Source organism: Phycomyces blakesleeanus, assembly GCF_001638985.1.
Source record: "Phycomyces blakesleeanus NRRL 1555(-) unplaced genomic scaffold PHYBLscaffold_28, whole genome shotgun sequence".
Lineage (NCBI taxonomy): Eukaryota > Fungi > Mucoromycota > Mucoromycetes > Mucorales > Phycomycetaceae > Phycomyces > Phycomyces blakesleeanus.
The window spans coordinates 263725-402301 of NW_017265161.1; the positions used below are offsets into that span (position 1 = coordinate 263725).

Sequence of the window (138577 nt, forward strand, 5' to 3'; positions counted from 1 at the left end):
GCAGGCCTCTCCTCTGTGTGATCATGTAAGCAATTTGAGATAACTTTGTAATCATTCTTTGATTTACCTTACTAGCGAAACACTGGTTCCTCGAAAAACAATATCAAAAATAGCTTTCCAATAGCACCCAAAGTCTTCCTCACGCAAATGCTTTTTGCGCCAGTTCTTGAAGGTTACATTGTTGAGTCTACATAATATAAATACATATTACATTAAGAAAAAGGGTTTAGCCCAAGTGATATGATATGGTATTAAAGATCTTACATTAATTCGTATATGTCCATGATCATCAAGTTAAAATCTTCTTTATCCTGAAGATCATCTTCATAAATTCTACAACGCTCTTTGACAACAAACTTTCGAAGACCTTTATTACTGCCAACCCTATATACCTTTCAGAGAAAATACATATCGTTAATGAAAGTTCAAATAATCAAATTGCTTTGAGTTGTATTGCTCACCTCTTGTATTTCTATGACTGGGTCCATTTAGGGCTCTCGTATTTTGAGAAGGATAGGGCTGGATTTGAAGTAAATATACGTTCTAATTCATTTGGACCAATGATTGCTTCGGTTATCTTCCGGCAGCTAACTGATATTGTGTTTATGCAACTTGACAAAAGAACGCTATGATTCATGACAACATTCATTCATGACAACATTTATTTAGTAAAAGTTCATCGGCGTATTTATATGTGTATTGTACTTATTGAAGCTTTGTGGTCAAGATGGTTGGTGAGCATTTATTGCTGCAAAGCCAAAGAGGATGTCAAGACTTTTGTTGTGTATTTTCTAAAGCGTGAGATGGCGAAAACCCCGGGAAGCACATCCCGAAGCCGTGTCTTTGCAAAGAGATAGCTTTGAGATTTACCGCGATGGAGGGAGGAGAGGTTCTGAGTTAGACCTGATGAAAGGATGTAAGCTCATTATTATGCATCGCACAAAGACAATGAGTGTAGATGAAAGAAAGGCGTCATCATATTCTCATTGACATGGCCCGCATCATGACAATGAGAGAGGGAGCTTATGTGTAGGAAATGACTGAGATGGGTGGGACCATATAGGGTAAACTGTTATATATTGACTAACTCTTCACACTATCTTCCCCAACCAAAGTGAGATATGTGCAAAAGAGCCATGCGTAAACAGATATACAATGCTTCCAACAAGCAATGTCACAGCCAATCCAAATCAATTTCGTATTTTTAGAAATGGAAGCCGTATTTTTAGAAACTATTATCGCATTTGCTCTGAACTCACTCTCAGTGATTATCTACTACTCTAAAAAATTGAGCATTATAATTATATTTCTCAGGACTTTTAGGGGTTTGTCTCTCAATAGTTTGATAATACAATAATTCAGAATACGAGTATAAATATCTCTTTTCTAAAGAAGGGAATCAAAATGGTGTTGTTTGATGTTTTTGATTTTATTTTAAGAAAAATGTTGGCCTGAATTGAATTGAACCGAACAGAACTGAGCTAAGCTGAGCTGAGCACATGGAATTAACATTTTGTTGATCAGAAAAAAAAATTCATTCTTTAACCCTTTTGCAACTCATACTGAGTATTTGAAAATTGCCGTATCCAGTAAACCCCATTATTGGAATAAATTCTGAGACAAAGAACCTATCTATATATCGGCCACAAATAGCCTTGTCAGGAGCCGGGATATATCTATAAGAATTGGGTATACAGTAAGCATGTATATATATTGGCTCATAAAATGAATGAAAGAGTTGCATAAAAGATACCCAAAATAACTTTTTTTTTTGAAAAGGCAAGAAAGTGCCTTTAGCCTAGAATTGTCAAATTTTTACTTTAATCCCTATAGTACCCTGCATCATTAACTGGTTCAAGAAGATCATCTTTGACAGATTTCTGCATTGCTGTACTAGAATATTTGCAAATGAATAAAATTAGATACCCCTCATTATATATATATATATAGTAGGTGTTTTCTGAAAAGCCCTCTTGCTTTATATAATTTCATAGTTGTCTTGCAGTAGGTGAACGAAAAAAAAATTATTGCTTAATTTGATTTAATTTAATTTGCTTTACAGTCATTTCAAGAAGTAAAGTTGCTGATTTTGAGTTTGACGTTGTGCAAAAGAGAAACTTGTTCCCAGCAATGATGTTGATATGTAGTTATTCAACAAGCGATGTTAAACAGTTTACTCTGATGATGAGAAAACGAGATTTTTTCACCTATTTTTTTTTAGTAAATGCCCAAGTGTTTCTTCTGCCGCGAGACAATCAGGTATTCATATTCGTACAGCTCAGATATGGATCAAACGTTGTTATGGAGATTTTGAGACCATTGATGAGAATCCCTTCTGCTGTTTTAACTAAAGTGGTAAGAAGAAATGCAAAAATTTGTAAATAGTGCTTCTCGTAGTACTGCTTCTAGCTTTATGACAACGCAGTGTAATCTATCCATTATGATGAAACAGACAGATATCCAGAAATTAAGGGACACTACCTTGCCATAGATAACGCTTTTATTCACAACTCAAGCGATATAAGTAAGTATATCGATTCTCGGGGATATCGGTATGTGTATCTTTCTACATATTCTCCTGAACTAAATCCAATTGAGCAGTTCTGGTCAGTCGTCAAGAGTAAAGTAAAACGAAATAAGTTTTTGGAAAAAGAATCACTCGTGACAAAAATTAGCGAAGCATACGATGGAGTGTATTTGAATGATTCCAAAGGGTCTGTTTCTCATTCTGTCGGATGATGGCGAGTGTTTTAGTTTTTTATATATTCCCTTTTGGTTAACCTACCTTTCCACATCCATGTTCCAACATAATTGACTCTTACCATTTGTATAAAGCTAGTGCTTAAGAAAAAGCACAACAAAGCGATTTACAAATTGTTTGTGACTCATTAGACTGTTGTAATTTGTTTCTCTTGTGAGATGTTTTCTTATGACTTTGGGTATTTGATATGACCCTTTTTTGTACTTTTGTACGTTTGTTACTTTTGTTTATTAATAATACTTCTTTTCTCAGCCGCAATACTAGCCATAATTTTTCTAAGCATTTAATTCACAATAATTTGCTTTTTGTCAAAAACAACAAACAGTCAAACGAACTGTTTTTGGCATTTTGATTAGATAAGCCTATATTTACACATTGTATTTGTTTTTGTCCCAAGCATTTATGCTTTTATTGTGTATTCAATATATATATATTTGCAAAGATATGAGAAACAGAACAGCTAAGCCAGGTCAAGCAATTTCAAGCTGACCTAAGCTAAGTAAGGCTTTGTCAAGTCAAAGTATACGTAACAAAAAGACAATACCTTTGGATTATACTATATGAGTGTGGGTGCTGTAAGATATACTGTCCAAAGATATGCGTGCGTTTGAATCAACTGTCAACACTTTTATAAGATAATATGTAACTTTTATACATAAAGACATCTACAGCGTCCCTTTCAACCTGTCAGCTGTAAACCTTACAAGATTATTCAAGATCAATTGCAACCCTCTCTTTGTCTCTCCTTTTTTTTTTTAGATATTTTCAATTGATTTGGCCTGGCCTGGTCTGGCCTGTTTTGTTTGTCTAAGGAGCACCGAGTTTCAGGATTAGCCCAAAGACTCTTGTTCTCTAGAAACAACCACAGATCTAGAATAAACTTGTCTTCTTATATTTAATTGAGTCTTACAGAATGTGAGACTCTACAACCTAAATAAATAAATAAATAAACCAAGAAGCATATGTCAAGAACCCCCTTTTTTTGCTCTTATTTTATTTAGATTTATCAATCCTTCAATCGTTCCAGAGCAGTCTTTTTTTTAAAATAATAATAATAAAAGTAATATATAAACGGTGATTCCAAATCACAGCAATCTGACATCATACATAATACATAATGCCTGCAAGTTCATCAGATCTGTTGTTTTACAGATGCACGTATAATTCCTATATGTCATCAAATCCTATCAACTATGCAACAAAGCGACCTTCCTTACCTTCTTATATATATATATATACTGAGTGTAATCCCTAGAAATTTGATTTGATTTGATTGGATTGGATAGGTAAAAGGAAATATGAATCAAAAGGATGATTACCATACCATACCATACCATACCATATCATTTTATTTTATTTTATTCAAGATACATAAAACTATAAAAAGACAGCGAAAAAAATCAAGGCACATCGACAAGATTGATTCTACTTATTATTGTGATTATATTACGATCATCGTTATCTTCCGATCGATAATTATCGATACCAGTAAATCAAAACCATATCAAAAAGCATTATATTTTATTCTTTTGTCCCTGATGATCTCGGAGTAAAGAAGTCTAATCAAAGACGCTCAGATGCTCACATCGTCCTTCTTTTTTTTTGGGGTATTTTAAAGAAATCATTAATGAATTAATAAATTAATGAATAGAAGCGCAGACTTTAACACAAGCAAACACTGTACAGATAAATACGCATATCTTGCATGACAGAAGGCAAAAGACAGTTTATAAAACCCCCTGTTTCTTCTTCTTTTAAGTTACATAAAGTTCAGTGCTCACAGAATACCAGTATATCAGTGTCTTTATTTACTAAATCCAAACCAAGACATTTACATTTATATAAGAAACAAATGTACCTGTTGAATACCCCCCAATTAACCCCCCCTCTTTTTTTATTTTCTATACAGACGCAGCACACCACACCCACACACATTAAGCACTAGCGCGTTTCAAAAGAAAAAAAATTACGCTAGGTATCTAGACGTCTAGACCTTTACCAATTATTTAATACATAATTCATTGAACTTTTCAGAAAGAAAGAAAGAAAGCTTTAATTACACATTTGTGTAAGAAATACATTTACACCTCGATAAGAGTGTCGATCAATACTGTTTTTATTAATTTATTTATTTGTTTTACTTTATAATGTATTATATAATATTTGATTGCTTGCTTGGTTTCTAGACAGTTTTTTTATTATAATTTTTTGCTATTTTTCAGCTCTACAGCCTTGATAATCATATATTTTTATATATCTCTCTCTATTTTTCCTCCTTGCCCTTATTTGACACCACTCGCTATTAATTTCGGTGAAAATTTTATGCTTATTATAATTTCTCGGTGTTTATGCCGCAGATGTACGGATCACCGACAAGGAAGTTAGGAAAAAGGGAAAGAAGGGGAAGAGTGAAAGGGCCTATTCTCTCCTCTGGTTTCCAAGCTTTGTTCTCGAGTATGTCCCATCGAAATATTACCCAAATCCAAATCCCTCTTTCTCATCCCCACTCTTCCACCCCCTCCTTGCGCCTCCTCTCTTTTAACCCCCTACATAACCCTTTACTCATAACCGCATACAAAACTTATACACACGTGCGGGTATACATGCATATATATATAGATCTTCCAGGGAATATCCGGCTATACAGGAGTTTTTTTTATAATTTTCCCACAGACAAAAGAAAAAGTCTATACTTATATATATAAAGACTGCAGCACGGGTTACCATGTTTACGTCTTTTTTTTTTTTTTTTTTTTTAAAAAAAAAAAAGAGGATAACATTAAATTTGTCATGGTGATAATAAACACAAGATAGAGCGATGTGGCAGGATATCGGTAGCATCAGAAAGATCACATACCTAGTAAAGATAAAGAATCAAACACAGAGAAAGCCCCACATTCGCTCCAAATTACAATGCATATGTGTTTATGCATGCATCTATGTCTGTCCGTATTCATATAAGCTTTATTTCATTTCAAGGTACTAAACAAAAAGAAAAGGCCCTGTTCTTGACACTTACTCCTAAGTTTATATTGCTATTATATTATTCACATTCTTATTGCTTTTTTGCTCTTTTGTTCTCATCATTATTACTTTGCGGTTCTTTCTTTCTTGCTTTGTAAACTTATTCAAATGACAAGACCATCATTGATATGCTGCTGTTTCAGTTGTGGTTTCTCCTTTGGCTCTAAGTCTAATAGGCAAACCAGATAAAATGAACTTGAGGACTACATTACATCACATTTAATAAAATATAACATTAAAAAGCCACTATTACAGTTTGTAAATCATAAGAACAGCGCATTGAAGCTACAGTATATACATCTATCATACTAATAACATAATAAAATAAACAGCAGAAACACAACTTGTTGTTCACAAGATAGTATTGAAAGTGTGGATAGGATGATATTATCATAGTACACACTACACTATTAGCAATCAATCAATTACTGGCTAAAATATATATATAAAAAGAAGCCAAAGATAACTATAGACAAAGATTTTCTGCAGTCAATCATCCAACATTGTTTCATCAATAATTATTATAATTATAATTTCAATTATAATTTTAATTTTGATTCTATATATGTATTTAATATTAAATGAAAGATCAATGGTATTGTTAGATCAACTGAGATGTACCTTTTTTTTTTGGCGTTCGATGTAGTGTTTACCAAACTAAAAAGTATAAAGAAGCAAGGTAAAATCTATAGCAGTTCAAGCAGATACAGCGCAGAAAAAAAAAGGGTTATTTTGAGAGTGCGTTCAGAGGTGATTCTAGTGAACACTTTTTGAAACCTCCCCTCCCCCCCCCCCACATTTATACACATACACACACATACACCAACCTGTTCTACCCTTTACTTTTATGGAAAGTAATGTAATACCGCTCTCTTGCGGATTTTATATTTTAAGCTTTTTATAATACAAAAACCTAATATGCGCCCCTTTCGGAGATATAACTTTACATTCAGTTGAAAGTCAGAGTTTTGAAGAAAAAAGAATAGAGGCCAAATTAATACAGTGATTCGTCTAAAAAAGATTCGTAGATTGTTTCAATCTCAAGTAGAAAAAAGTTATTTATCAGGTTTATAGGCCATCTTTTGTGAACGGAACGAAAATAAAATTTTGACAAAGAGAAAAAGGAATTGAGAAAATAGAGTTAATTTTCAGATGAAGCCAAGATATTTTTCAAACATTAACCTGCAAAAAACATTGATTCCTCAGTAAAAACTAAAGAAAACTTTGTATGAGACAGTGCTGGTATAAACAGCACTCTTAGCGGCTGAATGGTATGGGGCAGGTGCTATCTTGAATGGTTTGGTGAGGGATATTTGAAATATTTTCTTTTGCGTTGATATCATGGTTCCACACCATCCCTGCAGTTTTGGCAAGCAAAGACATTGCAAAGACCTTTTGGTATGATCCACCAAAAATCTATTATCCTTGAAAATAGTTTTATATCGTTATCAATATTAAGCTATTTATATTTAAAGAGGCCTGAACCACCATTTCACAAAATTTTAATGAAAATCTCTTTTATAACTTATAGTGATGAGATAACTAAAGTTTCTATTAAATGTTAATATGACTTATGTAAAAAGGTATTGGTATGAAATAAAATAAAACATTAAATAGAAATTGGACTCAAGAGGCCTGTTAGTAGCTTCTTACTTTATGTATCAAGTCTATTAATCAGGCAAGTTATTACAATTTTGCAGCTTACATTTAAGTCTTGGACTAACATACCTATATAATATTATTGGTACGGTATACTATATACATATCATACAGCACTATTTGCAGACAATAATTTGAAGCTTTACACACCTTTAGCTCTTACTCTTGCAATTACTCACATTGACTGATCTATGGTATATAAAATTCTATGGTCTATTGGTATACAATCCTTATTGATTTATACTTTCAAAAGCACCGACAAAGCAAAGCCCGTATTTCTAGTCTTTTGTGGATTAGAAAACTATGATCTAAACCACCCCATCCCAAGTCCTTACTTTCAAGGCATCACTACAAATGACCAAGTTGGCTTTGGAGAATATGGATTTGGTACTTCCAAAAACTGTTCTTCGTTCTTCTAGTCTTCCCTTTGAATGATCAAGCAAATGATCAACACTCGCCTATGTCGATGCACTCGGACGCTAAATGCAATATGCTATAGTCTTCTAATATAAATTACTATGACCAGTTCCCGTTTTTTATTATTATTCTTATCAAGCATTTTAGTTGTATTAATTCAAATGGTTTGGAGGGCAGGGTATCATTTGTGGAATATAGATCTTGCTGCTGTTTTGAACGTTAGACGTGTACTGAACCAATTGAGATACAATGGTACTATTTCTGGTTGATCTATCTGTGTTGTTCAAATAAAAAGTGTTATAAAACCAACAGAAGAGGCTTCAAAGGGCTGTTGCGTGAGGCCAATATTGACAAGAAGACAAATAAGATTAAAGCCTTCCACCCTGATTATCACCTGTCGATCTTCAAGATGACCTTATGGTAAGCTATTGCATTCTTTGAAAAACTTTTATTGAATCGTTATATTATTGTTTTTGTAATGCGCTAGAGGTAGTAGGATAACTGATAGCAAAAAATAAATAAAAATAAACAAGGAAAATTGCAATTGAAGCAAATTTAAATATAAAGAGAAAGAATAGTGCTTAATAAAAAAAAAGAGCTCTTTGTAAAAGAGCATCAGTAGTAAGTCTTCGTGTAAGATCAGACTGATGGTTTTTCGAAATAAATAAATAAATACATAGAAAATATTTCAGTCAATATGTCCTTGATATTGCACAAACTGCAGACAACACGCCCAACGCATTAATTCTCTATATCTCCTCTATTTCACACAATGACTAATACATTGGATAGTGAATGCTATAGTTAACAACTTACAGTTAAAAGGAAAGCCAACTATATATATATATATACATATATTTGCTTATTAATTCTCCTTTTCTACCTCCTACTTACCTACCATACTCATCCCCTTCCCTTACATATAAACACACGCAAACACACACTACACACGACTCCCTTTTCTAATATATACATATATTACTATAATTATACTTTCCAAATAATGATACCCTTGCTCATATTGCTCACAACAAATCTCTAAAAAAAAACATGGAAAACAGTTATCAAGAAACTACTGGAACTATTCAGGCTAAATAATAGTGAGTTAGCTTATAGTCATATGTGTATAAAAGGAAGAACTGTAAAGTATATTCTACATGCAAAAGAAAATAAAGCGTCAATCCTTCATTATCATCATTATAGATCAAATTAATTTATTTCCTTTTTTGAACTTCGCAAAAATACACACATATATATCCATGCCTGGAGAAGGAAGGAAGGAAGACCAAAAGAGAGACCATAAATGCGTATATAATATACAAGCTTGCGTGTATTTATGTTCGTATTCATATATGTACGTACGCTATCTTACTAAGAGTAATACCATAGGAAGATAATGCATTTTTGTATGTTTTATATTATATAAATCTCCCAATTTCGCGACATTATTTTCAGGGAATAGTGTGTACATGTATATATTTATTAAAGGCACACACACACACACACAAAATAATTGTATAACATATCATTAAATATATTATTTTATTTTGTATTTTAATTTATATTTTTATATTTTTATTTTTATTGAATTTATTTTTACTGGTCTCTTTCAATGTCCATGTTCCTATCCAAGTTCCTGACCGGAAGGAACATCTCAAAGTCCAATCTCGAACTACTTACTGATGCATGGCTAAGCATTCAGAAGTATTACGAGACTGCAGCTGGTAGAGTGTTGCACTTACAAGGTTACAAAACCCTTGTTATATTCATCCTTTATATCTATATATCTTTAACAAATAGATAAAAAAAATATAAAGATAAAAGATAAAATTATATACAAAATATACATATATAGTTTTATTATTTACTATTATTAACAATTTACGCATTTTACATTTTTATACTCGTATAAATATATACACGCATACACATATGGAATCAATACATTCAACACATTAGATCCTCTCAAAGATGCAGTTGATCTCACACCAATCCCCTGTTGCCTACAAAACATCGTCAAGCTCATCCAGGCAGAAGAACTCGAATACGAACGTGCCCCTGATAGTCTCGAAACAGGCCCATGTCTTGAATTCCTACTCCACAAACGAGTACTTGAAGAGCTAGTAGAATTTGCCAAAGTAGATGTAAGTACCTTATATATATATATATATTTCAAATAGAATGCATATATTTACCTTGTTACACATCTATATTCTTTCTCATAATAATTATAATACACTATACTACAATGTTTCAAGACCCCTTATGGAATGCGCATTCACTGTCTACGATTCTTCTGTTCGCTTGTCACCAATGTCCAAGCCCAGTTACTACCAGAAAGAGCTGTCCATGTACCACTCCACAAACTCATCAATTCCTGTCATCGCCTGATTGCTCACCACTATGAACAACTTGCCACAGATGCCGATGGATGTTCAGAAGAACGTTATGCGGCCATATCCGAACTCTCGCTTGAGCTAGTAAAGCTGATGCACGGAGTGTTTTCTCACTTCAAAGGTGCCAACGCAGCCCTTATGGATTTGTTTTTTGAACGTGGCTGGTGTCGTGGACTGGGCGAAAATGTCTGGAGAAGTAGTAAGGACGGAAAGACATTTCACAAAAGAAGAGAGAGTATGGATGAAAAGATTGCCTGGACAATGTTTCTGATGGTAAAGTATATTCACTTGCTTGCTTGTTTTGGACTGAATAACTTAAACTAATGTATTGTTCTTTTATTTATGTCCTATAGCCGAGATTTGATATGTTTAGCTTTCTTATTGATTACATGAACATCCCAGGAGAGACTGGTGAAATTGCACGAGAAGCTATTCTCTTTGCCTTGCGATTGTTGGATGGTGATCCGGAATATGTGTGTTATGTTGTAGAGTACTCTGGTCTGTGCGAAGTCATGGTAAAGAAGATATCCAAAATCCAAATAATAATAATATTAATAATAATAGTATGTGTTTGTGTTTTTGTGTGTATCTGTGGATACAAAAAAAAACAACAACCAACATCCCATCTTCCTTCCTTATCAAAATCTTAGGCAGAACGTCTGTCTCTTTCATTCGCAAGTCTTCCAAAGAACGTTGGATCCTTCACAATATCTGCAAACAACCGCGTAGTTCCTACTCGCCCTCCTAAGCGACCAATTCACTTTTCTGTGCCGGCCATGATCACAAACCACAGTTTGATGATCACAGTCAATGTGCACAACAGCTTCAAGAAGAAACGCAGAAAGAGAAGCCCCTTTGACGTCAATTTTGTACGCACCCTGGATCCTATTCGAGAAGGAGAACGCGGAGTAGACGAATTTTACAGCTTTTGGGAATATCTGAACGATGTCGCCAGAGTAGCCGATCGGCGCTTAATGATTGCCCTTATGGCCCAGCTCACAACAATATTTTGGCACCCTGTGGTATGCACAGCCCTCAGCTCATCTTCGGCAGAGGCTGCCACGGCTGCCACGGCCTACACAACCGAAATGATCCGCTCCCTAACCGACCAGAAGCTTCTGCACGCGTTCTTGGTGGTTCTGGTAGGTGAAGAAGGTGGAATTGGAAAAGATCTCGAGCCAGAAATCAGAACCTCCAAGACGTACCATGATCTTATTGAGGATGAATCTGCAAACGCTGCAGATGATGATCAATCCGAACGTACAGAGTCAGACAAGGAAGACAAGGCAGATGATAATGATGACGATGACGATATTAGTAATGAAGCCATGACTCTTCGTGTCTTGCTAGTCACTCGTATTGACTCGGACTATCAGGAGCTTTCCCTGGCAACCCTGAGATTATTCGACACTGTCATGGAGACTTACAACCAATTTGCAATCTACAACCTCGTGCTGCGTAACTTTTTGGATATTGCGCCTGATGGTGAATACATTGAAGAGAAACACGATGGCAAGGACATGACCGACACTTCCTCGCTTGGATCCAAGGTCATTGATGACCACACAAGCACTACAGACGAAGACAATGGAAAGATTGACGATCTAGCTATCGGAGAGACCGAGAACGAAGACACTGTATCCACACCAACTATCGTCACGCATGCCAAAGATAACAAGACCGAAAAGGTACGCTGGCTAGTAGAAAGGGTCTTGTCTCTCCTGCCTTTGGAAGACGAGCTGGAACGTATGAAGACACCTCCTCTTTGCTCAGTCATTCCGTCGGACTCATTTGCATCGACTGTGCACGGCCGCGACAATATCGGCAGTCCGAGCATTATCACAACCAACCCTGCAGGTGCGATCAACGGAAACAACAACAGTCGCCATGGCAGTCTAGACGAAACTGCGACAAGTCCAGCTTCACTACACAACGTGGTCGTGCCTGGAAATAGCTATGATGACTACTTTCATGAAGCCCAAGAGAGATTCCAGTATGGTCTCTTGGCCAGAAACTTTTGGCAGACTCCCTATCCACCTCCTAAAACCCGCAAAGATTATGAACGTGAAAGCGAGGACCAAAAGGGTCGACCTCCTCGTCCAACAACTAATAATGCATCTACAGCAAATGGGTCTTCAAACAAGAACACAAATACAGCAACTCAAAGTACAGCTACAAAGTCCGATGACATCAATGACAGTTCTGCGGATGAGCATGCAGCCGAAGTCAGTAGTAGTCAGGGTAGTGTAATCAGTAGTCAGCCCGAAGGGTTTGAAGGCCTGTTCCTTAGTCAGATCTTTGATCAGTTCTTCAAGATGCTCGAGTGCACAATGGAGCAGAACCTACTTGTCACCAGTATCCTGCAAAAGATTGCGGGTATTGTGGATCGCAGAGTGGATGGTGTGATTTGTGATTGGCGTGCAGTTCGGGTAGGCATTGATGGTGCACTGTATGGAGGTGTGTGGACACTACCGAGTGCAAAGAACAATCGGCGTAGTCTGTACTCTCTCTTGGAGCAAGTCACCTTTGAAGCCCTGAAACGTGCTCAACTGGTGCCTAACTTTGAGACCCGGATTTCGTTGGCAAAGAAGCGAGGTGTAATGACCAACGGGGTGATTGCAGGTACAAGCAACAGTACCAGTAGTGCAAATGGACAATTACAACCTCCTTCTCATCATCATCACAACCATCACAACCATCATAATCATCACAGCAACAATAGCAACAATAACAATAGCAACAGCAACAGCAACCACAGTCACCATCAACCTCCTCTCAAGAACAGCCGTTCGGCTACTTCTTACACCCTCACACCTTCTATATCAAGTCCTCAACGGGAAGTAAATAAGCAAATGGCGCGACATCCAAGTCTTTCGCAACTGGTGTTTTCCAAGAGCGCGGCTGGTCCTCGCAGCAATAGTAGCCCAACGACTTCAATGTCGACTCAGCCCCCTGGCTTACTTTCCGGAGGAAGATCTGGAAACAACATCCATAATGGAAGTGGAGCAGGAGGAAATGGAAGTGGAGTAGGAAACGGCAGTGGTAGTGGTAGTGGCAGTGGTAGTAATGTCGGCAGAGCAATTCCACCCATGCTTCGAGAGTCACTGTCGGTCAATACCAATCTACCTCCTATGTCTGTATCGTCGTCATCATCCACAACAAACACAACAAACACAAACGCAACCAACCAGGCCCTGTCGCCTTCGTCTTCGTTCTTCCAGCAGGCCCAGCGCACCAATGCTACACCTGTGACGATGACGAATCCGTTTGCCAAACTGTCCAATTTTGTGAATTCGTATATTGTTCTGCAAGAGTTCTGCAAGGAATTAGCTGCGGTTATTCTGGTCCGTCACGCCACGAACTACGATGACATTGGGTTTGTGCGTTACCAGAATCAACAGAGACCGTCTGAGCGTGTGGATGCCTGGGTGCATGAAGAGCGGGAAGATAATAATGAAGAGGATTACAAGTTGGGTCTGGACAAGTGGAAAAACCGCATCTCGATGGTTTCGACCCTAGCTGATTGGAAGAGCGTCCGTAGTATGGATACTATTGATGAAGCCATTACTTCTAGAGTATCAAATTCATCACTTCATTAGGTAATGGTAGATTTATAAGAGTGACCTCTTCCTTACTCTATCTGTCTTGTTTTCTTCTTGCTATTATTATTCCCTCTTTTTTTTCATAATATTATTTAACCCTACTTCCCCCTCTCTCTCTCTATTTTTCCCTCCTCAATACACACAAACATATATCTACTATATATATATATATATCAATCAATCTATATTTCAATCCTTGAATAAACTTGAAAATCCAAGCCAGACTATCATTATCGTTCTTATTATTATGATTATTATTTGTATTGTATTTAAAAATTTAGTAAAAGACTAGAGATGAGTACACCAACTGCCACACCAACATTCAAACTGTCGACTTCTCCTTTGAAGGATGGTAGATGAGAGGCTTGGCGAGGAATAGTGACAAACGAGTGACAGGAGGCTTTGATCATTGTTCGTAGTCCGTTTCCTTCATTACCGAATACCAAGACCATTGGTTTTTGTCCGGTCTCAGATGATGGGTCGTTCAAAGTCTTTTTAAGCGTACATATATCATAATATGTTTGATTGTATTGCTGTTGTGGTCGTGGTTCTTGAACAGTTGTGGTTGTAGTTGTGTCTGTAGTTGCGGTGGCGGTTGTATTTGTGCTTTTGGTCGCTGCGATAGATGGATCTCCTACAGCACCAACAATATGCCATCCGTTATCCGAAGAAGCCTATTGTAGTTTATTTGTATATTTCAGTATTGTTACTTGGAAAGGCAGAATGTACTCAAAAAAAAGTATATATGTATGTTATTATCATAATTACCTTTAGAAATTTACCAAGATTGTTTGTGGAATAAATGTTCATAACTTCCATGGCACCTGCACTCACTTTTGAAACAGTAGGGCTCAGTGGAGCACTTTACGAAAAACAAAAGACATAGATTGTTTTAAAAAAAATGATTGAGCAAGAGCAGCAGCAATAACAGTAGTAACATGAATTGTTTCTTGGATGTACTTCTTTTACCTGTTCTTACTACACATCAGTACACCGTCTACGCCAAAGAAATGAGCAGTTCTGTAAGATTTAGCACAACAACAAGAAAATATATGAATTAAGTATACATATATATTTTATGTATCCATAATCTAACAAAGCTCTTGATTTTCTTATACTTGTTATAAAATATTATTCTCACCTAAGAATAGACCCAAGGTTCTGTGAATATATAGTTTTTTTTATCACAAAGAAGAAAATGAGTATATTATATATATATATATATATATATTCATAGCATTTAAGCAAAGCTGTTAGTGTAGTGTACATTACAATATAATAATCAATTGAATTACCTGTGGATCTTGTACTTCATCCAATGCTATCCAAAATGGTTGGCGATCCTTTGGTGCAGTAAAGGCAATCGGTGTCTTGTTTCTTCTGGTTGCAACCGGGGTGGCTTCATAGCTACCGTCTTTCTCCAACGAATTGAGGCCAGTAATTCCCTCTGTATAGCGCTGAGTAGCCTTGAGAACAATTCCCTATAGAGAATCATATATATACATAAGTTGGTTAAATAATCTATAATTATGTTCGCCTAAAAATTGTGTGTACTTTTGTTTTATTACCTGGTGGGGTCGGTTGCCTGTCAAATTATTCAGGGTACCTTTGTCAACAGTCTCGGTTGGAATGGATCGAGCAATGCATTCATCTCTGATCTTTTGGAGAAATGATCTAAATCAACTAATGAGAATCGCAATGGAAAAGATATAATGAACAAACCATGATATTTTATTACTAGTATTGCGATTATTATATATTGGTTTGGTGTTGTTTGGTGTATGTATCTCTTACTCGTCTTTTTTCTTGGTGTAGGGATTCAATGCGTCATGTTGCAAAAATACTTTCTTCAGTCTTTGACGTTTTTTGGCTTCCAGAGCTGCGAGTACACTTGTGTATCCATACACAAAGTCATTGACAGGTTCGTCAGGTCCAGCAGCAGCTTGGTATTTGCGCAGACAGACAAGAGAGGGTTGGCTGTAGAGTACGCTAGACTTTACTATCAAACGACGTGCTAAAAACATATTTATATATTTCTTTTTGTAATAGGAATATTATTATATATACACACAAAAGTAGAGAAAAAAAATATGGGATTTTAGATTGAGCAGTCCAAAGTATCTCCTGCACAAAGAATTGCCCTGTCATTTTTTTTTGGATTTTATAAAAAAAAAACCTAATAAGGGGAGTTCAACCGTCTTATAAACTTTTGTGCTTTTATATCAGTTTCGACCAATCATATTTGTAATTTAAACTCGGATCTATAAATCTGAAAAGTCCAAGTATTGAACTCCCCTAATAATTTGTTTAGAATAAAGATTCATAGGAAGGAAACAAAAATCAATGTTTATATGTTTGTATATGATTATAAAGATATAATATAAGTGTATATATATTATAAGTTGATGGATAGATAAATAAGAAGAGTAAATAAGCCAAAGAGAAAAATGGGATAGTCGTTATTGGTGGTTAGCGGTAACGGTAGGGTAGTGGTAGTTATGGTTGGAGTGGTAGTAGAAGTGGTGATAGTAATTGTAATTGTAATTGTGATGGTAATGGCAGTGATAATTGTAGGTAAGTTGGTAAGTGAATAGTGGCTGGTATCATTTTCGTTTTGCTTTTCAAAAATATATAAAATAAAAGTAAAAAAGAAAAGAAAAGAAAACCACATCTATAAGAGTAGAGTAATCTAACGACGGATAGTACCACGCATCTGGTACACATTCTCCAATTCAGACTCCATGGTCTTGATCTGGGCATGCTGTGCCTCGAGATCCTTGTTGAGACGATCACGCTCAGCGACCAACTAAAAAATAAAATAAAAGAGAATGCAATTTTCAATAGTTAGTAACCTTCTTTGTAACAAATGTATGTATGCATATTTTATTTATTATTTCTTTACCTGCGCTTCCCACTGACGGAATCTGTTCTCCTCCTTCTTGACCTGTTCGGTAAATGCCTGACGAAGCTGTTCCTCTTGTTCCTTGAACTTGGGGTTCTCATACTTCTTGGACCTAAAAATAAGAATAAAAGTTATTCATATGTAGGAAAAAAAACTTCGCTTATCTATCTGTAAATAAATGAAAGCATAAATGAGAATCCCAGCTTACTTTGCTTCACCAAACTTGCGAGTTTCCATCTGGGTCTGTCTATAGTTTTCATAATGGATCTCTTCAGAGGTGGATATAAGGTCATGCATGTGCGATCTGACAAGAAGGTTTCTGAGTTTCTTAAAGTCGCAGTGCTCTTCATTCTCTACTTCTGCAACACCCCAAGAGTACTGACGACCCTTGACAGTGCGACCATCTGCAGTAACAACGTCGTCAGTAGAGCCAATGATAGAGAATGGCATTGACTGCATGATGCTCTTGTTCATAGTTGTTACAGTCTCATCGTCACTTTCAATTGGGCAAGAGTAAACACGGATGTCCTGAGCCGAGATAACATCGAGAATCTATATATATATATAAGCGTATTTAGTACCCGAACTTATATATATATATATATTTATATATTTATATATAAATCATTGTGTGTGTGGTTCGAGACTAGTGATAAGAGATTAATGAAATTAAGATCTTTACGTTTCTCTTGAATTTGGCAAGATCCTTGGGTGTAAGGGTATCAGCCTTGGCAATTACAGGGATCAAGTTTACACGGGAACCAAGGTGCTTCATGATCTCAATATCCAATGGTTTCAATCTGTTAAAATAATAATCATTAAGAATTAAGAATCTAAATAAAATTTATAGATAATATATACTTACGTGTGACCAGTGGGGCGGATAAAGTAAAGACAGGCATGAACACGAAGATCGATAATACCAGCACGGGTAGGTTGTTGTTCCTGAGCCATGTATGCCTCGTGCTGATCGTCGATGAACTCAATAATAGGCAACCAACTCTCACGGTTGTTGACATAGTCACCAAAGCCTGGGGTATCGATGACAGTCAGCTTGACCTTGAAGTTCTTCTCTTCCAATTCTACAAAAATAAATTAAAAAATTAAAAAATAAAAAAGGGACATTCATAAATTTAAGATAGCCATCATAAGCTACTATCATGCTGTTTTGTGCGTGTGTATGTGTGGGAAATTGCCTTTAGAAATATAATATGTAAAAAAAAAAAAGCAAGTGGATAGAAAGGAAAAGGAAAAGAGAAAAGGGCGTGGGGGCTGAGTGTCAACTCATCCTCGTGGCAGGTCTTACCAGCTTTGGTAATCTCTATTTCGACAGTTTTTTCAATCTGCTTGGAGTGACGAGCCTTGAGCTTCTTGGGTTCTTTGATAGCAGTAGTGAAAAGAGTGTTGACAAAGGTGGATTTTCCTACACCAGATTCACCTATAGATTTATATACATAAAGTGTCAGCCGAAAGAATAAGACAGCCTCATTTTCATTTTCATTTCTAGATAATCAATGGCTGTGTATACTTGCCGCAAACCATGACAGTAAAGTTGGCACCGCGCTTGGATACAATCTTGTGGCGCTGGTTGGGAAGGTGGGCGATACCGACGCCATCAGAAGTGAGTGCAGAGGGAGACATGGTTACGAATGGTTTTGATTTTTGATTGGATGGTAGAAGGTTAAAGAAGTGGCGCAAAAGGAAGGGTTAGGAAATGGAGAGAAAGTGAAAGAAAGAGAGAAAGAGAGGGAAATGAAGAGATCGATAGGTTAACAAAGAGGTACTTTATTTTTATTTTTTTTTAATTTTTAATTTTTTATTTATTTCTTGCTTATTATGATTTTTAGCTCGTACTTCCATCAAATGAGAAAAAAGATCCAGCACCCCATTAAGGTCCCGGCCACATCGTGTAACAGTTACGGCCATCAATTATTTTGGGTTTTTGCCTCATGCAGTAACGATGTCGAAGAAGAAACCGCCTCAACCACCAAAAGAAGAATCCAGACATCTTCCCTTATTCATCGTCCTTCTTCTTCTTCTCATTACTACTATAATAATAATGTATTATTTAGCATTAACATTATCATCTCAAGTAATATTTTTGAAACATTAAAACAAGACACTCTTTCAAATATATATAAATTATCTGCTTTAATTAACTATGTCTATAGTCAAAATTAGTTTCTTTGCTTCATTATATAGCAATTCAGCTTATATTCATCTCTATCTAATACCCATACAAATGTACAGAATTTCGTGCCGTCGAAAAAGCAATCGATAAATATATACATATCTAATATACAGACAACATTACTTATCAAATAAAACTAAAAGGACTAATAGAGAGATTAAGTGAACTATTGCTGTAACTAACTAACACACTGCACACTGCACACTGCACACTGCACACTGCACACTGCAAAGTAATAATAAGGATAAATATGTATATATATATATTAAATCTTATGTATAAAACATAATATACAAAGCCATACTTTAAATATAATTATTGAAATAATTAAATAATTAAATAATTAAATAATTATATTTAATTATATGAATACAACACATTCTCCACGTATCTGGGTGACCCAGGCCTTGGTTCAAATGATACACCATTAAATCATCAGATAAAAAAACTAGTCACGTCTTGAAGCTGGTTTGATTTTTTGAAAAAAAAAATTATATGGTCAATCTTAGGGGACAGGGTGTTACACAAAACAGCAGTGAAAAGCCCGGCATACATACACATATCTAATTATGACTACTTGCTCTTCGTCCGGCAGGCATCTATGTTATGTTTTTGTGCGTGTGTAACACCCTTCCCCCCTACGATTAGAGAATCTATATGTAAAAGGTGCTCTTCAATATACTAGGTTTAAGTGTCCAGCTAATTCTTCAAGATAATCGATCAGAAACTTGTTTTATCTTATCATATTTTATAAAGTAAATAAATTATTAAAATCCAGATAGTTAGATATGTTAGCCACCATATCGAGCACATAACACATTAACCTAGTTGTGGTCGACTTGTAAAAACCGACCAGCCATGTATTTCTTTAATTACTGCTTATAATAATACGCGGCAGTTAATTGTAGAACTACCTCTTGTGTTGGTATTGCTCTTTAAGGTTTCACCCTTTTGAGAAATGAGAATATTGTCTGTAACTGAATGGAAATCCGGTCGACCATAACTAGGTAACACGCAAGGTACTGGCAAGAATCAATGTAACTTGTTACAACTATTCTGAGGAAAGTCATTCAAGATAAATAGTGCCTAAGACCAGGCTACTATAGCACATCTTTTCTATCCTTAATGTAGACGTGATAACCAGGGACAATACACTACCTCAAGAGGATACTTTTTTCAAGACAATAGTTAGATATGCGCTCCAATAGTTCAGACGAGTCAATATCTAATTGACTATATGTATGGAGATCATAATCAGTTGTCAAATTTATAAAATAAGACCCTTTTATTGCTTGTTTGTTTTTGCTAAACCTTCTCTGGTAGTGATTTCCACTGTCTCTTCATCGCCTTCCTCGCCTCTACACTTAATTGTCTTTCTCTCACTATATTTTGTACTCCGGGAAAAGGCGGCCGCTAACCACCTCGTCCACCGTCTCATGAGTGAGCCCCTTCTGCTTTTGGCATTAAACTGCTCTACTTTATGATAATGAGATTGGTACGATATAAAATATTACATAAAGCTGAAAGAACGGGTTATTATTTATTCTTAATACAGTCCCTTGTAGTCAATGACTTATTTCGAGTGCGTATTAAAAAAGATATATATGTATATCAAGTCTATGTATCTTTATACAATTATCATACTTTTGTGTTTCCGATGCAAAAGCTGGCAGAATTTTTTCTAATAGAAACTGTTACATTCTTACTCCTTTCTTTTATGAATAGTTACAAATTTGTTTTTCTTGAACTTTCTAACTCTATCAAACATCATCAGAGTTTCAGTACAGTCATGTTATACTTTTTGGTCAAACTCAAACCCATTCCAAAGAAAAAAAATACTACGGACGAGTGTAGTGGTACCTGACACACACACACTTTTATTTTAAAAGAACGTCAATCGTCATTTCAACTACTTTAACGGAGTTGGGTTTCACGAGTTCCTTTACAGTAAAGAAGACTAAAGTAAATGGAGTCTTCCATCTACTTTATACATATCTTGTATCCTTTTATCGCTGATGCGTACACCTGTGAAAAAAAAACCAAGGGGAAAAATGCGTGACTATTTTCATATGCATGTGACTACTAGAGCTAAAGACTATAAAAAAAAAGCAAAAAGTAAACAAAAAAGGACGCAAAAAACAGAAAAAGACGAGCGACAACGATGCGAAACCTTATTTACCATCAAAAACTACAATTATGTTCATGAGAATAGCTCATGAGCTTATATATAACTCTCATCATGTTCTTGCAGAAATGAGTTTGTCAGAACATTGCGCATCAAAGATCAATTCTCTATTTTTCTCATTCAAACTAATACCCGATGTTGAATCGCGCATCATTTTAACAGCCACTCATGATAGAAAGCAAGAGTTTTAGGGTAAAAACAGATTAACCACGCGTTTAAAAATACTTAAAATTTTGAACGCACTTGGTATATATACATACAGTCGATTCCTGATTGATTTTTTAGAAATATAATAAAGTTTTGACTATCCCAAGAATGATATCTAGAGCTTTACATATGATATCAAAAAGCATGTATGATTTTTAATATTGAACAATACAAGATACAGCAATATATAAAAGAAAGGTCTTTTACAAAAGCTTGATTTTATTCTATAGGATTTAGTAAAGACTTTCAGAAAGAAATCACTATGTCAAGATATCTTCCTTACACGCTTGGTAGTTATTTTCTTTTTTGAGCCTCTATCTCTCCAAGCTGCTTGCACGTCGGGGTTTATTATATTTTGCAGGAAGGTACGTTGGTTTATATTAAAGTACATAAATTATTTGCAGTCTTTCAAAGTACAAAAGTTCAAGAGAACACACATACACACACTAAAGGGATCTGATAATGCAGTAATATCATTCACAGATCTAAGAATATAATTACTTTAAAATCAATCTAAATATAAAAAGGGTTTGTGTATACGATGGTCAGAATAAACGGATTTCTTTTTTAAGAGATTCTAGGTGGTATTGTGTGCCTCAATTGAAGGCTACGATGGCGTCCGGATCGTTTGAAGGTTGGCTAGATTAATTTTATGATATACTTTCACATTGAGGTTTCAGTATTATAACTGCTACAACTCTAGGAATATTTACTTATTATAAAATTACACATTGAAGATTATTGAGGCTACTGGTGAAATGAAAGTGTTTTAAGAAAGAGCATTTTGATCAAAATCACCTATATATCCAAATGTGTTAAACAAAGTGTCCTTACATGTGTAAGTAACCTGATTAAGCACATTACTATCCACCATTAAAACGCTGTTTGACATTGATTGCTCAGATATTGATCAAAATGTCAATTTTTTTCACTCTAAAAAAAAACTATCAATGTTGAAATTTGGACTATGGCCATCTTTAAATAATGTTTATATATATATATATCTGGTGGGAAAATATGTGATCCAAGAATTAATATCACTATGAATGGCAGGTTTTGTAATTATTTAACACAGAATGCTCTCAAGATAATATAGAGCCTATGGACGGATCATTGATATGATTCTGCATTATGCGTGTAATTGTTTAGTGTTTGTACCATATGTCTTGACTAGAGGTTAATATCTGCTTGTAGACAGACAAGATCAAGTGCTCTGACAAGGATGGATTGCCGAGAAAATATTATACACTCGTACGAAAAAGTTCAGCGCAAAACGTCCAAAATTCTAGACATTTACGATAAGCGGTTCAAGATATATTCGCTAAAGAATATGATGTATATATTCTTGGGATGTTAAAGCACTATAATTCTTTTAAGACTTTTTTTTTTGTACGAGTGTATCAAATTAAATCACCAAGAATCAAAATTGAAACGCACAAAAAAAAAAGAAAAATTTAACTGACAGAAAAAAAAATGTGCCCCCAAATTGATGACGTTGCGACTTTAAACATAAATTTGTTTTTTTCATGAAGCACTGTCCCAGAGAGAGAGGGGAGAAGGGAGAGGGGGATCCCACTGTTTATTTTTTTTAAACTACGTTCGCTTTTTTTTTGTTAGATATATTTTTTTCACCCACCACTCTCTCTATATATACATACATACATTATGACTGCAAACAAGGACGCCATTGCTGAAGCCGGTAAGACCGCCGCCATCACTGGTGGTCTCGGTTTGTTCGTCTCGGCCATGCAGAACACTGTTCAAAAGCACACCGAGGGTGCCAAGGGTGTCTTTACCCGCACTGGCTCCACCGTCGCTATCTTTGGTAAGGCCCTTTTAATAAATTATTATTACTATTATTATTGTCCTTGCTATTGTTATTTTATACAGAAATATACATTTGTATACATGCGGACTAGAAAACATGAATACATGAGTATATAAAAAAAAAGACCCCCCCCCCCCGGAATCACTTGAAAATAACAAAAAGAGACGATATTTACGGTAACAAACCACAAACGTCAAACGCAAAACGACAAAATGACAAACGACAAACGTAAAATTCTAAATGACAAACGACAGACGACTGACAATAAAACAAAAAAAAAGACGACACACATCAATGACAACGTTGCACGCAATTACATATCTTATTAGTTTCAAAAATATAAACAACGCATGTCGATTGTTTAACATTAGAAGCAAACGCGTCTATATTGAATATTTTGAATTGTGCCTTTGATTTTCCCTATTATTATTTTTTCCTTATTTTTCTTTCTCGTTGGACAAGTTAATCTCACACTATATATACATATATATCTATGTTAATGTTGTATAATAGCTGCTATGGGTGGTATCTTCTCTCTGGGTGAATCTGTTGCCCACTCTGTTCGCGGTGAGGATGATGCCTTGAACGCTGGTATCGGTGGCTGTGCCGCTGGTATGGTCTCTGTCTTGAGAAGTAAGTACATATTCTGATATATATAAATATATAAATAAATAGTACAAAAAGAGAAAAGGAAGGGAAATTAATAAAGGAAATTTATTTTCTTTGCATTGCTTTGCTTTTGTTTCGATTTGATTTATAGCCAAATCCATCGCCAAGATGTGCGCCGCCTGTGCTGGTGTTGGTGCTACTATGTACGCCTACGAATATTCTGGTGGATTGAAGGGTTCTCTTGTTGGAAAGTCCCTCCAGGAGAAGAAGGAGATCCGCGACTCTTTCTTCACCCAGCCCAACAAGGTTGAGGAAGAAGCATAGACGAATAAAAGAAATCGAATAAAGCCAATCAACCAACCAACAAGAAAAAAAAAGAAAAAAGAAAATGCCAAGCGAACAACTGATTATGCGTGAGAATGATATACACACACATATATATAAGGGGAATAGAGCAGGAGGGAACACTCAATCACCTACAAAATTACAACATATACACTTGAAAGAGAATGGAGAATATTTGATAAACCCGTAAGAGTGAGAAAAAGGCAGAGAATTTGTCTTGTTGGAGAGGTTATATTTGATGTGCTATAGCTTATATTTGGTTTGGTTTTATTTGATTTTATTGTGCTGTGCTATGTTATGTTGTATTGCGCATTTTAGTTTAGAAAAATGAAAGAGTGTCGTGAATTATTCGTTATATAGATATCAGGTAAAGTATCTTCGAAGGGATCGTAAGAATTTTGAACTAAAGGCTACCTCTGAGAATCGATCGGAAGCAGAAGCACGAGCGTTGGAAGCCATGGCTTCGTATTCCTCTAAACTCAGTGACAGAGCGGCATGAAGACTGGAAGCAAAACCGTCAACAGAATCGGCCAAATAACCTAAACGATACAACAAATAATATAAACGAGTTTCGATTTGTAAAATCAGTCAGCCGGTTAAAAAATCGATCGTCCATAGGTCTTGAGATTCAAAATTTGAATGTATTTTACTTGCTCTCTCTCTTTCTCTGTTAATTATCTTTTTTTTTATATAATTTATTTACCTGTTTGCTTTCCGGCATAATCAGTGACAATATCAAGTTTTGGACCAGCCGAATTGTGAGCCACTGGAATCAATCCTGCTGCCTAAAAATAAAAGAAATATAGAAAGAAAAACATGTATGCTTTGTTCAATAAAAGAAGAAGAAGAAGAAGAAAAAGACCAAGTTCTCAAAAACTGTCATCATTATAATTAAATTTACCATGTATTCTACAACACCGATTCCAAAGTGTTCATTCCACATTGTATGCAGTCCAACTTTTGCCTTGCCCAAACTTGACACCAGCACATCATAAGAAGCATTGATTTCAAACCGAACATAATCATCGATACCCAAACTGACAACCTCTTGTCGTAATCTTTGGATTCGATCTTCATCTCCTTGGTTTCTCGAACTTCCGATCAGCACCAACTCAAACCCTTCACAAGTCTTCCATTGAGGATATTTCTCTAATAATTGTGCCACAGCCTTCAATTGCATCGAATGGTCTTTCTCGGGTCTATTGTTTTAAAATGGTTAAGGAAAAATAATTTGATAATGTATTGTGTGTGCATATACGTGTGTTTCCCTTGTTCTCTTCTTTATATATACATATATGTACCTAAACTGAGCAACGCTCACAATCATTGGAAGTCTGTTTTTTAAAGGTAATTCATTTAGACGGTCTGTGTCGCAAGGAGGATAGACAATCTGAGCATCGGTACTCCATAATTGATCAATGTGGCCTTTTGTCCAAGTAGAATTGACCATAACAACATCAGCGTAAGAGCCGCAGAAACCATAAGCCTTGGCAAACAGGTGGTAATAACTACTCATAAGTAAAATAAAACGTTCTAGTATTAAGTGACACTATCTATAATTAACTTTAGAGAAACTTTACATAAGTTTTCCTGTGCTCCACAGCCATCCCTTGTTTGAGACTTGCACCTCTTGGGTCTGTCTTTGCTCATAAACACGCTGAAGCATATCCGAGCTATTTCAATAGTCGCTTTGTGTTTGAATATTGTGTTCGAAGCATTATTTATTGCGCTCTCTCTCTTTCTATCCTTTTTACACTTCCCTTTATCTTACCTTATTGTTGGATAATGCACATAGGCAAAGATTTTGACTTGAGCGATAAAAGAGATGAACGGATATGTAAATGCATATCCCATTGTATCTAATACATAGCAGAATATTCGTATACATTAAAATATTAGACCACAATCTAAACTAATGCATTCTTTTCTTTATATATATTTACATACCAAAATATATGTCAGGAACTACTTTATTAACAGCTTCAAATCCTAATACAAGCGATGCCAAACTTTGGAGGGCAAGAGTAAAACGAGGATATCTACAGAACCACACAGAAATTATCACTTGCTTAATATCTACATGGTATCCTACGCATACATTTATATGTATATATTAAGGTTGACTTACCTGGAATCATCGACCAAGTAACGAGTAGTGAGATAGACAAAAATGATTTTATGCGGATCAAGATCAATATTGAAGCTCATCTATTTGTATAGTTTGCTTTAGTACTGTATGTATGTGATATTAAAGTAACGAACACATAAATCCACACACGCATATGTCTATACAAGTATTTGTATGTGTGTAGAGTGATAGACAAATTACTTTACCTTGACTTTGTACAAAATCTGTTCTTTGGTGGCATCCAAATCACCAGTATAGATGACTGAAATAACATGGGGAAACTCTTTTTGGACATCACGTACTGCAGTCCACAAAACACGTTCTCCGCCTCCTCCTGCATTACTTTATAATCGCACACACACACACACACAAACACGCACACATATACATGCACACACACACGCGCGATAAAAAGACCGAGAAGAAGGAAAAGAAGAAGCCAAAAGAATATTATAAAGTATAAAGAAAAATTAAAAAAAAAAGAACATTAAGACAATCGAATATTTATGACTTTTTATATATATATATATATATCGAACGAAATATAATAATAATATTATTATTATTAAAGAGCTCATGGTCAATTTACCAATAAGGATGAAAGAAACCAAGAATTGTACTTGCAGGTACTTGTCGAAAAGGATCAGAATTAAGCTCCCGCAGAACACTTTCACGCTTATCGTCTTTGGTCATTGCGATGCGAGATCGAATGGCGGATAGGATTCCTAATCCCATGAGTAGACAAACAGTCCCCCAGAATGTGATTGCCATTACGAAAAATAATTAACGAATAAATAAATAAATGAGCCAGTAAATGAATGAATATAATTGTATAAGAAAAAGGAGAGGGAGAAGGGAGGAGGGAGAGCAAAGATAAGTAAAGAGCCAAGCTTTCATTCTTGTATCGTGACGGCCCTTTTGAACCAAAGAAGAAGCAATATGTGTTAATGAACAGATCCAAAGTCCTTCTCTGTCTCTCTGTATTTGTTTTATATTTATTCATTTATTTACTTTGACTTGTTAAAGATAATCTAGATATTGGAACAGCTACCCAAGTAATATATGCAATGGAAATACTCTCGATGAATGTCAAATTTACATTATCTTGCTGAATCTTTTTTTTAATAGCTAGAAATGTTGAAAATGAGACCCAAAAGTATGCTGTTTTATTTTAATTAATATTGAACATGAAGGTCAAGCTTAGTTCTCCATGTCTTGAGAATATCAGAATAAAAAGTACCTTTGTGTGATATTTTTAGACTAGAAGAACTACTTTTAATAAAAAGGAAATTAACATTTGTATTGGTAATGGTATTGGAGTGCAATTGGATGTCAGGTATTCATATTGACAGCTCTACCATTTTACAGCAAAGTTAATGCAATAAAAAATCGAGAATAAGACAATTTCGTTTTCACCACAAACACTTTATTTTTATACTGCTTCCCAAGTGCTATAACAAACTTAATAAAAAATTGTCACTATTGTACATGGTTGTTTCAAATGTTCAATGACATTTCTATACCCTAAAAACTTGGGGATCACTTTCAGAGCTACAAAGTACAAGGATCGCATATACGCGACAAGATAAAACGGTATCAGCGTCAATTTCCCCAGAAATCCATCTTCCTTTCTTTTGACTACACCTTATTTCGTTAACATTTTTTTTGGGATCCCCACATAACCTTATAGAAAAACTGTTGGGAAATCAAAAAAAAAGTTATTCATAATCTTGTAGTAGATATTCCAGATAGATTCAAAGTTGTGATAGAATCTCAAAGTAGCCGCATCATATATTAGACTCTGTTTTTTGCAATTTCTTTTTATTATCTATAAGAGGACAACGATTTTATCCTATTCAGTTGATGTCGAGTAGTTTAGTTAGGGAAGGCCCAAGCTATGAAGACAGAAACTGTTTCGATCAAAGTATTCGCTAGACTCTTACAAAAATTGGCCACTTTTTAAAAATAATACCCTTTACATAGATAGTTATCTGCGATTATACCATAGCTCTTCTCTTTTCCTTTTTTGTGTTTTATATGTGGAGTTTAGGTAAAAAAAAAAAAAGCCTGAAAAAGAGGAAATTTTGTAGACAGTTTAAGCAGGGAATAAATGAAAATGTATAAGCTTTTAAAGTACTGCTTTCCTTTATACTTTATTACCACACAAACCACTTGAAAGTATAGAATTCCTGTACTGATCTAGACTCCTGGTCTACGATAATTGTTTTGTTTTGATACACATTGGATTATGTATATTTCAAAGTTTAAATTCATTCTGAGTACCATTTTACTGTGATAAATTCTAAAAAGAGAAAACTATTGATAAAATGCTTGAGAGTAAGAAATTAGAAAAGCCAAAATTCAAACGGTCAACCTTTTACGTGCAAATGATTATGAATTCCAATAACCCTGCAGTTGAGTGCAAAATACAAAGGGATGCATTCGATAATATTAGCAATAGCAATAATTATAATAATTCAAAGCTTATTTTATAAGCAAAGGTGGTCGAATATATACAGTGTCAACACTATTAGATAGAATGATATATGTACGTATGCATATGCTGGTAGGTGAAGGAGAGAAAGAGAAGTATTGCGAGTGCGTACTCGATAAACTTGAATGTGCATTTTCTTTTTCTTTTTCTTTTTGTTCGCCCTGGACGATGACGTTTTGATTCCTGCATTCAAGTCTACCACTCATAATCCTACATAGCACAGTCACAGATTCAACGTGGCAACCAAACCCCGTTTCATTTTTTACCCCAATGCAATTCTCTTTCACTTGTTTCTTTTTATATACATATACATATTCTCGGTGAGCAGTAAAAACAAGAACGTAATTTCGGATTCGTAATGGAGACCAAATATAATCTAAAGAATCCAGGCAAGTTTGAACACTCTAAGCAACCCCAACCCCAACGTCAACCCCAGCCTCAGCCTCAGCCTTAACAACCGAAAAAAAGAAGCATTATTCAAATATATATATATATCTTTGTTTCTTTCTATTTTAGCGGTAAAGCGTATTATGCAGGAAGCCAAAGAGCTTGCAGTCGAGGGCAGCTTTGATTATGAAGCACACCCTCTCGAGGCAAGTTGATATCAAATAATAATAATAATAATAATAATAATAATAATAATAATAATAATAATAATAATAATAATAATAATAATAATAATAATAAGAGAGAGAGAGAGATGAATAGAGAAATTATAAGCACAGATTGATTATGTGAGTTTTGATAACTCTGGAATCAAACTAAATTTACCAAAGTATTGGTAATGCTGATATTGTATCAGTTAGCATTTTATAAATCAATAATAATGACAATGATAGCCGTAGTGATAAATGCAACAATAATTAAATCTTTCTCTTCAAACAAACAACAAACATAAACTATAAATCAAACGACGCAAAAAAAAACCACTTTTTCTATAGGATAATATATTTGAGTGGCACTTTACTGTTCGTGGCCCTTCAGAGACAGAATTTGAAAATGGAAGGTAAAAAATTTAAATACTAAAATAAAGGTGTTCTTTAAATATTGGGTCGTTTGATTACTGTATCTTTTAACAAAAGAATAATATAATACAAAAGATTACATCAAAAAGGTTTTCGTAATTAATCAAATTGTCAATCGTTAAAAACACCTACAAATCTACACACCTACACATATACGTACAATAATATGTGTGCCAGGTACCATGGTCGTATTCTTCTCCCTTCTGAGTATCCATTCAAACCCCCTGAGCTACTATTTCTAACGGCAAGTTTCCAAAAACAAAAAGGATACATAAAGTGCACGGATCATTACCTATTGGATTTATTTTTCCTTTTAATTTAATTTAATTTGATTTGATTTAGTTATACTAACAAAAAGATACTTTCCTGCCCATACATAATCTCAATGATACAGCCCAATGGACGGTTTGAACTCAACACAAAGATATGCCTGAGTATCACAGGATTTCATCCAGAATACTGGCAACCAGCATGGGGTAGTAAGTAGTAAAAATGGCTAATACTCTACACCAAAATAGAATGAAATTCAATGAATTGATATTAATAATAAAATGATAATAATAAAAATAATAAAAATAAAATAATAATAAAATTATCTATTTAAAAAAATATAAAAATCCAAAGTTCGTACTGTAATACTTGCTGTTATGGGATTCTTTCCTACTGAAGCCAGAGGAGCAATTGGTGGATTGGACTATACCAAAGAAGAGCGTATCGTTTTGGCCAAATCGTAAGTTGAAGGAGAACAGAGAACAGATTTGTATCTTGTTTAATAAACAAAACAAATTGATACACAAAGATCCAAGGCATGGAAATGCCCAGTGTGTCAGATATCCAATGAAGAAGTCTTGAAAGATATCCCTTCTGGGCTACAGAGACCACAGCGACCACCTGAAGATATGCCAAACTTTTCATTGACATTTAAACCCGAAGGACAACCACCGGCAGAAAAGTCTAGTCAAGATTCATCCAAAGACCACAATTTATCCATACAACCGACAGAAGACTCGATCAAAGAGAAATTAGTAGATCGGCAACCTTTATCTACAGTGGGTCATGTCAATGATAATAATGATAGTCTTGACAATCTTGATGATCTTGATCTACTGGTTACCACCGAACCATCTCAAGAAGCAGAACAAGTGAATAAGAAAAAAACCAATATGGAATTACAAGCGTCTAGTTGTGCAACAGACCGAACTCCAGATATTAATCCTGAAACAGTATCTCAGATACACCAAAGGACAAATACGAATACACCAAATTCTATGCCTGTTCCTGTTCCTGTGTCTGTGCCTGCTCATCACAATCCTAATAACATATTACTAGCAACAGAGAACACACCAACCAATTTGGGACGGTCACCTATTTGGTTAGACGTGTTGATCGGTATTCTTGCTGTTTTGCTCTTTGGTTTGATTGCTCGCAGATTTGTTTGAATCCTGTTTGTGCACCTCTGATATTAGCATTATTAAAATTCTGGCATCTCTTGTCTTTAATCAACTATGCTCCAATATTAAAACCTGCCTTGCATTGCTTTGTTGTTGTTTCTTGGTTTCTTAATAAGCCAATGGTGTATTTATTTGTCTTGGATTACTTAAGAAATTTTGAATTAAACAAAATACTAGACTAAAACTTTTCTATCTTTAAAGGTGTAAACTGATTCTATACGCTTGAATTCACAATTGATTCTCAAATGAAACATAATTTAATGCTGGACTCACGTACTATACAGAGCTGTATTCAATATGCATCTCATTAGCATTGATATTGTGCTTATGTAGATAAGGGACAAGAAAAAGAACAAGAAGAGAAAGGAAGAAAGGGCAGGATTTCGTGAGCTGATGCAGAGTGATGCTATGCACTTTAAATTTATTTATTTACTTATTGTGTTAGCACTGCGCCACCCCTTGTTTCTTTATCTTGCTTGGCTACAGCTTCCCCCCCTTTATATACGTGTGTGTGCTTGTGTGTTTGTGTGCTTTTGCATGTGTATTTCGCTTTCTTTTCTTTTAGCCTTTCAAAATAATATTCTTCTTTGTATTAAAAAAATAATAAAAAGTGGAGCAAAGTATACGCTTGTCGTATTATTATTTTATTTTTATTTTATTTTTTCAAAAAAAAAGGAACATAAAAAGAGAAATAAAAACCAAATATTTATCTATAATTTTCATCTATATTCCTTCCTCCTCTTCCTCTTCCTCTTCCTCTTATTATTTTTCTCTCTTTTTCTAATATATAATTTAACTTATACCCCCCGTATATCATGACATTCTCTTTAAAGTCATCATCTCTGTATTCTAAACCATGGTTCATATACTCCTTCCTAGCAATGGTGTTCTTAACCACTCTTCAAGCCATGCCTATATTTGATACAGACCTGGCCGCCAATCCATTTATCCATGACACGCGAATTTCCTATCGAATTGACCAAAGATCAGCTAAATCATTATTACGCTCAAGTATTTTTTAAGAAACCCAAGAGAGAGAAGGTCAAATTCACCTACATACCACCATCATTGCCACCTCCTTCATCATCGACATAATCAATTTTCACTATATACGCACATATATACAGGCACTACATACACTGCATGTAAAAACAGTTTTACATGTCATATATCTTTTTTGTTCCTTTGTAAATAATTGAAAAAAAAATGAAAACAAAATATTTTCCCATTTGAATTATATTTGTTGAAAATCTAATCTAGTTGCTGTTTGAATCAGGTACTTGACCAATTCTACATGCCAAGTTCATCACAATAAGAAATGGAACAAAATAAATAAATTCTTTGTTCTTGGAGATATTTTATACCTTTTGAGCTCTTGTTATCATTATCATAATTATATATACTTTTAAAACCAATTCTTTAAATTATACCAGTTACAATGAATATATAAAGAGCTTTTATACATCTTGATGCTTGTATAATGACTGACTAAAATCAATCAATATATATCAAATATTGTCATAATAATAATAATAATGATTAAAAGGGGGTAGAGGGGGGGGGGGGGATATGAAAAAAGTTTCTTTCTATCTCGCATCATCAACCCAATTCAACTCAACTCGAATCCTGTGTTGGCATGGAAGGCTGTTTAAAGTAAAAAGAATATTTGTGTTATTTAAACCTTTGGTGTATATAAGATATATACAGGTAATTGAATCAAAAGTCTCTTTAAAAAAATTATATTTACCATACAGTATCTTCTCTCTTAGTAGAGACTTTTTTGTATAGGCTTGTGAAATTATAAGAAATAAAATAAGATAGCAGTTTAAGAAGGGGGAGAGGGTGATAAGATTATTTGGAAGGTTCAATATGGTATAAATGTTTTATCTTCTTACCTGGAAGTTTTAATAGGTTGAAACTAATGTCAGGTATAATCGTGTGGTGATGCGGTTGTAATTAATTGGTTAGTATTCTGATTAGCCTGTGTGTGCACTTCCAGACAAGACAGATCATTATCTTACCATGTCGAACTTGTGGGTAATCTGCCTCCCTTGTTCTGAAGACCATTGATTTTGAAAAACGATTTGACAATCCCAAGTCCTTCCATAGACTGCTGGTCTTTATCAGGAGACACCATTCTAATAGTAAATGGAGGCTGTAGATAATCAAATCCACCCAATGGAGGCTAAATAATAAAACAATACATTATAATACATTATAATGTATCCCAAACAACAATCACAATTTCCCATCTTGTTAGATATTCTCAAGCATAGGTTTCTATTTATCTCTGTCAGCATGGTACATTTACCCACCTTTGGACAACCGGTAACAAACTTGAGAAAAGCACGTTTTTCTTGTGATGTAAGTCCATCCACAATCTGCCACATTAATTTGATAACAGGGTGTTGATCAAAGTAACCATTTTGATAGTCGGTGTGGCGTCTAAGGTCATGTACATCTAATATCATTTTTTGGTTTCGGTTTATAGAAGATTATTTTAATTGACCAGAAAAAAACATTTGATCAATACACTTACCAAAGTCTGTATCTTCTCCTGAGATGACTCTATTTTGTCGTTGTTTTCATTTCTTTATCAGCACATGATATGCTACGCACATATATATTTCAAAAACGACTTTACCTCTGCAACTCTGGAGGAGAAAAGACTTTGATCCAACCATCAAAAATAACTGAACGAAATCCATTAATAAATGCCTTTGTCTGTTCTTTGGCTTGTTGATTAAGCTTGTAATCTGCCATCAGATACACATATTCAACCTTGTTGCTGTCAGTAACCGCTGTTTGTGATCCAAGCTACTGACACCAATACAACAAGAGATTAAAGAAATTAAAGATAAACCAATGCCTAGATTTATTGAACATTACTTACAAACTTTAATTCATGGGTAACTACTTTGCCATTTATTTGTTCATCTGTTGCAAAAGTAAGACCAAGATCTTCAATATTGTCTAAGAAGCACAAAATTGAAAGTCAATTGTAAGCCTATTTAACCTTTATTTATCATTTCAAGGTAACAGATCTCTCACCTTGATGCTTTACAAAAGTCAGGTTACGCCATATGTCTTCATCCAATTCACGCAATTCTTCTAGGAATACATTGCGACCTAGTAGTTTTGAAAGCAGAAAACTGGCAAATTGGGCATCAATTAGAATGCCCTCATAAACCGCCTTTCCAATAATCTATGTCCATGCAACAACAACAGTAATAATTAGGTATTCTGATTATTCTTTGTTTTTAAGTCTTTTAGTAAAATGAAATCTGCTTTACTTTGCCAATGAGTTCAAAATAGGCAACATGACTGGCTCCAATTATATGAGACGAAGCTGCTGGGTAGAATAAGTTTGTCTTGGGTGTAGCCGCAAATAGTTCACACGATGGTTTGAATACCTCGGCAACCAGCAAAGAAATGAAATCTACAGATATAAGAAACATACACCCACCCACACACACACACATAGCCAAGTTTAATAAGGAATAGGCTTTATTATATAAAAGCATACCTTTAAAAGGTCCACCTTGATCTATACCAGCTTCCTCGATGCCTTGTACAAAAAAATTGATATTTAATTTCCTTGTAAATTCACAGTTGTTTCAAGTTTTTTTTTTTTTTCGTTAAATAAAAATAAAATACAAAAATAAACATTTACCTAGTTCGTTCACAAACGAAACTCGGATGGTACCTTTCCATGCAGTAGGCGACAGATTTGATAACCCACGCAATCCATCTTCGAGCACAAAATTACGTCGCACGGTGATAACTCTAGACCGTCCTGCATTACTTGTAGCTCTGTCCATGTGAATCCAGTCCCGAAAGATCTTTAGACGAGTGTCAAAAGATACTGTGTGTGGCATCAATTGCAGAATACGTAAAGGCAACATATCACCCTGTCTAAAATGAGTTAGAAACTCAGACGTCTTTGATGATGAAGATGCAGAAGAGTTGAATAATGAAAGAACGTTTGATTTTGTACTTGGGTCAGTGACAAGTTGCCAGTGTTTTTGGGGGCAGAAAGGATGTCGTAGATCCAAGTCATACAACTGTAAAAGTAGGCGACGGGCAGAATGGAAGGAATGAACCGAGTCTGGTAGCGATGTAGGTGTACTGCCTTGTTGCTGAACCAACGCAAAATAAAATGCGTTCAAAAAAGAACTCAATTCAATCAGGACCTTTGAAGAAAAAGGATTTTCCTTTTGAAAGATGTCAGTGTCATCCAAGGTACTATTATTCAAAGAAAAGAAGAAGAGAGAGAAAAAGGAATTAAAAGTAACAAATCAGATATCCAAAACAGTGAACTAACCAACCAAGAAAGCAAACTAAATCAAGTTCTTGGACTATTGAACAATCTTACAGAAATACAAGTGAGCTGACTTCACAAAATACTTTGAGGACTTTTATCAGAGGCTCTTTCTCAATTTCACTGCCATTCTTTTTGTTTGCTGCGTCAAGGTAAATCAGCATCTGGCCGCGTGGACCAAATGTATTCATGACTTTCCATAGCTGACGCACAAGACCAGGCGTAAAAGTAATACGGGCCAAAATAGACTTCTTTTGGTCAGGAAAAAGCGTACCAAGGTTTATATACATTGAGAAAATATTCTCAACGTCCACAGAAAACTCTGCCAGTTGACCACACAAAGGATTTCGTTCAAGATGTAGTTTTTGTTCTTGTTTTTGTTCTTGCTGCTGTTGTTGTTTCTTCTTACTGTTGAACGTTGTGAATAAAGGAGATCCACTGGACCTAATACCTTTCTTGGTACTGTTGGTTTTACTGCTCTCCGTCTTTGGCTCAAATGATAAAATTGGCTCAAATGTCTTGTCCATAAATGTTCGAGACCAGAGGAATTCGAGTTGTTTCATCACACGATCATAAACATTCGAGTGGATCGAATTTCCCCAGGTGCACGAAGACCATTTGAAGACCGGGTGATATGTTGAATAGAAGGACATTTGTCTATCGGAATAAAATGGCAGAATAACGGAGAATAGTGTATTGGTTGCTTGAATCAGATCAGTTACACTGTGATGATTCAGGTTGGCTTGCTGCTGTTTTTGCCATACATCCACCGAATTTGCCAGTAAAAACAGGGCACCATTTCCTTCTATTGTTTCAATCCAATGAAGATCATTTATCTTGATATTTCCATAAAGTGACCAAGTAGGAAGATGGCTTACCATCATGGAGTGCACCATGGTCGTCAACAGTGGAACTTGTAATACTGTGTTGCCCACGAATACAACTGCGTCTGTTTTACTCCACAACTTGTTCGTGTCAGATGAATGCTCCACAGTAAATAGGATCAAGCGTGTCAGAGTGGTGAGCCACAACTTAATTGTTTGGATAATTTTTGCATTTTCTGTAGAGATCACACCTCTTGAATGTTTCTTGCTCTGTTCTTCGAGCTTGACTACATGTGCAACTCTTACAATCGCCGAATCGCGTAAGGTAGTAGTCGAATAGGAGAGGATCGTTTCTTTGATTACTCTTAGGGAAACTTGCTTTAGAACATTGGCTGGGTTGTCTACTTTGTATTTTGGATCGATTGGTGCCTGTACTTTGAACGTATTCGGGTTTAGAAAGTGTAAAAGTGTGTTGAGTTCAGTAGTTCCGGTAGTATTAAAATTGTCATCATTAGTTCTATTTTGAGTTGTGCGGACAAGAGATTGATGGAGAATAATACAGAGATAGCGTTGGGCTCGGGCCATGTAACGAGCATCAATCAATAGAGTGTGGAATGATACAAGAGTTAGATTGTCTCGATCTCCCGGAGCTTTGCTCATTGCCAATCTACAAATGATGGGCAGACGGTTCTTGATCTGTTCAAGAGTGCTGTTTCGGCTAAACAGACAATAGAAACCAAGAAACGAAAAGATGTCGTTCATTGTGGTTGGGTGGTCATTCGAAGATAGATTTGCATCCCACCATTGCCAGCACTCTTCGATCGCTTGTTTCTGTCTTTGTCGATTTCTCCACCATTGCTGAATTCGTACTGCAGCAGCTGTTCGTCTCTTCTCCTTTTCATTCTCAACTTTCTCTTGTTCTCGTTTCTTGCGTTCTGCTCTTGTACGTTCTATAAAGTCGTTTTTCTCTTGGCCATTGAAGGAAAACATGAGGAAAAGGAGAAAAAGAAAAAGTACGAGTATTCGATTTAGGTAGTTACAAATTGAACAAAATGTATTACGTGTGTGTTTAAATAAATAATAAATAGAAACAAATATAAAATAAAACTAGAAAAAGTCAGGATCCTGTGGCTCTATTATTTCTTATATCTATATGTCTTTAAGAGTCCAATAAGGCAAGAATAGGATGAAAGCCGCCAACGAGGTCTTAAGGCGCAGGGGTAGACTGTTAGATGAGTATATTTTTGGAACTGTTAAGATGCAATTTAATTTATATGTAATATATATATGTATATATATATTATTTGTTGGTAATTCGTGGTAGTATATGAGATTGATGACGATTTTGTGATGCTTATAAGCTGCTGCGGACACTTGAATATATCTATCTATGAGTATAAAGCAAGCATACCAACAACAACCATAAAGAGCTATGCAAAGTCTATTGATATAATATACTTAAGCTTTAAAAAGAAAGTTTGTTTTAATTTGATATGTACATTTACCTACATAAACCCATCAATATTTCTGTTTCCGGTATACCTTATTTACAGCCATGAAGATTGTTTTATGTTATACAGTAAGTCGAACAAAATTTTACCACTTTATCGAATACAAGAATTTGCAAAAGGGTTATCAAAATCATTATTAATTTACACATCGCCGAATAGTTGTAAAATTGGCAGGTATTCGATGTTGTCTTAAAAAAATCTGATACTTTTCTTCAAAATAGACAGCTTGTTTCAAATACTCGCAGATTTCTTTCTGCATTTGGTGTTGGAACCAAAACATGAGACCATATAAAATGATATATTTGGTTAAATGTTTCAAAAAAAATATACGCTGTTGTCCAAGGTCCTTAATTTTTTTTCGGTAAAGAATTCCGTAAACTCTTTAGGAAACCACGACACAATGGCCAGAGCAGATTGTGTTTTCTTATAAAGAGACACTTTTTTTATTTATGAATAAAAGACAGCTTATATATGGTCCCAAAGTATTTATGTACGTCTCCTATTATCAAATTTATTATTTTTCTATTGTTTCGTACCTGAAATACCACATTTATAGTGTCTGATGACATTATCAAATTACGATTATCCAAAGATCAATTGCCAGACAAAAGTCAATTAAAACAAGCAGGTGTTAAAAAACTCAAGGCGTGGTTAACCTTGTGGTCTGCGAATCATTGAATGTTACAAACGGAATATGCACGTCAGCAGAAAAAGAATGGCAGGGCGAATTGCAAAGCAATATACTTTATAACCCTTGGTTGTTAATCCAAAACTCGCTCTCTCCAATCATCGAAATTCAACTCACCGTCAATAAACCCTTTATGTGACGCCCTTGTCAGCTATTCACAAAGAGCCTTGACTATTTACAAAATCTATCATATATTTTTGATTGTCTGTACAGACCGTGTCTCTTCTATCCAACATTATATTGTCATGACCACCTAGGAGAATCAAGTCAGGTGCGATAAGGATGTTTCAAATATGGTGAGCATTATTTGCTACAACAATGAACAAAGATAATTTATTCATGTAGATATTGTGTTATTTGGTGTATCTATGTCATTCAAGAAAAAAAAATCAAATGTTCATTGGTTTTCAATACGGTTGTCAAATGATAGTATTGTCAAACTGTAGACTCGGATTCGGACTAGTCGCTGAAATTTCTGCCAAAGTTGAAGGGAAATACAAGGGAAACTATTTAAGATAAAAAACAAGATGAACTGAGAGATATGATATGGATAGCACCCATGGTATGAAATATCTTATTTTTTGAAACTTTGGCTCGCCAATTTAGGATAAAAAAGTTGTAGTTTTAGAAACTGTGTGCACTGCAAAGGAGCCTTTCTTTGATCATACCATACTACGTTTCAAATTAATATGAAATGCAGATTCATCAATGAAGCCGTTGTTGGTTGTAAAAGTCATGTCTGTTTTCCCCATTTGTGAATCCAATCCAGGTGTTTCTGAATCTTTTTTTCGTTGTTTCGATCTACAGGTTGAAAACAAACCTTTTCGATAGACAAGTTGAAGTGCTTTTTTTTTATATAAAACCAAACAAGGTGCTTTTGGATGCTTTTAATTCTGTGAATACTTGTTTTAAGTGCCTTATCAGGTCATCCAATACGACGGAAGGGTTCGCATAAATTTACTCAAAAAATAACTTTTTTGTGCTCCTCATTGAAAATACGTGGACGACCGGCCTTTCTCCTATTCTCTCTCTCTTTCTCTCTCTATTCCTACATTCATCCTAGAATCGCGACATTTGGATATGCCTCCTCGAGATGGGTCCCCCTTTGACTTTGATCCCTTCATCTCTGCTCTGTTCCTCGGCAAACCTTGGTCACGCTTGTCCACGCGCTCTTACCGGCTGACCTGTTCTCATCATCATGCTAATGCTCAACCACTTAGCCCCCATCTTAGCCCTCGCCAACTGCACTCTTTCTGGTCTTTCGCACTTCCTCACCGGGCCCGTAATGTTTGGTTTCGCGGCTTACACAACAAACTATCTTGCCGAGCTCTTCTGCACCACATTATGCCCTTCACTGTTCCTTCACCTCTCTGCAATATCTGCCAGATGTCAATCGAGACGCAAGAGCATTTTCTTCTTTCTTGTCCTTTGAAATCTGCGGTGTGGTTAGGCATTTGGTTAGAATTTTTCGGCACCGTCCCACCACCTTCTGCACTTTCCTCGGCATTCACATCCTTTCTCTTCCCTCCCACGCTGAACCCCAGTATTCCAGCCGCCTCGGTTTTCGGACTGACCATCCTTGCTATCTGGGACCACCATTGGGCACTCCACTTTAACTCTGCTCCTTTTTTACCTTCCTTAGTTCTTGCCACTGCTAGGAAATCAATCTCCCGCATCTGCTCAGAGCTCGAGCTTGACTCCGCTGACTCTTCCCTTGCATAACACCACATTAACATTTTAACAAAAAAAAAAGTTTAAATCACACAAAAACAAGTCAAAAACCAAAAAGCCAAAAACATCAAATAACCCCCATAAACCCTCAAAACAAATGTTGTAATTTTCTCTTTTGCCCTACTCATTCAGAGAACTTTAATAAATCTGAGCCTGTCACAGCTCCATACAAACAAAAAAAAATTCTCCTATTCTCAAAGATATTATCAAGATCCCTCTCGTACTTTTCAGCCCATTTTTGCGCTGTACGGATGTGAACTCAGAGTCGCTCTGTAGTAGCAGTCGCTCCTATACATTTTTTTTTCAAACAACAGCTTAAAAGTCATTTTATTCTTTTCAGAATAGCGTGTATAATTTTGCTTCATGAACGAATATACTTTATGAAAAAAGTGTATAAAAGAAACCAAAAGCCTAAACTACTGAATAAAAAGAATGGTGCCAATTACTTTGCCTCGCTACAGTATCGATTCTTTTTTATTGAGTACTTCCTATTATATAAAGAAGAAGGAGAAGAAGTATCTACTGCTGCTTCAACTTGAGATGGTATGATTTTTGTCTAAGTGAAATTAAAAGCTGATGGTTAGTAATTTGTCTCATGTATATAAACCTAAAAACAAAACAAAAAAGTAATAATAACCTCACAAAGGCATTGAAGCCATGTTTGCTCATTGAGAAACCCGACCCACTATCCTTTGCACCAACCCAAGGAAGTGCAGGATCAATGTAATCACAGCGATTCATAAACCAGGTTCCGGTTTCAATTTGGTCACCGATACGAATTGCCTTTTCTGCATCTGTGGTCCAGATACTGGCAGTCAATCCATAATCAGAATCATTCATCAATCGAATTGCCTCTTCTTCTGAAGACACGGGCATAATGGCCAAAACAGGGCCAAAGGTCTAAGTAAATAGTGTTTTGTTAGTATAGCCTAAATTAAATATATATAGGCATGTAAAGTTGGTACAAACCTCTTCTTTCATAATGACCATATCGTGATTAACATTTACCACAATTTGTGGACCAATATAAGTACTTCCAGTCTACACAATCTGTAAGCATTAGTATAATTATAGACGTAGGATGATGTAATATATATATCTACCTTGTCTTGAGAGAAATATTTTTCAGTGGCGATCAAAAGCTTTGCCCCTTTGCTCTCTAAAATAAAGCAAAACAAGTGTTTAATAGATCTTACAGTATATAGATAAGATACTATATTCATGTCTATATATATATATATATATATATACGCTAAGCACACAGCCTTACCAGCATCCTTCAATTGTGCTCTGACATTGTTGGCAAATTGGATATTGGCCATTGGTCCAATTGTGGTCTCCATATCATTAGGGTTTCCAAGAACATAGCCCTGGGAATAAAGATTAAAAGAAAGGTAAGATGTAAATACCAGACTCGTAATTATTCTATCTTTCTTTAATTTACCTTTGTAATAGCAACTGCCTTTTCAACAAACTTGTCATAAACTTTTGCGTCGACGTAGCAACGTTCGATGGAGCAGCAGCACTGTCCTGAGTTGAAGAAGGCTCCATCCACAATGTTTTCAGCAGCATAAGCAATATCAGAGTCAGATAGTACATAAGCAGGATCCTTTCCTCCGAGCTCCATTCCAGAACCTTAATCAATCAAATAATCAGCCAGTCAATGGGTTGATTCTTTTTTTTTCTCAGCATCACATGATATGACAACCCTCTCTTTTTTTCTTCATCTCCTGAATTTTGCTATTTTCTCTCTCTCTTATTTATATAGGTGTGTGTATGTGTGTATGTACAACCGTATTTATATAATAAGGCTGTCCTTACCGATCAAAGGCTTTGTTGTACCAAGCGATTTTCGGATCTTTTTACCAACAGCAACACTTCCTGTGAAGCTAACAAATTTGATTCCAGGATGATTTGTAGCATATTCAGATCCAGAATCGGTCAAAACCACAGATTGAACGATATCTTCAGGAACACCTGCCTCGTGAAGTACTTTAACAAATAGTTCTGCACACTTTGGGGTTTGCAGAGACTGTTTCAAAAGAACGGGGTTTCCGGCAAGAAGAGCGGGGATCACATTGTTGACTAATACATACAAACGCACACGCATATATATATACAGGTATATAAGCTTGACTTCAAAATACTTTTAAGAAGAAGAAGAAAACAAAAACTTACCAGCAGTAAGATAAGGGTAGTTCCATGAGGCAATAATAAAGATAGGTCCCAATGGCTCCTTCTTAATGTACCGCTTCACATTCGATTGTTCCTCAACCACTTCATCTTTGAGGCTCTCTTCCGCGACTGAGCACATGTAACTAGATCTCTCTCTCACACCCTTGATTTCTCCTCCTCCATAGCGTCTGGGTCTACCCATCTGCTGCACCAATGACTCGGCTACTTCTTCTTGCTTTGTGTCAAAGATATCACAGAATTTCTGAATAATCTTGACGCGTTCAGAGACAGGTACCTTGCGCCAACCTGAAAACGCTTTCTCGGCACGGTCAACAGCTTGATCAAATTCTTCGTTTGTGATGCATCGAACTGAGAAGGCAGGCTCCTGGTTTACTGGTGAAATGACGGAAACAGTGGCCATTATGATAGATAGAATCAGAAAAAAAGGGTAGTAAAGAGTGGAAACAAAAAAAAAGGAACTTAACAAAGAAATAAATAAATATCGAGTCAGGCTATATAAGCACTACAAACCCTTTTTTGTGCGTGGAATATGCTACTTACGAAATTTGGTTACACAATCCGCTTATCGCCTTATCCTTTTTGCATGATAAGATTACAGTACTCAGTTTCTTAGTCCAAAGGGGTTTAAAAAAAATGAAATGAAATGAAACTATTAACGGACACATACAAACACCAAAGCTATATTCTATTGAATTTGTTTGCTACATAAAAGACAAGTGTTTGTGTTTTTTTTTGTATATTTGTATATTTGAATATTTGGATATTTAGGTATTTGAATAATTGGATATTTGGAAAGGTGAATTATGTACATATTGATATTAATGACAAATCCCAAATATTTTTTTCTTTAAAAAAAATGAAGTAGATGAAGACAATCTAAAAACATGAAAACATTTTTTTTGTATCTGCGTCCTCCTATAGGAAAAATAGTAGTCTTTGCCAGAAACTACGCTTGGGAGGGGCTGCTTCGTGTACCTCGGGAGGAACGATAGGCTCGGCGGTAATTTGGAGAGGTGCAACATCAATATCGCTTCTAGGTGCCTCGCTTTCAGATTCGCGAGTGTTTCTTTTGTCAGTAGGAGTTTGGCTGATTTCTTCAAGATTTTGAATGGAAGAATCATGACTATGCTTTGCTTCGTCATATTCACTGGCAGAATGTTCTTCTAGTGATTTGGACGCTTCATGTTCCTGGAATTTCTCATCCTCCCCCTCAGGCACGACATCCATTTTTTCGTCGGGTTCGGATAATGCTGTTGTATCTTTAGCAGGTGTGGCTATTATTCTCGATAACTCTCGAGTTTCTGAGTCTGGTACAGTTCCTGGGATACAGATATCCGAGAGTGCAGGTAATTTTCCATGATCAACACAAATAAATGACTTGCTTTCTAAATCCAAACCTGTTGTCGTCTCGTCTGTAGTCGAGATGTAATCCATTGGCTCATCGGGTATTTCTTTGGTATCAACAGCCTTTTCAATCTCAATTTGTTGGGAGCTAGTGTCTGTAGTAGTAGTTGCAGTAATAGTAGCAGTAGAAGTAGTAATAATTGTGGTAGTAGTGGTACTAGTAGTAGTAGTAGTAGTAGTAGTAGTATCAAGAACCTCATCGTCTATTTCCATGGAAGAGGGTATCGTCTTATGATTTTCTGTTTCCAATGATATATTTTGATACGTGGTGCCCGAAATAATATCCTTTTGTTCATAATCCGAACCCTCCTCTCGGCTTAGTGTGGAATGATGATCAACATTTTCTTCCACGTTTACTTCTTTAGAGCCGATTTTTTGATGAATGCTATCCATCATTTTTACATGATTACTATTTTCCAATTCATCGTTATCATCCCCCTCATTATCCTTCGGTACAAAGCAAGGTGTATCGTTCTCTTCCTCGAGCACTTTTAGAACAGGAACTTCCATCATTTTTTTACCATAGGCATATACTTCTTCTTGTTGTTGCTGCTGTTGGACTTCTAGAGTTGCTTGGGAAATATTTTGAGGGATTGTGTGGTCAACCTCCATATGTTCCTCTTGGACTGTACTGAAGCCACGAATAATGTCCGACGTTTGGTTTTTCGCAACGGCCAACAACTCTGTATCTGAGCGCTCTTCCTCTTTCTTCTCTTCTTCTTTAGCCGGAGCAAGAGGTTCTATAGCTTGATGAATATCCATCTCTGAGGTAGTATCATTTTTCACTTCTGCCTTTTCAAAAATATCATCACAGATGATGTCTTGTTGTTCGTAAGGATCATTGTCTGTGGTCTCCTTGGTATCCATTGATTCCTCTTCTTCCTCTTTCATCTTCGGATCCTTATCATTGGATGTATTGCGACACTGTGGCGGAACAACTACCAGTCTGTTCCAATCTGAGGCCACCGTAAAGGAGCTTCCAAGCTTTCTGGATTTGCTTGCAGTAATTTTTGACAACTTTTTCTTGTTATTCTTGACACCAGTCGATACACCTAAAACAACGGCAGCAGGCTGTTGTTGATTTGATGCTGATGAATGATTCTTATCTGCGTCAGAAAGGTAAGATGCTTCACTCTGAGTCTCCTCAAATAAGTTTTCAACACTTGATGAAACTGTCCAAGCAGAGGCTATCAAGGTACGTCGAGGGTTGAGCTTCCGTTTTTTACTGGTGTGAGTTTGAAGTTCTGATGATGATGATGATACTTTTGCTGATGACGAGACATTTCTTATTTCTGGTGAAGCATCTTTCTCTCTTTTATCTTTCGTGGATAATTCGATTTCACTTGTATTCTTTCCAGAACCTTTGGGTTTAATGTTGGCCTCAATAAAATCATCATTGAATGATCTCTTTCCAGCTAAATTGCATATATATATATATATATATATATATTAAGTGTGACGTTAATAAGTAAAAGTAGGGGGGAAAAAAGGTAAAGATTCAGGGCCGGGAATTCTTTATTGGTATGAAATAAAGAAAGACAAAAAGGACAAAGTACCCTCTTTGAGGCGTCTTGAGCGAGGACGCAATTTAGTCTGAGTAGCTGCACTACTTGCATTGGCTGTCATGTTTCTTGTCTTCATTGGGGATCTCTTGATTTCAGATGAGTAACGAAAAAAAAAAGGTTAAGCTGTCCAGAGATTTTATCTCACTACTTTTTTTTGTCACGGTCACATGCTGCTCTCTTGTGTACAATCTTTTATTATATGTTTTATAAAACAAATATTCATCAGAGACACGAGATTTGTAGATATATTATAGACTTTCTTGAAGATAAAATATGATTATAAAGTATTGTAGCCAAAGGCCAATATTGACTTGGGGAAATTCCTCTTGATTCCTCTTGAGAGGCAGAGTTTTGTTTGCAGAATTTCCTATAGATATGTGTGTAGTGTATCATGACTCCTTTCTTTCCGCAGACCTAATATCTTGGGCGCATATGCATATATGTACATATATTATCAAAGAGATTTCACTTGTTTTCTATTGGAATACTGTTTAGTAAAGCCATGGCAGTTCTCAAGGATTTTTAGTTTTATTAAATTTAGTCTTCCTTTCCAGTAGCTCATTATTGTGTTACATTATGGTCCAATAATTAAGTGTACTTTCAAGTCAAAATATCTCATATATTTTGTGTTCTATACAGTTGATCCAATAAATTATGTCGTCCGAGCCGAACAAATTGTCCCCTTAGAGCAGCTTCAGTAGTCCACTTTAACTCCACTTTTTACTTTAAATTTAAATATTTAGCTAAAGTGGCGGTGTTTGGCTTTAGATAAATCAAAAGTTAACTCACTGCTGAAGATGCTCTTATATATATATTTCGTTTTATTTGAAGTTTTTTTTATTTCATGACTTTTTCACATACAAAAATCCTTTCGATAATTCTCAGTAAATCCTTATCATTCAAAAAGCTAGTGTCTTTTATTTTCTTTTTCAAAGTATCGTTGCTCCAAACTGTACCTTTGTTTTTATTCAAATACCGCTAGATAACTTACAAACCTTTAATTTCAATATCAATCTCAGGACACTAAAATTTGCTTAGAGCATATTAAACATAGTGATGTTATTTCATCTTTTTTATTTTTGTTTTTCAAAGAAGTAGCAAGTCAAAGGTAAGTCAGAAGAACGATACAAAAAAAAGTTTATTAGCGCATAGAAATGCGGACTAAGTGAAATCATTATGGAATCGTATTTACACCTCTGTATACACATCAGTTTGGTGCTACCTTATATACTAAATGTATAACATTAATGTTCTGCTTGGCAATATAGCCTTTTAGAGGAATATATCTACTTTAGGTACAAAATAAGTAAACCATTAGACTTGTTTGTTAATTGGAGGAAAGGAATTAAATTAATAAATTTTATAGCATCAGCATTGTAATTAGTCGCCTTGATTTTAAGCGTAATGGTCAATGACATGGAGTACCTGTCCAAAAGCAATTGTTAAAAACCTGGGCAGGCACCATCCTAAAATCAAATCTCCGAGATATTGGTACGAATCGTTTTTTTTTTTGCAGGGCATCATGAGATTTGACAGCCCCAAAATCAATTATCTTTACAAGTATTTCAAGTTTACTGCAAGCAATTAGGAGGAGGGGGAATAAGAAGAAAAGAGAACAAATGGCGTCATTTCTGATGATTCTAATGTAATGTCTTTAGTGATTGATTGGTAAGATTTGGCTGTGAAAGTATATACTTATTTAATATAGAAGAAAAGAAGAGGGTAAAGGGGGAGAGTTCGAGGAGAAGGGTAAAGGGTGAAGGGTTCGAGGAGAGGGAGAAAGGAACGAATTGAGATCCAAATTTTTGTGACAAAAGAAAAGAAACCCTGTTTAGTTGGGATCGTGAGCATTGTGGTGCGTTGATCTTTGAAGGGAAAAAGAGCCATGACGTCCATGAAACGAGTCACGAACAGTTTTTAGAGTAAAAGTGAGTTGACATCAAGGTTGGAATTCAGGTTGCTAAAAGGGTTTCATTTTTTTAAATATTTATTTATTTCTTATTCTATTTTTGAATACATACATACATATTATATATTTTAAAAAAATATACATATATACACATTTACATATAAGTATATATATATATACACATACATACCTCTCTATATAAATACCTCTCTCTCTCTATATATATATACATATATACATATATAAAATAATATATAAGAAATAGCTTGGAAGAAGAAGAAAGTCAATAGTTAAAGAATAAGAATCTAATAGAGCCTCATATTTACACTATGAAGAAGAAGAAGGTACAACTTTGCAAAGCATTTTTCATTTTTGCCCACCCCTTTTTTATTTATTAAAAAAAATAATCAAAAAAAAACCCCCCAAAAAAAAGAATACGAAAGAAACCGAGGTGAAACACTTACTAAGAGGAAAAGGGATGGGGTTGTGGTGAATAGGTGCTCTTGATGGGCAAAAGTGGATCGGGAAAGACTTCCATGAGGTCGATTATCTTTAGCAACTATATTGCTCGAGACACTCGGCGCCTTGGTGCTACAAGTAAGAATTCTTCCTCCCCTCGTCCTCTTTAATGACGAGCATTCAAAGGCACTTTAGACTGACAAGAGAGATGATAGTTGACGTCGAACATTCAAATGTCAAGTTTCTGGGCAATCTAGTACTCAATCTGTGGGATTGTGGAGGGTAAGCCAATAGAATCTAATAAATACAGACGACCAAATGTCGTGTGTACAGGCTGTGGAATATACGAAAGCTAAAAAAAAAGAAATGGGCATTTAGACAAGAAGCATTTATGGAAAACTACTTTGCATCCCAACGTGACCGAATTTTTAAGAATGTAGAGGTCCTGATATATGTATTTGATGTCGAGAGTCGTGATTGGGAGAAGGATCTTCATTACTACCAATCGTGCCTGGACGCAATTCTGGCGAATTCCAAAGATGCTCGTATATTTTGCTTGATTCACAAGATGGACTTGGTTCCTGAACACCAGCGAGAACAAGTAAATATTTATTTATGTATATATATATGAGAAATACACCAAAAGAAGAAGAGAAAGAGAAATAGTTATTTGTTATTTGTTATTTGTTATTTGTTTGTTTGTTTTCTTTTTTTCTGAGAACTGACCAAAAAGAAAATTATTGGTGGATCCTTTTAGATTTATGATGAGCGGATTCGAGAGTTAAGCACAAGATCAGAACCACTGAACATCCGTGGCTTTAGGACATCTATATGGGACGAAACTCTTTATGCAGCAAGTATTTCAATTTTATACAAAAGAAAAAAGGAGAAGTCATGAGTGATTTAAAGCAAGTAGCAAGGCTCATTTTTACATTTTATATCTCTTATTTGTGGATTGGGTTTATTACAGGCTTGGTCACAGATTGTGCATTGTCTGATACCAAATATCCGAGTGTTGGAGTCCCACCTTGACCACTTTTGTCGAACATGCGATGCGGATGAAGTGGTGCTGTTTGAGCGTACTACATTTCTGGTCATCGCTAACGCAGCAACAATTAAGCACCAAGATTTACATCGGTTTGAAAAGATTAGTAACATTATCAAACAGTTTAATCTCGGCTGTAGTCAGTCCCAGACACGATTCAAGAGTATGGAAATTCGAGGAAGTTCGTTTACTGCATTCATCGATGTCTTAACCAACAATACCTATGCAATGATTGTGATGTCGGATCCTACCATTCGTAAGTTAATTTCGACTTATGGAACCAAAAAAGGCAAAGACAAAGACACTGAGCATTTTGATATTTTGTAGAATCGGCAGCTACATTACTGAATATTGCTGCAGCAAAGAAGCACTTTGAGAAATTGGAGGGAGCACAGTAAATAACTATAATAATGCAAAGAAATAATGAGCAAAAACAATGGATAAAGGAGGCGTGTCTTTGTCTTTAGTTTTCTGCAAGAAAGAGGAGATGGGTGTATAAATGTCTGATTCATGCACTTGTTGCGGGAAATTAAAAACAGAAATAAATTCCGTAATCCCATAATTCTGTAATTCTGTAACTCTATAAATAATGTGACCCTGTGATTTTGGAATTTTGGAATTTTGGAATTTTGAAATTCTGAAATCTAAAGATTTGTAACTTTGAAACATGTATTTACGCCCGTTTATACATTAGATATTTACACAATAATACATTTATACACACATTTACACACACATTTACACACACACTTACACACACACTTACACACACATTTACACATTTACACTTACATTTACATTTACATTTACATTTACATTTACATTTACATTTACACATTTAATTTTTTTTTTGAAACTTTAAAATTATATAAAAAAAAATACAACTTGCACTCGTTGAATAAATATATATACCTTTTTACCACTATTATCCGCAGATCAACATTTAGATAGATCAGAAAACTATTCAAACACACACATATATATATATATATATATATTAATGTATACATGGAAGTTTCTGTGGTTCCACGAATATGATATTGTGAAAATATTTACCTACAATTTCTGGCCATGAAAATCAATTGAATGAACCAATACAACTCATCCTATCGCTATTTCACAAGCCAAAAAAAGTAAGAAAAAAAACAAAAAGGACAGCCAAAAAAGAGAGTGACTTTGTGCCCCTTTCTCAAGTCCCCGCCTTATATCATTGGCGTAACCAAAATTTTTGTAGTTTTTTGAATGTTCACGCCATGTCCGCTTACCATACACGACGGACATTTGCTAAACGTGATCTCTTACCGACGCACAGTAATGGACCAGAAAAGGGTAAGTAGAGTTGAACATAAAAGGGAGGAATGAGATGATGATGTTAACGTAATGTTGTAGAGGACACAATCTTCCATCTAAGCCGGAAGCAATTATCACTGATTGTCCTGGTGGTCCAAAACAGTACATTGGTATTGATGATGCGGTACTCTCGCATCATACAGCGTCCTGATCAGTCAATGTATGTGGCATCCACTGCTGTTTTTCTCGCCGAGGTTCTGAAGATAATCGCATGTCTGGCAGTCATGTACCATCAACAAGGTAGCTGGAGAGACTTCCGGCGAATGGTTCAAGAAGACATCCTGGCCAAGCCTCGAGACACACTTACAATGTTGATTCCCTCGGGACTGTATGCACTCCAAAACAACTTACTATATGTCGCACTCAGTAATCTCGAGGCTGCCACTTTTCAAGTAACCTATCAAATGAAGATCCTGTCAACAGCATTATTTTCGGTCTTATTGTTGGGGAGATCGCTACCCCGTGAGCGCTGGTTTGCCTTAGTATTATTGATGGTTGGCGTTACATTGGTACAGTCTCAGAGTATTCAAAGTGAACCTAGCCAATCTGACGAGCAAAGTCCTATCGTTGGTTTACTTGCTGTACTGACGAGCTGCGTATCTTCTGGTTTTGCTGGTTGCTACTTTGAGAAGATCTTGAAGACTTCGGATACATCGATGTGGGTGCGCAATATTCAACTGGGCTTGTCCGGGGCGTTCTTTTCACTGGTGGGGATGATCGCCTACGATCGAGAGGTTATATGGGCAGGTGGTATGCTTCAGGGCTATGACTGGCTGACCTGGGTTGTGGTTATGAACCAAGCTCTCGGTGGATTACTTGTGGCTATTGTGGTGAAGTACGCTGACAATATCCTCAAAGGATTTGCCACCAGTCTGTCGATTATTGTCTCGGGTATCATCAGCTTTTATCTGTTCGACTTTCAACCAACTATCCCGTTTGTTCTTGGTGCAACAACCGTTATGGTGTCATCCTATCTCTACGGCATCGATTTCAAGACAGCCATTAAACCCCACTAATCGTGTACATTATGTAACATAGCATACAGCCTTTTATCTTCTTCTTCTTCTTCTTCTTCTTCTTATTCTTCTTCTTATTCTTATTCTTCTCTTATCTCTCTTTCTCTTTCATATTTCCAACAACCTCGACAACAACAGTAACTACGACAAAAGCCAAAAAAGTAAAATGGTGTATCCCAACCCACAAAAAGGAAGAGAAAAAAGATAAAAGACGAGTTATAACCTACACTAATTCATATTAACAACCAATACAAAAAATAATAATAATAGTAATAATAATAATATAGAATAGAATGCAAATCTTATTCATTTGTATTCAATTAAACATACAAAAAAAAGTAAATCCTTTTCCCATTTTTGTGTTCACTACAAAATTGTTTGTATAAATTTGTGTTATACCGACCTTGAAACTCACATTAAGCCATTGTACAATTTGCCTTTTTCATATTTATTGGGGTCTACACAAGCATAAATCAATTACCATATACAGTGAAGCTGGAAAATATTGGCCAATTTATAAATCTAAATGTTTATTAAAATAGCAATAATTTGGGGCTTACTAAAGAAAAGTATTGGTCATTTTTTTTATTAACTTATTTGAAATTTAAAATAGCTCATTGAAACTTCACTTTATCTTGACAACTACTGGTATGACGTTTAGGGTGGGTACAAAATCTACAAAGAACACCAATATGTACACTGTTACATACACCAGCAATTCTCTGGGGATAAAGCTTCTTGCGGCGATAAAATTGCATATCCGGAAGGCTATAAAAATCAGTATTCCTGGCTACATTTTTATCTCTTCTTTTGTAACGGTCTGTTTCTCGAAAATTATCCCATTGAGGAAAAACAATGTAGTCAAGATTAAGAAAGAGTTTCCCAAGCCGTCTACTTCCAATAAAATAAAAAGCTGGCATTCAAAATAAGGCTAAGCCTATCAATCTTCCAAAAGGTACTATAATTTATCATATTGTTAAGCTTATAGATTTGGTGATGGACATTTTGGATGAACGTAATGTAAAGAATATTCTCATTGTGATTGATAGTTGCAGGACCTGTATCGTTCTTGATTTATTGTAGGTGGGGAAGGTCTTATATCTTTATTGTTTCATCATTCTTGTTTCTTTGAAGTCTTACACATTGACAACATAAGACTGAGTCACTTCTCCAATAAATACACCTCTCTTTTTTACCACAACCTTGTTTTGTTATCTTTTTTTTGTAATACCTTTTCTTACAACCTAATCACCTTTCTTTTCAGAACATGAGAAAAAGAAGAAAAAAAGATTATGAACTTACATGTTTATATTCCAAAATAGTACTAGCTGAAATACTGATTTCCTACACGACATGTTAGAAGCCTTATTGAGAACCCAAATGCTTTAACTAGTGTCCATCTCAAAGTCCAGCTCTGAACTCAATCGAATACAATTAGCATGCACAAAGAGCCAAAGCTCAAAATAGAAAAGCATATATAGACAATTCACCAGATATCAAGGCTTAGATTCTTTAGAAGTGAGAAATACTTGGCTCAGGAGTAGCGAATAATTTTTGCTAGTAAGTGGTCAAAGCTCACGGTGAAAGTGTATCCAGTCAATCTGGTCAATCTGGTCAATCTGGTCAATCTGGTCAATCTGGTCAATCTGGTCAATCTGGTCAATCTGGTCAATCTGGTCAATCTGGTCAATCTGGTCAATCTGGTCAATCTGGTCAATCTGGTCAATCTGGTCAATCTGGTCAATCTGGTCAATCCAATCTGGTCAATCTGGTCAATCTGGTCAATCCAATCTGGTCAATCTGGTCAATCTGGTCAATCTGGTCAATCCAATCTGGTCAATCTGGTCAATCTGGTCAATCTGGTCAATCTGGTCAATCTGGTCAATCTGGTCAACCCAATCTGGTCAATCTGGTCAATCCGGTCAATCCGGTCAATCCGGTCAATCCTTCCTACTCTTCTTAATATGTTTTACTGTAATATATGCAGTACATCTTTTGACAATCAAAAAACTCTCAAAAGTCATAACAGAGATCAGCATTCTTCATCATTGAGAATTCCTCTTCCTAATGGTATATCAATCTTTAGGCCTTAATGAGACCGAATCTAATAATTGAAAACTATTTTTTTTATTACAGGTGAAATGACAACCGTTTATAGACAAAGCAATTCAAAATTTTTATGCTTTTGTAAAAAACAATTTGAAACAATTAATGGTTTCCATCGTCATTATCGAAAATATAATTGCCAAGACACAAATAATGTACTAGCGATCATTCATAGAGATTCAGAGGATACGGATAATTTAACGAACATAAATGAGACATCATTAAGCCAAGTAAAGGTATAAACCTGATGGATGATGATGTTAATCTTCGATTCAGTAACTTTTCTTTTGTCTATTTTCAGGACTTAAAAAATTCTGATAGCCCGTTTGATACAATTAGTTTTTCTACTGGTACTTCGGAAAAGATTAAACTGTTAACGAATAGCTTCTATGATGCCTTCGATATGTGTTTTAAAAAAATGAAAGAAGAAAAAAAATGGAAATTACGCTCAAAAAGAGTAGTTGAAGATATCCTTTATTCTTATGGAACCGATTTAGAACGAGAGAAGTAAAGTAGTTCATCAAACTTAGCACAATTTCTTTTTGCTCATTAATGTCTTTTACTTGAGCAGTGCTGTACATTCGTTCATTATTGATGTATCTGACTCACATGTAAAAAACCTTTTTACTGATGACGAATGGGCCGAAATTACAAGTGATAACAATAAAAAATATACTACTTTATCAGAAGAAATACTCTCACTGCTGAAAAACATTAACAAGGTAAGAACAAAACATCGGCACTTTTATCTTTGTAAATCAGGGTAACATTTTCTTTAGCCTACAGTAAATGAAATAAGAAAGGAAATTTTCAAGTATGCCGATATTCGATACAATAATTATTCAGAAGACAAGAGTTTCCATATAGATAAAATATGCTATGCTATTGAGACACTGTGAGTAAATATGTATACATTTAAAAAAGTATTCTTTTTACTAATTAAAAAAAATGTAAGAATCCACAAGTATCAGAGAAATCCCAATCCTCTTCTGGTACAACAGGATGAAGCATGGTATAATAGCCATATATGGGTCCCATTCATTGATAGCTTCTATGACAATATTGATGGCATTAATTGCGTTAGGTATGTCCAATCCAACATTAAATTAAATCACTGGCTTAAATATATTTTGCTGCTTTATTGATCAATTTTATAGAAATGGTCCGGCAAGTCACTCTAGTCGAAAAAGGAAACGTGCAATGCAAGGTGAATTTGAGAAAAAACAAACCGGATCAAAGCCAGATATGTCAATTCGTATCGTCTCTGGCGGAGGAAAACCGCTAGAGTTTGGTGCTTGCGAGGCATCTTCGTTCTATGACGGACCTACTGATAAAAAGTACCGCCATGAATCGAGGATTAAGCTTCCTAAAATGCTGAAAGATATGTTGTTTGACTTGTGCGAGTATAGTGATTGGGATGTGGAGAAAATTAGGCATATCGAAGTAGTAGGCTACATACAAAGTGGTAAGCATCCAAAAAAATTATAAGCCTGTTTCATTAATAATTTTTGATGCCAGCCTTGGTCATTGAGTTTCTTTCAATGAACCATCCAAATGGATATATATGCCGTTTAAGTCGCTCCAAAAACTACGAAATTGGCTATAATGTTAATACCTTTCCAAAAACTTTAGAAGTATTAGCGATGTCGTTGATGATGAAGGTGATGATAGCAAACTAAAGTCGCCATGAGTACATAAGATGTATTGATTTTTATCTTTGATCATAGTTTCGTGTTGAGAATTGTGTAAAATTAATTACACATCCAACCTTCAACATCAATACAGTAGAAGATCAGCCCTCTCCCACTCTTATTGAGTCTATCCCAACGCCATGATACCCAGTTTTATGTGTGGTGATCCAGACACTCTGCTGTTGGATTTATCACATATAAGACCATATTCATATTGGGATAGCTTCGTAGTTATCATCTTGTCAGCACATAATAGGGACCTTGGACACATCATATAAAGAAATTTTGAAACATTAGAGAGGGTGTCTTCGAGCCTGGATTGCAAACATTTGCAAATTTATATTTAACGCGGCGAATTAAATTCCAATATTTGCTTAGCAAATTTCATGGTGGAAGCTATTTAGTGAGCATTTGAAGCCAAAAATTAGGATATCCCTAACTTTTGGCTTCAAATTCTCACTAAATTTCTAGTAAAAATTGGGCTTATTTTTCTCCCCTCATAACAAAATATGTGATAGCAAGTAGTCTCTTCTTTACACCTACTTAACAGAATAGGCCTTGGAAAGCCAAGTTTATTTAGGCCTATTTGCTCTAAATTTCTTAGTATGAATATTTTCAACTTATAAATCTTCACAACTGTGTCTGAGTTTTATTCTTATTTTTGATTGGGTTTTACAAATAGTTATTTTTTAGCCGTCTTTTTTTTTTTTTTTGTAGGGAGCCGAAGGCTCTAGTTTATTAGTGAGCCTCTATGCTGCAAGGCAAAAGAGGAAAATCACGACTTGTTTTTGGCTTTTATATAAGCCGTCTTGAGATTATCACAACTCGACACTCTCTCTATTTAACCATATATGTAATTTTATACGGTCTCATGTTTCACGTCCAAGGCTTCCATATACAATGAAAATGTGTGATATTTCATTTATTGGCCATGTTAATTTACTAAGCTCACGAACATAAAATCATGTAATTAGTGCGAACCAAAGTTTGTTACTTTTTCCTAAAATTGTAATAGCTGTTTAATTTTTTTAGACACTAAAACTGATAGATGCTAATTAATATTTGTATACGTAGAATTCTTGTGCAGATAAAGGGGAAAGAAACTAACGCTGGGGCTATATGGACTTTTTTATATGCTTACTTGAAAACATAATTGGTTTTTATTCCAAGTTTTATATCATCGTTAGTTTAACAACATAAAATACCAGAAGATTATTGGTCAACACATTTTATATCATCTTTTTATATGATGTAAGATATTTTATATCATTTTTATATCATATAAAAAACGCGATTTTGAAACACACTATTCTTTTTTAAGAACACAATCTCCGTCTAAATAAATTTTATATGATGTGTCCAAGGTCCCTATTATTACTAGCACTCATCGAGGCCCTTGATGAGAAAGAAGGGTTAATAAACTGAAAGGCGATGTTGTTGCGGATGTCATTGATTCGAGCAGATACATTAAGTAATAAACTACGAAAATATTTAAGCATTTGAAGATAGCGTTGGATATTTTTATTGTGTTACTAGAGGAGGCGTTATCTAATGGAAAAGGTGTGGCTGCTACAAAATAAAGAGTGGACAAGCCCAGTAAGAAACAAAGCACTCTGACAGCAGTTGTAGAAACTTATCGATTGATGAGAACATCATACTATGTCAAATATAAAAAAACTAAAATTGACCTTTAAAGATCAAATAAATCAGTTACATATACAATAGACACTCCTGGCTACCCTATCCATTGATTTGAGAGCGAGAGAATAAACTTGATTTTGAAGAAATATTTAGTGGAAAATGTGAGTGGAAAATTATGAATTTCCTAATTTTCCACTAGATAACATCTCCTCTAGTGTCTTAAAGTGTTCCCTTGTGAGAGCTTATATTGAATCTCCTCCATTTGGCTGTCCAGCTCAGGATCGTTTTGACCAAGCTCGACTGGCCGCTTTTCCTTATACTTGGTTAAGTTGGTTAAATTTTGGAGGTTGTAAGAATCTGTAACTTCCTCCCAGTCCATCGCTTCTTGTCCAGCCTCATTATAGAGATTTCCTTGACCATCTTCAAACATGACCTTACCAGCAATTGAAAACATGTTTCTTAATTATAGGGTTAGGTTGAAAACGCAAATTGAAAGAAAAAAAAACGTAAATGGTTTGGTAAACCCGTAAATTGAGAATTAAAAAAAACCGTGAATTGGGAGTTTGAAAAACCACAAAAAAATATAAAGCCCAAATTGGAACTGTGAGCACTGTATATGTATTTTTTGTAAAAAAAAAAAAAAAAAAAAAAACTTCCTTTTTCCCTACCCATTATATAGCTGACGTCACAGACAACGGACTCGATTTTTTTTTTTTTAGTTTCAGTTCGGCCTTTCCATCCATCCCTACCCTCTTTTCCATCCATTCCAAGAACGGCACTATGGGTAAGTCGAGCTGGACCTGGATAGACCATCAACAATCTATTATTTTGATGTACAAACTTCATAAGACACTATACTAACTTTATGCTTTAGTGGTATGTAAAGAATAAATAGTCGTGTCTGTAAACAACAACCACAACAACAACAGTAGCGGTGACTACTTGTATTAGTATTAGTAATAGTAATAGTAATAGTAGTGGCGGCTATAGCAATAACGGCAAGAACAGCAACAATATCAACAATATCAACAATACCTTGTATTAGTAATAACGACGACAACAATAACAAACAACAACATAACATAGATAGTATAACAACAGTATTATTAATATTTTTGTTATGCAATCTATAGAACTTTACTATTGAGGAGATCCGTGAACTTATGGACAAGGTTACCAATGTCCGTAACATGTCCGTCATTGCTCACGTCGATCACGGAAAGTCTACTTTGACCGATTCCCTTGTCTCCAAGGCCGGTATTATCTCTGCTGGTCGTGCTGGTGAGACCCGTTTCATGGACACCCGTAAGGATGAACAGGAGCGTGGTATTACTATCAAGTCCACTGCTATTTCCATGTACTTCCAAATGGAGAACCCCGAAGACATCAAGGAGATCAAGGGCCAGAAGACCGATGGTTCCTCTTTCTTGATTAACTTGATCGATTCCCCCGGTCACGTTGATTTCTCTTCTGAAGTTACTGCTGCCCTCCGTGTCACTGATGGTGCCCTCGTCGTCGTCGATTGTATCGATGGTGTCTGTGTCCAGACCGAGACTGTCCTCCGTCAGGCTTTGACCGAGCGTATCAAGCCCGTCATTGTCATCAACAAGGTTGATCGTGCTCTTCTTGAGTTGCAGTTGGCCAAGGAGGAGTTGTACACCGTAAGTTTTACTTTTACTTTTTTTTTCTGGAGGTCAAGAATTATCATTCTTTTTTTTTTACATATACCTAACAAACCCAATTTTTTTCTTTATTCTTTAGACCCTCCGCAGCACCATCGAGTCTGTCAACGTCATCATCTCTACCTACCCTGATGAGGCTCTCGGTGATGTCCAGGTCTACCCCGAGCGCGGTACCGTTGCCTTCGCTTCCGGTCTCCACGGCTGGGGTTTCACCCTCCGTCAGTTCGCCGTCCGTTACTCCAAGAAGTTCGGTGTCGACAAGGAGAAGATGATGCAGAAGCTCTGGGGCGAGAACTACTTCAACCCCAAGACCAAGAAGTGGACTTCCAAGTCTACTGATGCCGCCGGCCAACCCCTCGAGCGTGCCTTCAACATGTTCATCTTGGACCCTATCTACAAGATCTTTGACTCTGTCATGAACTTCAAGAAGGACCAGGTCGATACTCTTCTTACCAAGCTTGAGATCAACCTCAAGGCCGAGGAGAGAGATCTCGAGGGCAAGCAGCTCCTCAAGGTCGTCATGCGCAAGTTCTTGCCTGCTGGTGATGCTCTCTTGGAGATGATCTGTATCCATCTTCCTTCCCCCGTCACTGCCCAGAAGTACCGTGTCACCTCCCTCTACGAAGGTCCCATGGACGATGAGTGCGCCATCGGTATCAGAGACTGCAACCCCGCCGGTCCTTTGATGCTTTACGTCTCCAAGATGGTTCCCACTTCCGATAAGGGTCGTTTCTACGCTTTCGGTCGTGTCTTCTCCGGAACCGTCCGTGCCGGTCTCAAGGTCAGAATCCAGGGTCCTAACTACCTCCCTGGCTCCAAGTCCGACCTTTCCGTCAAGTCCATTCAGCGTACCGTCCTCATGATGGGACGTAACGTCGAGGCTATCGATGACTGCCCCGCCGGTAACATTATCGGTCTTGTCGGTGTTGATCAGTTCTTGGTCAAGTCTGGTACCATCACCACCTCCGAGGTTGCCCACAACATGAAGGTCATGAAGTTCTCTGTCTCTCCTGTCGTCCAGGTTGCCGTCGATGTCAAGAACGCCAACGATTTGCCCAAGCTCGTCGAAGGTCTCAAGCGTTTGGCCAAGTCCGATCCCTGTGTCTTGACCTTCACCTCCGACTCTGGTGAGCACATTGTTGCCGGTGCTGGTGAGCTCCATTTGGAGATCTGTTTGAAGGATCTTGAGGAGGACCACGCCCAGGTTCCCCTCAAGTTCGGTGACCCAGTTGTCCAGTACCGTGAGACTGTCACTGCCGAGTCCACAATTGACTGTCTTTCCAAGTCGCCCAACAAGCACAACCGTATCTTCATGCGCGCTCTTCCCCTTAACGATGAGCTTGCCAACGATATCGATGCTGGTAAGATTGGTCCCAAGGATGATTTTAAGATCCGTGCCCGTACCTTGGCTGACAAGTACGAGTGGGATGTTACTGAGGCCCGTAAGATCTGGTGTTTCGGTCCCGATGGCACTGGCCCCAACTTGTTGATTGATGTCACCAAGGCCGTCCAGTACCTTAACGAAATCAAGGATTCCTGCGTTGCCGCTTTCCAGTGGGCCACCAAGGAAGGACCCGTTGCCGAGGAGAACATGCGTGGTATCCGCTTCAACATCCTCGATGTTGTTCTCCACGCTGATGCTATCCACAGAGGTGGTGGACAGATCATCCCCACCTGTCGCCGTGTCATCTACGCCTCCGTCCTTACCGCCACCCCCGGTATCCAGGAGCCCGTCTACCTCGTCGAGATCCAGTGCCCCGACTCTGTAATTGGTGGTATCTACTCTTGCCTCAACAGACGCCGTGGTATGGTCTTCTCTGAGGAGCAGCGCCCCGGTACCCCCATCATGACCGTCAAGGCTTACTTGCCCATTAACGAGTCCTTCGGTTTCACCGCCGATCTCCGTGCTGCCACTGCTGGTCAGGCCTTCCCCCAGGCTGTCTTCGATCACTGGCAGAACATGACCGGTAACCCTCTCGAGGCTGGTAACAAGGTCTACGACATCATCCGTGCTGTCCGTAAGAGAAAGGGTCTTACCGAGGATATCCCCGGTCTCGACAAGTACTACGACAAGCTCTAAACAATTCCTTTTATTTTAAAAAAAAATAACAAGATATATATAAAGCCATTCTTCTGTACGAGGTTGTTTGTTTGTTTGTTTTTGATTTGTAATATGTGTGTGTGTGTGTGTGTATGTTCTGATACCTCTTTTTTTTTTCAAAAGAAAATAAAATAAAATAAAATGCACATGCAAAAATAAACTTGATATGAACACCTCTCTATATCCTTTTATTTTTATATATCATTTGTATCCAACAATCATAATAAAATGTAAAAGACAAAAAACCAAAAAAGAGTCTCTAACGATTGTTAAAAGAAGTATATATATATTATATTATATGCGTGTGTGCAAAGTAAAGTTGACATGACTTTGAGTGAGGAAATGAGAAATATATATTTGGTTTGACATTTTTTTAGTTTGTACATTTTTTTATCATGAAATAAAACTATTTATGTAATGAGCATGGTAAGTGAGCATGAGTGTGAAGTGTGTGAATGCGTAAGTGTGGGTTTGAGTATCTGTGAGTTTGTGTGTGAGTTTGTGTACTATGTGAATGTAAAGATAAGATTATAAAATATATATATATATATATATATAAAAAGATTAATGACTGGAAAGGGATGCCTCGCGAAACAATTCTTCTTTGACGGATAATGGTATGGATTTCCAGTGAGGATGATCAGGAGATTGCCAGGATCGTTTTCGTTTAAGCGAAAATTTAGTGGCCAAATGTTCTTTTGCTTGGTGCGAGGCAATGCTGGCGAGGGAAGGGACCTTGTGTGCAAACATCTGGAGTTCGTAGGCAAGGATGCGCCGTTTTGTTGAGACATACAGACATTTGCCATGGTGGGACCACTGAATGCCATTGATTTTAGCCAGGATGCGTAGACGACGATCCTTTTCGCCGCGAAAAGAGACCAATGAGATTTCGTGACGGGCAGGCGAATGGTTGTCTTGCCACTGTACGGTGTGGAAGTATCCATAGCGATTTGTGAAGACAAGCATGTTTTCGAGATGGGGGTGGAACTGGATGGCATAGGTGTACCCTGCGCTGTCGATGGTGCGGATGATGTGTTGCTGGGCGACATCCCAGACGAGGACACAGTGGTGTGAGTCTGAGGTGTGAGCGAATTGGGTTGATGAAGTGTTCCAGGCGACGTATTGGGATGAGTAGGCAGGAGCTGGTTTTGTGGCGCTGAATGAGCTTAATGAGTTTGGGCAGATAGGGAGTTTTGTGGGAGAACCGAAAAGGACCGAGTTGCGGGCGAGTTGGATGTCGAGTAAGAAGACGGCATAGTCATCCCCGACACAGGCCATGTGTTTCCCGTTTGGACTGACCTGAGCGTCGTTGATCGGTACTCGGTCAAAATGGCGAAGATGGGTGTGCTGTTTTGCGGCGGCTGGGGCCAAACTTGATTGGGTTGAATGACTGGACTGTGCGCAATGGTGGTGGGGCGGAAGGGTGTAGATCAATACACCGGCTTCGTTCACACAGACGATCAAGAGATGCTCGTATTTTCCGGGGCTGATTTCCCAGCGAACGATCTGGACTGAGTTGGTCATGAGCATGATGTTGTTTTTGCCCTTGAACTTGGTTCCCCAGATCTTGATGGGCTGTTTGCGGTCCATGCAGCAATAGAGTTCAAACTCACCCTCGATTCCACCGATCGCCATGTAACCGTATTTCTGGGCCAGACAGAGTGGTTCGAAACCGAGTGGTAGATACGCCTCTCCGAGTGGCACGGCGGGATAGTCCTGTCGGCGAACATACTTTGTAAACCGTTTAAACTTTGCCAAGCACGGATCAGTCGTGAGTTTTGGCTGGGAAATATGCCGTTTTGGTTGTGTGGTTGGATGTACAGAAGACGCATGGGTTTCATTGAATTTTTCGCTTTGGGACAATTGTGATTGCGATTGCGATTGCGATTTGGCTGATATTGGAGCTAATGATGATGATATTGGTGGTGGTGGTGGTAGGACAAGAGAGTGATTAGAGGGTGTTTCAAGCCAGGTTGTTTGGCGTGGACTGGCGATTTTTTTATTTTTGGTTGAGCGAGTTGTGCGGGAAGGACTACCGGACTCGAGAATGCGGTCTCGGTAGACAGCATAGAGTTGTTCATCCACACCGTAGTTTGAGACTACAAGACACATTGCGTTTGCACTTTGATCATGGTTTGTTGTGGAACGGCTGGCAGGCAGCTGGCGTGGCCACCCACGATCCTTGCGCCAGAAACTCGGCCCGGTTTGATTTGTGGCCGCGTGGTGGTGCCTGACAAAATGAGTTAGACGAATGTCGTTGGATTGCCACGTATAGTCATTCGTGCTGTGAAGATCCTCATCCCACATGTCGAACCCGAGTGGGCGTGAGGGTAGTTCTTCTGACAATTCCGAGCAATCACTGTCTGCATCATCAGAATCTCGGTAGTTTGGATCGCGTGGACCAAGAAACTCATAGTCGAGAGAATAATCCGAGTCGCTTTCAATATCGCTTGAATCAGAGTCCGATGTCTTTGGACGTTTATTGGTCGTATCGGCCATCAGATTCTTTTAATTTTCTTTTTTTAATTTGAGTGAAATATATATATATATATTGTGTGTGTTTGTGTGTGTGTGTGTATATATATCTTTTTGGCTCTGTCTCCAAAGTAATTTGGGAATACTAAAGAAGTATTTCTATATCTTTTGCAGGCAAAAAATAATAGCGAATACAAAGAGCTACTTCTTGTTTTAATAGAGAGAAAGAGAAAGAGCGAAAAGGACAGAAAGGCTGAGTCGATTCGAATTAAAGAGATCTTGAATTCTGAATTCCAAATTATTCCAAACAAGGAGCTTCAAAAAAAAACAAAAAAAAACAAAAAGAAAAAGGTGCGGTGCATTGGGGGGAGATGTTTAATGGGAATAAGTAACAAAATAATCCAAAGAAGGAGAGTGAGGGGGGGGGGAGTAAGATAGAGGGGGGTGGGGGGGTTTAATAGAGAGAGAGGGAGGAAACAAAAAAAAATTTAAAGAGGGGAACAATGAGAATCAGAACATTTTTGGTAAAAAAACCAAAAAAGAACCACTGTGATATATTTCCAGTACAGGATATTGAATTCAATTGAATTCAATTATTGAACTTATTGCTTTTTTGTACAACTTTAATCTTGAATGATAAAAAGCAAAAATGACTCCCCCCTCCCCCCCCAAAAAAAAACAAAATAGCCCCCCACCACTGCCCCACTGTCTCCTCCCCCTCCTTCGTGTTTCTTTCTTTCTATTAATCGATCCAAGATGTCTCTTCTTCTCAATAGGTTATGTAACACACAAAAGAAGGTTCTGTTGTTATTGAAATCCAAATAAACATTCGGAAGCCTGTGAGCCAGCAAAGAAATGCGTCTAACAAATAACAACAAAAAATCAAACCTTGTATCTATCAAAGCACGTGACACACACACACACACAGAGAGAGAGATTACATATATTACATACAATCTCTCTTTACCAGGTCCCAAATAACAGTGGCAAAAAAAAACAAAAACAAAAACAAAAACAAAAAAAAAACACATTTGTTATTTTGCCTGTTGTGAGTGGGCGTCAATTGTGTACCAATGCAGAGTCTTATTCGATCCTTTATCCGCATCCCCATCTATTCTCACCAACCAAATCCCTCATGGATACGCCAATTCTCTACCGAGGTTGCGGATCCACTTTGTGGAGCGACTCTTAAACAGGCCAACGACGGTGAATTGAATATCACTGACCGTGCTATCAAAGTAATAAAATTAATATATTACATCATATATTAACATTCAACTCTATAGCAATTAACAATGATTGCCGACCGGGACAATGACCATGATCACTTTTTACGAGTCATGGTAGAATCAGGTGGTTGCCATGGATACCAAAATAAAATGGAACTTACAAAGACTGTTGATGAGGATGACATGTAAGTCAATTATTATCACTATTATCTTCAAAAATATATAAAACATGAAACAAAAAATACAAATTTGTATGTATTCGTTTATTTGTTCTAGTATTTTTGAAAAGCAAGGTGTCCGGGTTGTCGTAGACGGGGTGTCACTCCAGTTCATCCGAGGCTCGAACGTTGATTTTGTAGAAGAATTGATCGGCTCTACCTTTCAGGTGGTTGACAATCCAAATGCAAAACATAGCTGTGGGTGCAATATCTCTTATGACATTGATATTGACATGCTCACTACAAATTAATCATATACATAATATACATTATATATATATATATATATATTTGCATCTGTTGATACAATATGGATCAAGAGTGTGATTTGTACAAATTACAGTAATAACAATTTAATGCACTCTAATACATTAGACTGCAGTCATGTCAGAGATTTTCATTTTATTTTATTTTATTTTATTTTTATTATTCTTTTGGTTTTCTTGAATATTACCTACGTATTATAATGGTATGGTCTTTATATAATTTCGTACAAAGATAAAATAAAATAAAAAGAAATAGTATTTGTAGTTGTACTCCTGAGCAGTATTGCATCCCTTGAATTTACATCTATAGATTATCACACTCACACATAGTAACCACAAGTATTTGGTGACTATGACCAATACTACCACTACTACTAGAGCTAACAATCTAAACAGCTCTTAAATATAACCTTAATCGTTAACCTTTAATATTTAGCCTGTATTTCTTAGAAGAATATAAGATTTGGGTTCAATTACAGAATGTGTGCTTGTGTGCTTGTAATCTGTGAACCACAAAAAAAAAAGTATATATATATATAATTTTGCGTTCGGGAAGAATGTGTGTAGTTCTTTGGCGTTGGACAGGGAAAAAGAAAAAGATCTTAAAATAAAATAAAATAAAATAAAATACACAGGCGCGCGTGGGTGCAACTAAAGACAAATTATATTATTTTAAGGTTAATCGAGATACAAAACAAGACTGGATGAGCTGTGAGTAAATACATTATTCAATCTTGTGGCAATTTCTTGAACCAAATTATCGCTATTTATCTGTTGTATCAGAAGAATAATCGCAAATGCATTTTAGAACAAAATGTAATTATAGCAAAAATGTCAGAATTGGATTGCGAAGAAATCTTCTATTTATGTAACCCACAAAAAATAATAATAAACAACTATCAAGATAATACTAAAAAAGTCACCCCCACCCAACGCTCTTCCTATCTCATCCACATCCTGCAAATTATACAAATCATCTAGTACAATCTTACTTGTAGTCTTTTTGAAATTCATCCATTGCTAATAAGCATTATCTCAAGAAATAGCTGGCCTTGAACTCTACTTGCCTATTTTGTAAGTATTGAATCAAAATCATTGCCTTTTATGGCTCATAATGTGGCTCCACCCCCCCCCAAAAAAAAAGAATTGCAAAAAACACTGACAGCTTTACTCACAAGCCTACTACAACATATTCATCTTCATTCAAACTTTCAATAAGCCATTGATGTTCGAGCCAAGTTTTCAAAATTACTTTCTATCAAGAAGTGCTTATCTTCTAGCATGACTACCACACCATATATATACTGTTATCTCCAAAAAGGTAAAGTTTTATCTTATTCAATTGAGTTCTTTAGAGTAAATGTAGTTTATTTGGGACTATAAATCAAAAGATAACAAAAAAGCAAGGTTCAATTTGATCATCGTATTGTTTATTACTTCACTTTTCTTCATTCAATAAAATATTGTTAGCTTAGTACCATACTTGACTTGGTCTTCAACATTTACACACACCCCAAGAGTTTTCCTATTTATGAAAATTTTATGTCAAAACCAAAATTTCTATTGGCTAGCAGCATAATCGGAGTTGTACGCTTTTACACTCAGATATATCCCAGAAAAATTTTAATAGTATTTTTTTTGATCTACTTGATCGAATATCAGGCAGAACAAAAAAAGAACTTTGAAATGATGAAGAGGGGGGGGGTGTGAAGAAAGATAAATTAGCTAAAAGAGATGATCTTACTGGTCAAAGTTTTTCGCTTTTGATGAAAATGCCCTTTTTTTTTTGACAGGTCGTTTTTTCTTGTGGTGTAATTGGGTCCTATGGTGTTTTGTTTAAGGTACATTATTTTATAGCATGCGTCAATGAGATGGCCAAAAGCCAAGACTACAAAATACTTTGTAAGTCTGTACAAGGTATGTATGCTAGTTACAATAAAACAAAAAGTATTTCTTTAGGTAATTTAATCTAAAGGGATAAACTCGTCACTTCAAGTATAAAAAAGAAAGTCAAACTATGAAATCATTAAAAAGCAATTCTTGTCAAGTAATCTTTTATGACTTGGTTGCTTACCCTCTACCCGTAAAATATATTATTCTCAAGAGGGTGCTATTATAGAAAAGCACCCTAGTAAACCAGATGCGTATTCGTAGTAATTTTTTTTTGGAACAAATAAAAATATATATTTTAAAAAACCTAAATCATTTTTCCAATGTTTGCTCCCCCCCCCCATCTCTCTACAAAAGGATGCTGTTAACGCAACCTGTCACTAAATTCTGTTATAGGAAATCATCTCTCTAAAATTGTCATGCTTTCTTAATTAGGCAGCTACTATCGCAACCTCTTCTTTTTTTTTTTTTTTTCTTCGTCGTTGAGATTTAAAAAAAAAAACCTTCAGTGTGTGTGTAAAAGGTACGAAAAAAAAATATATATATAGCTATTTAAATAGCGCAAATGTTTTGATTTTAGTTTTTATTTTTATTTTTTATTTATTTAAGCGTAAAACTTTATCTTGAGACTTCTTTGTACATAAATTAGAAGCAAAATGGTTCCAAAATAACAATAATGTATATAATTTTTGTAAATAAATAAATAAATAAAAAAGTAAATTCTTATAGACTATTTCTTAATGATTATTATTATTATTATTATTATTATTATTATTATTATTATTATTTATCACTAGTGGCAACAAATGCAATTCAGGTACCTTTTTATTTTAGAGAAATTATTTGCTTGATCTCCAAAATAGGAATTGCTTTTTTTGTTAAATATTAATAACATGTGAGACATGTTAAACGCCAAGGTTAGGTTGGACAGCATGATTAGTATCATTATGATTATGGTTTCTTTGCAGAGTGATCGATCAAGATAGCTAATTATCATCATGTATTGATCGTTGGCTAGATCGAGCCGTACACGAGAGTCATGCTCAGCTTTAAAAATAATAGTGATAATTATGTTACTTTATCAATGATCACAAAAAGGAACATCTGGTGACTGTAGTAGAATATAATAGTCTCGGAACATTCTTATGATCCCAATTTGATAAACCAAGTCAGCACAAAATAATAATTGGAATAATAATTAATAATTAAAAAGGTCCCTTTGAATATTCTACAGACCTGCATTTCTGTCCGATTCTTCTTCAATTCTTCCTCAATCTCCCCACAATGACCGACTCTCGCTCTTAATCACAAACCCTCTTCAATGTACTACAATTATAAAAATATAAAAAAAAAAAAAAAAAAATAACAGGGAGAATTGCATTAATATTAATATTAATAGTATATCCGCCCTTATTATGCTTCAACCAAGGTTATGATGTAAAGAAAGAAAGAAAAAAAAAGTAAGGTCATTATAGACTTCCAAGCCTCCTTCACAATATTCATTAGACTATATCTTCTTTATTCTCCTTGGGCTCGGTCAAATATTTTCCAGGCTCTTGGTGCAGCTGAGTATAAGACTTTATATTACATAACTTCTTTCCCAGAACCAATATCGTGACACCGTCAATTGTGAAAGCGCAGAGTGACAAAAAGAGAAGTCGTATGTGTCCAAATTCTTTGCCATTTGATGAGAAATCGAATGTCATATCCACAGAAAAAGATTGGCGTACAAAAGATTTGTTAAAAGGCACACACATATAAGAAACATGTCGGTTTTGGGAATCTCAAATACTAATTATATGCTTACCATATTACTTTACATTACTTTATATTATATTTCAGAATTAGTAATTTTTATCTTTATGTTTGCTATAAAAAAAATGGGCAGATTATTGTTATAATCATTATAGCTGCCCAGATGAAATAATCAACTGCAGTAAAAACAATAAAACTTTGAAGTTTAGATAAGAGCTTTTTATAGAATGTATGGGTTTCCCTTTTCATTCGTTTTGCAAAGGTCCAATTAGAACTAGTTTTGAATTTTAAGGTGTAAATGAATAGAAACCGATTATCTACATATCTATCTATCTATCTATCTACCTGTCTGTCTGTTTTCCATTTTACGATTGATCTAAAAATCATCAGTAACTTTCAAGTCACCAAAGCCAGTAACTTCATATTCTTATTTATTGTCAAACTCTACTAAACAAGGAAGGCATGGTTATTTTACAGTGTTGTCTTGCTTTTATTATCTTGGTTGATCTTTAGCTTTACTATAGTCAGCTCTGCTTCTAAAGTTCAATTACAGCCTTTTTTTGTTTTTTTTTTTTGTTTTTTTTTTTTACTTAAAACCGCACCAGGACGCGATTTACCCTTTTCATGTAAAATTGTGTTAGTCCCACATAAATGATATATGTATATATATTATTATTATTATTATTATTTTCAGGGTTGTTGACTAGACGCAACAGAATTGAATTGAAGCAAGTACGACATTGCTTTTTTGGAAAGGCTATATATTTGAGAAACCATGATCGAGCTTGTATTACACCTTGACATGTCAATTTGAAGTTTACCACCCCCCCCCCCCCCTTCACTCACTCACACTCTCTCTTCCTTCCCTCCTTCTCCCCCACTTCACCCCCCCTTACTTTACCTGTCTTGTAACAATTAATGCTATGCAGCTCTCTTTTATATATATATATATTATTGGTATATTATTCACATGCTCTTGGGTTTAATACTATTCTGGTCATTCCATATTTTTTTATTTTGCTTTGTTTTCTATTTATCCACCTGATAGATAAAAATAATAATAATATTATTAATATTTATACAGCTTTGAGATAATGGTTATCAGCCCTCGGTTTGGTTCCTTATTCCTGCCTCTTGGGTTACTTGAGACTTTATTTTAATTATATATGTACACAAATAATTAAATTATCTTTAAATATATATATATCTTTATAATACATATTTAATCATTTAAACGTCGGTTTTGATTTCAAGGCTGATATTCAATAGTATTTTGTACAAGTGGCGATATTAAATATATAGATATATTAATGAGACTGTGGAGCGAGATCCGCCAATTAAAATAAAATTGTATTTCTCTTTTGCTGGCTGTTAAAGTATACTTCTTATTATCCAAAAATAAGTATACGATCGCCATGACAACACTTTATTTTGTTATTATTATTATTTTATTTGACTACAGGATGCATTTAATGTATGACAGAAAGGGCACAAATAGGAAAACGTTTACTGCTCTTGTGTACAGCCAGAAACTAGTCGAGAAAACTCTAGTGTCAGAAATCAAGGTGCACTTTGTGTGTATATTACTTGTTCTTATAAAACGCCCTTGAAGCTCTTGTGTATAATTAAATATAAATATAATTTTTTTTTTATGTTTGCAATTCACCAAAATAAAATTGTAAAAATTCCAATAGTCTATAATCTTCTTAAAATAGGATACCTGTTTATCACGACACCACACAGTCCAAGGCTTCTGATTATTACAAGAGAAAATTGGGGGAGGAGGGGCTATATAACCAAGGGGAGTGGGTTTACAGACTATTCTTTTATAAATTTACTTTAGTCTAAAGAACAAGAAGAACAAGAAGAAGAATAAAGAGCGGGGCGCTTGATATTTTAGAAAGGAGAAATCTACATAAGCACACATACACACACACGCATATATATATATATGTACACAGGTATATAGGCACACGGACACATATATTTTTTTACGCGTGAATATTTCTTTGTACAATTAACAAGTTTCGATTTTCTATACATTTTCAATGCATTATTCTTTTTCTTACATTTCAATTTTAAACTTACATGTTTCTAGACAATCTCAAGTACATTAACTTGGTTTTTTTTTAATTTATGTATACATGTGTATGTGTATGTGTATGCTGTGAACTTTTCAAGTGGTCGCTTAAAGCAAAAGCAAAAGCAAAAGCAAGTTCCCTTGGAAATGGATTTCAGACGTTTGTATAGGAGATATTGAGTGATATATATGTAAGGCGTTCTTTCTTCTTTCTGATTTTCTTTTGTTGGTTTTGATTCTGGTTCTGGTTCTGGTTCTGGTTCTGGTTTTCGGGATAAGATATCAAAATAGATATCTCGATTGCCTTTTTTTCTTAATAAAAAAAACGGGAGAAGACAAAAAATAGTACTTCTTCTCTACTGCCATCAAGTGCACAATCATGCACAGAGCTCTAACCAAGATTTACTTCAGAATTTGTTTTAAAAACCCCAAACCAAAAAAAAGGGGAGGTTAAAGAAACTTGTGCTTTGTCGATCTAATTCCTGTTCCAATTAGATAAAACAATATATTTTTGATAGCAAATATATATATATATATATATTTATTATCAATATGAAGAAGAAGAAAAAATTGTCTAAATAAAAACGTCCTTTTCATGATCATCTTTCTGTTTTGAATAGATCGAGTAGGGCTTAGGGCTCATGGAACCTGTTTGATTTAAATGAGCCCACATTCCCTGTGCCATATGGACTACAGAAGGTGGTAGGCCTAAAAATACATAGTTTAGTATACATACACATAAAGTTTACTAATTAAGCCTACAATATTACTTCTTCTTTTTTTTATGTATATATATATTAAATGAATAAACTAATAAATTTTTTTTTAAAAAAATGGGGTTTACCTGCTAGTTGAGCCACCTTGAGTCCATGAGATTGGGTGCAGACACCTGGTTGAACATGATGTAAGAATATAAAGCTTCCGTCCTCGCTCTCATGTAGACTGGTCATGAAACACTTTATCTTGTCAAAGGCAGAGTGTTCTTTGTTGTCAAGTTCGCGCGCTAGCTCATGGTAATGAGTTGCAAATAAGGTCCTGCACCCGATCCGACTACAGAGGTCATAGAGAATTGCATATGCAAGCGAGAACCCGTCGGTTGTAGATGTTCCTCGGCCAACTTCATCCATAATCACCATCGAACGGGCAGTCGCTTGCTGTAAGATCGTGGCCGTCTCGACCATCTCGACCATAAATGTCGACTGGTCCTGGGCAAGGTTATCCGAAGCGCCCACTCGGCTGAATATCCTGTCAGTGATCCCGATATCCGCATATTTTGCGGGTACAAAACACCCAATGTGTGCCAGGAGCACAATTACTGCATTCTGGCGCAAAAATGTGCTCTTTCCTCCCATATTAGGACCCGTGAGCAACCATACACTCTGATCCTGGCCAAGATTAAGATCGTTCTTTACAAACTCACGCCCTTTGCGCGCCAGGTGTGCCTCTACTACAGGGTGCCGGCCTCCAACAATGGTCGTCTGATTCGCCAGACTCAGAGTCGGCCTCACATACCGCCGTTCACGAGAGAGCCAGGCAAACGAAGTAAGAACATCGAGTTGGGCCATTGACTTGCAGCTGTCCAGGACAGTTGAAGAGTGATCGAGCACTCTCTGGACCACTTGCTCAAACACCTGCCTTTCCATCTCAACCAGCAGATTCTGGTGGGTTTCTATTTGAACCGAGAGTGGCGTCCAAAAGTCGGTTTGGTAACGGTGTTTGGATTTGGTTTTGTTAACAAGCGTACATGAATATACACTCGTTAGTTTAGCAGCCTGTGATGCATTTAGCTCAACAATGTGTTTGTAAGGTCCTTGGCTCACGAGATTGACAGAATTGCCGCACATTGCCTTGAGTTCACTTGTGATCCTGTCCCGCTCACTTTCAAGCTGGTCGAGACGTCTGTGGAGTTTCTTCAGCTCTGGATTGAAGTTACGGTTAACATACCCATATGCCCTTTCCCTCTCTTTGTCTGGTATCCAATCTGGATTTACAGCACTCTGGATAAAGTCAACAAGATCCTGGTGTGGATCAAGAGTTTTGAATAGTTTCTTGACTGCTGATGTGTATCTGCCAAGCGGCTGAGCAGAGAATACAGACGCCATCTGGTGCTGAAGGGAGCGTATAGCCTCAAATGTGCTACTGATCTCAACCAAATCAGATCTTTGTCCGCGCCGAACCGCTAGCCGTTGGAGGGCCCGCTGTGCGTCTGTGCTGAGGTGGAGCGTGCGTCGGATGCTACCCAGAATGTTAGGTTCCGATGCAAAGAAATCCACAATATCCAATCGTGTGTTGATTCTTCCCATTGATGTTAGCGGTGATGTCAACCAGGTCGTTAGTAGGCGTGATCCGGCACTTGTGATCGTACAATCTATGGTTCCCAATAGACTATCTGCTCTTCGGCCATCCTTTAAACTCCGCACAAGTTCTAGTGATCCCATTGCTGCACTGTCGATCCGCAACATTGCTTCCGGGCTGAAACGTACTGGGCGTTGTAGTCTCGGCCGTTCTCCCATGTGAGTACTGTCAATGTAATGCAATAGTGCCACAGCTGCTGCCACATCTAACCCGTCGGACAGCACTGCTTCCTCTTCCTTTTCAAACGAATGATCGACATCATCTTGTTTTGTTGCATCCGGTGTAGAGATGATGCTTTCCAAGAGTTCATGTCCTTTTTGCGAGTCAAACGTAGCATCGCCCTGATATGTAATGGCTATAGATGGGTCCTGACCCAAGCTTTGCATGATAGGATGACTGTCACCTCCTCCTCCTCCTCCTCCTCCTGTACGAGGTTTCATCCATGTGGGAAGGATTACTTCGCGTGGCCGAATTCGTGCCACGTCGTCTTTGAATGCCTGTAATCGACTTTGTTGAAGAACAAACTCACCCACAGATAAGTCAATCCACGCCAGTCCCACCTCATAATCATCATCATTGTCGTCATCGTCATTTTTCTTTCCAAAGGTCGTCGAAGGCAAGACAGCGAGGAGATAATTGCTAGAAATTGCATCCAAAAACCGCTCTTCGATCACCGTACCTGGAGTGATGATCCGCGTGACTCGTCGCCGTTTTCCCATAACGGATCCATCATCCCGAGTGGCCGTGCCATGTTGCTCGCACAATGCCACCCTGCACCCCAGTCGGTTGACTAGCATGTCTAAATAGCGATCTAAAGACCGTAACGGGAATCCCGCAAAATCAACGGTTACACCTGTTGCCATGTCCTTCTTTGTCAACTTGAGATCCAGTTGGGCTGCGTAATGAGTAGCATGAGATTCATAGAGCTTATGTATAACAGTAATAACCACGACTTAGGAATATGACCACACAAATAATAATAATAATAATAATAATAATAATAATAATAATAATAATAATAAAATGGGTACAAACATATATATATATGAGGGGAAGAGTTTATCATTGAATGACCTCAAATTGTCAAGATGATAATAGAGATGAACTGTAAAAGTTTACCTCGTAAAAGTCTCCTACTTGAATCAGCAGTACACAGAGTGGGTATTTTTTTGTATATTCTCGGACAGTATCTAGTACCATTGACCCAGAAGCTGCCTGCCTTGATTCCAAAGGTGGTAGAGATGGAGGTAATTCAGCAAAAAGAACTTCTGCATTAGCTTGAGTAATGCGTTTGTAAAGAGGTGATGCACTGCTTAATGAACGGAATGAAACAAGGGGGCGAATGTGACAAAGATAAAGACGCCTGCAGTGTCGAAGCATTATTATTATTTAAAAATAATATATATATATAAAACAAACAACAACAATCGGAATTGGCGTTCTTCTATTTGTTTGTACAGCCAAATATATATATATATTATTGTTTCTGTGCTTGTGAGTAAAGCAAAAAGAGCAAAGACGATGCAAACAAACAAAAAAACAATGCGTGACAGCGAAAGCCTATATCATTCATTATTTCACCCCCTCTGCCTTCTCTTTGGATTTACATATATCTTTACACTGCTTGGTGAATGGGTTGAAATGATCGATATGTATTTATCTTTATTGGTATCGTAGACAAAGAACAGTAGTGAGATTCTTTTCTGTTTTTCTTATGTCTTTTTTGGAGATATATATATATTAAAAAAAAGGGGGGGGGGGGGGAGAAATGAAGTATAGTTGATTGGTGTTTTGGTTTGAAACGCCTAGGCAAACTTCTTGCCAAACATGATCAATTGGAGCTGATCGTAACCAGAGAGGACACCGGCACCAGCAATTGCACGGAGAATGTTGGCACCGGCACCCTTGAACAGAGATTTGGTACCTTCCTTGGCGACAATTTCCCTTAGGGCGTGGAGAGACGAGTCGTACTTGACGGCAGCACCAGAAGTCATCATCATTCTACGACGGACAGTGTCAATGGGGTAGGAAGCTGTATCAAATCAAATCAAATCAAATCAAATCAATAAAAACCCATGTACTTTATATTGAATCACTTTTTTTTTCTCTCTCTCTTCTTTTTCTAAAACACACACACATGTATATAGAAAACTTACCAAGACCAGCACCAGTGGTAACAGCCCAGCCGAGTAAGAAAGTGGCCAAGAAGCTGCTCTGAAGATGCTCGGGCATGATGGGCTTGATAGAGTCGTACATACCAAAGTAGAGACCACGGTAAACAATGATACCAACGCAAGAGATATTGAAACCACGGTAAAGACCAGCAATACCGTCAGAAGCAATTGTTTTGCGGTAGACATCCACAAGGCCCTTGAATTGACGCTCACCACCCTTCTTGGAGGACTTGGCGTCATTGGCTAGACGAGTACGGGCGTAATCGAGAGAGTAGACAAAGAACAGGGAACAGGCACCAGCGGCACCACCCGAGGCAAGGTTGCCTGCAAACCAAGGCCAGTAGCCGTCCTTCTTCTTGTCCTTGTTGAACATGCGCTTGAACTTATCCTTGAAGGCAAAGTTGAGGGCCTGAGTAGGGAAGTAACGGATTACGTTGGCGGTGTTTCCACGCCACATGGCGGCCATACCCTCGTCTTTGACGGTGCGGGAGAAGCAGTCGCCAATGCCTTTGTAGGGTGATGCAAGACGTCCTTGCTTGATCATCTCGTCTTGGTTCTGGATAAGAAGTTTGATACGTTCAATGGGAGCGGCGGCAGTCTTGGAGACAGCAGCAGAAACACCACCCATAAGGAAGTCCTTATTCGTTCAATAATGAGATGAGATGGATGTCGTGAGTAAGCAGTATATACGGGTCATACATAATACTCACAATGATAAACTTGTTCGAATCTTGAGAGGCCATTAGTAAGTGAAAGAGAAGGGTGAATAAGAAATATAAACGTTAAACCTCACGAGGTCGTGCCTGACAATACTCTTTATACACTTTTTTTTTTGCTTTCTAAAATTTAAAGTTTCTTTTTTTTCTTCTTTTATCTCACTGATACCCGCCGTCACATGAATCGTGGGGTCTAAGAGGATTTACGAGGTAGTTGGGAGTGGAAAGGAGAAAATAACAAACAGGGGAAAGTCTATGCAAATGGCACAGGTTGGTTTATCCGCTACCATGCTAGCTGATAAAGGCTTATTATTAATACATACATACCTGTAATGATTTCCAAAGTGAAGTTGACAATGATGGCTATAATCGCAGCTTGCAAATGATGGGGAATAAGATAACCCATTAAGGTGCGTACTTGTAGGAGTGAGCGCCCATTAGACGTGGAAAAGGTCGGAAAGAACCTGATAAGATATGTTTCCGAGGAAAACAGCTTGATATGCAGAGTAAACAGAAAGCACCCATGGCTTTCATTATCTGCCTAGCACAAGGCACAAGTGACGCCGAGGAAGATAGAGAGAAAGACAGAGGGGAGACGGATAAATGGTATATGTATGTGGTGGACAAAAGTACTATATTGGAACACAATTTCCAAAAGATTTTATTTCCCACAATAAGATCCGGGTGTTGTAGGAAATCCAAAGTTTTCAGAATACGTTTTTTTTAACTATATTTCTATTACACAGATGGGTTTACGGATTGAAGTCAGTGCTTTTGATCCCAAAGTTCAAGATAAAGGTCTCTTGGGCTCGAATCTTTGACTAATATATATATATATATATTGGTTAAAAGACTAGCTTATGCTGTAGTTTATTTGTCTGTCTTGGAGTAATCATTTATACAGTCCTTCTCTTATGTTAGTCTATAGCTATAGCATGGCTTGAAGTGTTCTTCCAAAAACTTCAATATATTTTATAATCGTACAATCTTTGTGTAATACAAGGGGTATAATGTATTCGGGTCAACTATGTCCCTGTATTATCACTGGAGCTACTTGGATATGAAATATTGGTTAAAGTAGGTTTTGGATGGTATACTTTGTCTAATCCTTTCTTTGCGCACAGACGCACTAATTTATATATACAAATCTGATAAATAAATTAAACAGTGTAAATCGAAACTCATCGCTCTAGAACGTCTTTTCTTCTTCTTCTTATGCCCATTATCTCATAAACTTAGCTGTGACTGTGTTCAAATCCTCCTATTTATAAAGGCTTGGGCAATGTAATGTGTCAGTCTTTGTTTAGAATGTATTAATCTTTAACACTGTAGTGCAGATCTGCTCCTTCACAAATCTTGTAATATATATATCAAAGACCACCTAAAACTTTATTTTGCAAAAAAAAAATACAAAAATAACATGACTCTCTAAGAGTGAAAAGGCTTTATTTTCATTTTTTTCTAATAGAAATTACATTGGTTTTTCATTGCTATTTTATGAGTCTGTGAATTTTAATTAAGCTGTCTTTGTTTTAACAGTTTGCTGCTTTAATTTTGTCTTATGATATGCTTCCTCTTTGCTGCTTGATTTTGAAGGAGACGTATTTTTTTTATCAAATTACAACAAAGCAATATTATGATGGATAAATCAAGTACGACTGTGTTTTTTTACGGCGCATATAAGATAATTTATAAAGCACTACCTATACATAGATAGTTCTTACATATTATGTCTGTGCCCCCCAAAGGATTTCTTATGGATTTAAAGATTTGTTTGAATCTGTTCAAAACAAGTTGTATTTATATTCTATAGCCCTCTAATATCTGCGTTCTATCTGCAAACAAATAGTTGTTTCAATCTAGCCTATTCTGTCAAAACACACAAGGTTTCAATTACACCATAAAAAGAAGCAACTGGAACTTGTCACCATCCAGACTTTGTGATGTAGGAAGAAATTCGTATCTTATTATCTAAATACCTCAATCTCAAATAAGCAAATGGCGGCTTTTGATCAGCCCAAATATTGATTTATTTTATTTTTGGGGAGGTTAGTGGATGATCCTTATTTCTTTATAGAAGCGTGTGAAAGAAGTAATTAAGAAGATATCAGCAAGCAACCATTTGTACACTCTTCACTAGCTTACCAGAGAGTGACTGGGAGTTTAACACCCCTGATAAAGCGTTCTCAACAAGTTTGAGCTACTGGAAAGGGTAGCAGCAGTAACATTATCTGCAGCAGGATAGTACCCCTTCAGTCTGAGTTTCTTGATGGGTTTCGTGTAATACATGCAGATGTGAACAACGATAAAAAAAAACAGAAAATAGAGAGAGATTTTCAAGTAAAGAAAAGCCACAGAAGATGGTATCTTTGGATTTGTACTTTTGTTACAAAATCAGTAGTAGGTTAAAGTGGCACAAACCAAAAAAAAAAAAACTTTGCTTATTTTAGGACTCTAGCACGTCCCACTGTTTTATTATTGATCTTGCTGATCGGGGGATGTAAGGAGACTGTTGCAAGTAAACTAATTATAATACATAAGCAGCAAATTGTTTATAGCTCTGTTCTGACCAGCTATCAGACTATCTGGAATCAATTTGCTAATTGGTATGCTCAATATTTGATCATTTTAGCACAACAGTCCTTTGAAAGTACCTAATCGCAAATAAAAATATATGGTTGACCAATGGTTTATAAACATTATCTATATATATTGCTATTCTCATCAATGTTAGAAATGATGTAGCAAAATTTCACAAAATTATCTTTGAGAAGCTCTATATATACTTTGTATGATTAATGAAAACCTTGATATGACGAATAAAATGGTGCTTATCCTATTCGTTTAAAAAGTCTGTTTGTCTCTTTGGTGTTTAGTTTGATTGTTTACAGGTGGATACCATCAGCGCCCAAATTACACAAATATAAAATTACTGGGAGATCATTGGTAAGCCTTCTATCCAAAAGCACTGAGGGCGGAATTTTCTTTTCCAGTCAAGAAGAAACGTCTTACTTTCATGTCCTGTGCCACCAAATTTTCTTGACTAGATGTACTATCAAAAGGAGGGGGGGTGAGAGGACAGGAGGGTAAACAGTCCCTGTAAGCTTAAGCTTAAATTGTCATTTGTAAATAAAAGTAACAACAAATCTTTCTATCTAGACCGGCATAGAATAAGTTCTATGTTGCACGGCCTAAGTGGTGTATATGTGTATATGTATGTAAACAGAAATATTTTGTATTTCTGATAAGATTTTACACTCTCTGTGCTAGTTGCCTATATATATGACTTGATTTTGTTTCTTACTGTCATTGTTATTGTTTTCTAGGGGATAACCTGCATTTGTTGACAAAAACCAAAACCAAAATCAATTAAGATTGATGTTTGTATTTTGCTCTGATTTCTAACAAAACAATAATCTCGGAGTGTCTCCTTTGATACATACTAACAGCCACAGATATGCACATACATATACACATACACATATACATGTACGCACGCACGCACGCACGCACGCACGAGCGTACACACGCACGAGCGCGCACTCAAGTAAATACTTCCTGGCTTTTAATCAGAAAAACATTAAACTGACAAATGTATCAAGTACTCGAGTACAATTCTTCAAATGCCAGGCTACCGCAAATAAATTAAAGAAATATATTATGCTTCAAGTACTACTGTCATGATGTACCGTAAATAGTGGAAGAAAGAATAAGAGCAAAATCTTTTTTTTTAGTTCATAATGTAATATTTACGATTGGATAATTATAAGAATCAGAGACAATAACTGAAGAGTATTATTGACGTACCAGATATTATAAGAAATATTTTAATAGACAGAGCTATAGGTAGCAGAGTAGCAGTCTTTATTCAAGAGAGTACAAGTCTATTTGTATGTGTGGTATTTCTGCCACAATTCAGTAAAAATACAAAACCGACAACTAAGAGCAGTCAGATTATTATCTATTTTGCTAATAAATTTAGCAAAGTTTTAGCCTGTGATTTTATCCGCGTTGGACAAGTAAACAGTTTGGTTTGGTTTGACAGGTGATTACAGAGTCTGCCTATTGCACAGTACGGATTTAGATATATATCACTAAATTTTTCTGTATTTAATTTGCAATTTTGATAAAAAAAAGTGATCCTTTTTAATTACACTTTTTTTTTATTGGTAAAATAGTACGTATTGAGCACAGATTCTTATGATAAAAGAGTTTATAGTATCAATTGAAAGACAATATAAAAGAGGAAGGGTTGCCACCCCTTAAATAAGACTTATGGAAATGAGTACATTAATTAATATGAGTACAGCAAACCAAAACCAAGAAAGAAAGAACATCTAGATCTGTGTGTGTGTGTGTGTGTGTATGCATTAGTTTTGTTGCAAGTCCCCCCCCCCCCCAACCTGGACCAATAAAAATAAAATAAAAAAGATTGAGGGGTGCAGCTTAATTTGTAGAGTTTTGTAATAGAGTTTATGTAAAGAGCAAACAAAAAAAGTTGGGGGTACGGAAAAGAGGATAAAGGTAAGGTGTGTTGACGAGTATGAGCTTTGTAAAGGGTCAGAACACAGGGCAAAAACCAAAAAAGAATTCTTTATGGGTCATTATAATTATATTGAGCACAAGCCCTTTAACTGGTAAAGAAGTCTATTTCGCTTTCTCTATCTTTCTAATTTAACCCTTCTTTTTACCCTGATAATTGTGCTGTATTAATAGATTTGTGTATATATGAACACAGAAGAAAAATTAAGCAAATGTATTAAAATAAGAAAAGAAAGAAGTGCTATGTGAATAAGTATCCTTTTTTTTCTTTATATGTTTTACGAAGAATGCACTCCACTTTTAATAGAGTTTTGTCTGTTCTGATATACAATTTTCTTTTATGCTTTACAACACCTGTGAGCGATTAACAAGACAACACTACTGAGGTTTTCAACACCGAGCCAGAGTTCTTTTCCCCACCCCTTCCTTTTCTTTAAACTAATAAAAGCATTATTCAATATGTAGGTTTGGTTTATTCTCCCTTTGTATAAACATAAAGCTCCCAAATAACTCTACATATAAACCGGTTAGAACTTTACTAACTCTACGGGAAAGAAAAATAAAAAGAAGAACAAGACAGAGAGAAAATATCACATTAGTCCTTCTTTCCTCCTCTGATATCCTCCTATCTGTCATGACCAATATTATATTGTTGCTATGCAACAAATGTATTTGGTATCTGTGATTTATTTTGGTTATCTCTTGAAAAGACAAGAAAGATGTTTACCCAAAATCTCCAAAACCCTCTTCCCCATAATCGCCGCTATTAAACGTCAGATGTAATTTGGAATGAAAAAAAAATTAGGGTCAAGGTACAAGGATTTTCAAGAAAAAGAAGAGGTTCTTGATATTCTCTATGACCATTATGATTCGAACGCTCTTAATAAGAACAATAAAATTAAAGCAGGTGTTTTCTCCGTTTTGTGAGAGCTATGAAAAAAAAAAAAGCTTGGCCTTTTAAGAATTGATATGACAAATTTCTTCTTCGGATTTAATCGTGAATTTAAGTTGAGATCGCCACCCCTTTTTAATTATATGATCGATAGACAATGTCATGAATGATAATAAAAAATAAAATGCGTAATGTTATCTTAATATTGTCCCTTGTTTTCTAAGAAACAAAATTAATAAGAATTGGGGGTGGTCATCTTCATTCCTATTTTGAGATAGACCCTTTTTCTTCTTCTTTGTAATCTCTTTTTTGTCTATCATATTCCTTTAACCTTCAAGCAGTACAACTAGGAATATAATATCTGACATGTTCCTTACGGCTATTAACGCTCTTGTTAAGCCAAATCTCCCTTATCTCAACAATACATAATAGACACTTTATATAATCCTCATCTCTTCACCTCCCACCACCCCATCCCTGTACTATTTTATATATGTATTAACAAGTGAGATATCCAATCTTAATTTGTTGCACCCCCAAAAAAATGTTTATTTGATCAAACTGTAGCATTGAAAAATATTACATAATGCATAAAAGACAGTACATATATAGAATTTATTTTTATGACAAGGAGAAGCATAAATATACTTCTTTATTTTATTTTTCTGGGTGCGTTGTCAGGGTAAGGGGGTGAACAATAGTAATTATCCTTTTTTTCTTCTTCTTCTTCTCTTAGCCTATTAATATCGAATTCAAGGGTGCATATTCTTAAACTTATACCATTATAAGCATAACCCTTATATGTAATATAATGTAATTTAACAGAGGGGTGGGAGTGCTTTCCATATTAAGCTGATTGCATAGTGCTTCCAACAACCGATTTTGTGACCAATCAAAAATCATTTTCATATTTATTCGGAAATAAAAGTCGTATCCTTAGAAACCAAATAGTTTTCTTGGAAGAATATTTTGTTTCCTGGCAACAACGTTGACAGTTGTAACAGAGTATCCTGATTAAAAATCCATAAAGCGACTTTCCTAAAATTCATTAACGAAAACCGCTTTGCTACGGTGATTAAAGAATGGCACAAACTGGGTTTTGTAAATGGGAAATTACAGATATGAACTTCTTACAGGATTATATCTATCTTTCCACTCTCTCTCCTGAGCTTAATCCAATAGAATAGTTCTGGACAATGGCAAAGAGTAAGGTTAAGCCTTGTATATATATTTTTTCCAAAAAAAGTCATTATCAAAAACCAACAGTCCAGCTAAAAGAACAAGGTACGAAATCAGCATATTGGGAGAACATAAAAATTTCTTCTTATATTTATCCAAGACAAAATCGTCAATAAATATACTGTCGATGATGTTATATAAGACCCTCTTGTTGAATATTTTACTTTTTATTTAACCTTCTTACGCGTAGAATGACTTTTTCTTTCTTTCCTCTGCTTGTATTCCCAGATTAGAGCACAAACTGGTGAGTGATCCTTACCTAACATTCTTTGCAAAGTACAAAAGAAAAATATTTATGAATATTTTGTATCCTGGCTTTGTATTAATTATTATAATAAGAATGGAGCCTTAGCGACCAGATAGAGTTATTTGGTGCCGGCAAAAAGGACACGATTTACGGTCCAGTAGAATAAAAATGTCGGGCCCCTAAAATCAGTGTCTCCACAATGACCATCCGGACTAGCCAAGGTTACAGTGGTCCCTCGATAATTTCAATCCCCCCTTTAATTTCACTTTCACAATAATTTCTTGGCCTTGAATCCTTAGAGCATCCACAGCGGTTTATCTAATTCTGAAATCGCATCTTTTTTTTTTATTGCTCGAATGTTTTACTGAAGCGCCAAATTTATATATCTGTTAAATAATTGTCTTTAAAAAAATGGCTAAAGCAGTTATTTAGATAAACCAATGTGGATGAAAAAAAATCTAAATTTTCTATTTAAATTTACATATTGGCGAGTTTACACAAACCGCTGTGGGATGCTCTTAACGGGGAATGATTTCAAGTCAATCAGGCTATGATAATACTTGGCTGCCAATTTTTTTTCTTATATTGTATATAGGAGTGCTTCTAACAAAGCGTGTTTTGACACCCTCTATCTTTATCAGAAAATCTATAATCCCCACTCGTTATTTTTTTATTCTTTTTTTTAATTTCAAGGCACTCAGTCCCCCTTTTGGTTTTGAAATTATCGAGAGATGACTTTATATACATAGTAATAATAATTTATCGATGAATAGATAGATAGATATATGCCAATAACTTAGAGATCGTCAAGGAACTCCTTTACACTATTAAATATTTCCAGTTCGTTAATCGATTTCGACAAGATATGTTTTATGCATAATTATAATATTACCTTGGTGCCACACTCTTTGTTTTTAAAAGGGTCTCGATCCATTCCTGTTCAGGCTCTGACAAGAAGGTAATTGCTCCACCTCCTCCGACTGACACTTCAACTAAGAGTAAAAAAGACAATTAGTGACGTACTAAGATGATAGTAACAGTAGCAATATTCTTTACCATTGTCGTTCTGGGATGTTATTACTGCTGTTCGAATAACAACATTAAAATCCGCGTTACCGTTCAAAGAAAAGTACCCAAGGCAGCCAGAATAAACCCCCCTAGGTTTGTTGTGTTCAAATTGATCCAAAAGCTGAACAGACCGCAATTTTGGTGCACCCGTCATAGAACCTAAGGATAACAAAAAAAATCAAAAAATTATAAATGAGAACCTTTATTGTCTCTATCTCTCTCTCTCGCACACGCAAAATAGTAAAGAGGAGAAGAGGGATTTTAAAATAAATAAATAAATAAATAGAAAACGAGTAATTACCTGGAGGAAAACATTTTCGTACAGCTTCAACAGTGGTTACATGCGGCCGTAATGTGCCACGGACAGTTGATACCAAATGATGCACCTTTTCATAGGTCTCGACATGCATTAACTTGGGAACCTGCACACTACTAGGCTTGCATACTTGGGCAAGATCATTACGAATCAAATCCACAATCTTGAATTAAACAGCAATAATTTAGGGTTAAATTAGTATAAAGCCCTAAATACCATATATATATGTAGCTAGTTTTTGAATTTGGTTTTTTTTTAACTTTACCATTAGGTTTTCTGCTCTTTCTTTGACATCTTGCCATAATCTCTGTTTTCGTTTATCGTCTTCCCGTAACCTTTCTTCTTCACAGTTTAATGATCGGTCACAGGTGTCTTCTTTGCAGACACACTGGAGTGCACGACCGACTGTTCCTTTGATCGGCTTCATTTCGGCCACTCCGTCCGTCACACTCAGGAAACGTTCCGGGCTTGAGCTCATGAGAGTCATGTTTGCCATCGGGAAAGATATCAGGGCCGAGAACGGCGCAGGGTTATTTTTGCGTAGATAGTCAGTATACAACCTCCAGAGTGCCGGGTCTTCCATTCTCGGCCGCAGTTCTTTCGGTAAAGCGCATCGGAATCGAGTGGTGAGACAGATCTCATATGACTCTCCTTCCTTGATCTCATTGACACAGTTTTGGATCGAGTCTAGGTATGTATCGTGTTGTACATTTGCAGTAAACAAGTCAGATCCGGCCATATTATTAATATCAACAGAAGTTGGTATTCCCGGTAATGGACTGGTGCAGGTTGACGACACTGGGGTCAGCTTGGTATATTCTTCGGCCATCATCTTCTTTTGATGGGCAATTTGGGTTTGTTTGAGCAAGTCTTGGGCCTGTTCTAGCCACCTTGAGGCAGATATTGGATCCATTCCAGGTCCAGGGTTTTGAGAGGAAGTTTCTGGACGAACAAGAGAGCAGATGTATATAGAATGGCTGGTGTGATCGAATATCCAGAATTTATCGATAAAATGAAAGGCAGCATCTGGTTCATAGAGACAACAAGAAGCACAGCATTCTTCTGGTCTGCTTGGATGCTGCTGGTGTTTCTGACTCTGACTAGAAGCACACGCACACATCTGTTCGTTAGGAGTCTTGTAGCCATCCAGACTTTCTCGCTTCATTTCATAACCAAAGTAGCCTATTAGCCCTCCCTCAAACGAAAGTTTGTCGGTGTGATTCAATGGATGCGACTTGACAGTGGTGTCTGGTTTTCCAAGGATCTTTGAAATATAATCAAAGAAGCTCTCTTGACCGACCAGATTTTCAAAAGATAATTTGCCGTTTCTATCTTGTCTGTTGACTTGGCGATGGAGGGTGGAGTATGTGAGTGAGAATGCAGGGTCAACAGACAAGATTGACATTTTTGCATAGGGTGATGATTTCTAGATAATATAGATATATATTATAAGAATTTTGTTTTACAGAATCACAACCAAAATCAAAATGAATGTAAATGTATATCTTACCCGACTACTATCCAACCAGCTCATTGCCTTCGTCTGGATGTCATTGTGCCCAGTTTGGTTCCTCAACATTTCTTCTACCAGAAGTTCAGGGTCAATCCAAATGGGGCATTTTGTCTTTGAAGAATAAACTTCGAATGTGGACTTGGTGGCTTCATCAATGTGGTGTAACAATGGTAGTTTTGGGTGTGCCACTGAGATATTTAGCACATCAAGGTCAAGGGGTTTGTAACACAATGATCGGTCAGATTGCTGCTGCAAAGTAATTATTTTATATCATTTGGTAAACATGAGTCATATGTAAGCGTATATATACACGTATTATGAGGATTTCTATTTAGGACTTGGTGTACTGACTCGAAAAAAGAAAAAGGTAATGGTAAAATTGCCTCACCTTATTCAACCATTCAAGAGTTTGGATAGCAAAGTTTTGCATCATTAGCTCCCCGCATTCTGTTGACACTGACTCGGGATGGAATTGAACGCCCCAGAGTGGCAAGGTCTTGTGTTGGAAACCCATAATAGTCCTTTTTCCTTTTTGCTCGGTGCCACTACTAGTATTGGTAGGTGGGTGAGGCAAGAAATGATTTTTGTGGAGATCAGTAGAGGAAGCACTTGTATCACTGTCTGCCAAATAAGCTGCTGTTTTCAAGGTATCCACATCGGCATCATTTTCATAGCAATAGGCTGTAACCACAAGACATTCAGGTAGAGCTTTGAATTTCCGGATATATATATATATATATATATATGTGTGTGTGTGTATATGTATATGTATATGTATATGTATGTGGTGTGAATAAGTCGGTCGGTCGGTCGATCGATTGATCGAGAGTATTGCTGTTTTATAACCGACTTACCTTGTTCATCAGCAACAAGTGAGTGATATCTTACTGCCCAAAATGGAGAAGGACAATGATACATGATATCTTTGTAAGTAGTTGATGGGTGCCTGATGGTGTGTATCTGGGACATACGACCATGCATGATTCTTGGTGCATAATCAACCTTTATTAAATACGCAATCAAACTAAATCAGTACAACAAATTGATGCCTGGTTATTTATACCTTTCCGCCTAGATAATGGGCAATCCCTTGGTGGCCAAGACAGATTCCAAAAATTGGACGATGAAGTGACTTTTGAGCTGGATCTGATTGTGCTTGTAAAAGAGGACCTCCTATGCCAAAGTCCTAAAATGGACAAGACAATTATGGTTTGTATTTTATTTTTTCTAGGTTTCCTGTCAGATCACAACACCAAACTTCTATCTCTTTATTATCATCTCTTTTTTTTTTAAAAAAAAAATGTATGCAATATATTTACTGTGGTTCTTTCCGGTCTTCCTGGTCCGGGAGAAATGATGATATTGTCAAAGCAAGGTAGAATTCTCGTCTTGAATTCCTCCCTGCGTAATATGAAGAAGGCATATGAATATGAATATTTTTGCCGGGATTCTTCTTCTTATTCATTTACCAAGTAAATTGGTCATTGCGAATGACAACGACATTAGTTTCGTTTTTGCAGAGCTGGAGTAAATTGAATGTATAGGAATCGTAGTTGTCAATGATAAGGGTCTTTAGGGCATTTTGGTCATTCATTTGTGGTTATTAGGTTGAGAATGAGTCTTTTTTTTCTTTTTGGACTTGAAAATAAAATAATGAAATAAAAATGGAGATAATTAAAGCTATTTGGCGCACCTTTAAATAAGCTTTCAATGAAAAGAACTTATCTACCTTTTCTTTTAACCTTTTTTTTATATATTTTTTTATTTTATTTTATTTTATTTTATTAGATATTTGAATAGTTAGATAGATAGATAGATAGATATGCGAGTCACAACATCTGCATCTTGTTAAAATTGCATAAGTTATTTTTTTGTTTGTTTTTTACAGATCAATAATAAAAAATTATTGAATATAAAATAACCAGGCACTCAGTACAGTTTTTGATTAGATTTACTAATTTTAGACATGACAAGAAATTTCTTGTATTTTATGTTGTTTAAAGGGGATATAACCATATATACATATATAGCTTTAAATTGCACCAATAGTAATAACGAATGATAACAATATGTTATTCTATGCCTTTCTATGCTATATGAATAATTTAGATAATTTTCAGATATCAAGCCTTCTTTATTTTATTTTATTTATTTATTTATTTATTTATTTATTTATTTATTATCAAAAAACAAACAAATTGTATATAAATTATTGTCATTTATTTGTCTAACTTTGTGTAACAAAATGCCTGATGAAAGAATCAAACACAGAGAGTCGAAACAGTGACAGCTGTCATGGTTGAAATGTAAATCTAAAATTTGATATTTAATATTTGATCTGGTTGCCTTTCTTCATATTATTTCTGCTTTAAAAAACAGTCTAATAAGAATATTTTCCCTGCAGCTCAGAGTAACAAAAGACCTATTCTTGAAACAACCTTAGGAAGCTTTTAGAATCGTTTCTTTTTATGTCATGTAAGTTAATGCTTATGAATAAGAAACCGCAGAAAATATAACGATCACCAAACACTTTCTGCAGCTATAATTATAATCCCAGGTGTTGACGATTATTTATAATTTTCTAAAGATATTAATGACTATGGATAAAACAAAATACTAAAAAAAAAGGGGGAGGGATTCCTGACTGTGCTTAGGGATGAAAGTCTATTTGTTTATTATTATTATGATCGAAAAGGATAGATGCTTCTATTAAAGTATGCAGTCAAGGTCTCTCATATCCTTAATGATCACTTATTTTCATAATATTAGCCGAAACAATATTTTTCAATGACCAGCTATGCTATATACATAAGAAAATGATCTCAAATATGTAAAGAATTGTTTTTTATTTATTTATTATTTATATAACAAGGACAAGATCAAGGTTATGTACTGTCTCTTTAGGTATTGCTTTTATGTGTATGTGTGTATGTGTATGTAGTGTGTGCAGTAAGTAAGTGAGTAAGCGAATGAATGTAATAAATAAGAGACTGAATGAATGAAAGAGAAATACAGAGGATGCAATACAGTCGATCTAAGGGAAATAAGCGGCTACGAACTAATTAAGAATTAATAGTTAATAAATATAATAAAATAGAATAAAAGAAGTGTATATTCATTTGGTTATCTGGGTCAAACGTAACCTTTGAACAAGTATCCATATATCAGAAGAAATGAATAATAGATATACGAGCGACGGACAAAAGAGACAAGAAGAATAAAATAGGAGTAGTATATTTTCTTTTTCTTTTCGTTTCTTCGGCTAAATTATACGAAGCCGGTATAAGTGCGCTGGAATTTGTCAATGAGGCCTCGCACCTTCCGCATAATATCGCATGAACTCTCAACACGAACGCTCCTGGAAATATCAAAACTTAACCTATCAAGATGAATTTGTGACATGTGTTCAACAGGAGTAGTTGTACTATTAGCAGTAGCAGTAGCAGTAGCAGTACTAGTCAGGTTATTGCTATTGGAAGGGCAGATATGGGTCGAGTACATGGCTGGATGAATAAGACATGAACACTCGAGGAGATTATCTTTGGCATGGACATCCAAATAACAGTTATTATTACTAGCCTCTTCTTCTTCTGATGATAATAGTGATAGCGATGCGTCATTTATAAACGGAATAGTTGACTCACTACTGAGAGTAGACGTAGATGAGGTGGAATGTCGCCGGGAATCATGGTATTCAATAGAGTCATTTTCTCTGCTCAGTAATCCCATCACATCTCTAGGAGACATCATGGGCCCAACAGACTGCCCAGAACCAACACTACTCGGATCGGAGCAAGTAGAAGACGCAGACAACTCTGGTGGACTTGATGGAGATGTCGGACGCACCTGGTCAAAGGCCACAGAGTGCACAGAATTGAATGTGTTTGTGAGAACAGCCAATCCTAATGGTTCCTTGTCTTTGTGGGAAACATAATTTGAGGTTTGTTTTGCTGCCTTTGTTGATTTTGCTGATTGCTGCTTTGTGGCCTTTGTCTTTTTAGGTTTTGTACGACATTCCTTGTTGGTATCTTGAGAAGCCACCGGTATTTTGGCTTCTTGTTCTTTTTTGGTAATGTAAGCAAGAATAGAGCTGACACGTTTATTCATGTCCACAAACGTCATCTTTGGACTCGGTTTCTTAGACTTTGCAGGTGGCGATGTGGCTCTGATGGGTCTTCCGTTTGCATCCCAATAGGCAGCAACTTCTACAGCAATCTCGGTCTGGCTGAGTTTGCGGGCTTTACGTTGACGGCCTGTGGCGGTGGTCTGTTTTGTTGGTGGTTTTTCATCACATGCCGAGCCATTAGTGTCATTGTTATTATTAGTTGATGTTGCACTTGATACCGAGGATCGTTTTCTTACTGCAGCAGCCGAATCTTGGGCATTTTTCCGTTTTCGAGAGGTTGGTGGAAGAGGATCCATCAGCTTTTCCTCTGGGCCACCTTCTTCTGCTCGTGCACTTTTACGTGACCGTGTTTGACGTTCGCTTTCATTGGAAGATGGTGCTGGTGGTGGACATGGTGCTGCTACTGTAGCAGTTGAAGCACTTGTAGCAGTAATTTTAGATGAAGATGTAGCAATAGTAGTAATATCAGCAGTAGAAGCACTAGCGCTATCAATAGCAGTAGCACTACTAGCAGTTGCAGATGCAGATGCAGATAAGGTTGTGGGAGAGGTGGCCGTTGGGATTGTGATAGGAATTTGTGCAAATAAGAGGGGCTGGACTGTACCCGTACCCATAGCTATAGTCATAGCCATAGGCATAGCTGTGTCTGTAGTTGCAGTAATACTATCTTGGATCATTTCAGACATGCTTTGGCTGGTTGGTGATTCTGTCAAGGGGTGGTCAGAGAGTGTGGAGGCTCTTCTGGACGACTTTCGGCTAGTTGAGTTTGTGGATGCATTTGGTGTTGATATTATTGAGGTTGATGAAGTTGATGTGGCTGTGGAATTTGAATTTGAAATAAGGGTTGGCGTGGGAGGAGTGTTGACTCGTTTTTGCCGTTTGGGACGGCTTTCTGCTGGAGATTCGGGTTTGGGAGTGTCGGGATCATTGGTACTACTTAGGCTATAAGATCGCTTTGACCTGTATAAATAAGCAGACATATATATATATATACATATACATAAGGAATAAGTTAAACGGTAATGATAAATGTTACTTATTACTTACCGCCCATGCGGTTTCGGGGCACTGTGCTGCGTTGGTTGGCATTGATCGCAGTAGTAATGATCCGGAAGATCATTTTCACCCATACCAATACAGTCACAATGCTGCCACACTTCACAGCTTTCACACTGGACCATAAGACCGACATTGTCTAAAGATACAATAGGTTAGAGCAAAATTTAAAATGAGGGTAGAAAACAAGAAAGGTAATAAAGAAGTATATAGATGAATAAGAGTCTTTCATTATTTTATGCTATATGAATGGGACAGTTATATATATATATATATATATATATGGTAGGTAGGTAGGTAGGTAGGTAGGTAGGTATGTGTATAAATTTTATTTTATTTTATTTTATTTTATTTTATTTTATAGTATATTTTATTTTTGCAGATGCACCATTTGAATCGAGAAATAAAGAGAAAGAGAGAGAGAGAGAAAATTCAAGGGCATGCTTTTGAAGCTTGATACACCGCCGCCACCAGGAGCAAGAAGAAACCCCCTCCTCCTCCCCTTTCCTCCTCTTTTCTTTTTTCTTTTCTTTTCTTTTTTGGCTTATTGTTCTTTAGATATATAGCATACTATCAAGTAGCACCTTAACTAATTAATTTACTAAATATATTTGCTTTTACTTACGTTGCTCTCCACACACACAGCGTGTCACAGAGCCACCGTCCGAGCTCTCCACATCGGATGAGACCGGCTTTGGTTTGGTTGTCTGCTTCCGGCTTCTACGTGCAGGGGAAGCTAGAAAAGAGGATGAGGGAACTGGCATGAGCGACTGACTGATTTCAACCCAAGAAACATGATATAATGGTAGACATTGTGGTGTGTGAAGCAATGACTGACTGTAACAGATTGTCGTTTATATACATATATACATATATATATATATATATATTTGTGTGTGTGTGTTTATGTATTTAAAGGCAATAGAAATAGATATATGGACAAAGACCAAGAGAGAGAGAGGAATGTGTCTGATGGAGTTTTGCTGGACAGGTTCTTTCTTTACTCTGACACAAAGTGAAAGGCAGCATAGATCAACTTACTCATTGGCTTTAGTTTTTGCTGGTTGGAATGTCGGTGATGTGTAGATAGAAAGGTCTGGAAAGCAATGTATTAGTGTTTCTTTAGTTAAGGCTTGTTTTGGTCGCTGGTTGTAAAAAAATAAATAGAGAAGAGACGATGTTTGAGTGCACAAGAGAAGTTTTGTTTTTTTTTGCTGTATTTAAAAGCTAGAAAGAGAGAAAGAGAGAAAGAGAGACGTCTTTGGAGTACAAGAATGGAGTTAAAGTGGGAAAACTGGCTTGTAGGGAAATGAAATGAAATGAAATATAAAATACAAAAAAAATATATATATATAAAAAAAATAGTCGGTTCGGACAAAGCGTGTCAAGCTACAGAGATAGAGTAATAGTAGAGACATGGCGGACATTCAAATATTATGGTTGAGATGGTCTGCCAATCTTTCATCTTCATCATCGTCAAAGGAAGGGGAAGGAAAAGGATCTTATGATTTTTGGTGAATATGAATATTATTGCCTTGAACTTGAGACTAAATTTTGCCTGACTAATATGTCAGTATTAATGCCAATTAGGCTCATAATTATTAGTATTTTATTTATATATATTATCTTTAAGAAATAAAATATAAAAGTGATAAAACCAAAGCCAAGGAGAGAGAAGGGGAGTATATATATTATTATTACATTTATTACATACTCACATATATAAAATAAAAATCTAAAAATATAAATATGTAATAAAATATTCTGAACATTTACCAGCCAATTAACTGATTAACCAGCAGCAAAACGAGGAGAAAATAATCGCAATTATACCTACTCAACCTACTACTTTACAGCCAGTAAATTGATAACAAAGTCCTATATTCATCGTGCTTAAAAATAAACTCTAAACAACCCAATTAGTTCCGCAATAATGAAACTTTCTTAAAAGTTCATCAAGACAATGGAAATTGAAATGAAGAAGTATAATTATAGAGTTGGTTCATTCACTGGTCATTTAACTCAAAAATAAAATAAAATAAAATAGGGCAAACAAATAGGTACATACATATGTGTGTTTCATTTTTGCTTTTGTTTTGAGAATGGTGCCGGGTCATTCCGAGCACTCTCTAAAATTAATTCATTTGTTACCAGTAAATACCCTATTCGTAAGACTTTCCATCAATACCAAAGCATAACAGTATGTATATCATATAAGAGCTACCCTTACCCTTATCCTTACCCTTATCCTTATTATACAGCTATAGGTACGTTAAAGAACAGGGCAAAACAAAGCAATACAAGACAAAGACAGCATGTTTAACGTGGAAAGGTGCTGTGGTTTGGAACCCGTTAAACAGGTGCCTTCTATTCGGAATAAAAAAAAATTAAAGCCTCAAAGATAAATTATATTCGTATATCACAAAAAAATAATAATTGTGTCCATATATGGTGACTTATCGTACAAGTAATACATCAATCTTTTTTTTTTTTGGAATTAAAATACACACATAAAAGAGTCTCTTTTATGGAATCAATAGCGTCCATTGCTTTCAAGGTCTTTCAGCACGCCAGCAGTAACCACATTAGTTTGAGGAGCACTAGTGGCTACTGATGATCCTATTTTTGATATTTGCTTGTAGCATAGGTTTCTGTGGAATATGAAAGAAAGTGCTCTTGTTGATCAATTCAGTAGCTTTATAAACATATTCCATGAATCTGACATCAACGTCTAGCAAAGTTCCTTTTTCGCCTTCTTTCCTTTCTATCCACTACAAAATTGTAGTTGTTACTAATCGACAAATCACTAAATATGAGAGGCTTTAACAGGCTGCCTTGACTTCTTCATCTACTGCTTGTTATTGATCAAAAGTTTGTAGAGGAAGAGTCCTTTGCTCATCCCCTTATATTTAGGGTGTTACTTTATTTTATTTCGTTTCAATTATTCTTCAGTTCTCATTTGGTCATCTACATGCCACATTACGCAAGACCTAGAAAAAAAAACCGCAATAATTTATTTTTTCGCATTTTGAGGTAGAGATTTCAGATCGTTTTGTTTGACCAAGTATTAGGAAGGAAACAGCCAAGTCAAGCAACAGATTCCAGGGCAATTAAATACTACAGTCTTCTCCCCAAAGCTTTGGTACAGTGTTTGTCTGATTTACAATTCAGATGGCGGATCATTTTTAATAGCCAATAAGAAATAAGAAAGCAAAAAATATAGCAAGAGAGAGAGAGAAATAAAGAGAAAGAAGTCACAGTGACAAGCCTTGTATGACTGTTGAATATTACTTCACCAAAAAAAAAGGAAAAAGCATAAAAAGCGACAGAATCTCAATCAATAATTTTTTTTTTAAGGCTCTTTCGAAGCTTTTCGAAAAATCACAACATGTTTCGGGAAGTCAAAAAGTAGCCAAGATATCATATAAATATATCTTATATTCCAAAAAAAAATAAAAATGAAAATGAAAATGAAAAAAAAAAGTAAATCCTTCCATTTTACTACATGCGTCAACAATCTTTACATTAGAGGAAGAAGACAAAGCCATTTGAATTTCAAAAACACACTCTCATATATATATATATATATATATACTTGATATAAAAGTGGGAGAATGTTTTTATTCTTTCTTGTATTTAGTTTACAGAACAAAACAGATTTTCATAAAAGGTTAACCCAACAGGTCCTTCGTCGCGACATAACAATCCTTTTTGTTCAGTCATCTTTGTGAAAACACAAAACACAGAGTGTCAGAGGAACAGATTAACAAATCGCGTAGACAAAATAATAATAAAACTTACCAGAAGCTGTTCGCTAGCTACTGCCAAAGCCCAATGTTCTATTTCAGCCAACTGTAAGGCTGTAAGATGACCATGGTTTTTGACGTGTGACAATATCCGAGAAGCTGCCTGATCATCATCCATAGCCACCGATTGAACAACAAGCAGTCCGCTTGGGAATTTCTTTAAGCGAAAAGGCAATTGGAGTGATTCAAATTGAGTGCTTGCTTTATACAAATCCTCAGGAGATACCAGAGCTATATAGATATATAAATTTTGTTTAGTTTTAAAAATAATAGTGCAATGTAGAGTTATTTAAAATGTCATTAGACTTGTGTATACATAATAGTAATAAATGTATTAAACATATAAGATGACTTGCCTACACCTCGTGCACGGTTGAAAATACAATACACATCCGCAAGAGACTTGATACTGTCACTCGAATCAAGGAATTTTGTAAGAAAATCTGCTAGTTCTCGTGCAAGTTCCTGGTGATATATCGATCCAGCCGAATCACTACATACAATATATATATATATTGTAATTAGTTAAGTAGCTTGCAAACCACTAAAATTTCTTCTAGATAAATAACTCACCGAGTTACTGGGCTTGCTATTCCAAGATTTAAAAGATATCCTTTGAGTGTTGCCATATCCTTGTCATTGTCAGTCGTTATATCTCTGCTCATTTTCAAAGAAATAGATTCTGCCAATTTAACCTATTTAATTCATACATATGTAATATCCATCAATAATTAATAACCTATTTTTTTTTTGTTTATTGTAATACAACTCTTTAGTTACCATTTCAGTAGCCTTGGTCATCAATCTATTGAGATCCTGAAAAGCATCTGACATGGTATCATTGGCCTTTTGAGTAGATTGTTCAACTCTTTCTCGAATAGCACCTAAATAAATAATATATATATATACACACACACACACACATACAAAGAAATGTTAGAATTGATTATTTGGTTATTTATACAAGCGTGTGATTTTAATACACTCACTGATACCAACTCCCTTTGACTTGATCACAGGCACACTCTCTTCTATCACTGGAGCTTCCCATGCCTTGACCTGAATTGCATTTTTGAGATTCTGCAAGAATCTTGGTTGACCTCCGTGTCTAAAAGCAATACGAACATGCGGATCGTCTTCAATGACCAAAGATTCGATAGCATTCTCGGTAAACAAGGGTTCTGTAATCAAATCTGCACCACACATTTCACACTGATTTAGGCTTGGATGGTTGATAAATGTACACACACGACAATGAGAACCATTTCCGTCGTCATTTGCTGGTAATTGGTTTTGTTGCTGCTGCTGCTGCTGTTGTTGTTGTCGGTGTTGTTGCTGAACTGATTGCGTTTGTTTTTGTGGTTGAGAAGGTGAGCTGTTATTATCATTGGTGGTTACATGCCGAACACCACACAATTGACACTTGTCTACAGTTGCTTGATTGGTAAAAAAACAAATCGGACAAGCCCACACTCCGGCTACAGATGTAGAGATTACTGGAGCAGGAGGTCGTGAATGGTCAGAGAGTGCTTTTACATCCAAATGTAGAATCAATTTAGGTGATGACATTAAGAATCCTCCCTGGATGTATATACATATATACATATATACATATACATATGTACATTTGTAAATCAATAAAAGTAATTAAACTATCCTTTCCAACACACACATGTATACATATAGATATACAACTTTAATATGATTGATAACTTGCATAACTCTCGATTTCTCTGATTGAATTGAGTGGAATCTCACAAGAATTCTGTCCTGAATCCTTGCTGTCGACATAGATTATGCGATGAGATGTCAGGTAACATACACCATCTTGGGCAGATTCGACTTTATTTTTGCTAATGCGTATACGTATGCATTTAGAACCACTTCTTATTTCTTTCGAAATAACATAAAAATAAAAATAAAATAAGAGAAAAGAAAAGAAAAGAATGCAATATAAAGATTTACCCTTCGTACAGACCAACACTTGCTTGTTGAACTATTAATGATTCCCCTGCTTTTAGGTCAGGGCGACGAGAGGTCGAAAGCTGTGTTGGTTGAAAGTACATTGAACGAAAGCAAAATGTATAAAAAGTAGCGGTTATTTAAAACACGTGCATAACTTATTCAACACTGGTAATTGAATTTTAAAAAAAATATATATATACTTTTTCATTCTTCATTTTTCAATATATAATATGTATAATATATCAGAGACAAAGATATAGGTATAGACTTGTAGAACTTTCATATCAAATTTTTAAACCACCCAATCAAGGTAATACAGATTTACAAGGCTTATTGAAGCATTTTGGACTACAGGAAGAAGAAGAAAAAATACGTGTGCTTGAAATATTAAACTTTTTGAACAAAACTGAAACAAACCCGCAAAAATAATTAAATAAAGCAGTAAGGAAAATTACAACAGTCCCATACCTTTACGGTTATTATTATTATTATTTAATATATATACATATATATGCAGTACAGTAGATATCTCAGTAAAATTTAACTTCTTTTAAATATCTTTTGATGAAACGACCTATTGATGTTAACCAGTATATATCGACTTCAAATACATTATTACTATAAAAAAGGAAACTTGAGTGACTGTGAGAGTACCTAAAGAAAAAATGATGATATGATATGATCTGAAAATTACGGTTGAGTTGTGAGACTCTGTCGGCAATGCCTATAATCACCAACATTTTTTTTTTTAAAAAAAAAGTGCGCTAATATATAAATGTGACAGCGCTGTATAAAATGAAACGAGACGAAAAAAAAATATATATGCTATTTTAGCTTTCTTTCTTACATTATCACCATGAAGGTTAGAAAAATACACGATTGTTGATCCCATTGAAGCAAGACATTTGAACCTGTTGCTTCTTTATATATATATACATATTTTTAGCTAATTGGAAAAGTTCTCGAGAAAGATGCTTCTGGTCAAGTAACCCTGTATCCCGAAGAGCTTGAAGACATGTGGCATGTTTACAACCTAATTTCAAAAGGAGACATGATCAAGGCCACCACAATTCGGTAAAAAATAAGAAAAATAAATAAATCTGATTTACTTGGATAAAACTAACACTTATTTTTATTTTATTTTATTTGCTGTTACAGCCGGCTCCAGGCAGAAACAAGTACTGGATCTACATCAAGCCAGCGTATCAGACTCGTCCTTACTATCACTGTTGAAACAGTCGATTTCGATCCACAAGCTGGTCTATTGAGAATTAATGGTCGGGTGGCTAGCGAAAGTCCCCATGTCAAAGTACGCATGCTTTATATATTTGTATTTAAATGGTTTGATAACTGCGGAACATTAACATGAAATTGATATTCTTATTATAGATGGGCAGCTATCACACTATTGACCTAGAGCTCAATCGCAACTTTACATTGTTTAAGCCAGAATGGGACACTATTTCTCTGGAGCGAGTAGAAGATGCCTGTGATGTAACAAAACAGGCTGATGTAGCTGCAGTTGTGTGTCAAGAAGGTATATTCGAATGTTATTCACATTATATATATAACATTTAACAAGTTAACTTTTATGTCCTTTACTTTATCCTTATCATATATATATATAGGTCTGGCGAATGTATGCTTCCTGACACAACACATGACTATTGTTAGACAGCGGATAGAAGCACCAATTCCAAGAAAGAGAAAGGGATCTGTGGCAAATTATGAAAAGGTAAATTTGGTGTGCAATAAGACAAGAAGTTTCTTATATAAATATATGCGTGTCTTATTTGAGGGATAACATTTGAACAAAAAAAAGTAGGGATTGCAAAAGTTTTATGATCAGATTTATCAAGCTATTCTGAGACATGTTCATTTTGATATTGTCAAAGCAATTATCATCGCCAGCCCTGGATTTGTAAAAGTAAATCAAACAAAAAAAAAGACTAGGGAACGCTGTGTAAAAAGGAATGATGCTAACTTTGGTCAATTCATTCTAGGACCAATTCTACACGTACATGATGGATCAGGCCGTGGTATGTAGATATAGATATAGATATAAATTAAATGATATATAGACTGTTTGCAGATATTAATAAATGCTCGTAGAAAACAGATAACAAGACCATCATGGAAAACAAATCCAAATTCATCTTGATCCATTGTTCTTCCGGGCACAAACATGCGCTGAATGAGGTCATGCAGGATCCATCTATACAAGCACGACTCGCCGATACAAAGGCTGCTCGTGAAGTCCAGGCATTGGATAAGTTTTATCAAATGCTTAACAACGACCCCGACCGTGCGTTTTATGGATTTTCGCATGTACTCAAAGCCAATGAAAGAGGCGCAATTGGTACTTTGCTTGTAACAGATGAACTATTCAGGTATTTTACATCATAGTCATGGCCATAATCACCACCTTTGTGTGTGTGTGTATGTGGCCGGTTATTCTTTTCTTTTCTTTTTTTTTAAAAAAAAAGACTTGGAGTATTAAATAATGTGGTATGGTGATATTTAGATCTGCGGATGTTGAGACGCGTCGTAAATACATTGATTTGGTGGAGCAAGTGCGTGCAATGGGTGGCTCTGTTTATGTATTCTCTAGTTTGCATGTTTCTGGTGAACGTAAGTCATAGAATAGGGTTGGCAGTTTTTGGATATACTTGAAAGGAAAGAGATGGTTAATTGGCTATTTATTTTGCAGAATTGAATCAACTCTCAGGTGTAGCTGCAATCTTGAATTTCCCATTACCAGATATTGAAGACGAAGAAGAAGAAGAAGAACGATTAGCTTCAGAAACATAATCGCTGATCTAATTATCTTTCTCTCCCTCTCCATACTCCTTTTTCCTTCTAAACTTAATAGTTAATATTAGATGTTATTAAATACGTGGACTGATTATTTTAGTTCTTTATTTACTTTGCTACATATTGTATACCATTTAAAAACAGCAATAATTTAAAGCACTGAAGACACTTCCTTGATAGAAACAGAAGAATTTTTATCAAGAGAATCGCTTGTAGATAAATATACACAATAATTTACCTTTTTTTTTAATCATTCTTATTTTTGCTATTATCAATAGAGATAAATATTACTTGGTATTTTGACAAACGTTCATAACAGACCAACTTTAACAATAACATCAGTAATCTCACGGAGACGATGTTTCTGTCTAGCCGGACTATACTCGGGGCCCCATGTATTTTTTTCTAATTCTTCAGGGCAAAATGATGTGCTTTGAAATTCATACAATATATTCGATTAATAACCCTACATCTAGACCTGGCTATGAAAAAATACAATATATCAATAATGAGCTAAGAAAAAAGATTATAAGGAGCTGTTCTCATTAAATTGTGACACAATCTTGTTGGATATTTTACTATTCATTGGCCTTCTTACGCAAATCATGTCTTTCTCTTTCTTTCACATATATACGAGGTAAAGCCGCTGTCCCCATTGGGGCAGTTTAAGCAGCAATAACCATACTATTCTAAGAAAGAAAAGGCTGTTTTTATCAAATATTTAAATACTTGATACAAAGACAAAAACAAACATAACTCATACAAAAATTGAAGCTTTTGGTTCAAATAAAATAGCAATAATTGGACTTGTATTGCATTGTTTAGTTTCTTTTTTTCTTTATGTCATATAATTTATACTCACCTTTTAGCATTTATGATAATACTTCTTTCTAAAGTATTTTATATGCTTTTGTGCTGCTATCAATTTTAAGTATTTACTACCAATTCGCACTATCCGTTTGTCTAATCATAAAAGCTTTTCGAATTCCTATAACTGTCTTGGTAGCCAAAAGTTCTCTTTTATAAATTCAATTGCTATATGGTGTGTCATTTTATCCCTAGGTTTAGCTACTTCTATACCATTTATTTCAATGGGGTGCACAATTACCATCGTATATAGTATGTGCATAATAATATATATATATATGATAATAACAAGAATGTTTTTGATATAATTAAATTAGAAAATCTTTAAATTCCCATGTTGTTAAGACAATGTCATTGGATTCTTCTCAAATGAAAAAAAAAATATATATTCTGGTCAGTAAACTACTTTCTTTACACCTTCCAAAAAGTCAATAAATAATCTATTTTAAATATCAAAACAATTTAAAGAAGATTCTTGCCACTTTACTTGTCCTTATTGTTCATTTCAATTGGGAACACAATTAAATTGTAAGTTACCTGTGCGAGAGCAATTCATAAACTTGTTTTTAAAAAGATAGAAAGAAAGTTGCTAGAGTTTGAAAGCACAAAAGAAAATCTTGATACGAATATTTTGTATCCTTAGGGACCATATACAAAGATGTACCAAAAGAGATTTCTGAAACTGAACACTCTCCAAAAGATATGAAAGTCTATACGCCATCTTTACATTTCTCTCACTATTCATGTAAGCAACTGATACTTGGATGCTTCAGTAATAATGAGGTCTAGGTCATTTATTTTGTCTGAAAAAACTACAAGAGTTTATTTAAAATAAAATATGACTACCTTTGCTTTTTTTTTATAACTGTTTTCACTCTCTTAGACAGGCCAAGAAAATGCTTCTCGCACACAATCCTTCAAAAAGATTCTATATGTTTTCGGTTGGGTTAAGATCGGGACTCTTGGCAGGCTACTCTAGAAAATCTATGCCAAGGTCTTCTTGACACTTTATTGGCGCAGCTGCCTTATGTGGCATGGGATTGACTTCTTGGAAATAGAAGTGTATAGGGTCCTTGTATGGCAGCGTGTGACATAATGGCATAAATTTGTCTTACGGACTTTTATATACATTATTGGATTTATATGTCCATCCAGGATAAAGAGGGAACTAATACCTCTTGCCCAGAGACAACTCTAAACCATGACTTATTCTCCATCTCCCTAGATCCTTGGCTTAAATACAGCCAGTATCATACCTATCATCCGGGCTTCTCCACAAATGTGTTGGCCTATCGGTCTTAAAAAGACCAAACGAGGTTCGGCACTCTAGATCACAAGTCTTCCATTCTTCATCCCGTTTCTTTCGTGCATCAATATAAGTCTCTGCTAAGAGAGCTTCGGGAAATACAATACATCTGCTTGGATCTAAAAATGCGTAAAATTCTTCGAAAAGTACTTTTGGAGATTGGTGTATTGGACATCTCAGCAATTTCTCTCGTAAATGCCCATCAGATTCTTGTGTCTAATTCATTTCATGACCTTGTGAAAGTGTTTGCTTGTCTTTGGATGTGAGTAGCTTTGGTCTCCATGAGCGAGCTCTGCCTTCTGCAGAACCGGTTTTTCTATATCTTTCCATAATATAGCGAATGGTTATCTCATCTGCATTATATTGTCAAGCAATCTGAGAAATGGACATTCTAGCCTTATGCATTCCGACCATAATCCATCTTTTCTAGGATCTTCTCTCTCTCTCTCTTTATTGTCTGATTTTAAGGTGAAAATGTTTATAAGATTAAAAAGATTAAGAAGAAAAAAACGAAATGAGGTGATGCGTAAAGAAGAATGGTCGGATGTCAAATCCAAAAATCTCTTTTGGAAAGCCTCTATATATGTAAAGCCCTGGCTGTCAAATATCCCCGAAAAAAAAACGAGTGTTGTTCAGGGGTGGAGGGGGTCAATTACAACATTTTGTACACCATACGCTTGTTCACATCACACTTGCATTATTATAAAGGGAAAGAGAGAAAAGGGAAAAAAGAGGTCTATATTCTTCAAGGCGGATTGAGGGAAACAAATTATATGAATTAATGAACTAATTATTGGAGGAATTGTTGTGGTTATTTGTGTTTGTGTTTGTGTTTGTGCTGGCATTATTAATATTGTTATTGCTATTGCTATTAATATGACTGCCAGTACCAGTACGGGTACCAGTACCAGTACTACTGCTATTATTATTACTGTTGTTATTGTTGATGTTGGTATTATTTCTATTGTTGTTACTGTCATTGGCTGCATTCAATACCTCTTCTCCAAATAATGCAGCAGCGGCCTGAGCTACTACAGCTTGGGCCGCTGCTTGGGCTGCCGCATAGTTCATAGCCAAAATTGCATCAATTGCTGACAAAATGTCGGCCTCCCACCATCCCATCTCATAGTCCACCAAGCCAAAGCGCTCCAGAGCATCGGCCCATCCAACTACCATTTCTCGCAAGCCATACAAGTGCTGATCCGTCAAACGCTCGGTTTCACAACTTGGTTCATGGCGTTGTGCAAGTGCATACAACCAACAATTGTTGAGGCCGGCCCAGAATTGTTCACGATCGATTGCATTATAAGGATGGTCGTCCGATGTGAGACCTAAATGTAATCGCACATAGATAGATAGATTTATGCGTACGTGCACGTATACGTGTAGAGAAATAAAGATAGAGAGATAGGTAGATAGGAAGGAGTTGTGGATTGTTTTATTGGTTCGGACAAAGTCATCAGGGTTCCAGTAAAATAAAAAATAAAAATAAAAATAAAAGCAACACACACACACACACACACTTTGGTACTTACCAAGTTGCTCACAATGATCGACTACTGCTCCCGTAGCTTTACTCAATGTGTGAAATCCACTAACCATATTACGCTGCTCGACATGGTCCAAAGTTTTTTTCAATTGTTTTTGAATTTCTTCAAAATTCGTTGTGGTTGTGGTTGTGGTTGTGGTTGTGGTTGTAGTTGTAGTTGTGGCTGTATTGGGAATTACTGCAGTCGCAGCTGTTGCGGTTGTTGCAGCTGTTATTGTGGGTGTTGGCGCGACTGTAGTTGTAGCTGTCATTTCATTTGCATTTGCATTTGCATTTGTATTTGTATTTGTATTGGTGATTGGGATTGGGGTTGGAGTAGAATCCATGGGTGTAATCACGTTTGAAGATATTGTAGTTGGTGCTGCTGCTGCTGCTGCTGCTGCCGGTAATGTTGTTGCTGAAGAAGGGAATGAAGCTGAAATTGGAAGTAGAGTCATTGGGGCCCCTAAGCTAGAATCGGCTGTAGTTGTACTTGTACTGATGGTGTTGGTGATTGGAGTAGATACAGTTGCTGAAGTCATGACGGTATCAATTATCAATGAATCTGTTGGATTGTATTCCTGTTTGATCGCAACTTCTGGAATGTCTTGCATGTTTTGTTCTACTTCTTCTTGTTTTAATGTTTCTATCGGCTGTGTATCCATGGCAAGGAGCGGAGAAAGGCCTGTAGTCGACATGGTTTCATCCATCGGCGCTGTTAATGGACTGGAGGTGATTGAAGGAAACGAAGGTGATCGGGCAATTTCAGGTTCTTTTGAATCTTGCATTTTAAATAGGATAGACTATATATTTATATATATTTATAAAAGAAGGAAGAAAAAAAAAGTAAACCCAAGTTATGAAGTACTAGTGTTGATGCTTGGATTTTTTTTTGTGCGGAGTGTTAAAAAATTATATGTATAAAAGACATCCACCCTTCACCCTACACCCTACACAAGCTATATATATATATATTGTGTGGAATCACTTGTTTACAAGTCACGCCAGTCAACAGCTTCTGATTTTGTGTCAAGCACACACACACACGCACACACGCACATACATACGTAAGTGAACAGAATCTAGTGCGGAGAGTGTATATAAAATTATATTATATATAATATAATTTTAAATGGAAATGAGAAAGAGGCAGAAACAGAAAAAGATATAAAATAAAATAAAATAAAATAAAATAAATAATATATATATATATATAAATGAATTCAACAGCGGGATTAAACAAATAGTTTTTTATTTTTTGTTTCCCTTCTTTGGTACAAACACATACATACATTATGGCAAAGCATCACCCCGATTTGATCTTTTGCCGTAAGCAACCTGGAATTGCTATTGGACGTTTGTGTGAAAAGTGCGATGGTAAATGCGTCATTTGCGACAGGTAAATTGTTTAAATATGTATATATATATGTATATATATATATATATATATATATATGAATTTGATCAAGAATTTAAACCATTTGTGTACTTGCAGTTATGTACGACCAGCAACACTTGTACGAATTTGCGATGAATGCAATTTTGGTGAGTTGAATCTACTGCTACTACTATCATTATTATTATTATAAAAAGAAGAAAGAGAGAGAGATAGAGAGAGATTTGAAAGAGGATAATGGACTGATTAGAATCAATATAAAAAAACAAAAGGTTCATTCCAGGGACGATGTGTGATCTGTGGTTCACCTGGTGTGTCTGATGCTTATTACTGTGTGGGCTGTACGCGACTTGAAAAGGATCGCGAGGGCTGTCCAAAGATTATCAACTTGGGATCTTCAAAGACAGGTAAGAACAAGTCAAATATATATATATGTATAAAATAAGGGATTTTTTTTATTAACAAATTCTTTTATTTTATTTTTGGGGGTAACTTTCTATTATATTTATTATTACTATTTATTATTATTATTTTTGCTATTAAAGATCTGTTCTACGAACGAAAGAAGTTTGGATTCAAGAAACGCTAGAACAACAACAATTCATAGAATTAAATTGGAATGTACAAAGAAGAAATAATAGTATGATGATGATGATGATGATAATTGAAAGAGCAAGATATATATATAAATATATATATATATATAAATGTATATTTATAAAAGCATGGTTGATTAACTAAGGATTGAAGCCCGTTCTTTCTTTCTTTCTTTCTTTTGCGTGTCTTTTTTTTTGGGGGTTTTTTTTTGTTGGAATCAAAGAAAGGTAGGCAGGTTACAAGTTTTTTAAAGAAAAATAGAAAGGAATAGGAGAGAAGAAGAAGAAAAAAAAAAGGCAAATTACGTACAAGATAAGAGAAAGAAGAAGAATAGGACGGTGTAGAATAGAAAGAAATAAGTAACTATGGTGAAGGAATTTGACGGAGGAATAAAGAGTAAAAAAAAAAGGAAGAAAAAAAGAGAGGAGGAAGGTAGGTAGCTAAGTTGGATAGAGGAAAAGAAAGGGGATATTTTCGTTGTCTTTTTTTGTGGTTGTTGCAAGAAGTATATATATATATATGTATATATGTAGTTAGAAGCGTAGGACACCTGATGAACCACCTGCTGAAGCACCAACGCCACTACCACCAGCTACCATACTGTGTTGCTGGCGAACGTTAATATTATTATTGTGGTAGAACGGTGATGAGCGGGAGATTGGCGCTGCTTCTGCTGCTGCTGCAGATCCGGAGGGGTGAGGGACAGAGACAGAAGAAAGAGGAGAGGAAGTATTGGGTCTTGTGGGGCTTGTACTGGAATTATTCATTCCTTGATAAGAAGAGGAGGATGTGTTGTTGTTATTGTTATTGTTGTTTGCGGGGGAAGAATACATTGATGCGCCTTGGTTAGTAGACCGCATCATGGGCTGCATCATGGGCTGCATCATAGACTGCATTGGTTTCTGGACGATTGAGGGATGAAAGCCATTGGCCTGTGCAATCGGACAGTCTTTATGGGCCAATAGAAGGGTCTTGAGGTTAACGATCTCTTCTCTCAATGCCTCGGCTTCCATTTGTAATCGGTCGTTGTCTCCGGATAGATACTCAACCTTGCCTTGGAGGTTACTCAGCCACTGCTTTTTACGCTGGCGACATTTGAGAGCGGCTAGAAGAAAGCAGAGGGTTTAATTTTTGTAACTATGGCAATAAAAAGTTGACCTACCAATTCTGTTGCGCTCTAGGAAATTCTTTCGCTTTTCTTCATCCTCAGGGGTCTTTTCTTTGGTTCTTTGGCGCTTCTGTGAGAGTGATTCTTTTGGCTCTTCTTGCTGGGCTGTCTTTCGTCGCATGCTCTTCCTGCTCGGGGTCTTTTCGGGCAGTTGGTGGTGTTTTTGTGTTTCTCGATGGATGTGCTGGTAATCACGTTCATCTGGATATTCTTGTTTGACCTTTACAGGTCGGGCATATTCTGGGATGCCATAGTTTCGATGGCCTTGTTGGTGTGATGATGATGTTGGTGGGGATGTTGATGATGTTGGTGATGATATTTGATGTGTCTGTGAATTTGAAGGGTCTGAATTTAATTATAAGAATATTAGTATTAGTAATATATATATATATATATATATATATATATATATTTATGTTTGGTCTTACCATATGACCGGGAATAGGTAGGTTGACTATTGGAAGTCTGAATGCCAAGATTACTGCCTACAGATTTTTGATGCATAATAGAGCGGTAATCACCGAATTCGTCTGGCTTTGTCGGTCCTTGGAGCATAGAGGGAGACAAGGGACCTGTGCGAAGGCTTTCCCATCCAAATTGATTGGTGACTTCCTTGGGTAGGACACCGCTTCCTATGAGAGATATTGCTGGACTTGTGATCGAGGCTACGGGCGGTAAGGTTGGCTTTGGTTCCTTGTCTTTCTTTTCGACTACGGCTGCCCCTGAGAAACTCTTTTCGAAAGGATTTGGTTCCTGATCTAGCTTTGAGCTTGAGTTGAGCGGAAGGACAGCCATTGGAGGACTATTTGATATTCTGCCGTGAAGAGGAACTAATGAAAATCCAATAAAAATCAAAGAGGTATATTTTTGAGTCAATTATATTATTGGTATTAATTGTGTATTACTTTCGAAATAAATAAACATAAACATAATAATATTTTACTTTTGTCGATACTGCCTGGACTAGGGCTATTGGATACCCTCTGGCCATTAAAGGGATCAGTGTCGGTCATCAAAAAAATATGAAATTATAAAAATAATAACAAGGCACAGACTGTATGTATAAATATAAATATAAATATAAATATATGTATATGTATATGTATGTATGGGTCTGTGTGGTCTATGTCTGTGTGTCGAGGTAATAATATTATATATATATAAATATAATAGAAAGTAAATATGTCAGGCCGAGAAACAAATTTAAACAAGTTTTCTTTTTTCTTTTTTTTAGTTTAAATATAAATCATTTGTTTTAATTTTTTATTTATTTATTTAAAGAAGTGTATATACTGCTTACCAGTTTTTTATTTCCTTTTATATATAAAGGATTGTAAAGACAGTAGGATGGTTTTATTTGAGTTTCTATTAACAATAGTTATGAAAAGAATATTCAAGCAAATATGTATGTTGAATGTTCATGGCCTTGAAGAGATAAAAGGTATTATATAATGTATCTGTAGCATGTTCATATATTTCAATAGTATATATATATCTCTTTTATAATGGTTGGTGATAAAGGACAAAGCAAGGCAAGACAAGACAAGGCAAATGGGTTTATACCTTGAGAATTATATATATAAAAGAAGGAAAGGTCGGATATGGACAACTGCTTTCAAGAGGTATTCTGGCTTTGTATTTTATTTTATTTTTATTTTTTTTCCAAGCTTCTTCGAGTTTCTTCTTTTTTTTTTTTGACAAAAGCAACAAGCGGTGGACTGTGAATATAGGAAAAAGGGTGAAAAGAAAGAGAAAGAAGCAAACCAAAGAAGAAGAAGACAAAAAAAATGTGTGGGGAGATTAAAATCAATTACGTAGTAAAAATTGTTTTCAGAGCGAATCATTACATCATCACTCCAAAAGTAGCCTGTCTTTTACCCATTTGGATCAGCCACGTGGCTGCTTTTGTCCAATTTGGCTCCCTGTCTTTCGGATTTTGACCTTTGATAGGGCCCATTCACCAAAGAACAAGCTTAAGGATATTGAAGCGTGCACAAGAAACATATGTACCAAAATAAAAAGGGAGACAAAATGGTACAAAAAAAAAGGTCAATCAAAGTGGAATAATTTAAAGCTATTATCACATGAATCAGAACCCTTGGTTGGTTACCATCAATATGTGTAGATAGATACTTATTAGTGTTGCATAATTATGGTTGCCATGTCAACATATATTATTCTCTCTTTCTTGATCAATGCAACCGAATCCGATTCTATTCTATTTAATTCGATTTAATTCTATAAAACATCTTCTTTAAGTTATGTTTCTATTTGTCAATTACACAAGATGATGGTCCAATTACAGGAAATAAAGAACGTAAAATAATAATAATAATACCAATCACCAATGCTTACTACTCAACTTTCATTACTATTATTTCCATTATGGTTTGTCTTTTATGTTCTTCCAAAAATGATGGAATCTTTGGGATTTATTCAGTGTATGGAATAAATGAAAATCATTGGTAGCCTTGATATAGCTTTCTATAATTAATTTCTATAATTTCCATAATTGTTACTATTTATTACCATCTCGACCATCTAGACTCACTCATTTCCGCCCTTAATTGATATGTATATATGTATATAACTATTGGAGAAATCATATATTCGCACAAAACAATTATCTACATACTAATTAATCTCTTGCCTGTATACATATATATATAAGAGCCAATATGTTTCTTGGTTATATAAGTTCCAGCTGCTTTAGTAGGCTTATACTGTTTATTTATATAAAGAAAAGAAAAAAGCAGATAGGATCCAAGCAGCAAAATGTATAAACGTATTACCGTTTGTACACCCGCGTGTTCTTATTTTATTTATATTTATATTTTTATATATACACTTTGTCTGCTGATAAATTTATACATTTCATCAAGATTGTCCATTTCTATTTCGACTTGATCTAAAACAAATCAAAAAGAATTGTATATGTATTTGGTTTACTCTTACTACTACTATTACTATCATTGTTACTTGAAGGTATTTATAGAAAAATTAAAGAAAGTATAAATAAATAAATATAATTTCTATTTCTATTTCTATTTCTCATTTGAAATGCATACAGCTATAGAATTACAGAATTACAGAATTACAGAATTACAGAATTACAGAACTGAAAAATCATAAATTGAAACAAAACAAAAAGTTTATTTCAAAGTATATATTTAAGAAAAATACGCACACATCACACATCACATCATATCACATACACCAAATAATAATGATAATAATAATAGTAATAGTAATAAAAATAACAATAATAAAGTTGTTTCAAATTTCTCTGTACAGAACATAATTATTATAGTGATTACTAATACTATTACTACTAATACTTACTACTACCATTATTACTCTTATAATTATAATTATCATTCTCATTATCATTATTTTCCCCCTACTTATTTCGTTTCTTTTAAAGATTCATTTGTCTTTGATTGATCCTTCTTTGCACTAGGAACTGGTGTTTCAGATGCAGTGATCTCCATACTTTCAAACTCATCCGAGAATGAAGTCCACTGAAGATCACTTTCCTTGGTGTCACTACTAGTAAAATCTCCAAATGGATCATCTTCAGCCTCATCATTAACAGCAGCATTTGTAGCATTTGTAGCATTTGTAGGATTGGCAACATTGGCAGTAGGAGGAGTATCAAAGGGAGTCGTGGTAGTGGTTGTACAGTTTGATGATGGTGACGGTGGTGACGGTGCTGTGTTTGTTGTATTGGTTGTGTTTGTAGTATTTTTAGTATCTGTTTTTGTTGCGGTGGATTGTACAGCAGAGGTTGGCGAGGGTACCACACTGGTTGCCTGGGCTACTTTGGTTGGCTGCACATCGGCTTCAGTTTCTTTTGCAGGTGTAGGCGTGGGAGTGGAATTAGGGTTAGGGTTAGGGTTAGGGTTAGGATTTGAGGTTTGGGTTGGAGTGGAGGTTGCAGTCGTATCTGTTACTAGTGTGTCTGCTTTTATTGGGATTTCTGTTGTAGATGTGGCCGCGGCGGAAGCAGCAGCGGAAGCGGAAGCGGCAGCAGCTGTGGCTGTGGCTGTGGCTGCCACAGTTTCTTCAGTTGGAAATTCATCTTCTCTTGCATGGCTCTGAGTACGATGAAGCATATTGATTTGTGGAAACTCGGAAAGTCCTCCAGACCAGTCCGCACCTCTACCAACATCCTCTTCATCATCACTTCCGTACTCTTCCTCTTCTCCGTGCAAAGTACGCGTATGTGTAGGTGGTTCGTTTTCGTTGGTTATGCCGAACCCGCCGCCATAACCATAATCACGGTCATAATCATCCCTACCACTTTATTATATATATGTGTGTTTAAAGATTGAGTCAATTAGTTGGCTCCAAAGTCACCGTGGATAACTTTGTTGGTTAGAACCTACGTTATCCAGTTTTCATGCTCTTCATCATCATCGTCTTCTTCATCGTCGTCATCTACCGTATCTTCGCCACCCCTTTGGGCCAAGTAACGTGAATACTATACAAGTTAAAGTAAATAAATAAGTATGGTTATTGTGTGAAGTAAAAAAAAAAAAGGGGGGGGGGGGGGGGGGGGGATTAGTTAACAAAAAGCTTAAAAAGAATCTTACCTGACTTGCTGCAGTTCCGTCAAGGACATCTTCATCTTCATCATCTTCACTCATCCCAGCCTCGATTCCATCATTAGGACGTGCACCACCCAATGGTAATCGGTCTCTCTCCTTGGTTTCCTTCAACTCGTTGTTGCAATAGTGTTGCCACAAATCCATATTGACATCACCCTTGATTTCAGCTACGATTGTTTCTGGATAACCTTCAAACAACTTGATGATCTCATCAGCAATAAATGTCAAATGTCCCATAAATCCAAGACGCATTCCCTTTGGTTTGGCACTAGAAGAAAAAAATTTAAAAAAAGGAGGGTAAATATCAAATACTCGTTAGATCTTGTTTTGCGGATTCAAAAGTCACCCACTCTTGTCTATGTTTCTCAAACCCAACTATTTATATATATATATATATATTTTCTCTTTACCATGCTTCATCATTTTCCTTTTGAACCTGAACCATTCGATCTGTCAAACGACCGTCCTTGAAGATTGAGATGGCCAGGGTGCGGTTGTATCCCTTGTCCATACGTCCATTGAATACTTGGTGAAGCATATCATAGATTACATAATGCAAAAAGTTGTTCCATGGGAATGAAAAGAACAGATCCTTTTGTACATATGTGTGTGTGTGTTTGCATAAAATCCAACTTTAGTTTAGTTATCAAAGATTTAAAGATCATCAAGATTGTGTCTTTATATATATATATAAAATACTTACGGTGCAGGTAGGCATGACCTTGTGCTCTACAAATTTTACTTTGAGATAGTCACCAATGGGCTCTGACTTGGCTTGTTCGATGTCCTTGGCTGTCAATCTGACAGGAGACGGAGATGGGGACGGAGAAGAGGAAGCTTGTTGCTTGGACTGATTATCACCAGACATGGTTTGTTGTTTTTGCTGCTGTTGATCGAGTGCCTTTATGTCTGTCTGGTTAGAGTCGGCGTTTGTGTCGTCGTTGTCGTCTGGAGATGAATTGAGATTGGACATGTTTGAACAATGGATCAATTCTGCAAACAGTTCACAGATCTTTAATCTTTCGAATCCCAGTGGCATCTGTTCTCCAATCGATGTCTTCATAGGTCCTGTCTATTATATATTATAAATGTATACATAAATCACACACAAAACAGAAAAAGAAATGATCAGAAATTATGTTAATTACACAAAGAATTGTTGTGAATTAAATTAATTAGAATTACAAGTATTAGAATAGAAGAAAGAGAAATGAAATCCAATACAAAAGAATAAAAAGAAAAAGAAGAAGAAAAAGACACTCACCACAGATTTAGGTTTCAAGAGAAGATTATTGAATTCTCCTACATGATCAGCCAGGACACGTAACATGTCTGCAAGAGAAACTGTAGGGTGTCTGAGTGATGCATTTGCCTGGTATCCATAATTTCCATTTGCCATTGGATCATTATCCATGTCACTTTATGAAAAAACCAAAACGATCGTATTAAGTATACAAAAAATAATAATAATGATATCTGTTGGTATTTGGCACTCTTTATGTTATTTAATTTACCTGTTGTTGTGTCGAATGAGATCAATAATGATGGTGACACCATTGATCAATGTGGAGGTCGAATTAGGAGCATCGGGATTCAACATAAATTTCACTAATTTTTTCATCATTCGTTCACTACAAGCAAATGATAGTAACGATTTATGTGTATAAATAAAAACACATGGGCAGAATAATACAGTCAATCAATAGCTGAGCGAATAATGTCTTATAGCAGACATCCTTTTAACATTGGCCTCTAATGTTTATTTTCTAAAAGCAAATCCCCATAACAAACCTCTTTAGTTCAATAATCAAATCATTGACACCAATACTGGGGGATTCTGTAAGACTTGTTTGGGACATGCGAATAATTTCACATATACATTGCTGAGCTATCGAGTGCTCCTAAAATAACAACAACAAAAAAGGACATTAGAATAACCGAGCCAAGCCAAGCCAATATATATATATATGAATGTTACTTACTTCACTATCCAGGTAAGGATTCAATCTATCGACCAAGTCGTCTAATAAACCTTGATCACTCAGCCACTAGGATAAGAAGAGCAAATGAACCGACACCAATAATAAAACAGTATGCATAATGATTAATACATTTTTTTTTCGCAGTACATATATCATTACATATTCACATATCCCATGTTTGTGTTTTTATTTTATTTTATCTGCAACTCACCTGTACAATTCCTTTTGCTTCTGGAAGTTCTTCTAGGTGAACAAGTGTAAGTAATAGGTCCATAATAGCAGAGGTTTGCAAGTGAGCGAGAATTTTTGACAGATTATCAGGCTTGGATCTAATAAACTCCACCATCTTTTGATATGTATATAAAATTTAATTTAATTATAAATTTATATAATTAATTTTATTAGTGAAACAAATAACCACACTTGAATTTCCTTTTGATTTTTTTTTTTTTAGTTTTCAATTATATTGATATTTACCTCTTGGGTCTGCTTTGTCAATAGAACAGTAATGACTTTACAAAAATAGGATGCCTTTAAAGAATCCAATCCAACAGGTTCTGATTCGTTTGAGATAGCTGTAGCTGTATCTGTAGCTGTAGCTGTAGCTGTAGCTGTAGTCGTGGTTGTATTGGTGGCTACATCAGTGTTACCAGAAATATTATTAGCGTTGTTGCTGTTGTCGTTGGTTGTAATTGCGGTGGTTGTTGGTTGGTCTGATTTTGGAACAATCTTGCGTCTGGGCGCTGCGGGGCGATCCAGAAAAGACCACAGTTCTTCGAGGAGTTCTTTGTGTTCGATTACAATGGTGTCAATAATAAGCGGAATTTCGCAGGCTATGATTTCGCAAGCCAGGAATGGATATCTAATGTTTATATAATGAACAAAAAAAAAAGAAGTTATAAAGTGTTTGTATTGTTAATAGACATCTAATTTTTTTTTTAAAAAAATTATCTTTCTTTGCTTGAAAAATAACAATATCAATCACTTAATCAATTAATCAATTGATTAATATATTGAAAGATACCATCTTTTCTTCTTCTTCTTCTTTTTGCTTTCTTTCTTGCTCATTAATCAAACCATAAAGTTATTATCTAGCCTTTATTTTTCTTATACGCACTTGAATCGTTGTCCTTCCTCGAGATGGGTAGCAGTAATGTAGCCAAGGAGCTTGCTAATGTTGTGAGGTTTGCAGAGACTGATTGTTATATTTTTTTTTAAAAAAAAAAGTGATATATGTATATATAAAGAGAAAGTAGAAGTAGTTAAAGAGATAATATGAAAGAACTGGAATGTGTCGCGTTAATAGTTGATGTGGATGAATGAACATCAATACAGGTAATTATGTCTTATAGGCATAGTATACATTTATAGATTTATATAATTATATAGATAATTAAATAAATAAATAAATAAAAAAGGATACTATTCGATAAGCTTCTGGTTATGGGACTTTGCTTCTTGTAGGAGATCTTCTTCATCCATCAAGTCTTCTAGGGTGATGTCCTCTCGATCGAGCAAGGTGTCGATTGCTGACGGGTTGTGAAAACCAAAGCGCCAGAACATGATTGTTGTAAGTGAAAGAGAATGATTATTATTGCAATGTTCTTTATGTTGGTGCTTTTTTTTGTTTTTTTTTAATGTTTTGGTTGGTTGGTTGGTTGGTTATTTTTTTCTTCTTAATTATATATATATATATATATATATATATGAGATTTACTATATAATACTAATAGATAATTATATAAAATATATATAAAAGAAACAGTTATTTTATTATAGAAATTCAAGCAGAATATATATATATATATATATAGACAGAACTTCAAAGAGAGTGAGAGTGAGAGTGAGAGACAGGAAACCAAGAATCCCGATAGTCACGCGTATGTCATCAGAAGTTGATGATTGGCTTAAACCCAACCCAAAAGGAAAGAGTCCATTTTTTATTTTTATTATCCTATTGTTTTGTGTATATAACAAGTATTATAAGTTTATTTTTACCTTTTTTCTTTTTCTTTTTCTTTAGGTCTCCTTGACAACAGATGATGATAGTAATGATATCGATAATTATAATTATAATGATAGTTGTTAAATAAGTTTTTTTTATAAGATAAAAAATAAAAGAAAAAGATAGGTAAAAGGATAAAATGAATATAATATATACAATTGATATTATATTATAAAAAAGAAAAATAAAGGAAAAGTAGTCGGGAATTTAGTATTAACGAAAAATACTAAATTTCTTGCTTGTATTCATTCATTCATTTATTTATTTTTGTTCTCCTGAATTAAACAAATTAATACTAAAGAGGTTGTTGGCTTAAACAGTGTGTACGAACAACTGCTATATGTACATATATAATAAATATACACTTACAGATATACATATACATATACATATAGAGTACATACACTGTATATGCCGTGTAAAAAAAAGAGTATTCAAATATGGAGTGTGATGTTAAAGGCGCCAATCTTAAGGAACAATATGTTACATAAAACAATATTGAGTAGTCCGGCAGATACTCATCCTTTCTTTTGTGTAGCAAATTTGCTCCTAAAAAGTCAATTAATCCAGTATGATCACTTGTCTTTATTCATTAAAGAAAATTATGCAAAAGCTGAAAAGCACTTTTTTTTTTATTTTCACTATTAAAGTAGTTTTTACCAAGAGGAGTACCTGGGTCTAGACAATAGGCCCATACCAGTAAAGTGCGAGATATAAAAACCCTTCCACAACTCTTTGAGTCTCATTGATGAGGTCAATGGACTGGTCTTGCAGTCTTGCAATACACCTATGATGTTTGTAGAATATTCCCCTTTATTTATTACCTTGATAGTTTACTAATACATCTCTATAGATACCTAGCTACAGAAGTTTAGCTTATCATGATTAACCAAACCTTGACCTTTTCGCTTGACATATCTCCCTTTTATTCATCCCAATCCAAAGTAATATATCGATTCTTAACGGGAGAGCACAAAAATATCATAGATAATATTCAAAACTATACAATAAGATAGGAGTGATAATTGTCCAAGTTTTTTTTTTCTGAAACAGATCTGCAATAGCCAAAAAAATAAATAACAAACTACGGTGAGGCGTAAATTATTTATATCTATAAAAGTTCTTGTATTAAGGTCAATATTTATCAGCACTGAGCGAATCTTTTGTATTATACGTATTATCTAAGCCTTCTGTCTATTTTCTCTCATGTATATATATATCTGGCTGCAAGGCAGGATCCCCAAAAAGGTCCCATTTTCTTATTTCTTTATTTTCATTTTCTCTCTTCTTCTTGCTATCTATCAATATTTCTGCCTTTCCCTTTCTCCCTTTATTTTTCAGCTGCTTAAAGCCAAGACCAGCGCAACATTTACATCTCTCCACTGCACTGACCTGCTACTAAGTTTGTTTCGCAATGTCTGGTAGAAACATCAAGATTGTCTGTCGATTCCGACCTAAGAACTCCATCGAAATCAATGAGGATGGTGTTCCTATCATTGATGACGAAGGAACGGTCCTCCAAATGAAGGTAAGACAAGATTTCGAAACGCTAATGTCAGAAACAAACCAAGAGAGAGAATCAGTAATATCGATCGTGTGTGTTTATCTGTATTTCTTTAGGGAAAAGAAGCCCAGGCAACGTATGAATTTGACAAGGCATTTAACATGAATACTCCTCATAAAGAACAACTTGACTATTTTATTCAAGGTATTGTTGATGGTAAGTTAGTTAGTTAGTGTGTGAAATGCTTGAGTTTAGCAACCAACCAAACGAACAAAAGAGTATGTTACCGATACAGCCATATATTTATTATTTTTTCTACATATAAAATGAGAAACAAAGATGTCTTTGCGGGTTCTACCGGTACAGTGTTTGCTTACGGACAAAGAGGCTTTGGAAAAACATTCACAATGATGGTAAAGAAAAATAATTTTATACTTCAAAAGTTGCTTATACGTGTCTATATACATAACTACTTATAAGGGCATTGGCATAGACAATGAAAATAGAGAGAATATTTTTACCTGTATTGTCGAACATATTTTTGACAGTATTTTTCGTGCTCCAAGCAACCTTGAATTTACTATAAAGGTTTCACACACGGGGATTTACATGGAGAAAGTGTGCGATTTGTTAGACCGTAAGTGTATTCAAATAATATGTATATTTGTGGTTTATAGTTGTGAGAAGTTGATAATAGATAGTTTTGACACGCTCACAAATCTATGTATATATCCTCTATTAGTTACAAATGATGGTCTAGAGATACAGGAGGACAAGGCAAATGGTGTCTACATAAAGCGTTTACTGCATGTTTATGTTGGCTCATTTGAAGATGTCTATGAAGTTGTTCGTCGGGGCACTGACAATCGCGATAAAGCCTATGCAGGCAAGTCATTTGTATACTTTTATACTTATTCTCTCTAAAAACAAATACTAATACTGATATTTATAATTTCTCGTCTTGTCCATAACCTATTTTTCTACTTTTTTTTTTGCTAACTAAATAGACATGGATGTCGAAAGTTCCCAGGCTCACTCTATTATTGCTATTACGATTATCCAAAGGAATCTTGATACTCATGGAACAAAGTGTGGAAAGCTGTATTTCGTGGACAGTTAAATTTGATAGATCAAAAGATTTATACTTGTTGTGCTCTAGCCCTAAAGTCTTTTTTTTTATTTTTTTATTTTTTACCTTTATTCCTATATCATCCCTTCATGGCTCTTTCGCACGTATCACATTTTGGTCGGTGAAAGATAGTGTGAAGAGTCAGTCAATACGGAACGATCTGATATGTCTTCGCCCACCATCTTTCATATTAAATAATACAAAACTCTCCAAAACATCATATAATAAATCCAAATCCAAATCGAAAACCAAAACCCACGCTATCCTCTTGTTGCACAGCAATAGAGGCTCATCAGCTCTTTTGAGCACAGATCTGCCTAAAAACAAACAAACACAGAAAATGTAAAAGAGATTGCTCATCCTAAAAGTGCTATAATCAACAAAAGAAATGTTTTAGCTTGGTTGAAGATAATAATTTGTTATTCAATTTGATTAAGAGTGCCAGCAAGTCTCGAGCGCGTTTCAACTCATGCTTGGCTTTGATCTTTCTTTAGAACTACTTGAATTTGTGCTCAAAAGAAACCCACCTCTGTTTTAAGAGTTCATCAAACTTAATAAATTTTGCGATCTGGTGTAGCCAAAGCGAAATGAAAAAGAAAAAGAAAAACTTTACCCCTCAGACCTGTGCAACACTTGAAAAAGGGCGGTTTACACTCAAGCTGCTTGCCCGCATAAAGATCCACTTGATATGCGACAGGTAAGAACTAAAGAAAAGAAAAAGGCAATAGGCTAGTTTAGCTTGCAAGAAATTTGCGGGCAACAAGATAACGGGCATTGACAGAAACATCTCGCACTCGAGTTTTGCAGATATGATGCCTGCCAAACAAGTTTTATTGAAAGAAGTTGATTTAGGGGGTTTGAAAAGCTTATATTAAACGAATTCAAACTGTGCGCTATAGAACGCTCACTGTCAAGCATCTTTGAAAAAATTAACTTTATGGTATGTCTTTGAAATGCTACATGTCTGTTTAATGAATGGTGTTGATCTGATTAAATACACCATTAAAAGTAGTACTCAAGGCTTAGGTTGGACAATAAAATTTGCATTGCTGAGCTTTTGTTCAAGGAGTGGTGAAAAACGTCATTTTTTTTTTAAAAAGACAACTATTGTCTATATGAGAATTTTTTTTTAAAAAAAAAAGAAATACCATATCTCTGCTTGTTTCATTCATTTTGTTCTCCTGAACTAAGCAGATTAATGCCAAGGAAATTGTGTGGTTTGAACAGTGTGATACTAAATGATAAAATAACGATCATGATATTAATGCTAATATTTAAGAGTATTTGACTTTGTTAAAAATATTACAAGATTTGAAGATTTTGAAACGGCTATATATGCATATACTTGAAATCAAAGAATAGAAAAAAAAAACAAAACAAGAACCAAATATTGAACCAAGGAGTCTGTTTCAATTTATTGACTATTATTAAATCAATTGGTTTGATCAATAAATATTACTCTTACAAGATATATAAATGTATAATCTTATTATGGGCAGGATAAAAGATACATATGTTTATAGGGTTATGTAATGCATATATTTCTAATAACCAAGCATACCCACGACGCTATTTTTCTATTTCTTCTTTGTGGTTACACTTTGATGCACAGTCCACTAATTCTTTTAAATGGAAAAACATTCTTCCAGTAAAATAAACCACTTCTTTATTTTCCATCATTAATCGAAACTCCTACCTTTAATCCATTTATAAGATGATACAATAGAACAAAAAAATCAAGAAAGTAAAGTAATAAAAAGGATAATCCTAGATTTTGGGAGTAGTATCTTTAAGAACATGTATATGTATATGTATATGTATATGTATATGTGTAAATGTACATGTACGTCTATATGTATGCTTCTTTTATTCACTCACACACTCATTCATTCATTCATTCACTTATTCATTAATTTACTTGTTTATTTATTTATATTGGTAACTTGGCAACAAACAGAAGACATCAAGTTACACACTATTATCTTGTTATACTCGATAGCGAAAGAACTTCATGTGATTGATGCCATGTCTGTCCCTGGATTCAATGGCCGTTTCACGTGACAGACAACTCTGGAAACAACGAAACACTTCTTGACATTCATCTCAATCACAATTCTGGTTATTAGTCTTCTTTCTCTTTTTTTTCTTCTTCTCTCCCTTTCTTTCTTTCTTTCTTTCTTATTCTTTCTTTTCCTTCTTTCTCTTTTTACCTTGTTGATTTTGAATCACCTAATTGTCTTTAATTTCTAAATTTTTTATTTTAATTTTTTTAATTTTTTTAATTTTATAATTTTATAATTTTATAATATTGTAATTTATTCTCTAACTTGAATCAGAATGTCAACCTTGCCAATTCTCGAATACGATTTAATCATTGTTGGAGCAGGCATCATCGGATGTGCTGCTGCAAGAGCCTTTGGAAGAGATGGCCGCCAGGTACTTCTTTTGGAGCGCGATTTGACTGAACCTGATCGTATTGTTGGAGAATTACTTCAACCCGGAGGAGTGAATGCACTTCATAATCTTGATTTACAAGGTAAAAAAAGAAAAAAAGAAAACCTAAATTTAATTTAATTTTTAATATATACTTTGGTGATGTGGGAGGCGCAAAAAGAAAATAAAATAAAGAAACTTGTAAAGTGTTTTCAGTATTAATAATAATTTCTTATCCATTTTATATATATATAAAATCATTATTATTAAAAGATTGTATCGAGGGAATTGATGGTATTCCATGCCATGGTTACGGTGTGTTCTACCAGAACAAGTTGGTCGAGATTCCGTACCCTGTCAACAAATTTACTGGCGAAAAGGCAGTTGGAAAGTCGTTTCACCATGGTAGATTTATTACAAAATTGAGAAATGCCGCAAAACAAACACCAAAGTAAAAAAAAAAAAGATAATGATAGAAAGAGTTGGATATATATATATATATATTTAAAGAAAATTATGGATATGATACGATTCTATTGACTGATTTATGTATATTTCTTCTGTCTTGTTTAAATAGTGTTACGGTTAGAGAGTTGACTGTGGTTGAGATGCTGAAAGACAAGTATAACCATAAAGAAGACGGCCAGGAAGATAAAGGCGACAACGAGGAAAGAGAAGAGAGAATAATCGGTGTAAAGGCCCAATCAAAGGACGGACAAGTATTACAGGTAAAATATATAGATAGATAAAATTCATTATTAATAAATGAATATTCTTGTGATAATCAACAGTTTCATGCTCCTCTGACTATTGTGGCCGACGGCTTGTTTTCAAAATTCCGTAAACAAGTAACCGTCAAAACTCCAGACGTAAAGTCCAATTTTGTTGGGTAAATATTAAACCTTTAAATATATGTACAAAGAGAGAGAGAGAGAGAGAGAGAGAAAAAGATAAGCATAGAAACCAAGATCAAGATCAAGAAAAATGCTTTGACTAAATACGTGTCGTCTATTTTATTATTATTATTATTATTATTATTATTATGTGTATAGATTTGAATTAAAGGATCTTGTTCTTCCTTTACCAGAACACGGCCATGTTATTCTGGCTCATCCGTCACCAGTATTGATGTACCAGATCTCTGAACATGATACCCGTGTATTGGTCGATATTCCCGGTCAATTACCATCTGCGTCTACTGGCCAACTCAAAAAATACCTTCAAGAAACAGTTGCACCAGAAATACCCGAGTCTATCAGGGTAAGTTACAATAGAATATAGAGCTTTTAATACTGGTAATAATTATAAAATTGTTAATACATACATACATATATACACACACGCATATATATATATATATACACACCCATAAATAAAAATAAAAATAAAAATAAAAATAAAATTATATTTATTCAAAAACAAAAGGGTAAATTTTTGGAATCACTTGAAACTGAACGCCTTCGGTCAATGCCCAATGGATTCCTTCCTCCCTCAATTAACAACACCAAAGGAATGGTTTTACTGGGAGATGCTATGAACATGCGCCATCCTTTGACTGGTGGTGCGTATATGATATATTTAAAATATATAAATATATTTGGTTAATTAGTCAAGACCAAATGAATGAATGAATGAATGAATGAATATGAAAGAAAAACACTCATTCTCATCCTTTTATATATATATATATATATATATATTATTATTATTATTTGTCACACTAATATGTTTATTTGATTTGATTTGATCTTTTGTAAAGGTGGTATGACTGTGGCATTGAACGATATTGTGCTTCTTAGCGACCTGCTGTCCGTAGAGAATTTGCCGTCATTTACTGATAGTGAGCTGGTGACAAAGACTATGAAATCATTCCACTGGAAACGAAAGAGTTACTGTACCGCCATCAATGTACTGGCGATGGCATTGTATAGACTATTCGCTGCTGGTGAAGGTAAAATTTAAATATAATTTACAAACCCTAATTTTATCTCAAATATTTTGTATATTATTTAGATGCTGACTTGGCTGTATTACAAAGAGGGTGTTTCCGCTATTTCCAATTGGGTGGAGAGTGTGTCAATGGGCCGGTGGGTTTGCTTTCAGGCCTTATCCAGCGACCATCTGTACTTGTGTATCACTTTTTTGTAGTCGCATTCTATTCAATCTACTGCGAATTCCAGCGCGCCGGGTGGGCAAATGCACACTATAGTTTTATTAGAATATTCACTGTACTTTATACCGCATGTGTAACTATATTGCCCTACCTCTTCAGTGAGACAAAGTATTAGTATCCAAGACCATGTATTTTTTTCTTTCTTTCTTTCTTTCCTTTCTAATTCCTAATTTCTTTCAATTCATCTTATTCTACTTCTTTTTACTTTACTTTATCACCCAATTAAAAGATAAATAAATAAATAAACTATACATTTTATCAGTACATTTGTCTAGCTCAATACAAACTTCTTTTTTTTTTGATCTATAGAGATTTACAAAAAAAACTATATACATACAATAATCTTAGACTGGAATGTTAATGCATATGCATAAAATATATAACTGGTATTATGATTGCAAACACAAATGTAATTTATTAAACAAGGTCTGAAAATAAGATAAAGACATTAAAGCACTGAATAGGTGGCGGGGAGAAAGACGTGGGCTTACAGGAGATAAAGAAAGAGGGGAAGGGAAGGGAGGGGATACTGCTGCTGCTACTGCTACTGCTTAGAACAAAAATTAACATTTGCGAGTGAACAAAGTTATGAATAACATAACCTTCTTGACTATCTGGAGACTAAGAAAGCGACCTAGTTTCTCTGATTAACAGTGTTCTTCTGTGAGTTATCACTGGCGAATCCACCCTTGAAGAGGTTGTTTCCCTATAACATATAGACATTAGTTCTTGCTTTTGTGGGCCTTGGATAGATGTAAGCTGTGATCTTACCAATCCACTGACGCGACCCTCATTTCCGATTCCAATGGCATCCTGGGAAGAACGACGAGGAGCAGCAAAGGCAACGGCAGAGAAGAATGTAACGATGACGAGGACAGCAGAGAACTTCATGATGAATTTGTTGTTTGTTGTTTGTTGTTGATGATGATGATGATAATAATAATGATAATGAAGATGCTTATAATAAATAAGTAAAAGAAAGGATTGGTTGTGTAATTGAGGACCTCGACAATTGACTAACCCACCCCCTTTATATATAAGATTCAAAAAAAAATTAGAGTCTAAGAATACATTAATCTAATGGCTTGGCTAATGTACAGTAAAGTCAATTATTTACCGTTTAAACACATTTACCCCAAAGTATTTTTTTTTCTACTACAGATGACACTGATCTTTTTTTTTTTTTTCAGTTGAACACCCCACCCCCTCTTGTAGTCTATTTTTGGTCTATATCACGGCACATTCTACATATTTGCCGACTTAAGCCCCCTTTTCTCTTTCTTTCTTCTTTGATCTATCAAAGGCATAATTGTATCCTTATTTAGAAATATCTTTATCTGCATATTATAAACAGCCAAATAATCAAGTAAAGCGAGCAAGATTTAGAAAAGAAGACGGTATTCAATTGTTGATAGGAACAGATCTTTGTGCCTGGTCAATTATATGAGTACAGAATAAATTCGGATCAATTGTAAGAGTATTTGGGCTATTGTCTATCAAGAAGTCTTCTTCTTCTTCTTGTATGGCATTGAGGTGTAAGAGTAGATTGTGTTTGTGCATATATGCATGCGTGAATGTGTAAATTAGTGCGTAAGTGTGCGTATAAGCGCAAGTGGAAATGTAAGTAGTGATGTAGATGTGAAAAAAAAACAAAAAAAGCAATAACGTGTCCCTGTCAGTCTTGGTAATTCAATCATACTAATCGTCATTGTACACATATATTAGCACTATTATTGTTCGAAATGATGCCTTGAATTTGGCCGGGTTTATAGTTTCTCTGCTAAAATTATAAAAAACTAAATGCCATACATACATTAAGATTGAATCAAATAAGAAAAAAAAACAAAAGCAAATTCTGATGAGAATGTCTATCTATTATTTATCAATATTTGTGCCGTTTGCTGTTTGCTGTTTAACCAATCCCAATCCTCAAAAGTCAAAGGCATTCAGTATTCTGTTTATTTCATAATATATATGTATATGTATGTCTGTAAAGATTTACAAAATTTACAAAAATATAAATAATATAAAATTGCCACCCATCTGAACCCCCCCCTTGTTTTCTTATATATTTATAACAGATGGAACTAAAATGCATATATATATATATATTTGTGTATGTACATATTCTATTCCAATGAACCTACAAACCAATATTGATACTTCTTTTTTTGTTTTCGTTTTAATTGTTTTATAATTGTAATGTTTCTTAACCTTCAATATGATTTTGGCTTTTGAATTATCTTTTAAGCAAAAGATAAAAAAAAAAGAATGTAAAGGAGAACGAGGAAGAAGAAGATAAAGAAGAAGGGGAGGCAGAGAAGGGGGGAGGAAGGGGTGCCATCTTTAAGAGGAATGGCGTCAGATGCAAGTGTCAAAAAGGGCTCTATAATGACAGTACACTTACACTTTGTTAGTAATCAAGATTTTGAATCTTAGAGATTACAATTCGACCAAGGTTTATGTAGCCCTCTAATTGTATATTACAAACGAACTTGTGCTCACTTTTGGTATATTCTATTATAGGGCATTCCCAAATAGGTGGGTAAGAAGAGCAAGAATTCTATGTTTTTAATTTATAGTGAGATTGAGATTGGGTGTGGAAGAACGAGCGTGAGGGTTGATGTACGTTGGTGCATATTGTGGGCACATTGGAGCAAAGGTATGTGCATACAAGCTTTTGTTTGTGTTTTATAAAAGAGTGAAAGCTCTAATTATCATCAGCAGTATTGAATTCAATTGGTTCTGTAGTAAACCATACTTGGGTCTAGATTCAGGTGGAAGGACAATTGAAGTTTTTGCTTTGGATCAATAGAATACTTTTAATATATATATATTTATTGTTCAAATAATGACTCGATCTTGACCTTTTTAACTAGAAGAACAATAGCATGTCCATGTTACTACTATAATTACTAATCGAATTATAATCAGTATAGGATATATTGTTTTTAGTTGTTTCAACTGTTTCAATTATATTAAAACAAAAGCAACAGACTAAAATGAATATCTATTTATCTTATAGACATAGATCCAATTCCTGATTGAGCATCTCAATGACAAGGTCTAAATCATCCATACAGTGGGCATGCATATAGCTTATATCACTTGGTATATTTCTTCGAAGAATATTTGGTCTACAATAATATAAAGTAAAAATACAAAATAAAAACGAGCCGTAACTGAAAGAAAGCACTATAGATCTATAGGTCTATTTATCTGTCTGATTGCTTATCATGCACTGTTACGTTTGAACCTCATCTTCATTCCTTTTCTTTCTATTTATTTATTTATTTATTTATTTTGGATATTCTCTTATCGTTCTTGACATTAGCACACCTTAAATAACCCACACTCTCTTACCGTTCATTAAAGCGATTTTGGTAAAATTGAAAATCACACAGATTACGAACAATCTTGTGTTCCAGCCCTTTACGTTGAGAGGCAATCTTGAGAAAGGCTAATGTGTTTTGAGCTATAATGATGATGGGAATTTGATATATTACTTGGTTAGATTTAAAGTATTCACGATACGTAAAGGCAAATCATAAACTATATTTAAATCAATTCATCTCTTTTGTTTTATTTTATTTTATTTTATTTTCTTTTCTTTTCTTTTCTTGTCCCTTACATCTTATCCAAAGATCGCCAAGCTTTTCTGGATCGGTTTCGGTCAAATTTTTATCGAATTTTGTACGTGTCCATTGCCAGATTTGCTTTCTTTGTCGGTTAGTCCCAACCACGGCTTTTGATCCTGCCCTCAAAAACGTGCGATAGAGTTTTCGGCTCTCGGCACCAGACAGCTTTGTGTTTGGCGGTTGGGATACCCAAAGAGACAAATTGTTATCTTGACCAGCAGACGACGAAACCAGGCGTCTTGGACAAGTAACTCTAAGAACTGGTGATAGTCTGTTTTGGCTGGGAGGCACCAAAAACCACAAACGATTCATTGGGTGTATAGACTTGATCAATTGCAGCATCTTATAAATCGATCTTTGATGTGATCAAGTACATTATTGTGAAGCATTTCCATTTTTTATTCTTAATTTATATATATATATTTATATATATTTATATTGGCTTTAAAAATAAATAAATAAATAAATAAATTAATTTTTTTTTTAAAAAAAAGAAATGCCACACAAATGAGTGGCTACCTGCACCAAGTGACTGACTGACTGGGTGGGAAGGATATGCTATTTCTGATTTGCAACCAAAATATATATAATTCAAAATCAATAATCAAGAAGCATAGATATAGATATACACATGGATTTAGTTTAGATTTGTTAATAGAATTGAAACACTTGTAGTTGAGATTGATTTTTCTGTCTTTCTGAACACAGCTATCAATTAAAAATTGAAACAAAATGTATTCATAGTAAAAAAAAAAAAGAGAGAGAGGGCGCAATTTACATTGCTAATATTATAAAATATCATTAATGTAGTATGTAGGAAGATTTTGAATAAAAATCAAAATACATTCTTTGTTAGATTTCAAATAATAGGATTACTTCTTTTCTTTTGTTCGTTATGTGTTTTGTTTATAAATAAGAAATTAGAGTCAATTAATTGAAATTAAGGTCCTAGGATGACAAGCATTTTGTAGGCCAACAGGAACCAAGTAATTGGGTTCATTAGATCTTTTCTTTCTTCTACCAAAACCTTCCCTTGTTTCAAAAATTGCCCTTTATCAAAATGATTCTTTTTTTTTTTCTTTTGGCGTAAAAAGTCGAACAAGAAAAAAAAAGAAATAAATAAATAAATGGGAAGCAATTAATGATAGATTTGAGTTTCACAAATGATGGGTAATAAATACTTTGGATACCTGTTGGGCACCAAAGAAAGACGTTTGTTCTCTTTCTTTGAACACAAAAACTGTCACTGTCACAGAGAGCAAACGTCACTACCAACAAGCCACTCTGATACGCAATACGCAATACAAAAAAGAAAAGTCGTAAGTGATGGTTTTTATTTTGTTCTTTATTTTATTTTATTTTATTTTATTTTATTTTATCTCACCCTTTAACAAATATCTCTAATCAATCTACGTATTCATGTAACGGGTAAGTCTATTGATTTGGGCCTAAAAATGTATACATATATAGTAATAATTACATGCTTTAAAGAGAGAGAGAGAAAATGAATGAATGAATGAATTTTAATAATAATAATGAAAAAAAAGGCCTGACTCTCTTATTCTACATTTTTTTTTTTAGCTATTTAGCTTGATAGTATAATCAATTAGAGTATTAGTAATAATGAAAGAAAAATAAAATAAAAAAGAGATGAAAAAGGAGTGGACGACGTTTTACACATTAAGAGGAGTGCGTGGTTCCTGTGGATGGCTTGGCTTGCCTGCTGTGAAAAAAAAAAAGAAGCTTGGATGAATGAATATGAATGATTTTGCGGATATCGGGTGTACACGGGTTGAATACATTTGGGATAATAGTTTTTTAATGATTTTCATGTATACATATAAATTATATTTATATATATATATATATTCGGTTCCCCGGCCAAAGATATTTGCTCAAAGATGCTCTTGTCTTGCCAGCCGAGGGGTAGTTTATACACGGAACCAAGATCAAACATAAAACGGCCTCTATATAGACCCAATGCCTGACAGACTGCGGCTTAGGGACAGATACGGGATCGACATCTTTCTTTCTTTCTTTTCTATACATTATATTACATATTACGTTACGCTTTATTACGCTTTGTTACGTTTTGTTACGTCTTGCTATGTTTAATAAATAAAATTATAATGAAATTAAAACCACGTTTTCTCTCTCTCTCTCATTTTTTTTTTACGTTTTTATATTATTATTATTTTGGAAAAAGGGAAGGGGTTGGAGGAGATATCTGAGTTTTGCATGTTTTCCTTTTTCCTCTTTGTCTTCTGCGTCTTAGTTTTTAGTTCTCTGTCTTTGTCATGAACCCAAGTCAATTCCTGCAGCTTCTGCCCATTGACTCTCAGTCGCCACAAAAACGCATTATTCATGTCTGCCACCAACTACCGTTTGAAATCACTTACCAAGGGTCTGAAGAGAAATGGTCATTCTTGCCCAGAAGAGGCCATTCGGCAATGCACGCCGGGATTAGGTCATTGAATGGCGACCAGTGGAGAACCTTGGTTATTGGTGGGGCAGGCAAGATACACATTTCTCCAGAAGCTGGTCTCAAAGACACAGTGTCACCACCATGGCTGTGTGGCCAAGAAAAAGACCGACTTGTCAACCAACTCCTAGAAGACCACAATTGTATCCCACTACTGTTAGACAGCGAATCAGCCGCCGGGCATTATGACGGTTACTGCAAGACAAGTAAGTCATGGTTTAATTTGGTTAATTAAGCACAAAACACACATTAAAAAATATGCCTGTACATAAAGTGCTATGGCCTCTATTTAATTACATAATCTGGAACGATGCTACCGATGGTCGTCTGGAACGTCAACAATGGGATGCATACTGTAAAGTGAATCAGGCATATGCAGACATGCTTGTAGAACAATACACAGAAGGAGACACGAGTAAGTTGTGCAAATATGCAAGTGTGTGTGTGTACTACTTTGAAAAGGAAATGGAAAAGTGAAAGATAAATCTTCTTATTCTTTAGTATGGGTTCATGACTACCATCTCTTGTTGGTACCTATGATGATTCGAAACAAGCTACCAAACGCAAGGATTGGCTTATTTGTCCACGCATCATTCCCCAGTTCAGAGATTTTTCGATGCCTTCCAAGTAAGACACCATTTAGCAAGACAATATATTCTCATCTTCTTATTTTTTTTTGTTTGGTCAATTTTAGAGAGACAAGAAATCCTCAAAGGTATGATGGGTGCCAATCTTGTCGGATTCCAGGTAAAGTATATATATATATATATATAGAGCGCTTAATAATAATGAGAGTAATCTTTGTAACTGTATTTGGGTGGCACTACCTTTTCGTTGTTGTTGTCATTAGACCTATGCAAATGCCCGTCATTTCATTTCAACCTGCACCCGCGTACTTGGCTATGAATCCACCCCGGATGGTGTTGATTGCGACGGCCACTTTTGTTATGTCGGTACCTTCCCAATTGGTATTGACGCTGAATCAATCGATGCCCAGAGGTCCTCCCCGGGTGTGCTTCCGAAGATCAAGGCCATTGCAGAAATGTATACCGGAAAGAAAATTCTGGTAGGAAGAGACAAGCTGGATCTGGTCAAAGAAGTGCTTCAAAAATTAGCTGCGTTTGAAAAATTCTTGACAAATTATCCAGAATGGAGAAACAAGGCAAGATAATAAGAAATATGGGTTATGTAACAGTGGTAGTGATAAGAATACAAGAAAATCCATATTCTTCTGTCCTTTACTCACACTCACTATTTAGGTTGTCCTGATTCAAGTGACAGATTCTACAACGGCAGAGTCGGCTAAACTTGAACACAAGGTTTCAGAGGCTGCAGCACATATTAACGGCACATTTGGCTCACTTGAGTTTACACCAGTCCACCATTATCACCACCACATCCAACCCGATGAGTACTATGCCCTCTTATCTATAGCAGACGCCGCAGTCCTAACGGCCGTTCGAGATGGCATGAACACCACGAGTTTGGAGTATGTGATGTGTCAAGAGGAGAATCACGGTCCTTTGATCCTCTCAGAGCTGGCAGGTACTGCAGGATCCATGGGATCTGCTTTACTCGTCAATCCATGGGACTATGCGGGCGTTGCAAAGGCTATCAACGATGCTCTTGTTATGTCTGAAGAAGAAAAAGCAACTAGACACATGGTAAACTTATCATTATATATATTGAGAATAACGATAATGACCAAAGTATACTAACCTTTTATCTTTTATTTCATACTATAGCAACTCCTGCGTCAAGTCAAGTCTAATACGGCTTCATTTTGGGCCCACTCTTTTGTCAAGAGTTTGAATTACACAATGGCCCTGTCGGATATGAATAATTACACGCCTCTTCTCAACAACGAATCTTTACTTGCTAGTTACAAGAAAGCCAACAAGCGTCTTTTGTGCTTTGATTACGATGTAAGAAAAACACACACATATATACCTTATTTTACTTTAACTTTTTATATATATATTTTTAAAAAAAAGGGAACCATAACACCTATTTGCAAAACTCCTGGTGCAGCTGTGCCACCTCCAGACATGCTTCGAGCTCTTGAAACCCTCTGCAATGATGCAAAGAATGAGGTTTGGATTATATCCGGAAGAGATGAAGCCGGACTGGACAACTGGCTTGGACATCTTCCTGGCCTTGGCTTGAGCGCCGAGCACGGAAGTTTTATAAAGTACCCTCACACATCCAAGTGGATCAACCTGGCCGAGCACTGTGACATGAACTGGAAACACGATGTTCTCGAGATCTTTACTTACTATACCGAACGAACCACCGGAAGTTTCATTGAACACAAACGGTGCGCAATCACCTGGCATTATCGCCTGGCCGATCCGGATTATGGAGCCTTCCAGGCAAAAGAGTGCCAGAACCATCTCGAGGGAGCCATTCTTTCCAAGATGCCTGTGGAAATCCTGGTGGGTAAGAAAAACCTAGAGGTCCGTCCGATATCAGTCAACAAGGGAGAAGTAGTAAACCGGTTGCTGGTCCAGCAACAGCAGGAGGACGGCGGGTTTGATTTCTGTCTGAGCTGTGGTGACGACCGGACAGACGAAGATATGTTCAAGACAATGAGTAAAGCCGAGTCTATCCCAAGCCAAGATGTGTTCTCGATCAAGGTCGGAATAGAAGGAAAAAAGACACGGGCAAGGTGGTACCTGCCAACAGTAAAAGCAGTGATTCAAACGATGCAGGCCATGGCAAGCGTTTCTGCTTCTGCTTCTGTTAATGAAAGCTTATAATTATGCATATGTATATATAGAAGATAATTGTCGTGTACATTTTAGAAATTATTTTTGTTAATATTATTATTATTATTATTATTCATAGAGTGTTTAAAGTATGATTTGCTATTATTTGATTTTGACGTATAATAGTTCAAAAATTCCGGCTATTTTGTCTGTTGATTTATTCTTTATTTTGAACCAAAAATATTTCACTCTTTTGCAGGTTTTCTGTCATATTTTTTTTTCTTAAAAAAAGTGCTATAGCTATTTTCCAATATCCCTATTGGAATCACCATTTTTTCAATCAACCAATAACTAAATATCTAATTCTGTTATCCACAATAGCATAGACAGGTTTGGTCTTTCAAAAACAAAAGGCTTGTTTGCCTATGACCATAATCTAAACTGTCCTTATTATAGCCCAAAGTTCTTTAGAGAAAATACCAGTCATGAAAAAAAAAAGGTATTATGCAACCTTTTTCTACGTTTATTTAGAATCCCATAAAGCCAATCTGGTAAGGGAAATCATTAAACTGATGAGTGAATTGGCTCCAACCCACTCCTATCCATGATATAACTAGTGAAACTGAACTTGGATTTAGCTCTATTGATTCATTACTATGCAGTCTTTCGGAGAACCATGATAAGTGCATGCATCATAGATAAACCAATGAAACGACCATTAAAGTAAGAAAGAACGAAAAGTTTGTTAGCACCTAAACGACCAGCCGTTTGAATCTTCAGTCTCTGTAATGTCTATATCTATATATATATATATATAATATCTTGGAGTTGCTAACAGTTGGGGTATACATATTTCTTGGGTTTGGACATGTCGAAATCCTAACTGATAAGCAAGATGGACAAACTTGATGATGGATGGTCCGATTTTGTTGCTTGTTCCTTGAATGCAATAGACACCTTACTAAAGTTTCACCCATCCACTTATATATATATATATATTCGTTAAAGCAATTTTTATCCAATCATCATCACTCTCAACCAGTGTTTTTGGAATCGGACATTAAAACAATAAATAAAATGATTGTAAAGTGAGTGACAGATTTACGGTCTTTAGTCTTGTCTGAACACGTCATTTAAATAGCGTAGTATTTCAAAAAACTTAAAGCCTTTGTTCCCTTTTCATTTTATTATATTTTATTATATTTTTTTTTAAAACGCCAAAAAATAATATTAATATTTTAACGTTAATAATACTAATACTAATATTTATACTATTATTGTTATTATTGTTACCGTGAATATTACTATAACCTCTACTACTTTTTCTTACTATTGCTAATATTAACAACAACAACAACAACAACAACAGTAATACCATAATTATACCACTCTTTTAATAAGATGGGAATCCCAAAGTTTTTTCGATGGATAAGGTAATAATCATAAAAGAAGGAAACAATCAGAAAAAAAAGAAAGAAAGAAAGGGGAATAAAGGAAAGGAATCTTCAGTGGCAAATAAAAGCATAACATAATTCTGTCAAACAAAAAAAACCCCTCCTCTCAAATATATATATACATACACACAAAAAGCTAGATTTATATAATACTTGTTTCATTAAATCTTCTTTACATGCGTGTCATGTAGTGAACGTTATCCAATGTCCTCGCAGTTGATTGCTGAAAACAGAATACCAGAATTTGGTAAAATAATAATAATAATTATAATTAAAAATAAGAAATAAAATAAGAAATAAAGAAAAGATGCATGGCAACGTAGATTCCTCGTCATTCTCCTCATCCACAATATCATGTTCACAATCACAATCACAATCATAGCCAATACTGTCATCATTACCACCTCTTCTTCCTTTCCTTTTCTTTGTATTCTTACTTCTTTTCTTCTGCTTGACGAACATAATAATAATAACAAATCAATATGATATATATATATATACATACATACATATAAAATCAATCGTCCTTTCTGAACACTATATGATACAAAATATTAGACAACTTGTACCTGGACATGAATGGCATCATTCACAACTGCTCTCACAACAACAACGAAAGTGCACATTTCCGAATCACCGAAGAACAAATCTGGGTGGGAATTTTCAATTATGTTGACCATCTTTTCGCAAAAATCAAGCCAAACAAGGTTTTCTTCCTTGCTATCGATGGTGTTGCTCCAAGAGCCAAGATGAATCAACAGAGATCCAGACGTTTTAGAACCGCAAAAGATGCAGAGGACACTCGTCAGCGTGCTATCGAAAAGGGTGAACAGCTTCCAGAAGAAGATCCATTTGACAGTAATTGTATTACACCTGGTTAGTAAAAAAAAAAAAAAAAATACATTTTTTTTTAAAGCACATGCACACACACGCACGCACGTTCCTATTTTTTCTCTGGATTGAATATCTAACTCTAATATATATTTTTTCTGTAAAATAAAATAAAATAGGCACTGATTTTATGAAGAAGTTGACACTTCAATTACGTTATTTTATTAATAAGAAAGTATCAGAAGACTCCAATTGGCAGAATGTCGAAGTCATCCTTTCAGGTCCTGAGGTACCCGGAGAAGGAGAGCACAAGATCATGGAATACATTCGTCTTTCAAAGGCCCAGCCTGATTACAATCCAAATACAAGACATTGTCTCTATGGCCTCGATGCTGATCTCATTATGCTTGGTCTTGTGAGCCACGACCCTCATTTTGCCCTACTACGTGAAGAAGTTGTTTTTGGAAAACAAAATCGAAAGAAAGCTACGTAAGTGATTCAAATAATAATAATAAAAGAAAGTGTAAAAAAAAATAAGAGTGAGGGATCATGCTTGAAATATACAACTTTATATATTTAATTGGGTACCGATATTATGCTGTGATTTAGATTGGATACCACAAACTTTTACTTGATGCACCATTCTCTTATAAGAGAGTATCTTGACATGGAGTTCAAGTCTCTCAAGACATCATTGACATTCCCGTACGATCTTGAGCGTATTATCGATGACTTTGTCTTAATAGCCCTATTCATCGGAAACGATTTCTTGCCCCATTTACCAAGTCTTCACATCAACGAAGGCGCCCTGGGTCTTATGTTTAATATTTACAAGAGCATCCTACCAACCTGTGACGGTTACATCCAGGATTGTGGAAGGGTCGACATGTCGAAACTTCAGAAGATCCTGAGCGAACTGGCCAATGTGGTAGAGAAGGAGGCTTTCGATGCAGAGTGCGTCAATGGGTTGTACCTTGCAGGCAAGGGTGAAGATGGACAGTTTGAACGCGAGGCTCTCCACAATATCGAGAAAAGAAAGAAAAAGAAGTCCCTGAGTAAGTATGATTTCTCCAAAATGGATAGTAAACATAACGAGTCGAGAAAGAGATACACGTAGAATGATTAATATTATAACACAAACCAACATCAAACAAAAAATTATCATCGCCATCGAATATTCATTCTTTTTTTTTTACAATATATATTTTAGCCATTACTTCTGGACAAAAAGAAATCTTTAAAAATATCAAGGCATTTGTGTTGGCACACAAGCCCGGAAAAACCGAAGCTCTTCGGTTTGACCCCGAAGAAACCAAAGAGTCGGACAAGAAGTTTATTCAAAACGTGGCTCGTGATCTAGGCCTTAATTATGTGTCAAGGTACAATGATCAAGATGGATCCAAGGAGCTGTTTATCGAATTCTTTGAGAGCGACGAGAGCGACGAAAGTGAAGATGAACTGGACGAAGAAGCCATTTTGGCCCGTGACCGTGTTTTGAACAAGTACGCCCGGGCTCATGTAGTGACCGACACCAAGACAGAAGAAGATTTGGAGCGACAAGAAAAGGAAACATATGACAATGGATTTAAAGAGTGGAAATCAAGATACTATAAAGTAAGTTTCTTTAATTTATCTTCTTCTTCTGGTTCAAATACATATATGCATGTGTATTTATTCGTTATTTTTTCTCTTTTTATGTATTTGTTAGGAAAAAATGAACATCAACTATGATGATGAAAAAGACATGGATAATATCGTTAGATCTTATATCACTGGTATCCAATGGGTACTCCACTACTACTATAATGGTGTGGCTTCCTGGGGATGGTTTTATCCTTATCACTATGCACCCAGAATTTCGGATTTGCTCAACCTTGAAAAATACCAAGATATGCAGTTTGATCTCGGAGTTCCCTTTAAGCCATTTGAACAATTGATGGGTGTCTTGCCAAGTTTGAGTAAGAAACTTTTGCCAGCACCATTCCAAGTAAGCCAAACTCTTACACTTTCATATAAATATATATAGATATATATATTATTTTTTATTACTATCTTAAATAATAATAATAATAATAATCAACTAATCTATAAAATCAATCATGTTCTCTAACTCTTATTTGTTTTTATTGAAACAATAATAGGAACTCATGTGTGATTCGAACTCGCCTATCATTGATTTCTATCCTCGCGATTTTGATATGGACATGAATGGAAAGAAACAGGATTGGGAAGCCGTGATAAAGATTCCATTTATTGACGAGAAACGTCTTTTGTCTGCCATGGACGCACGGGAACATCGCCTGACAGCAAGTGAGCGCGCAAAGTCAAAGGTTGGAGACAGCTTCAAGTTCGTGTACGACAATAAAACTACAGGCGATGCAGCTGTTGGAGAAGGCCGAGTCTACCCTAGCCCTCTTCCAGGCGTGTTCCCGGATATCCACAACTGTCTCGCACGCGAAGAAGTCTACCACCTGCCAAGACTTGATGGTTTGTCTCTAAACAAGACATTGCCAAAGGGTGTGTTTTTGGGTAAAGATGCCTTGGCTGGTTTCCCATCTCTACAAACAATTCCTCACACAAGTGAATTGAAGTTCCATGGAGTAACTGTGTTCCAGCAACCTAGCAGGTAAAATAAAATAAAAAAGAGAGAGAAGGAAAACAAGTAATATAAATAATAGCAATAATTAGGCAAAATAGTATGTATATAAATATTCATTTGTGTGTGTGTTTTTTTCAGTACATGTAACACTAACCATTGCTTTTTTTTGTAGAAATGAGAGTATGATCATCACTCTGAAGAACCGGTACAAGGGAACTGATATTGAAGAAGTTGCCAAACTCCTTTTGTACAAGCGTGTATTCGTCCGTAAGTTAGTTTATGTGAATTAGTGCACCATTACCAGCCTCAAAATCCCCAACTAATTTGAATTCTATTATATCACAATGCACTACACCACATTACATTGTATGTCATTGTATTGTATCATTACTTTTTATATATAGATTATCCTTATTTACGGGAGGCAGTTGTTGTTGGTGTCTCTAGTCCAGATGCAAAGTACTATGTCAAATTCTCTGGTAAAAAGAAGCAGATCTTGGAGCACCTTCACACTGAAGAGGAAAAAGAGAGCTGGCGCAAACGGATCGGTGGTGTTGAATACATGAGCAGAAAGCGGTTTGGTCTCGAGATTGGCGAAGTCAATGTTGCTTTGCATGTCTGTCTCTTGCGCGGTATGAAGCGCACAGACGATGGCGCACTTGTCAAAGAATACATGAACCCTGCCCAAGAAGAGTTGATTCCTGCTCAGATGAGTGTCGTAAAGGTGACCAATGAGGACCAGCGCTATATCGAGCGTCCAGCACTTCCGCTTGCCGAAGAGTTTCCTGTCAACAGCAAGGTGTTCTTTCTTGGTGGGATGTACTATGGCACCCTGGCTACCGTGGTTGGACACAACCCCGAAGGTTCGGTTGATATCCAGTTGATCGTTCCAGCCAACATCAGAGACTCTTATGAGCCCAACTTTGGTAGCATGATTCTCAAAGAACAAGAGTCCCACATCGTCTATGTGTCTGCCCATCAAGTGAGCTCGAGATTCAAGTTGAGCGGCTTTGCACTCTCAAAAATCACGTCATCTGTTCTGGTCAACGACAAGTCCAAGAACGTCAATGTCGGTCTCAACCTCAAGTTTGAGTCAAAGCAACAAAAGGTTCTTGGGTTCAGCAGAAAGAATTCGAATGGTTCTTGGGAGTATTCCGAAAAGGCAGTCGAGCTCATTGGAGAATATCTCCAGAGGTTCCCAGATTTTATCTCCTTGATTGCATCCCAAAGAGGCCATGGTTTCTTGAATGCAGAAGACTTTACCTGGACTTCTAATGGTTCCAAGGAGCTCCAAGCCATGAAAGAGTGGTTGTCTTCCAAGCACATCGACGAGTTGCCTAGAGCATCCTTGACATCTGAACAGTTTGAAGAGGTAATATTAAATAAGTTTAGATAGCTGTATAAATTTTCTTTTTTCTAATACATATGTGCATTTTTTTTTCTGGTTTGCCTTGTTTTTACCTTTAGCCATATTTAAATGCTATTGAAGAACTAGGAGCATCTTACAACAAAAATTACGAAGAGTTGGATTTCAAAAAGGTTCTCATCAAGCGTATCCCTCGTGAGGTTCTGATGAGACCATCCGATGCTGAAATGAAATTGAGAGAGCAATTCTTCAAACTTGGTAACCGTGTCGCATATGCATTGGACACAGGATCAATCCCACTTGGTACAAAGGGTACTATTGTTGGTACTCACGACAAGATTGTTGATGTTATATTTGACGTGCCATTTATGGGAGGTTCTACTTTGGGTGGAAGGTAAGATTTCTTTCTCTCTTATTTTTTTTTCTGTTTGAAGTTGGGCTGTGGTAATATAAATGATTCATTTACTAATCAATTCACTCACTTGCTAATATATATATCCATTCCTGCCGTGCTTACTTCTTTAATGATAACACATACGCACAACAGATGTTCCGAGTTCCGTGGAATTTCTCTTCCAACCAACCATGTTCTTTCGCTTTTCAACAAGGCAGCACCTCAAAAGCCTCCTTTCCCAACAAAGAAAGGCTTTCCTCCTAAAAAAGGCGCTGCAGGATCCGGTTCTTGGGATTAAGTACAATAATGTTATACAGTAAAACTGATAAATATTCTCGCTTTTTTCTAGAAATTGGTCATACTAAAATAATAATAATAATAATAATAGTAATAGTAATAGTAATAATAATTATAAAAAGTTGCTTTTTTTTTTAATAAAAACCAATTTTTTCTTTGCTTGCTTTTAGAGATCCCCAGGCTCTGATTTACTAGTGAGCCTCTACGCTGCAAGACAGTAGAGGAAGTCAAGAATTGTTTTTTTTTGGTGTTATACATATATTGAAAGTGTCAATAGATGCGGCTCCATTGATGACAAAAGGGACATTATAAAAAATGTTCTGGGAGTAAGCTTCTCAAATTAAACCTAGTGTGCACCACAAAGCAATGCATATGTTTTATTAGAGTTGCAGACCTTTCAGGTTCGGCGGGACAGATGGAAGGAGAATTTGTCAAACTGAAGAGAAGCAGATTTTTCCAAAAAGCCGGGTAGTGAATCGGTGTCAGATTGTTTTTTTTAGAGCGCATGCCCAGAACAAATGTTCATCGCCTTCAAGCTTACCGCACAGAACACAATTTAAATCATCTACGTCTTTCATGCTATGACGAAATAATCGATGTCTGCTAGACTTTTTGATGTCGATAAGGCGCCAATGTGCTGGTGAGGCATGTGGGAAAGGAGGAGAGTATCTATATAGCATCGACACCCTCAGCTCCTGTTATATTTTCGTACAACTCTACGCTTGTGAATGGAAATACCATCCACGACATCCATTATACTTGCAAGAAAATTGAAGTAATGCAATAGTCCATGACAGCTGCTCATGTAATCCATATCAGAGTCCATACACTGACTTATCTCCAACAAATCTGTTCTCCATTTTCTCAGCGCTTTTTCTTTCTACGGAAAGGAAGCGTGCTTTTC

At 35.7% G+C, this 138577-nt stretch overlaps 33 protein-coding genes across 33 annotated transcripts in view; 14 read left to right on the top strand and 19 right to left on the bottom strand.

The window, feature by feature from the left end:
• Positions 1–1105, bottom strand: part of PHYBLDRAFT_188937 (hypothetical protein) — a 1376-nt gene extending 271 nt beyond the window's left edge. The window contains exons 1-4 of the mRNA XM_018439585.1: positions 462–1105; positions 265–392; positions 68–187; positions 1–13 (exon numbers count right to left, since the gene is read on the bottom strand). The exon at positions 1–13 is cut by the window's left edge and continues 271 nt beyond it. Coding sequence (XP_018285705.1) covers positions 1–13; positions 68–187; positions 265–392; positions 462–488 — 288 coding nt within the window. The 5' untranslated portion in view covers positions 489–1105. The remainder of the gene's footprint in view (positions 14–67; positions 188–264; positions 393–461) is intronic.
• Positions 1084–1886, bottom strand: PHYBLDRAFT_173993 (hypothetical protein; the record flags this gene model as incomplete). Its single annotated transcript, XM_018437166.1, has 3 exons — positions 1084–1272; positions 1547–1676; positions 1837–1886. 3 exons carry the CDS (start codon positions 1884–1886, stop codon positions 1084–1086), a joined length of 369 nt encoding a protein of 122 aa, XP_018285706.1.
• A 5156-nt stretch (positions 1887–7042) lies between these two features.
• PHYBLDRAFT_72664 (hypothetical protein) lies at positions 7043–8881 on the bottom strand (the record flags this gene model as incomplete). The annotated part of the gene is made up of 6 exons (XM_018442690.1): positions 7043–7201; positions 7491–7513; positions 7624–7633; positions 7780–7902; positions 8678–8695; positions 8855–8881. The coding sequence occupies 6 exons, from the start codon at positions 8879–8881 to the stop codon at positions 7043–7045; spliced, it is 360 nt and encodes a 119-aa protein (XP_018285707.1).
• A 592-nt stretch (positions 8882–9473) lies between these two features.
• On the top strand, positions 9474–14081 carry PHYBLDRAFT_80421 (hypothetical protein; the record flags this gene model as incomplete). The annotated part of the gene is made up of 5 exons (XM_018443583.1): positions 9474–9585; positions 9821–10005; positions 10120–10530; positions 10611–10772; positions 10908–14081. The coding sequence occupies 5 exons, from the start codon at positions 9474–9476 to the stop codon at positions 13854–13856; spliced, it is 3819 nt and encodes a 1272-aa protein (XP_018285708.1). The 3' UTR covers positions 13857–14081.
• Positions 14082–14128: 47 nt separating this feature from the next.
• Positions 14129–15883, bottom strand: PHYBLDRAFT_173996 (hypothetical protein; the record flags this gene model as incomplete). The annotated part of the gene is made up of 7 exons (XM_018437167.1): positions 14129–14533; positions 14628–14721; positions 14829–14879; positions 15001–15020; positions 15155–15340; positions 15428–15533; positions 15654–15883. The coding sequence occupies 7 exons, from the start codon at positions 15881–15883 to the stop codon at positions 14129–14131; spliced, it is 1092 nt and encodes a 363-aa protein (XP_018285709.1).
• Positions 15884–16164: 281 nt separating this feature from the next.
• Positions 16165–18490, bottom strand: PHYBLDRAFT_136727 (hypothetical protein). Its single transcript, XM_018429806.1, has 7 exons — positions 18294–18490; positions 18068–18199; positions 17627–17843; positions 17444–17561; positions 16970–17313; positions 16762–16873; positions 16165–16665 (listed from the first exon to the last, which is right to left on the bottom strand). Exons 1-7 carry the CDS (start codon positions 18400–18402, stop codon positions 16549–16551), a joined length of 1149 nt encoding a protein of 382 aa, XP_018285710.1. The 5' UTR covers positions 18403–18490; the 3' UTR covers positions 16165–16548.
• A 4501-nt stretch (positions 18491–22991) lies between these two features.
• PHYBLDRAFT_136730 (hypothetical protein) lies at positions 22992–24324 on the top strand. The gene is made up of 3 exons (XM_018429807.1): positions 22992–23169; positions 23686–23805; positions 23933–24324. The coding sequence occupies exons 1-3, from the start codon at positions 23010–23012 to the stop codon at positions 24103–24105; spliced, it is 453 nt and encodes a 150-aa protein (XP_018285711.1). The 5' UTR covers positions 22992–23009; the 3' UTR covers positions 24106–24324.
• Positions 24325–24489: 165 nt separating this feature from the next.
• Positions 24490–26947, bottom strand: PHYBLDRAFT_118173 (glycosyltransferase family 4 protein; the record flags this gene model as incomplete). The annotated part of the gene is made up of 10 exons (XM_018428621.1): positions 24490–24665; positions 24830–24911; positions 25028–25325; positions 25428–25634; positions 25707–25799; positions 25898–25985; positions 26074–26165; positions 26255–26329; positions 26456–26596; positions 26844–26947. The coding sequence occupies 10 exons, from the start codon at positions 26945–26947 to the stop codon at positions 24490–24492; spliced, it is 1356 nt and encodes a 451-aa protein (XP_018285712.1).
• A 1846-nt stretch (positions 26948–28793) lies between these two features.
• PHYBLDRAFT_188942 (hypothetical protein) lies at positions 28794–31404 on the top strand (the record flags this gene model as incomplete). The annotated part of the gene is made up of 7 exons (XM_018439586.1): positions 28794–28824; positions 29265–29345; positions 29525–29529; positions 29690–29754; positions 30116–30252; positions 30398–30503; positions 30573–31404. 7 exons carry the CDS (start codon positions 28794–28796, stop codon positions 31210–31212), a joined length of 1065 nt encoding a protein of 354 aa, XP_018285713.1. The 3' UTR covers positions 31213–31404.
• Positions 31405–33075: 1671 nt separating this feature from the next.
• On the bottom strand, positions 33076–35045 carry PHYBLDRAFT_118100 (hypothetical protein; the record flags this gene model as incomplete). Its single annotated transcript, XM_018428618.1, has 10 exons — positions 33076–33142; positions 33246–33409; positions 33540–33685; positions 33764–33792; positions 33869–34041; positions 34118–34197; positions 34276–34429; positions 34518–34663; positions 34751–34792; positions 34898–35045. The coding sequence occupies 10 exons, from the start codon at positions 35043–35045 to the stop codon at positions 33076–33078; spliced, it is 1149 nt and encodes a 382-aa protein (XP_018285714.1).
• Positions 35046–37555: 2510 nt separating this feature from the next.
• PHYBLDRAFT_174002 (hypothetical protein) lies at positions 37556–38558 on the top strand (the record flags this gene model as incomplete). The annotated part of the gene is made up of 3 exons (XM_018437168.1): positions 37556–37658; positions 37694–37948; positions 38437–38558. 3 exons carry the CDS (start codon positions 37556–37558, stop codon positions 38556–38558), a joined length of 480 nt encoding a protein of 159 aa, XP_018285715.1.
• Positions 38559–40591: 2033 nt separating this feature from the next.
• Positions 40592–42940, bottom strand: PHYBLDRAFT_136735 (hypothetical protein). Its single transcript, XM_018429808.1, has 8 exons — positions 42478–42940; positions 42121–42384; positions 41744–41934; positions 41570–41669; positions 41403–41458; positions 41269–41340; positions 40937–41199; positions 40592–40855 (listed from the first exon to the last, which is right to left on the bottom strand). Exons 1-8 carry the CDS (start codon positions 42893–42895, stop codon positions 40819–40821), a joined length of 1401 nt encoding a protein of 466 aa, XP_018285716.1. The 5' UTR covers positions 42896–42940; the 3' UTR covers positions 40592–40818.
• A 4540-nt stretch (positions 42941–47480) lies between these two features.
• PHYBLDRAFT_183467 (hypothetical protein) lies at positions 47481–49437 on the top strand. The gene is made up of 7 exons (XM_018438771.1): positions 47481–47717; positions 47871–47970; positions 48048–48114; positions 48211–48433; positions 48590–48685; positions 48803–49133; positions 49205–49437. The coding sequence occupies exons 1-7, from the start codon at positions 47703–47705 to the stop codon at positions 49273–49275; spliced, it is 903 nt and encodes a 300-aa protein (XP_018285717.1). The 5' UTR covers positions 47481–47702; the 3' UTR covers positions 49276–49437.
• Positions 49438–50130: 693 nt separating this feature from the next.
• PHYBLDRAFT_151197 (hypothetical protein) lies at positions 50131–51243 on the top strand (the record flags this gene model as incomplete). The annotated part of the gene is made up of 2 exons (XM_018432625.1): positions 50131–50206; positions 50267–51243. 2 exons carry the CDS (start codon positions 50131–50133, stop codon positions 51241–51243), a joined length of 1053 nt encoding a protein of 350 aa, XP_018285718.1.
• Positions 51244–52239: 996 nt separating this feature from the next.
• On the top strand, positions 52240–55184 carry PHYBLDRAFT_151198 (C2H2-type zinc finger transcription factor; the record flags this gene model as incomplete). Its single annotated transcript, XM_018432626.1, has 10 exons — positions 52240–52322; positions 52805–53313; positions 53380–53585; positions 53651–53856; positions 53921–54071; positions 54129–54244; positions 54305–54433; positions 54507–54814; positions 54868–55010; positions 55077–55184. 10 exons carry the CDS (start codon positions 52240–52242, stop codon positions 55182–55184), a joined length of 1959 nt encoding a protein of 652 aa, XP_018285719.1.
• A 2256-nt stretch (positions 55185–57440) lies between these two features.
• PHYBLDRAFT_183468 (hypothetical protein) lies at positions 57441–60711 on the top strand. Its single transcript, XM_018438772.1, has 3 exons — positions 57441–57465; positions 57813–58342; positions 58443–60711. The coding sequence occupies exons 1-3, from the start codon at positions 57462–57464 to the stop codon at positions 60441–60443; spliced, it is 2535 nt and encodes an 844-aa protein (XP_018285720.1). The 5' UTR covers positions 57441–57461; the 3' UTR covers positions 60444–60711.
• A 20-nt stretch (positions 60712–60731) lies between these two features.
• On the bottom strand, positions 60732–63142 carry PHYBLDRAFT_188946 (hypothetical protein). The gene has a single exon (XM_018439587.1). The coding sequence runs from the start codon at positions 62961–62963 to the stop codon at positions 61029–61031; it is 1935 nt and encodes a 644-aa protein (XP_018285721.1). The 5' UTR covers positions 62964–63142; the 3' UTR covers positions 60732–61028.
• A 1092-nt stretch (positions 63143–64234) lies between these two features.
• Positions 64235–64637, top strand: PHYBLDRAFT_26444 (hypothetical protein; the record flags this gene model as incomplete). Its single annotated transcript, XM_018439890.1, has 2 exons — positions 64235–64353; positions 64445–64637. 2 exons carry the CDS (start codon positions 64235–64237, stop codon positions 64635–64637), a joined length of 312 nt encoding a protein of 103 aa, XP_018285722.1.
• Positions 64638–66154: 1517 nt separating this feature from the next.
• PHYBLDRAFT_174012 (hypothetical protein) lies at positions 66155–68226 on the bottom strand (the record flags this gene model as incomplete). The annotated part of the gene is made up of 6 exons (XM_018437169.1): positions 66155–66177; positions 66397–66578; positions 66727–66729; positions 67364–67589; positions 67856–67868; positions 68131–68226. 6 exons carry the CDS (start codon positions 68224–68226, stop codon positions 66155–66157), a joined length of 543 nt encoding a protein of 180 aa, XP_018285723.1.
• A 2725-nt stretch (positions 68227–70951) lies between these two features.
• Positions 70952–74112, bottom strand: PHYBLDRAFT_174013 (hypothetical protein; the record flags this gene model as incomplete). Its single annotated transcript, XM_018437170.1, has 3 exons — positions 70952–71085; positions 71222–73658; positions 73852–74112. The coding sequence occupies 3 exons, from the start codon at positions 74110–74112 to the stop codon at positions 70952–70954; spliced, it is 2832 nt and encodes a 943-aa protein (XP_018285724.1).
• A 425-nt stretch (positions 74113–74537) lies between these two features.
• PHYBLDRAFT_58050 (hypothetical protein) lies at positions 74538–75534 on the bottom strand (the record flags this gene model as incomplete). The annotated part of the gene is made up of 2 exons (XM_018440270.1): positions 74538–74764; positions 74889–75534. 2 exons carry the CDS (start codon positions 75532–75534, stop codon positions 74538–74540), a joined length of 873 nt encoding a protein of 290 aa, XP_018285725.1.
• Positions 75535–75825: 291 nt separating this feature from the next.
• On the bottom strand, positions 75826–77110 carry PHYBLDRAFT_174015 (hypothetical protein; the record flags this gene model as incomplete). The annotated part of the gene is made up of 5 exons (XM_018437171.1): positions 75826–75917; positions 75950–76086; positions 76379–76443; positions 76720–76751; positions 77098–77110. The coding sequence occupies 5 exons, from the start codon at positions 77108–77110 to the stop codon at positions 75826–75828; spliced, it is 339 nt and encodes a 112-aa protein (XP_018285726.1).
• Positions 77111–83249: 6139 nt separating this feature from the next.
• Positions 83250–87089, bottom strand: PHYBLDRAFT_80411 (hypothetical protein). Its single transcript, XM_018443582.1, has 11 exons — positions 86909–87089; positions 86759–86840; positions 86503–86625; positions 86294–86441; positions 85828–86147; positions 85437–85688; positions 84192–85352; positions 83912–84089; positions 83599–83769; positions 83435–83534; positions 83250–83366 (listed from the first exon to the last, which is right to left on the bottom strand). The coding sequence occupies exons 1-11, from the start codon at positions 87031–87033 to the stop codon at positions 83339–83341; spliced, it is 2688 nt and encodes an 895-aa protein (XP_018285727.1). The 5' UTR covers positions 87034–87089; the 3' UTR covers positions 83250–83338.
• Positions 87090–94171: 7082 nt separating this feature from the next.
• PHYBLDRAFT_80409 (hypothetical protein) lies at positions 94172–96493 on the bottom strand (the record flags this gene model as incomplete). The annotated part of the gene is made up of 8 exons (XM_018443581.1): positions 94172–94344; positions 94423–94658; positions 94784–94920; positions 95001–95122; positions 95208–95311; positions 95417–96004; positions 96141–96280; positions 96393–96493. The coding sequence occupies 8 exons, from the start codon at positions 96491–96493 to the stop codon at positions 94258–94260; spliced, it is 1515 nt and encodes a 504-aa protein (XP_018285728.1). The 3' UTR covers positions 94172–94257.
• A 749-nt stretch (positions 96494–97242) lies between these two features.
• On the top strand, positions 97243–99449 carry PHYBLDRAFT_136746 (hypothetical protein). The gene is made up of 10 exons (XM_018429809.1): positions 97243–97254; positions 97339–97466; positions 97551–97701; positions 97782–97929; positions 98021–98127; positions 98218–98319; positions 98396–98431; positions 98505–98782; positions 98917–99023; positions 99103–99449. Exons 1-10 carry the CDS (start codon positions 97249–97251, stop codon positions 99201–99203), a joined length of 1164 nt encoding a protein of 387 aa, XP_018285729.1. The 5' UTR covers positions 97243–97248; the 3' UTR covers positions 99204–99449.
• Positions 99450–101212: 1763 nt separating this feature from the next.
• On the bottom strand, positions 101213–101709 carry PHYBLDRAFT_72639 (hypothetical protein; the record flags this gene model as incomplete). Its single annotated transcript, XM_018442689.1, has 3 exons — positions 101213–101306; positions 101330–101588; positions 101613–101709. The coding sequence occupies 3 exons, from the start codon at positions 101707–101709 to the stop codon at positions 101213–101215; spliced, it is 450 nt and encodes a 149-aa protein (XP_018285730.1).
• A 2493-nt stretch (positions 101710–104202) lies between these two features.
• On the top strand, positions 104203–105627 carry PHYBLDRAFT_136749 (hypothetical protein; the record flags this gene model as incomplete). The annotated part of the gene is made up of 4 exons (XM_018429810.1): positions 104203–104306; positions 104403–104452; positions 104576–104710; positions 104849–105627. The coding sequence occupies 4 exons, from the start codon at positions 104203–104205 to the stop codon at positions 104890–104892; spliced, it is 333 nt and encodes a 110-aa protein (XP_018285731.1). The 3' UTR covers positions 104893–105627.
• A 10452-nt stretch (positions 105628–116079) lies between these two features.
• Positions 116080–117289, top strand: PHYBLDRAFT_151214 (hypothetical protein; the record flags this gene model as incomplete). Its single annotated transcript, XM_018432627.1, has 6 exons — positions 116080–116193; positions 116286–116385; positions 116509–116582; positions 116650–116806; positions 116912–117019; positions 117177–117289. 6 exons carry the CDS (start codon positions 116080–116082, stop codon positions 117287–117289), a joined length of 666 nt encoding a protein of 221 aa, XP_018285732.1.
• Positions 117290–119490: 2201 nt separating this feature from the next.
• On the top strand, positions 119491–122167 carry PHYBLDRAFT_136751 (hypothetical protein). Its single transcript, XM_018429811.1, has 8 exons — positions 119491–119834; positions 120005–120182; positions 120309–120459; positions 120523–120620; positions 120784–120991; positions 121157–121292; positions 121491–121682; positions 121745–122167. Exons 1-8 carry the CDS (start codon positions 119636–119638, stop codon positions 122017–122019), a joined length of 1437 nt encoding a protein of 478 aa, XP_018285733.1. The 5' UTR covers positions 119491–119635; the 3' UTR covers positions 122020–122167.
• Positions 122168–122295: 128 nt separating this feature from the next.
• Positions 122296–122874, bottom strand: PHYBLDRAFT_183479 (hypothetical protein). The gene is made up of 2 exons (XM_018438773.1): positions 122676–122874; positions 122296–122610 (listed from the first exon to the last, which is right to left on the bottom strand). Exons 1-2 carry the CDS (start codon positions 122793–122795, stop codon positions 122539–122541), a joined length of 192 nt encoding a protein of 63 aa, XP_018285734.1. The 5' UTR covers positions 122796–122874; the 3' UTR covers positions 122296–122538.
• A 2049-nt stretch (positions 122875–124923) lies between these two features.
• Positions 124924–125854, bottom strand: PHYBLDRAFT_151217 (hypothetical protein; the record flags this gene model as incomplete). Its single annotated transcript, XM_018432628.1, has 3 exons — positions 124924–125041; positions 125268–125379; positions 125536–125854. 3 exons carry the CDS (start codon positions 125852–125854, stop codon positions 124924–124926), a joined length of 549 nt encoding a protein of 182 aa, XP_018285735.1.
• A 1985-nt stretch (positions 125855–127839) lies between these two features.
• Positions 127840–130950, top strand: PHYBLDRAFT_183480 (glycosyltransferase family 20 protein; the record flags this gene model as incomplete). The annotated part of the gene is made up of 8 exons (XM_018438774.1): positions 127840–128230; positions 128299–128439; positions 128526–128651; positions 128719–128771; positions 128875–129123; positions 129284–129688; positions 129770–129949; positions 130019–130950. The coding sequence occupies 8 exons, from the start codon at positions 127840–127842 to the stop codon at positions 130781–130783; spliced, it is 2310 nt and encodes a 769-aa protein (XP_018285736.1). The 3' UTR covers positions 130784–130950.
• A 7205-nt stretch (positions 130951–138155) lies between these two features.
• Positions 138156–138499, bottom strand: PHYBLDRAFT_151220 (hypothetical protein; the record flags this gene model as incomplete). Its single annotated transcript, XM_018432629.1, has 2 exons — positions 138156–138310; positions 138394–138499. 2 exons carry the CDS (start codon positions 138497–138499, stop codon positions 138156–138158), a joined length of 261 nt encoding a protein of 86 aa, XP_018285737.1.
• Positions 138500–138577: the final 78 nt, after the last annotated feature.

Bases quoted from the DNA above. Each gene is read 5' to 3' on its own strand.
- PHYBLDRAFT_136727 (XM_018429806.1), bottom strand. From the start codon at position 18,402: ATGTCTCCCTCTGCACTCACTTCTGATGGCGTCGGTATCGCCCACCTT. The intron at 18,200-18,293 runs GCAAGTATACAC...ATAAATCTATAG, and splicing joins CTTTACTGTCATGGTTTGCG to GTGAATCTGGTGTAGGAAAA. The intron at 17,314-17,443 runs GTAAAGATCTTA...ATATATATATAG, and splicing joins TTGCCAAATTCAAGAGAAAC to ATTCTCGATGTTATCTCGGC.
- PHYBLDRAFT_136730 (XM_018429807.1), top strand. From the start codon at position 23,010: ATGACTGCAAACAAGGACGCCATTGCTGAAGCCGGTAAGACCGCCGCC. The intron at 23,170-23,685 runs GTAAGGCCCTTT...GTTGTATAATAG, and splicing joins CTCCACCGTCGCTATCTTTG to CTGCTATGGGTGGTATCTTC. The intron at 23,806-23,932 runs GTAAGTACATAT...TTTGATTTATAG, and splicing joins TATGGTCTCTGTCTTGAGAA to CCAAATCCATCGCCAAGATG.
- PHYBLDRAFT_136735 (XM_018429808.1), bottom strand. From the start codon at position 42,895: ATGGCCACTGTTTCCGTCATTTCACCAGTAAACCAGGAGCCTGCCTTC. The intron at 41,670-41,743 runs GTAAATTAAAGA...CTTTATTCCCAG, and splicing joins AGGCAGTTGCTATTACAAAG to GGCTATGTTCTTGGAAACCC. The intron at 41,200-41,268 runs GTTTGTACCAAC...CTATTTACTTAG, and splicing joins TGGTCATTATGAAAGAAGAG to ACCTTTGGCCCTGTTTTGGC.
- PHYBLDRAFT_183467 (XM_018438771.1), top strand. The intron at 48,434-48,589 runs GTAAATATTTAT...GGATCCTTTTAG, and splicing joins CTGAACACCAGCGAGAACAA to ATTTATGATGAGCGGATTCG. The intron at 49,134-49,204 runs GTAAGTTAATTT...GATATTTTGTAG, and splicing joins GATGTCGGATCCTACCATTC to AATCGGCAGCTACATTACTG.
- PHYBLDRAFT_183468 (XM_018438772.1), top strand. The intron at 58,343-58,442 runs GTAAGTTTTACT...TTTATTCTTTAG, and splicing joins CCAAGGAGGAGTTGTACACC to ACCCTCCGCAGCACCATCGA.
- PHYBLDRAFT_188946 (XM_018439587.1), bottom strand. From the start codon at position 62,963: ATGGCCGATACGACCAATAAACGTCCAAAGACATCGGACTCTGATTCA.
- PHYBLDRAFT_80411 (XM_018443582.1), bottom strand. From the start codon at position 87,033: ATGAATGACCAAAATGCCCTAAAGACCCTTATCATTGACAACTACGAT. The intron at 86,841-86,908 runs GTAAATGAATAA...CATATTACGCAG, and splicing joins CGCAATGACCAATTTACTTG to GGAGGAATTCAAGACGAGAA. The intron at 84,090-84,191 runs GTAAAGTTAAAA...GTTTAATTCAAG, and splicing joins AAAGAGCAGAAAACCTAATG to ATTGTGGATTTGATTCGTAA.
- PHYBLDRAFT_136746 (XM_018429809.1), top strand. The intron at 98,320-98,395 runs GTAAATCAAACA...AATTCATTCTAG, and splicing joins CCAGCCCTGGATTTGTAAAA to GACCAATTCTACACGTACAT. The intron at 98,432-98,504 runs GTATGTAGATAT...AAATGCTCGTAG, and splicing joins ACATGATGGATCAGGCCGTG to AAAACAGATAACAAGACCAT.
- PHYBLDRAFT_136751 (XM_018429811.1), top strand. From the start codon at position 119,636: ATGTCAACCTTGCCAATTCTCGAATACGATTTAATCATTGTTGGAGCA. The intron at 120,183-120,308 runs GTAAAAAAAAAA...TTGTTTAAATAG, and splicing joins GCCGCAAAACAAACACCAAA to TGTTACGGTTAGAGAGTTGA. The intron at 120,621-120,783 runs GTAAATATTAAA...TTATGTGTATAG, and splicing joins GTAAAGTCCAATTTTGTTGG to ATTTGAATTAAAGGATCTTG.
- PHYBLDRAFT_183479 (XM_018438773.1), bottom strand. From the start codon at position 122,795: ATGAAGTTCTCTGCTGTCCTCGTCATCGTTACATTCTTCTCTGCCGTT. The intron at 122,611-122,675 runs GTAAGATCACAG...TATATGTTATAG, and splicing joins AGGGTCGCGTCAGTGGATTG to GGAAACAACCTCTTCAAGGG.